The following is a 144,179-nucleotide window of genomic DNA, read 5'->3' as shown; positions in this document are numbered from 1 at the left end:
AGGCTGCTCTCTGGTGGACTCTATGAAACACTTACTGTGTATAGTCAGTACATTTGTGTAGAGTACTGTGAAGAAGTTTTAGGCACTTGTGAAAAAATGCTGTTAAGTGAGGATGCTTTCAAAAATAGCAGCATCAAAAGTTTATATTCTTCAGTTAACAACAGCAAAAAAAAAAAAAGACAGAAAAAAAAAATTCAAACTAATATTTGGTGTGTCTACCCCTGAATAGCATACAGGGATTTGCAGGCATATAGTCCAATGTATAATCAAACAATCATACCAATTAGGCGCTAAAAAACAACAAGGTAACATGCAAGTTACAGAGGCGCTCCTGGCTCCGTCTAATAAAAATTTAAGTCAGTAGCTACAAATACTGTAGCTGCTGACTTTTAAAGTGGTTGTAAAGGCAGAAGGTTTTTTTATCTTAATACATTCTATGCATTAAGATATAAAGGCGGTTGACCACCCCCTCCTCCTCAAAAGACTCCACACCTTTGGTCTCCGTGACTGTACTCTTCGCTGGTTCTCTTCCTACTTATCCAACCGCACCTTTACCGTTTCTTACAACTCTACTTCCTCCTCTGCTCTTCCTTTCTCTGTTGGGGTCCCCCAAGGTTCTGTTGTTGGACCGCTCCTATTTTCAATCTACACTTCCTCCCTGGGTCAACTGATAGCCTCCCATGGCTTCCAATACCACCTTTATGCTGACGACACCCAAATCTATTTCTCTACCCCTCAGCTCACTCCCTCTGTCTCCTCACGTATCACTAATTTACTATCAGATATATCAGTCTGGATGTCACACCACTTCCTCAAACTCAATCTATCCAAAACCGAACTTGTAATTTTTCCTCCCCATATGCCCCTTCCACTGATCTCACTGTCCAAATTGATGGCACAACCATAAGCCCATCCCCACATGCCAAGGTTCTAGGTGTAGTCCTGGACTCTGACCTCTCGTTCAAGCAACACATCCAATCACTGTCCAAATCCTGCCGCCTCAACCTCCGCAACATCTCCAAAATACGCCCCTTTCTAACCAATGACACAGCAAAGCTCTTAATTCACTCATTGGTCATCTCTCGCCTCGACTACTGCAACTCCCTTCTCATTGGCTCACCTCTGCATAGTCTGTCACCTCTTCAATCCATCATGAATGCCGCTGCCAGACTCATCCACCTTACCAATCGCTCTGTCTCTGCTACTCCTCTCTGTCAATCCCTCCACTGGCTTCCGCTCAGTCAAAGAATTAAATTCAAAATACTAACAACTACGTACAAAGCCATCCACAACTCTGCCCCCAGCTACATCACTAGCTTAATCTCTAAATACCAGCCTACTAGTTCTCTTCGTTCCTCTCAAGACCTCCTGCTCTCTAGCGCCCTCATCACCTCCTCCCATACTCGCCTCCAGGACTTTTCCAAAGCCTCTCCAATCCTATGGAATGCCCTACCCCAATCTGTCCATCTGTCTCCTACTTTATTAGCTTTTAAGCGATCCCTGAAAACCATTCTCTTCAGAGAAGCCTATCCTACCCACACCTAACAACTGTATTTTAATTTTCTCCATCAGCTCATCCCCCACAGTTATTACCTTTTTTGTTTCAACTTGACCCTCCCTTCTAGATTGTAAGCTCTAACGAGCAGGGCCCTCTAGTCCCTCCTGTATTGATTTGTATTGTAAGTGTACTGTCTGCCCTCATGTTGTAAAGCGCTGCGCAAACTGTTGGTGCTATATAAATCCTGAATAATAATAATAATAATAAAGACTTCTGTGTGCAGAAGCCCCCCTCAGCCCCCCCTAATACTTAACCGAGGTCCCTCTTTGTCCACCAATGTCCACAAGTGTCTCAGCCATCTGAGATTCTCCCTTCTGAATGGCTGAGACACAGCAGCAGAGACAGGTCAGCCAGCCAATCAGGGGAGAGAGGGGCCAGGCCAGGTCAGGGCTTCATGTCTGAATGGACACAAGGAGCTGTGACTTGGCTTGGGTGCCCCCATAGCAATCTGCTTGCTGTGGGGGCACTGAACAGGAGGCAGTGTCAAGGATCACAGAGAAGGAACCCAAGAAGATCCGGGCTGCTCTGTGCAAATCCACTGCAACAGAGCAGGTAAGTATAACATGTTTGTTATTTTTATAGGAAAAAAACAAGACTTTACAATCACTTTAATGTTCGGGCACCTACCTGTCCAGGCATCCAACGGTGTCCTCACCCAAGTCGATTCCTCAATCAGCAGCTGGCACTAACATCCTGACTAAAGTAAATAGGCCGGCTGTGTTTTTTGAATGGGCCGCAGTCATCTGAGACCTGTTAAGTGTCCCGGGGGACGAAGGTGGGGCCAAACTTCTGGCCAGCAGTGGAGCTTAGTACCTGTCAAAACCAGGTACTGCCAAATGTAACAGCATAAGGGGGAGAAGGCAAACCAGTGGAGCTTTCCCTTTTTGGTGAAGTTCCACTTTAAAATACAATCATTAAAACTGAAGTTTAGGTATGTTTTTTTTTTTTTTTTGCATAGAGAGTTCAGCTTGGACCATGGACATGTACTGTAAGTATGTATGTGTTATACCTGACTGATCCCTGTGGATGCTGGAAATCACTGTATTAAGCACTGCTATTACAGTGATCTCCACTTGCTTCTGGGTTCCATGCTGTGAATACAGGGTGTCGTTTGCTTGTGCACGGGCACCATTCACAGAACATTTTGCATTTCCTCAGTGAACGCGAGGTGGAGATTGTGATGTCACTGCCCTGCCTCCCCACCTCATCCAATCAGAGAAAGCTTTTCCTTCATTGAAAAGATGAAAAGTGTTCTCTGATTGGCACCCATGCTAAATGAGACCCAGAAGCTAGCGTTGATCAATGTAAGTATACATTTCAAAGATAGGTGTGGGCTATTCATGCCCTGAAACTCCTGTGTGAGTTGGAGATATGCCATTGAGACACCTCTACAATATAGTGACACTGTATCAAATAATTCTAGTCTGTAGTGTAAACATGACTCTCATATGCAAATATTAAAGCAAAAAATATACATAAAGCTGTCAGAAACCATTAAATCAGGTCAACACAGAAGTACGGTTAAATCACACTTGTTTAATAATAAAAGTAAAAAGAACAAACGTAGTCAAAACATAGCCAAAGTTCAGTAACCGTAATGGATAGTCAGCCAAACCAGAAGTCAGGGATCAATGTAGTGGAACAGCAAGCAGGATCTGGAGCCAGAAGGAATGTCAGCAAAGCAAGTTTTGACCAGGATAGCAGTTTCTATGATGTTGACCAAGGTGAAGGCAGAGATCCACTGGGCTGAACAGCATAAGTAGGCGGTAGTGACGAGCAGGATATCAGAGCCCAGCCCTGACAAAAGCAAAAAATCAAACATGCGTAAATTCAAGTATACACAAAGTGCCAAGTGCTGAGTGATTCAATAATATAAAACAGTGCTGGTATCATACAAATTCATCAATGATAGCGTGCTCATATACAGTACATATGTGAACAACTAAATAAACCGTGCTCATATACTGTCCATTTATAAAACCAGATTGGAATAAAAAAATATAAAACAAAAATATGAAATGTAAAAGAGACAGGTGCTCTTCGCATTCATGCCTTCATGCTTGTTATAGTGCCTCCTATAGGTATTGTACTCACCGAACAACTCACCCTTCACAGGGGTCGCTTTCACAGTATTTGCCACTGTGCAGCAATTTCGAGGATCCGTGCATGTGGTGTCAGTTTTTCCTTTCTGTCTTAGTTCTTAATTGTCTCTATGAATGCACAGCCTTTAAAATCAGGAAGCCGGGATGATTCGCATTCTACGGCTTGAAACTGGAAGTGATGCAAAGATGCTAGAAGCTCTGCAATGCGCCTTTCGTTACCAAGACGTCATCTGGAGCGACCATGTTGATCAATGTAGTAGAGGAGCCTTCAACAGTGATGTCCAGCTTCCATTGAGATCTTTCACATATTGCACATACATACGTGCAATGGTCCAAGATGGAGCAATTTAACTATCAAAAAAAAAAAGCCATTCCTAACCTTTAGCTTTAAATCAAACAGAATCAGCTGTGTCATGCCGCGTACACACGACCGGACTTTCTTGCAGACTTTCTGTAGGACAATTTGATCATGTGTGGGCTAATCCGATCGTTTTTCGTTACAAAAATCTGACGGACCTAGAAATAGAACATGTTTTAAATCTGGCCCTGGAAGATGTTACCCCCTTCCTGACCAGAGCACTTTTTACGAATTGGCACTGCGTCGCTTTAACTGACAACTGACACCGACGTTGCACCCAGACAAAATTTACTCCCTTTTTTTCCCACAAATAGAGCTTTCTTTTGGTGGTATTTGATCAACTCTGTGGTTTTTATTTTTTGTGCTATAAACCAAAAAAGAACGACAATTTTGAAAAAAAAAATGATTTTTTTTTTTACTTTTTGCTATAATAAATATCCCCCAAAAATATATAAAATTTTTTTTCCCTCAATTTAGGCCGATATGTATTCTTCTACATATTTTAGGTAAAAAAAAAACACGCAATAAGCGTATATCGATTGGTTTGCCTAAAAGTTATAGCGTTTACAACATAAGGGATAGTTTTATGGCATTTTGATTATTATTTTTTTTATTAGTAATGGCGGCGATCTGCGATTTTTATTGTGACTGCAACATTATGGCAGGCACATCGGACACTTTTGACACTATTTTGGGACCATTGTCATTTACACAGCGATCAGTGCTATAAAAATGCACTGATAACTGTGTAAATGACACTGGCAGGGAAAGAGTTAAACACTAGGGGGCAATTAAGGGGTTATGTTTTTTCCTAGGGAGTGATTCTAACTGTGGGGGGGGGGGGGGCTACCACTCACATGACAGCGATCACTGCTCCCGATGACATGGAGCAGTAGATCCATGGCCTAAATATATCAGCCTTCAAATATTGGCTGGACAAGGGGCTATACCGGATAGGGCACTATTTCACCTCCAAGGGTCCGCTCACTCTAAACTACTGTATCGAACACCTGGAGCTCCCTGACAGGGAAAGGTTCCACTTTCACCAAATCTCCCACTTCCTCCACTCAATCTGGAAGGAAAAGCCCCTCCCGTCCGCATTTACTGGTTATGAGTCATGGTGTGGACAGGCTATGGAGCAGAGGGGGGGCATTTCGGTCATCTACTCGGCCCTCACTTGCCCAATGGACAAAACCCCTTACATGACAGCCTGGGAGGTGGACCTCCAACTCAATCTCAGTCTGGAGACCTGACATGCTGCTCTAACTCGATCCTTTCAAGGTGTCCAGAACACTTCCCTCATAGAGGCCAGTGTTAAACTGTTAACAAGATGGTACCTCACTCCTACCAAATTGGCAGCAATTTATCCTACGGCAAATCCTCTGTGCTTCCGAGGATGTCATCATGGCCCACATTTGGTGGGAATGCCCTAGGCTCCGCACCTTTTGGAGAAAAATCTTTAATATGATATACAGGGTCACAGGCTGCCAGATCTCCAGAACCCCAGAAGTAGCTCTACTGAATGCTCAATCCCCCTCACTTCCCAGGGCAGTCCAGAGATTAATCCACTTTATCCTCCTGGGCACAAACAATTCAATTGCAGCAGCATGGAAAAAACCCAGACCCTCTTTCCTAGCAGTTAATAAGAAGATATCGTGGATCATGTCTCAGGAAAAACTGACCAGTATTTTGATGGATACCTCAACAAAATTCTGCAGGGTTTTGGAGCCTTGGGCCAGCTTTGTTGGAGTCTCTCTTTTACCGGGAGTGCCTCCCCACTCACCCTGTGACCCACTGCCCTAAAATGGCCTTGACAGCCTTCTGCTCGGCAAGTGGCATGTCTTCACGTCATTCACCCATACTTATCTAAGACGCTTCCCCCTCCCCATCCCTCTGTCCACCCTTCTCTTTTTCTTTTTCTATCCTTTCTCTTCTATAACTTACCTACGTTGAATATGCAGATAGGTCTGTGACCAACATAAACTAAGCACAGACCTGTTTCTCAATAGGGGATCTCCCATCCTGAAATTGTGCAGAGGCTACCAGTTCGAGAGGGCCGGGGGTCTTGAGGGGCCTTCACTTCTCTCCCGACACAGTTAGATCCCAATAGGGGTGTCGGGGGGAGGGGGACCCCCAACCCATCCGACTACTGCACCGGTTACGGGATGGGCCAGATCCCTAGATCACTTTATTTCTTATCCGCTCGCATAGAGCTATATACTGTTAACCACTTTGATATTTACGCACCTCTGTTTATGTTGACTGTTTAGTTCACATATGGCAGGAGGCCTACCCTACTGCAAATTGAAAAACGTTAAGTATGCATATCTGTAAGTGCCTTTTCAAAAATAAAAATTGATTGAAAGTAAAGGGGACATCGCCGGGACATCTCCAATTAAAGGAGATGTACTGGTATGCCCATTTGCCAACCGCTGCCATTGTGCTAACATATATCGGCGTGAAGCGGTCGGCAAGCAGTTAAACACAGCAACAAATACATGGTGCATTTACTACCTCAACAAGGCATCTCGCAGGCCAACATTTGTGGTAAGACAGGTGTTTTCAGATGTGCTGTTCTTTAAAAGCACAAAGAAACAGGCAAAGTTGAGGACATACTGTACAACACAGTGATCAACCAAGGTAACTTAATGTAACAGTTGAAACATCAAGCTGACTTCCCATTGCAACTCAGACCTGGCAAAGCACCAATGGAACCAACTGGTACACTCATCTGCAGTTTGGAGAAAATCTGGTCAGAAGTGATCTTTCTGGAAACCGCGTGGCTAAAGAGCCATACACCGGTGGGGAAACAAGGTCAAGTGGCTCACCTATGCATGAAAACACAAGAACTGGAATGTCTAGCTGTAAGAGAAGGTAGTTTGTTTTCAAAAATCCTGGAGCATGGTACAAGGATAATGCCCCATACACACGATCGGAAATTCTGCCAGCAAAAGTCCGATGTGAGGTTTTGGTCAGAAATTTCCGACCATGTGTATGCTCCATCTGACTTTTGCTGGCAGAATTCCAGCCAGCAAAAGATTAGGAGCAGAAATTCTGATCCTCTGTAGCAATTCTGACGTGAAAAATTCCTACGCATGCTCGGAAGCAATTTGACGCATGCTCGAAAGCATTGAACTTCATTTTCTTGGGTTGTACGTTACCTTGTTCTTGACTGTCGAAATAACTTTTGTGTGACCGTGTATATGCAAGCCTAGCTTGAGCAGAATTCTGTCGGAAAAACCATACAAGATTTTTCTGACGAAAACTCGGAAACGTGGCATAAGTGTACGCACTACGCAGCCAGCAATGAAGCATTGTGGAGGTTCCTTGCAGGTTTGGGGCTGTATTTCTGCACATAAAGTTGGGGATTTGTTCAGAACTCATGGTCACCCAATTCAGAAAAGCACAGGCAGATACTTGTTCATCATGGAATATCATCAGGGAGGCATGTTATCAGACCCAATTTTTTTTTTATCTGCAGCAAGACAACAACTCCAAACATACAGCAAGAAATGAGAAAAGAAGGGCAAGGGCCCCCACAGGGTACTGATCTCAACATTTCTTGCATAAATATATGCATTTATTGTTTTTTTTTTAAGATGAACTTGGCTTTAAACCTGTCTTGGTTAGCAAGGCAAAAACAATCTGAAGTAGAAGTCTAGGAAAACTGAGTTTTGGATAAAGTGGGGTACAGTCAGAAACTCTTTAAGGGTTTTCCTTCTGTCAGATTTCCCCTCACTTTTATTTTAGTGATTGGTACCATTAGCCGGAAGTGGGGGAAAAATTATATAAATACATATTAAAATCACTTTTATTGGCAATGTTGAGGACATATTGTAAAACACAGTAATCATCCAAGAAAACTTAGTGTAGCAGATGAAGCATCAAGCTGACTTCCCTTTGCCGCTTGGACCTGGCAAAGCATCAGTAGAAGCCTGTTATAATGGCAATAAACCCAAAAGCAAACATTTATTATATTGCAGTTTACTAATTCTTATGCCGCGTACACACGATCAAACTATCCGGCGGAATCAGCCCGTGTGTGGGCTCCGGGGGACTTTTTTTACCCAAAAGTCCGGCGGACTTAGAAAGTCGTTTTGACTCAAAATTTGTCCACCGGACTCGCAGTCCGGCAGACAATACGGTTGTGTGTGTGCTAGTCTACCGTACGGCGGCGAGATTTACACGTCGCTGGCCCCGTCACCTGGTATGGACTTAAAGGGGAAGCCCTACGCCGAAAAAATGTTGTGGGGGTCCCCCCCTAGGTCCATATCAGACCCTTATCCGAGCATGCAACCCGGCAGGTCAGGAAAGGGGACCCCCCTCCTGAGCCGTACCAGGCTGCGTGCCCTCAAAATGGGGGGGTGCTTTTTTGGGAAGGGGGGCCGCACGTCCCCCCACCCCAAAGCACCTTGTCCCCATGTTGATGAGGACAAGGGCCTCTTCCGGACAACCCTGGCCATTGGTTGTCGGGGTCTGTGGGCGGGGGGCTTATCGGAATCCTGGAGCCCCCTTTAATAAGGGGGCCCCTGGATACCGGCCCCGCACCCTATGTGAATGAGTATGGGGTACAATGTACCCCTACCCATTCACCTTCTTCTTCTTGCCGGGCCTCCACTCCTTCTTCCAGCTCTTTCACTGGCGGTGGCCCGGCTTTCTGTTGCCGCTGTCGCCGCTGTCTTCGCCGTCTTCTGTTCTTCTCTTCTTCTCTTCTTGAGATGTTGACTCGTCGCTGTCTCTGGCCGCAATGACAGGGACGCGGCGTGCGGCGACTTACATAGGGACATCGCCGGGTGATGTCCCCACCCATTATGATATCACAGTCCCAGAGGATGCTGGGACTGTGACATCATGATGGGTGGGGACATCACCCGGTGACCCCGCCCATTGTCCCTATATAAGTCGCAGCGCAAAACGTCTTTTTCATTACGGCCAGAGACAGCGACGAGTCAAAATCTCATGAAGAGAAGAACAGAAGGCGACGAAGACAGCGGCGTCAGAAGACCAGGCCACCGCCAGTAAAAGAGCTGGAAGGAGGAGCAGAGGCCCGGCAAGAAGAACCAAAGAGGGGGACAAGACCCCCGAAGTCAGAAGAAGACCCCCAGGCGGCGAAGAAGAAAGCCGGGCTCCTCCGCTAGTAAAAGAGCTAGCAGAAGATAGCGGAGGAGTACGGCGAGAACACCCCCCAAGACGGAAGAAGACCCCCGGAGCTGTGCAATAAATTATTTTTAACCCTTGTGTGTTGTGTTTTATTTACATTTTTTTCACAGGTGAATGGGTAGGGGTACATTGTACCCAGGGTTGTCGGGAAGAGGCCCTTGTCCTCATCAACATGGGTACAAGGTGCTTTGGGGTGGGGGGGGCGTGTGGCCCCCTTCCCCAAAGCACCCCCCCATGTTGAGGGCATGCAGCCTGGTACAGCTCAGGGAGGGGGGGCGCTCAATCGTCCCCACACCCTTTCCTGACTGGTCGGGTTGCGTGCTCAGATAAGGGTCTGATATGGACCTGGGGGGGACCCCCACGCAGGATTTTCAATGTAGGGCTTCCTCTTTAAGTCCATACCAGGTGACGGGGCCAGCGAATTGGCAATCTCGCCGCCGAAGGTGGCAACATTGACTTCCTTCGCTAGTCCTGGCTACCTGGAGCCGCGCTCAAAATGAATGGACTTTCCTCCGTGTGTGGGCAAGTCCATTCATTTCAAAAGTACGGCGGATAGTCCGCCGGAAAAGTCCCGCGTGTGAGCAGGTCCGCTCGTTCGGACAGTCTGACGGACTTTACGGTCGTTTGTCCACCAGACTAAGTCCACCGGATAGTCTGATCATGTGTACGCGGCATTAGATGTGATGGTTGCATTCGTTTTTTAGGCTTTCTTTCCTTTATTTTCATCTGGTAATCTGGCCAATAAGTCTGTTTTTCCAAAAGAACAAGCTCTCCTGATGTAGCAGTTACATTACAGGGATAAATCATTCAACACTGGCAGGGGTGTTTACAACATCAGATTTTATTTTGTTATGAAAAACAATTTGCTGGAACTGCTTATAAAGTAAACATGTGCAGTTCTTTTTGTTCCGAATTTAACAAAAAAAATGTGGATGAAATTCGAATTGTTTTCAAATTTGAATAGTTTTCAAAATCGAAAAGTTTTCAAATTTGAATAGTTTATAAATAGAAAACAATAGAATTAAAAAAAAACAATAGTATAGAATAGAAAGAATATAACCATTTCCCAAAATTCAAATAGAATCAATTCAAATTTGAATAGAATAGAGAAGAATAGATTAGAATAGGAAGATGGTTGTTTTGTTATTGTTATATTCATTTTATTCTATTCTGTAGTTTTTTATAGAGTATTGTGTTATTTTCTATTCTATTCTTTTCTATTCTATTCAAATTTGAATTGATTCTATTTGAATTTTGGAATGTGGTTATATTATTTCTATTCTATTCTATTTTTTTTATTCTATTCTTTTCTATTCTATTCAATTTTCAGAAGTTGGTAATAATCTTTCTATTTTATTATATTCTTTTTTTTAATTCTATTCTATTTATTTCTATTCTATGCAATTCCTATGCTATTATGCTATTCTATGCAATTCCATTCTATTCTGTTATTTAATTTCCTATCCTATTTTGTTCTGTTTTATGCTATTATGTTATATTGTTTTATTTTCTGTTATATTCTTTTCTATTCTATTCTATTTATTTATCCCTATAACTATTCGAATTTGAAAAGTTTTAGAATTTGAAAACTATTTGAAATTGATTCAAAAACTTTTCAAATCGATCCGAATTTGAATTAGCAAAACTCAAATTGATTTGAAAAGAATAAACAAAACAAATTCTGAAAATGAAGCAAAGTAAACAAATTTAACTAAACAAATTTATGTGAATAACTAATCAAAACAAAACAAAACAATTTTTTTCGTTTTGCACATGTCTATTATAAAGTGTTATATGGCTTTAAAAGAAATTAAATTGCAGCAATCTGGTTTATGCAATACATCCTCACTCTCTCATTTACTCAATGGTAAATATGCCTCTATGTAGATGGAGAAGAAGATGGAGGAAGAAGAAGAACACAAGAAAAAATAAGATGGAAGAAGAAGTGGAAAGAAGAAGAATTTAATAAAGGGGGGCACTATCCCAAAGCACCCTCCCAATGTTGAGGGCATGTGGCCTGTTTTGGTTCAGGAGGGGGGATGCTCTCTCGCCCCCCCTCTTTTCCTGCGGCCTGCCAGGTTGAGTGCTCGGATAAGGGTCTGGTATGGATTTTTGGGGGGACCCCAAACCATTTTTTTTAAATTTTGGCACAAGGTTCCCCTTGAAATCCATACCAGACCTGAAGGGTCTGGTATGGGTTTTGAGGGGAACCCCCATGCCATCTTTTTTTTACATTTTGGCGTGGGGTTCCCCTCAATATCCATACCAGACCTGAAGGGAATTTTTTTTTTAATTTTGGTTCGGGGTTCACCTATGGGGAAATTCCATGCAGTTTTTATCAATTAACTTTTATGTGTGTTGTCGGACCGACAATTCATTATAGCCGCGGGTAGTTTTAAATTACTTTTTTTCCTTTAGAAATGTAATTTTGCTGTCAGACTGTTCTAAACACAGGAAACATGCGCCCCTTTACAGGTATACTATTGTGGGGGTCTGCAGGCGGGGGCTTATCGGAATCTGGAAGCGCCCTTTAACAAGGGGACCCCCAGATCCCTCCCACCCCTACCATATCATTAAAAAATTTTGAAAAAAAGGTTAAACACAAGAGATGGTTTTTGACAAGTCTCTTATTAAATTATTTTTCTTTCCGCTTCTTCTTTCATCTTCTTTCTTCTGATGTTCTTTTGGTGTTCTTCTTGTTCCTCCAACTTCTTCTTCTCCATGTTCTTATTCATCTTCTTCTTCCTCTGCTCTTCTCGTCCCGCATCTTGCTCCGGCTGCTTCTCCCCCACTCTGTCCTCACAATCCGCCTCAGTGGGAGTCTTCAGCTGTGTGACGCTTTGATTCTTCTTACACTTCTTAAATAACGAAGGGCGGGGCCACCCAGTGACTCTGCCCTCCTCTGACGCACGGGGACTTCCCTATGGCTTTCCTGGGGATGTCAGAGGGGGCGGGTCGTGCAGACGGAGGGGAGAAGAAGCCGGAGCAAGATGTGGGACGCAAAGAGCGGAGGAAGAAGAAGATGAAAAAGAAGATGGAGAAGAAGAAGTTGGAGGAACAAGAACACCAAAAGAAGATCAGAAGAATGAAGATAAAAGAAGAAGCGTAAAGAAAAAGAATTTAATAAATAAACTTGTCAAAAACCATCTCTTGTGTTTTTTAACCTTTTTGTCACTTTTTTTATGATATGGTAGGGGTACATTTGTACCCCATTACCAATTCACATGGGGGGGCTGGGATCTGGGGCTTCCCTTGTTAAAGGGGGCTTCCAGATTCCAATAAGCCCCCCCCACCCGCAGACCCCCACAACCAACGAGCAAGGGTTGTGGGGATGAGGCCCTTCGCCCCATCAACATGGGGACAAGGTGCTTTGAGGGGCTACCTCAAAGCACCCTGCCAATGTTGAGGGCATGTGGCCTGGTACGTTTCAGGAGGGGGGGCGCTCTCTCGTCCCTCCCTTTTTTCCTGCAGCCTGCCAGGTTGCGTGCTCGAAAAAGGGTCAGGTATGGATTTTTGGGGGACCCCACGCCATTTTTTTTTTAAATTGGTGCGGGATTCCCCTTAATATCCATACCAGACCTGAAGGGCCTGGTATGGATTTTAAGGGGACCTCCATACATTATTTTTTTTACATTTTGGTTCGGGGTTCCCCTGTGGGGAAATCCCTATGCTGTTTTTATCATTGAACGTGTATGTGTATTGCGGACCGACAATTCATTATAGCCGCGAGTAGTTTTAAATTACTTTTTTTCCTTTGGAAATGTAATTTTGCTGTCAGACTGTTCTAAACACGGGAAACATGCGCCCCTTTACAGGCATACTATAGACACCACCCAGGTACAAAATTTAAAGGAATATTACACTTTTATTGTTTCAATTTAAGCATTATTAAAATCACTGCTCCCGAAAAAACAGCCGTTTTTAAAACTTTTTTTTTTTGCATTGATACATGTCTCCTGGGGCTGGACCCAGGTCCCCAAACACTTTTTATGACAATACAATGCATATAAGCCTTTAAAATTAGCACTTTTGATTTTAAAGGGTGTTTCGGTGTTCGAATTTGCTGCGAACACCCGAAATTGTTCGCTGTTCGTTGAACTGGCGAACAGCCAATGTTCGAGTCGAACATGAATTCGACTCGAACATAAAGCTCATTCCTGATCATGCATATAAGCCTTTAAAATGAGGAGTTTTAATTTTTTATGTTCGTGTCCCATAGACTTTAACAGTGTTCGCATGTTCACTAGAAATTTTTGCCTGTTGGAGGTGTTCTGGTGTGACCCGAACCAGGGGGTGTTTGGCCCATCCCTACTTAGGATAGGATTATGTATATTGCCATTGCTGAGCTCTCCTTTATTGAATGTTTGCTCCTTAGCTGTCATGTTAAAAAGGATCTTTGATCTGGAAAAAAATAAACAATTACAACAATAAAATTAAATACTGTAAAAAATACTGTAGCTTCTGATTTTAATAAACAAACAGAGAATCCAACGCGTTCCTCATCCGGGCCGGTTCTTCCCCTGTCTTTGGGTCCCTGGCTCCATCATCTTGGATATGGGAAGCCAGCTGTGACTTCCAGCAGCTTCAGAGCCGACTTCCCACTGCACATGTATGAGTCATGCCGTGCTTTGTGAATGTCCCTTCCTGGGGCCCAGAAGGTTGTGGTGCATCTTCCACTTGGATCACCTAGGCCAGTGATGGCGAACCTTGGTACCCAGATGTTTTAGAACTACATTTCCCATGATGCTCATCTACACTGCAGAGTGCATGAGCATTATGGGAAATGTAGTTCCAAAAAATAAAAAAAACTCCAAAAAGAGGATGGGGGGGGGGGGGGGGTGAATCGGAGGAAAGCTAAACTTCCCTTATTAGGTAAAGTTCCACTTTAATATCCTGACTTCATGCTTGATCTAGGTCTGTGAATCAACTCTTAAAGACAGACTCAGTCAAAGGAAGCATTTTTAGGTGGAGGTTGGCAATGGCAAACCCAATATTTTTGTTATGGTGTATACAGTATGCTTTTAAAGTGATTGCACAGGTTTCATTTTTTATTTATTTTTTATAAAAAAACAAACATGTCCTTCTTACCAGCCCGGATCCTCCTCTTCTAGGGCCCCCACCCCCAGGGTTTCTGTCTGCCCCTGTTCAGTGAATTCCCACCATAGAAAGTAGGTTTGTATAGGGGCACTCGTACAGACCCGTTCCCAAGTCATCTTATCTGCATCTATTGACACAGATAGTACAGCTTAGCCGTGCCCCCCCCCTCCCTATTCACAGAATTTGATTGACAGCTGAGGTAGCCAATGGCTCCTACTGCTATCAATCTGACCAGTGAGTAGGGAGAGAGTGGAAAGAGCCGCTGCTCTCATGCACAGCACTGGATCGAAAATGGGCTTAGGTAAGTAAAAGAGGGGTGAGGGACGGATTCTGTGACACTGAAGGTTTTTTACCTTAATGCAGAAAAAAGGCTTTAGAACCACTTTTTTTGAAAAATCTGTTTATTGATTTTCAGACCGCAAAAGAAAAACATAACAACATACATTGGTCATAAGCAGGCATCAAGGTGACCTCAGCAGGAAACACATCATCTGGTACTTAGACATACAAAGCATAACAGGATAAATGGGTCACCTTAGTGAGTACAGTAAGTTGACTTCTGGGGTTATGAGCTAGTGTAGAACCCGGGTATACCGATTAGAACAGGACATGAAAAGATCTATAACATCACACGACTCTCATCTGGCAAGGGGCATCCTGAAGAGCTAGTGGTTTAGGGGACTTCAGTGGCTGTAGAAGGGTCTGCTAGCCATTTGGACCAGACCTTGTTGTATTTTTTAGGGCAGCCACTATTAGTATAAGTATCTTTGTAGAGTGGCAAGCTGTTGTTGATCAATTGTTTCCATAGGGATAGGAGAGGGGGAGTAGGCTTGCGCCAGCATAGGGCAATGGCTTTGCGGGTATATAATAGGAACAGCCAAACCAGAGTGTGGCCTGCTACTGTAGGGATTAATTGTTCTATCAAGCCTAGCATGCAGATTGCCATAGAAGGTTGTAATGGTATGACGGTCACTTGGGTTATGAAGGTCAGTATCTCTGTCCAATACCCGACGATAGCCGGGCACATCCAGAAGATGTAGGTAAAGTCCCCAGGGGTTCCCTCGCAATGCCAACACCCGGGGGGGGGGGGGTTTGGATTCATTTTGTGTAGTCTGTGGGGGGTAAAATATGTACAGCGGACCATTTTGAACTGAACCAGTCGATCTCTTAATGAGACAAGGGAGCTGAAGTGGAAGTCCCATATGTCGTCCCAGTTATCATTGTCAAAGTCTGGGATGTCTTGCGACCATTTAGATCTGAGTTTCTCCATAGTTGGAAGAGAGGTGATTGTCAGCTGGGAATATAGCTGGGAGGTGGGTTTCTTCACACAGTCAGATCTAAGGAAGTCTTCTAATGCAGCCTGGACCAGTTGGGGGGAAGAGCGTGGAAACTGGTGGCTGAAGGCATGGGAAAGCTGAAGGAAACAAAAAAAGTAGGACTGTGGGATGTTGAAATCAGACTTCAATTTGGAGAGCGGGGCCAGGGATTGGTTATCAATTTGGGGTTCAGGCAGTTTACAGATATGTTCAAGGTTGGGGTTCAGCCATAAGGGGGCACCAAGAGACATCGCATTTTTAGGGTATCAATCTATTTTGAGACCTGCCCCCCACGCACATAAAGTGGTGCAGATGGAGGGTGTCAATGGATAGGGGGCTTGGGGACCACGGAAGAGCAAAAATGTTAGCACTGCTAGTGACTTCACCACAGCCGCCTCGACTAAGGTTGCCGGGTTCATTGTGTCTGGCTTGAGCCACCAAACAGCGGTGATTACCTGGGTAGCCAAAAAATATTTATACAAATCCGGGCACGCCAGGCTGACTTGGGAGGATGGGCACACCAATGTGGGCCAACTGTTCCTAGGGGACTGGGAACCCCATATAAAAGAGGCAAGGAATCAATACAGTCGGGTGAAAAAGGATTTGGGAATCCATTGCGGGGAGTTGCAAAAGACGTAGGTAAATTTGGGCAGGATATTCATTTTTATAAAATGTATACACCCCAACAGTGAGAGTGGCAGTGATTCCCACACCTTCAACAGCAGACAAAACCTCCTGGACCACTGGGGATAAGTTGAGGTCTATAAAGTATGCAGCTTGTCTGGAGACCACCACCCCGAGATATCTGAAGCTCTCAACCCATTGTAAGGGAATATCAGGAGGAGCATTGGAGCGGGCTGCAGGGTCTATAGAGAACAGAGGGGATTTCACCCACATGAGGCCTGTGAGGCCTGTGACTTCGGAAAATGAGGATAATGCCAGAACTCTGGACGGCCGCACTCCAAAGCTAAAACGATGCTTTATTCAAATAATATTTAGGACACAGCAAATGACATCACAGCAAAAGATGCTAACAGCTGATGCATTTTGCACTAAGGCTAGTGCTTACTCATAGCTATTATCTTAAATATTATTTGAATAAAGCATTGTTTTAGCTTTGGAGTGCGGCCGTCCAGAGTTCTGTCATTATCCACATTATCTGCATGTTGTGGCTCGCACCCGGATCCCTTCACCTGGAGCAATTATCTCTGAGTTACCAGGACCTGCCTTTGAGCGGTGGTGTATTCTCTGGACTTCTGAAAATGAGCTGAGGACCTGTAGGGACCTGTAGGGCCCCCCTCCCGAGTGAGGAGCCTGCATCACTGAGGAAAAGAAGGAGGTCATCCACTTACAGGGCCACCCTCTCCTCCAGCCATCCAATACGCAGTCCCTTCCTTGACATGTAGGGAGGTGTGAAGGGCCTCTGCAATTGGTTCAATTGCAATGGCAAATAGTGCCAGAGAGAGAAGGCAACCCTGCCTCGTGCCTCTGGACAGTGGGAAGGACTGTGACAGCCCCCCCAACTTGAAGGCTGAGGTAGGGTCCCGGTAGAGGACCTGTAACCATTTGATGAAGATCAGCGGGGGATCCCATTCTGCGGAGGAACTCCCAGAGAAAAGGCCACTCGACAGTGTCAAAGGTCTTTTCTATGTCCAGGGAGCTGACCACCCTGGTTCCCTCGTTCAGGTGTTGTGCGTGTATGTTGGTGAAAAGGCGCCTCAGATTTACGTTAGTCACTCTATTGGCCATGAACCCAGTCTGGGTTCTGACAGTTGGGAGTAAGGGCTGTATTCTCATATTTAATAATTTGGTGAGGATTTTGAAATTCGTATTAAGCAGAGCAATAGGCCTGTATGAGGCGCAAGAGGTGGAGTCCTTAGGACCTTTGTGGATTAAAATAACATGAGTATGACTCATGGAGGCCGAAAGGGCTAGCTTTGGGAAAAGCAGGTCACCATGAGTTTTGTAGAGCTCAATGGGGAGAGCGTCCGCGCCAGGAGATTTTCCAGAGGGGAAGGACCCGATCGCCTCCAGTACCTCCTCCAGGATAATCGGTCTCATGAATGACTCCCTCTCCCCATCTGAAAGCCAGCCTAGTATCAGCAGGTCCAGCCAGGGTGCAAGATCCCCGGGCCGGAAATATGGGGGGAGCACAGAGGTATAGATGGGATTCTAATAAAGGTGGAATGCGTCCAAAATGTCTGGTAGGGAAGAGACTGATTCACCCAAAGGGGACACTATACTTGGGATCCCTGTCAGTGGTCGGTCGTGTTGTGCCAGCATCTCCATTAGGCGACCGTTGCGGTCACCCTGTTTTGAAAAATCTTTGCTCTGATAGAGGCCCAGCCAGGTGGCTTGGACGGCAGTCGTGGTTGCAATTTGTTCTCTGCGGATCCCAGCAATAGCGGAGATATATTGCCCTCTAGTAAAGGCTTTGAAGGTGTCCCAGGTCACCCCCGAGGAGGAGAACCCCACATTAATGTCCCAGTACTCTGCAAGGCGAGGTGGGATGGTACAGTACTTGTCACGTCGGCATGGGAGAGCCAGTGAGTCCCCAAACACCAAAGGGCTGAAGTGTGGGAGGAGGGGGAACATATACTAAGGAGTAGGGGGTTGTGGTCTGAGAGCCCGCTGGGCAACTATGAGGCATCTACAACATCCGTCATCATGGTTGGATTGGCACAGGCTAAGTCGGTACGGGAGGAAATATTGTATGTGATGGAGAAACATCTCCAGACCTCGGTTAATTCCATTGCCTGAGCCCAGGAGAGCAGTTCAGTGGAAAACTGCTTGGGAGGGACAGGCCTTTCCAGGTCTGGGGCCAGGATGGCATTAAAGTTGCCCATAAGTAGCAGCCTAGCAGGACAGTATGGGATGACCTTCTCCAAAATAGTGTATAGAGTAGCTGGAGCAAAGGGAGGGGGAATATATATGTTAACCACTATATACTGAGTGCCCCAGACAGTGAACACCAATATCACATATTTGCCGTGGGGGTCAGTATGAACCTGTTCCATCACACATGGAAAAGATTTGCTGATCAGGATCGTGACCCCCCTGGCATAGGTGGAATAGGAGGCATGGAAGGCTCTCTGGTTGCATGGCTTTTTTAGCTCCAGGAGTTTGCTGAGATATGTTTCCTGTAGCAGCGTCATATGGGGAGAATGAAGTTTAAGGTAATTGAAGAGCACCACTCTTTTAAATTTGGAGTTTAGCCCCTGAACATTCCAGGACATTATGTTGAAGCTAGGGGTATCACGTGTAGTCATCACACGTTGGCATGGGAGAGCCAGTGAGTCCCCACGTGTAGTCATCGCATTCTTGTAAATGGAAGAGAGGAGGGAGGGGTGTAACCCGCCCGATCGTACATCTCAGGAGCAGTAAGAACCCAGGAAGCCCGTACCCAGTAATGTTATGACCAGTGAAAAATCCAACAAACAAAAAACAAGTACATAAACATATTGATTAACTAATACCCATGTTGACAACAGAGTGTCAATCCTGCCCTCATCTGATGACATCCCTAAAAACCTGGGAGTGATCAGATCGGACCTATAACCAAAAAACAAAAACTTTTAAACCTTGGAGCTTAAACCAGCAACCGTTCAATAGTAGGTCCCAGCACTTTCAGAAGTCCTGTGGCAGGGCAAGCAGGAGTAGGACAACATTGGCCCTGCAATTTGTAGTCAGGTTCTCTGAAGGCAGCCTGCCAGCTGTAGCCGACACTTATTAGGTCCAAGGGGGTGGGCAGGTAGGAGCACCAGGGGGTGTAAGGGGAGCTGCTGGAGCTATGGAGCCAGGATGGTAAGTCAGGAGATAAAGGATGTGGGAAATTGTAAATGGTTTCAGCAGATTCAGCAGTAGGTCTCAGCGAGTGTCCAGCCAAGCCGATGCAGCCTCTGGGTTGTCAAAAAAGTGCGTACGGTCGCCATCAGTGACTTTCATCCTGCTGGGATAAAGGAAACTGAAACGGATGCCTTTTTCTCTCAACCTTTTGCGTACCTCTGTGAAGGATTTGCGTCATTGCTGTATTTCCCCACACAGTACACCAAGCACCATCTGTCCCTGTCCAAGTGTCCCATGAACATCTGTACCAGTGTCCCATTGCACAAACATATGTCAAAATGTACCAGTGTCCCATCAACATCTGTACCAGTGTACAAAAGGATCTGCACTAGTGTTCCAATGCAACATCAACATCTGTCACAGTGTCAAAGTGCACAAAACATTTGTCAGTGTACAAGTGCACAAAAACATGTCAGTGTTTCACCAATAAATAAAAAAAAAAAAAAGTAAAACGCCCTGTAAACCCCCCCAACCCCCGTGCTCACATGCAAAGGCGAACACACACAGTGGTCCTGTAGCATTATGTAAATGGAGATCACACCACACATGTGAGGTATTGCCACCAACATCAAAGTAAGATAAATAATTCTAACGCCATTCTAACACCAGACCACCTTTGTGACTCCAAACTGGTAACCAATAAAGGCTTATAAAGATTTTAAATAGTTTCACAAGTGTGTGGAATTTTAAAGCATGACAAGTTTGGTATCTATTTACTATTTAAATGTGGGTATTATATTGTCTTTGTGTGCATTAAAATTCATTAAAGTGTATTTATGCGTTAGTGTTTAAAATTGCATCCGAAACGCTATTGCGCAAATAAGGTGTGAAATAAAAATGAACAAAAACCCACCATTGTATTCTCTGGGGCAGGGATATGCAATTAGCGCACCTTCAGCTCTTGCAAAACTACAAGTCCCATCATGCCTCTGCCCTTGGGTGTCATGCTTGTGACTGTCAGAGTCTTGCTGTGCCTCATGGGACTTGTAGTTCTGCAACAGCTGCAGGTCCGTTAATTGCATATCTCTGCTCATTATTTTTTGCTAAAAAATTTAACAGAAACAAAGAAAAACCAATTTTTTTTCAAAAAATGGCTTTCGTTTTTTATTTGTAATATTTTATTAAAAATAAAAACCTTAGTGGTGATTAAATACCACCAAAAGAAAGCTCTATTTGTGTTAAAAAAAAATGATAAAAATCTCATATTGGTACAGTGTTGCATGACTAATTATCATTCAAAGCACGACAGCACTGATTGCTGAAAATTGCACTGGGCAGGAAGGGGGGGGGGGGCGGGGGGGTGTTAAGTGCCCGGTATTAAGGTGGTTAAAGTAGAACTAAAGGCAAAACTTTTGTTTTTAATTTTGGATAAAGTAAGGTAGGGTTATAACAAGCCTGTCAGTTTTTTCCCACTCATGTTCCATTAAGGAGTTTTCCTTTCACTTACTGTCCCAGAGCCAAGTGAGGGGAAATTCCTCCAAAATAAGGGAATTGCTGGGTGTCGCCAGGGTCAACACAACTAATGTCCTCATTGGAAGATTTCCCATGTATTCCTGTTCTGGTGACAATCCAAAATGTAAGATTTTCTTGCACTTTATCTCTTGGTGATAACAATAAATAGGAGAGTGAATCTCGCTAATGGGGGCACAGACAGCAATAAAACCGGACAGGTGTTCCAATCCATCTTCACTCTATTCATAGTAAAAAAAATTAAAAAAAGTTTTGCATTTAGCTATACCCTAAGGGCTCATCTACATCATAAGCTGCATCTGAGTACGTGTGTTTTTGTGCATTTACCTCTCCTTTGGAAAAGTAATAGACTGCGCTACATGTGTGAAATGCGCAAAAATAATACATGCACAATTTTTCAATCCTGCCGCACCAAATTGCATGGTACCGCAGTTTTATCAGGAGCGAACACACATGCATTTGCCAGATGCTTGGGGATACAATTAAGAATTATTGGCACCTGCATGCTTCTGCAGAGGACAGTGTGTTTTCTTGCGGTGTGGGAAAACATTAGATGTTGCATGCATTAACCATACTCTGCCTGGTGTGAAGGAGGGCTACTTGTCTATTTAACTACAATAAATATACTAAAAATAAATGTGGGTTAAGTGCAGATGTCACACGTGCTCTCCTGGAATTTTTGAATGGCATAATAATAATGATATAAAAAGTAGTACGCCTCCCAGCAGCAAACCATGACTACACATTAGACAGGCCAGTTGTGTTTAGGTATTTTAGCCACATGGTGGCAGCAAAAGAACATGTATTTGAATCACAAGTCCCTTGGTCTAAAAAAACAATATTTTTTTGAAGTAAGACGTTGCTGAATTTACTAAATTCCATTGTTTAATACATTTTACTTTCTATTCTTGGAATAGAATAACAGTAAAATTAGAGGCTGATACCCTGGACATGTTTAATTTTTATTGAAATTTTTTTTATTTATTACAGATCTTTATATCTTTATATCAGGAATGTTCAACCTTTTGAAGAAGTAGAACAGGAATTGTCTTGGGGCACACAGAAACAACACTAATGCCACATACACATGGTCGGATTTTCCAACGTTCGATGGGAGCTTGTTGTTGGAAATTCCGACCGTGTGTAGGTTCCATCGGACACTTTCCGTCGGAATTTCCATCAAACAAAATTTGAGATCTGGATCTCAAATTTTCCAACAACAAAATCCGTTCTCGGAAATTCCGATCGTGTGTACATAATTCCGATGCACAAAGTTCCACGCATGCCCTGAATCAATTACGAGATGGAAGCGCCAAGTCTGGTAAAACTAGCGTTCATAATGGAGATAGCACATTTGTCACGGTGCAAATTTTGAAATCGTTTAATGCAGCGCATTCTCTTCTTCTTTATAATGCTAGAATAATGAAGTTATTTTGCTGCTCATATTCACACAGAGTTCTCACAAACTGATTTCTTTATTATTTTGCGTGATCTCATGAATACTTTTATTTTTTGTTTTCATCAGATCTACAGAATAATGTTTTGAATTTTTGGTTAGAGTGTTTTTTTTTTATCCAGATTTCCTATTTTTTATAGTGATCTCCATGATTTTTTTTTTCATTTTGTGTCAAGTTACCACAACACCATTATTATCTTTTATTTTTTAACCTCAAGGAGGGTGGTTGGTGTTAGTGTCCCTTGTTAATTTGACATTGTATTTTTGAAATGTACCTGCCTACTCACAAACAAACTGTCCCTTTTGAAGTAAAACACATAGCCAAGTATTTGTGAAAAAAAAATAGCCATTTATTATGGGTCATAACAAAATAAAGAGGAAGTTAATGCTGGAGAAACTGGTGAAATTTGCGAAGCCTTTGTACCCAAGGGCACACATAAATTATTTTACAGTCAATATTTTTGGCCTGAGGAGTCCTTATAATAGTGAGCACAATTTGGTCCAGGGCTACAAGAGATCAGGAACAGCAGCAGATTAAATATCTGTCCCCAGGCTGTGGTCTTACAACAGCCTGCATCTTTTGTCAGACCAGACTGAACCCAGGCCATCACTCTCTTGTCTTCCTTACACGCTTGCTTCCAGGCTGTGGCTTTAGTGTTGTAGTTGTGGCAGGCGGTGGAGGAGGAGGACCATAGTTGAACTCACAAACGTGGCTTTGGCTTGTGAGTTTGCCCTTCAATCCCTTATTTAGGGTTTGTAAAATAACTTCCTCACATAAGAGGCGTTGGCCCTCCTCCATTTCCTGCATTTTGCAGGCTGCCATGTAGGTATAGTCGCCTTGATTATTGGGGGGGGTTCTGAGGGCCGCAGTAGCCTTCCGAAATAGGCCAAATGCTGCCTCCAGGTTACTCCTCTTCCTGGGACTTTTTTGTGGAAGGCGGAGGGGAGGGACCCTGGATTCAGGCAGGCTACTGGGCCCGGCCACCTCCTGACTGCCACTTACCACAACCTCCTCCTGGCTGAGACTTTCTTGTGTATGAAAAAGGGACATAGTTTTAGTTTTTGGGCCATCAATGGCACACAATTTTCAGCTCATGACTGTTGCAAATTGAATGTTAAAGAAATAGAAAAGACTATCATTCTGACCCCAGCATTTTTCATTCTTGTCCCAATTATTTGTGGTTACTACTGTCTATTGATATATAAAATACTTTGTAAGATCAGAAATTACTGATCAATAATAACATCTATTTGTTGAACAATACTATACCTGGCTCAAGCTGGGCTCCTCCACTTCTTCCTGGCTGGAAGGCCCAGGTTGGACAATGGAAGCCTCAGCTGAGGTGGAAGGAAGCCTTGAAGAAAGATTGGAGAGTGCTAGCCTGGGTTCAGTCTGGCCTGCCAGAAAATGCAGTCTGTCATAGTACCCCAGCCTGGGTACATAAATGTCATCTGCTGCAGCTCCTGATCTCTGGGAATCTTGGACCTTCTTATGCTCCCTATTATAAGTGCTCCTCATGCCACCAATTAGGGCCTTCAAATATTGGATGTCTGCCGTGGAGATCACTGGCTTCACAAATTCTAGCAATTGATCCAGCGCTGCTTCCTCTTTGGTTTATTGTTATAAAAGTGGTGGTTTACCTGCCACAGACAGGGCAGCTCCTTGTACATAGCAATGAATATGGGGATAATATAGGCCTCAATCTAGAAGCAGTATAGGCCACTGATGCACCAAGTTAAAATTGTACCTTTGTTCTAATGATCGTCGCTTACGATACTCCTTCCTCCGCTCACAAATCGTACGTATGACACACGTGTGTTAGGCTTTATATACACTGCACATGCGTGAAACTCCGCCCGCTACTTTCCTTCTAGTATATTCCCCACCCCTTGTCTTTCTGTGCAGTGGGAGAGCACATGGTGGAGAGACAACAGGTGCATGAAGACAGCAGCAGCAGCAACGACAAAAGCCCGGAGCCACGAATGTCCCATTCCCGGGGGAGATTTAAGGCCTCTAATATGGCCTTTATAGAGATGGTGGAGACGGTGGACATGTTCAAGAGGGCAGACTATGACGGGAAGCATGGACCGTACACAAACTCAAATGTGAGAAAGGCCAAGATCATGACTAAAGTTGTGAATTTTGGGGTACGGCGATCCAAGGATCAACTGAGGAAATGATGGTCAGACTTCAAATTGAGGGAGCAGGATCAGTACAGAAGAATCAAGAGAGCGCTGCAAAAAAGTAAGTATTTTGTCGTGTGTTCCTATTCTTCTTTTTGCATTTGTGCCACTCCATGTGCTTTTCTTTACTGTTGTACAGTATAAAATGGTTTCAGGTTTGTGGGCACAGTAATCGTTCATAGTAAACATTGTTCGTTCCCCAACTAATACAATATTTTGTGCAGATGCAGGTTAACTACATTTGGCCATGCCTATTTGTCTTAAAAGAAGTTTGGTACATTGTTGTCTAGATGGGTTTGTAACTAGAATGAAATGCAAACTTGATTCAGTGTAAGGAGAGGACACTCAGCAGCTGTTTACACATCTGGATGCAGGAACACTAGTGTGGGACACCAGAATCAAACTTTTTAGGGTGTCCCACACAGTTGCTCCAGTGGATACTAGGGGTCTCTAAATGTGTGATACTTTAACAAAAAAGGTAAATATTCCAGCTTTGTAAAAGGAAAAAAGCATGTCTTCAGCTTTGAACTCTGCCAAAATAGACAAGTGTATGACACTTCCAAGCAATGTTTCATATTCCTATTTCTTGCCTCAAATATCTGTGTGCTAAGTATAACTTTATTTTATTCACATAGGGGAGAAAAGTCTCTGGGCGTCTGAGGTCACCAGGGACCCCCAACCTCCTAAAGAAGGGGAAATCCCAAAACAACAAGCAGAGGATGTGGAGGAAGGAATGGTTTATGAAGTGGGCGAAATAGTGACCACAACAGGTGAGTGTCTGAGACCACAGCTTCAGGTAATAGATGGATGCCTGTATATTTCAAAAACATAGTAGTTTTTTTTTAGGTGATGTGGATGTTGTTGAAGAAGAAACACATTTCACAAGTGCAAGTGCACCAGTCCTCTTCGGGGAGATCATGGTGTGCAATGGGGATTTACAGAAGATCAAGGAAAACATCAATGATGTTGAAAAAATACTCAAAAACATCATTGATGTCTTAGGCAGAATCAAAAACACACCAACAATTATCAAATTGTTTCTATTTTTCTAACTTTCTCCAAAAATGTGAAAGCCAAATTTTGGAGATGCACGCAGTGGGGGTAATTTACTAAAGGAAAATCCACTTTGCACTGCAAGTTGCAAGGGAGACATGCAGGGACAATAAAAAACAGCATTTTAGCCTGCACATGATTGGATGATAAAAACAACAGAGCTTCTCCTCATTTCAGATCTACCCCTTAGATTTAGAACGAGTGCACTTTCAAGTCCACTTGCAGTGCAAAGTGGATTTGCCTTTTGTAAATAACCCCCCCCCCCCCCCCCCCGTGTGTCAATATGTGCTATCTGCCATCACGGGATATCAAGGTACGCGTTTTGTGGGTACAACCCCTTACTCGCAATTAAAGTAGCTGAGATGAAGGGGTTGCACCCAAGAAACATGTCCATTGATCCCCCATGATGGGAGTTAGCACATGTTGACATTAGGCATGGGATCAGGAGGGAAATCCCAATTTTGACTGTCAATTTGTGTGCATCTTCAAAATTTGGCTTTCACAGGGGTGACATCACCCCATCTGATGAAGGCAATATCAAAACAGTTTGGGCATACTAATGTCTGATATTGCATTCACTTTGTCGAAGATCAACTTTGTAAGTTCCTGAGTTGTGTATTTTTTTATGGTTTTAAACATGCCTGTTTTAAAACAAAGAAGGCTATTTGTACTGTCCTAAATTATAACTAAAATATTTTGGTTGGTTCAAAAACTATTTTCTAACGCACATGTGAATGTGCACAGAGTAAAAAAGTTTTCTACTCAACAATGTGTGGCTTCTTTCAAGGCTCAATATCATTTTTTGGACTAAGTTGGGGGTTATTTACTAAAGGCAAATCTACTTTGCACTACAAGTGCACTTTCAGTGCAGTTTCAAGTGCAGTTTCATGTGCACTTCTGCAGTGCACTTGGAGTGCAACATTGATTTTCCTTTAGTAAATAACTCCCACAGTGCTTTAGAATATGCCACAATCATGCCATTTTCGTGACTCACCAAAATTCATTCATGGTGCTGAAAATGATGAATATTTTGATCAGTAATGCATTACATACATTAACAACAAAAACAAAGTGTGTGTGTAGCAGACCTATAACATAATAATAGTTACCTGAAGAAGAGATTGTCACCTCATGTATCAAATAAATTACATTTGCACTATTGAAGAAAATGGCCAAAAAGAAAAACAAAATGGCCAAAAAAAAAGAGGACCTAGGAGACAGCTAAAAGAAACACAATCAGTAAATCTAAGTAAATCTTATTTTAGTTTAAGTAAAACATTTTTTTGGGAAAATGCTTTTTAAATATTTTTTGGCATATCGATGGCCCTCCTACTCGCAAAATACTCAACAAACAAATCAGGACGGCCAGCTTCAAGCGCCGTCAGGGTTTCTTCTTGAAGTACGGTCTCAGGGCCAACTGAGGCCACATAGTTCATAATTGAATTTCTCCTTAAATAGTTGTGGAGAATGCAGCATGCAAGGATTATATGGTTACATTTATATTCTGCCATGTTGATTGCTGTAAGGAATAGGCGGAACCGGCTGGCCATTATTCCGAAAGCATTCTCCGCCACTCTTCTGGCTCTGCCCAGGTGGTAGTTACAAACCCTCTGGTCCGGGGTGAGGGTCCTCATGGCTTCAACATGGTCGGCTGGTCAGAACAAACTAATAAAAATCACTGAAAAACAGAAAGGCCACAGCTGAAAATCAGAAATGAATGGACAAGAATGCACTGAAAATCAAATATGTAATATAAATACGAAACCACAAGCACAAACTGAAGAGCAGTAATGATCAGAAAAGCACGAGGCTGAAAATCCCGAATCATCCCTCACCAAACTTCTACTAACACGAGCATATAAGCAGAAGGAGCCCAAAGGGTGGCACACTGGCTATTGAATTTCCCTTTTCTAGTGCCGTTGTATGTGTTGTACGTCACCGCATTCTTGCCATTCGGCATTTCCGACAAGATTTGTGTGACCGTGTGTATGCAAGACAAGTTTGAGCCAATATCCATCGGGAAAAAAAAAATGGATTTTATAGTCGGAATGTCCGATCATGCATACGCAGCATAACAATAAGGATAGATGATGATTAGAAAAAGTCAGGCGGATCACAAGATAGCGATCACGGATACAATGTACCTATTTGAGTAATAAAACGTAATTTTTTGTAAGATTTTTTATTATAAAAGTAAAAAAGGACAACATAAAACGAGTGCGATATTTGACACTGTTTTTGCTAAACTAACATCAATATCTGGTTCGATGCATGACATGAATAAGGCAGTGATTGTGAAGAGTGGGGTATTTTTATTTGGGAAAATAAAACTTATATAAGTCCAGGTAAAGAGTCACTATGACATTTTTCCTCAGTAACATGTATCCACTGCAAAAATAAATGCTTTTTACAAAAAAAAATGTTTTGTTAAGCTGTATTCATAGCCATCTTGGGTTGCATGTAGACCCTAGGATACAGGTTGAACATTCCTGCTTTATATAGTGCCAACAATTTGTGCAGCACTTTACCTATTGCATATTCACATTCACACCAGTCCCTGTCCTCAAGTAGCCAGTTATGCTACCAGCATGCCTTTGGACTGTGGGAGGAAACCAGAGACCTGTAGCCAAGTGCTTGGCTAAGAAAAGAGAAACACTGGCTTCAACTCCTCTCTGTGGCTGCTGCCTTGGAGTGCTGAACTAGTTAATCACTAAAGGAGGGAGCTGTTGAGCAGGAAGAATTCAACAGACCAAGCCAGTCTGCACTCTACTGTGGGAACTGTAGTCCAGAGGAAAGAGAGATTCTAATGTAAATTGTAACACCCTCTAGTGTGTTATATGTAGATAGGTTTGTTGTTAGTGTACGGAAATTTATTTTTAGCTCAGGGATAAGCCTGGGCTGTGAATCTGGGTTAGGGTTCGGTGTATTGCTGGACAGCTCCCTTGGCAATTCCTTGGAGAATCTTACCTTGAACCTTGTTTCTGGTGAATTTTAAATTCTTTGCTCCTTATAAGAACTTCTTATTTAAACTATACCTTTGCGGGGGGTGTGGCCAGCCGCAGAACAGGATGGCAGTGTGAGAGCTGAGCTTCTCTCCCCACAGACAAACAGTAACACACAGCAACTTTTCAGAGGGGGTTTTCACCCCAAAGGGAGCAGTCTGCTCACCACAACCTCGGAGATCATGGCCAGGAAAAGGAAAGATCTCAGGAGACCACAGAAGCTGACTGATTTTGTATCCTGGAAAACACGTGGAGGTAGGCTGGATGGCGCCGGCAATACATTCACCCCGGCCCATAGCTCACACTCCATCCCAGCTAAATCTGCACCTAATAGCAAAAATTGTGGGTCACCCTGCAGGCAGCAATCCTACCCCAACACCCCTCAGCCTGCAAGCCCAGCTAAGGCCAGATTCCGGGTGGATGACTCTGGATGCAGCCCCACAGCTAGTCCCAGCACTGACTCTGGGGAGGACACTAGAGAGCTGCCTGACAGCATTGAGGTATTCCCTACTAATAATCAACCAATTATGGCTAATGTACTAAAATACATGTTACTGTCCCTAAGGAGCTCGATCCAACCTGACATGATGTCGTGCATAAAAAAGTTTAATAAGGAGATACAGGCTGTAGAGTCAAGAGTGGGACACATTGAAAACAAGATGGGAGAGTTTGCAGATACTGTAAACTATCTAGTAGATGCCCATGATGAAAAAGAGGAGGTAATAGAAGGGTTCAAATCCAAAATAGCTGACATGGAGGACAGAAATAGGTGGAATAATCTAAAAATCAGAGGGGTCCCAGAGTCCATTCAGCAAGGAGACTTGTGAGAATACACTACCACTCTGTTTAAAGAAATCCTCCCTGAGCTCACAGATCTAGATGCGATCATAGACATGATCCATCACCTGCCCAAATCTGCATACCTCACTGAACAGATCCCAAAGGACGTCATACTATGTTTACATTTTTATCACGCAAAAGAAAAATTGATGTCGGTAATGCGCACCAAGGAGCACATTCCCTCACAATATCAAAATCTGCATTTCTTTGCAGACCTATCGTAGTATACCCTCCAGAAAAGATGGAGCTTCACTACAATCACCAAAGCCCTCGGGAATCATAAGATCAACTATAGATAGGGCTTTCCCACAAAAATCACAATCACCAAAGAAGGCCATACCTTCACAATAGACTCACTGGAAAAAGGTCTAGCCCTGCTCAAAGAATGGCAGATACTTCCCGAGCCTGACAGCAGACCTAACTCCCCTAGGAGCATTCCCCACACAGATCCTAAATGGCAAAAAGTTACAGCAAAGAATGCTAAAAAAACACTGATCATATGGAGAGTGAACAAGTGTTATCTTCAGTTCTATGGGGAGTGTAGCCTCTCTCAGCTCACAAACTCACCCCTCTAAGATCACTTGAGCAGCAAGATGCTGCATTCGGGTACAAAATACCCATGCTCGGTTCAGTTTGTTCACCTACAATACTTAAAAAGCTTGTTCACAGTTCAAGTTTTCCTGTTCACCTTCAGTTTTGTTGTTTTCTTCTGTTCTATTTTCTAAACACAGTCAGAACTTTCAGATTCCTTTACAGCTCTCAGATGAAGCTACTACTATCTACTCCTGATCAACAACCTCAAAAAGATCCCAACAGCATATCCAGGTTGAAAACCGAACTGGAACGTTGCCTGCACTTCATAATGTGAGTACAACACATTTTTGGTCTGCACTAGCACTTAACAATATAGCTCATACCATTCTTGACCACATGGGGGAGCTTTCCATAAGCAAAAGTACTTTTATGTACACAGAATGCCAAACAACTAAACCTTTTTCATCCATATGGGGGTGACATTCCTTTCCATAAAAGCTAAAGGACTTAATCATCCTGTCAAGCGCAAATCTTTATGTAAAGAAGCCCAACAATTCAAAAGTGATGTCTTATGCATCCAGGAAACACATTTCAGCAGCATACCCCCCCCCCCCCCCCCAAAATGCACAAACAAGCAATTCCCTTATATATTCACTGTGAAAACAGACTCAAAAAAAGATGAGTCCTTACTGCAATAAGGGACACTGTACTGTTTCATTCCAACTCCATGAAATTATTGTAGACCCTCAAACACGGTACATAATCTTAATTTGTGATATCAACTCCTCAACAATCACTATTGTGAACATGCAGTCAGGTCCATAAATACTAGGACGGCGACACAATTCAAATCTTTTTGGCTCTATACACCACCACAATGGATTTGAAATGAAACAATCAATATGTGCTTTAACTGCAGACTTTCAGCTTTCATTTGAGGATATTTACATCCAAATCAGGTGAACGGTGTAGGAATTACAACAGGTTGTATATGTGCCTCCCACTTTTTAAGGGACTAAAAGTAATGGGACAATTGGCTGCTCAGCTTTCCATGGCCAGGTGTGTGTTATTCCTTAATGATCCCATTTACAAGGAGCAGATAAAAGGTCCAGAGTTCATTTCAAGTGCGCTATTACATTTGGAATCTGTTGCTGTCAACTCTCAATATGAGATCCAAAGAGCTGACACTATCAGTGAAGTAAGTTATCATTAGGCTGAAAAAACAAAAACCCATCAGAGAGATAGCAAAAACATTAGGTGTGGCCAAATCAACTGTTTGGAACATCCTTAAAAAGAAAGAACACCCCGTTGAGCTCAGCAACACCAAAAGTCCTGGAAGACCATGGAAAACAACTCTGGTGGATGACCGAGGAATTATTTTCCCTGGTGAAGAAAACACCCTTCACAACAGATGGCCAGCTCAATAACACTCTCCAGGGGGTAGGTGTATGTGTGTCAAAGTCAACAATCAAGAGAAGACTTCACCGGGTGAGAATCAGAAACAGGAAGGCCAGATTAGATTTTGCCAAACAACATCTAAAAAAGCCTTCACAGTTCTGGAACAACATCTATGGACAGATGAGACCAAGATCAACTTGTACCAGAGTGATGGGAAGAGCAGAGTATTTAGAAGGAAAGGAACTGCTCACGATCCAAAGCATACCACCTCATCAGTGAAGCATGGTGGTGGTAGTGTCATGGCGTGGGCATGTATGGCTGCTAATGGAACTGGTTCTCTTGTATTTATTGATGATGTGACTGTTGACAAAAGCAGCAGGATGAATTCTGAAGAGTTTCAGGCAATATTATCTGCTCATATTCAGCAAAATGCTTCAGAACTCATTGGACGGCGCTTCACAGTGCAGATGGACAATGACCCGAAGCATACGGCGAAAGCAACCAAAGAGTTTTTCAAGGGAAAGAAGTGGAATGTTATGCAATGGCCAAGTCAATCACCTGACCTGAATCCGATTGAGCATGCATTTCACTTGCTGAAGACAAAACTGAAGGGAAAATGCCCAAACAACCGGCAGGAACTGAAGACAGTTGCAATAGAGGCCTGGCAGAGCATCACCAGGGATGAAACCCAGCGTCTGGTGATGTCTATGCGTTCCAGACTTCAGGCTGTAATTGACTGCAAAGGATTTACAACCAAGTATTAAAAAATGTTTGATGGATGATTGTTAATCTGTCCCATTACTTTTGGTCCCTTAAAAAGAAGGAGGCACATACACAAGCTGTTGTAATTCCTACATAATTCCTACACCGTTCACCTGATCTGGATGTAAATACCCTCAAATTAAAGCTGAAAGTCTACAGTTAAAGTACATCTTGTTTGTTTCATTTCAAATCCATTGTGGTGGTGTATAGAGCCAAAAGATTAGAATTGTGTTGATGTCCCAATACATGACTGTATACGCTCCGAACTCTAACTAAATACGCTTCATCAACAAAACTTTTCAATGTACTCTATCCAGAACAGAATCGGCATCCATCAATGACATTACGTGGTCGGACCATGCATCTGTAGTACTGACAATAAGTGACTCCTCTAACCCTGTTCCAATTTGGAGAGCTAACCCACTCCTTTTGTAGGAAAAAGATACCAAAAATATATTGGAACAAAATGTATTACAGTATTTTAATGAAAATGTAAATTCTGTGGATGATTAAGTTTACGCTTTGGAACGCACATAAGGCGTTTATGAGGGTTATCTTTATTAAACTGGGGGCAAGGAGGAAGAAACAGCACCAACAGTAAACTATACCTTTGCACTTTCTGTTTGCCAGGTTATTGTGCTCTCTCCAGCCAATATCTCAATCTTGTCACTCCTGCTGCCATCCATATCTTCACTACCACTCATTACTGACCTTTGGCTTGTTCCTCGACTATGCTTCCATTTGATTCCAACCTGCAACCACTTATTATCTACCTTTGTTTTGTTTACTGACTTCAGCTTGATCCCTACCTGCTATATCTGCTACTGGACCCGGGGCTTGCTCACCTCTTGGTGAGGGGATCCTAAGGAATGCGACCTGGTACTAACACATAGCAAAACCTATGTCCACAATCAGGAGCTCTGGTGAATACCAGTTAGTGCTTAGACCCAGCACCTCAAGTGAGCCTGCTTCTTCTGCAAGGGTGACCTACTTGTGTACTTATCCAGCTGGTCAGTGGGAGCTTCTCTACTGATATTGCTACTGGTCTCCTAGTCTGACCCCTGACTGTGACAGAACCCATTGATACTCACTGTAGGAAATGCACCAGTAGAACCCATTCAGATTTTTGTTATGTGGGGATGTTGTCACCCTCATACTCACCATATGGGGTTTGGTTATTTCATATATACCAAAATCTGTGGTCGCAAAAATCTAGTAAATGCAGCAACACTGTACAGTTCTTCAACTACAAGTTCCAAATGTAAAACAACTGAACAAGACACCCACACATTATATTTTAACAGAAAAAACAAATGATTGCCATCCTTTACTGATCATACATCAGATCTATATGATTGCTTTCCGATGAATGTCTCAGAATTCAACAGCACACAGATAAAACGTTGTTCATTACAATACAAATATCTTTATCCTCAAGTCCTCATGTAAGAATGTGGAAGGATTTCTAAACCAGACCTCTATACAGCTTATTCACATCAACATGTGAAGAGTTATACAAGACTTCATTCATCTCATAGATATTCAAGAGTTTCATTGAGGCAGAGTAGAGGTGATATACAGGACTTGAGTTTATATGAATTCCTGCCTTTTCTCCGTTATGTCTTAAGGCTAAATAGGAGCCATGAGACAGATTGTGTGATGGATTTACTACAAGGTTACCGGATGAGCCATAAATTTCACAACCAGCTGCTCCAAAGTAGCACTGCAGCAAAATGAAACATGACCCTGATCATATCTTAATTATGCATTCGTTAAAGTAGAAAATTAAGTATGGTAATTTTTATATCAGTATTATATTGATCCAGCTTGGACCAATGTAAATATGTATGTGCCATACCTGTGGGATCCCTCTGGAAGCTAGGCACTGCTACTACAGTGATCGCCATTAACTTTCCTTGCTGCTCAGTAAACATGATCTTCAGAGAACACTTTTTCACAATGAATGCAAAGTGTCCTCTGATTGGATAAGGAGGGGATTGTGACATCAATCCAGCCCCCCTATCCGCATCCCGCCTCTCTGCCTTGTTCAATCAGAGAATGCTTTGCATTCATTGTGAAAATGCAAAGTGTTCCTTGAATGGCACCTGTGCTGAATGAGTGATTTCCTGTGTTCACTTAGCAGCAGGTTAGGAGCAATATCTATGAGGGTCCCAAATGTATGGCACAAAAATACTTACATTGGTCCAAGCTGGTAACTACAGTATGTTAAAACTGGCATACCTGAACTTCAACTATACAGGATAAGTTCACCTACATGTGTTAGGTTTAGCAACCTTCCTCCACACCACTGATCCATCCCCCATTGTGACAGTGGGCGAGTGTTTTCTTACAGTTACATAATAGTTTAAGTTTTTTGGGGTTGTAATTGAGATGTGCAAAGAGAGATCACACATACACTTATAAGTATAACATTTAAAGATGACAGATACAGATAACAAATGTAATAGTATTAAAAAATGTGACAGGAATACCTAACTACAGATGCATTTTTGCCACGGAGTCCCACCCGCTTTCATGGCGTGGTACAGCTGACCAGACCCAGGTGCATGCTTGCCCTGGTCGAGACTGATTATTTTAGCTGCAGTATATACAGATCTTGTATGTAAGAAAAAAACCAACCCCCCGTCCCCACCCCCCCTTGCAAGCAACATGGCAACATGACTTTTTAAGGACTTGATCAGTTTGTAATGACATTCCTTTGGTATAGTCAGCTAAGGTAACCAGGCTTTGGAGGCTTTCTTACATTTGTGAGACAAATTTAATAAGGAAATATGAAATTTCCCCATCAGCGGGGGGTTTTCTCTCCACGCCTGATAGCACAATTCGAAAACAGCAAGACCGCACAGGGCTCTCCCACACAGCAACATCCTTCATTCACAGAGTTTTGTGAATGAATGAACTACAACTACCATCTCCCATTGTGGCAGCCAGCTTGTAGTTCTGATTAGCTCTCTCGAAGTTCATTGATTCTTCTGCTCTTCAGTAACTGTCTGCCCATATAGGAGGTATGGGTAGACAGCTAAATTGCGAGTCTGCAGGAGACTGACATTGCACCCATGATCTGCTGATCCTGGGTGCAATGCTCTGCAGGCTCCTAGGGAAAATATAATAAATTAAAAAAAATGTGCATTTTTTTTTTTTTAAAGTGAACTATGAAAATATAAATGCAATCTATACACTGGGGCAGAGCCTCTGGGGGAATCTAGGATGAAAAAGTACCTGGTGGTCCTAGTAGATGATAGCAGCAGCTTGGCATTGCATGCCATTGTTGAACCTATCATCTACTAGGACCCCCTGCAGACTCGCAATATAGCTGTCTGCCCATACTATAATATCGGCATAAGGGGATTAGTTCCAGAGATAAAACAATAATTCTCCTGCTCTACTAGACTCTGGTCCAGCTGCACCTAGAGTATGCTGCCCAGTTCTGGGCACCGGTCCTCAGGAAGGATGTACTGGAAATGGAGCGAGTACAAAGAAGGGCAACAAAGCTAATAAAGGGTCTGGAGGATATTAGTTATGAGGAAGGGTTGTGAGCACTGAATTTATTCTCTCTGGAGAAGAGACGCTTGAGAGGGGGATATTATTTCAATATACAAATACCGTACTAGTGACCCCAAAATAGGGATAAAACTTTTTCGCAGAAGGAAGTTTAACAAGACTCGTGGCCACTCATTAAAATGAGAATAAAAGAGGTTTAACCTTAAACTATGTAGAGGGTTCTTTACTGTAATGCCCTGTACACATGGTCAGAAATTGCGATGGAAAATGTACGATCGGATTATGTTGTCGGAAAATCCGATCATGCGTGGGCTCTAATGGACTTTTTCCATCGGAATTTCTGACGCACAAAGTTTGAAAGCAGGATCTAAACTTTTCCGACAACAAAATCTGATTGCATAAATTCCAATCGTGTGTAGACAATTCTGACGGACAAAGTGCCACGCATTCTCAGAATAAACTAAGAGACGAAAGCTATTGGCTACTGGCATGTTTATAGTCTCGACGTACGTGTTTGACGTCACCTCGTTCAGAACGGTCAGAAATTCTGACAACTTTGTGCGACTGTGTGTATGCAACACAAGTTTCGGACAAAATCCATCGGAAAAAATCAGACGGATTTTGTGGTCGAAATGTCCGACCCTGTATACAGGGCATAAGAGCAGCAAAGATGTGGGATTCCCTTCAACAGGTGGTGGTCTCAGCAGGGGGCATCAATAGTTTCAAGAAACTATTAGATAAGCACCTGAACGACTGCAACATACAAGGATATACAATGTAATACTGACATATAATCACACACATAGGTTGGACTTGATGGACTTGTGTCTTTTTTTGACCTCACCTACTGTGTAACTATGAACTTATCCTTTAAGAAAGAAAAATCTTTTTTATCATTAGTAATAAACCTGTCACAAATCCATCACAGTAAGCTGCCCATAATTACTAAGCAGAAACTTTGCTCATTGAAAGGCAGCCTGAGTTGCATCTAATTGTATCCTAAATTTGCTTAATAAATATCCCCCATTACATTATATCATCATTTTGATTTTCCATGCCATAGAGTTCTTTTAATTCTGTAGTGATTCACATATCAACATTACATGGTTTAATTGTAAATTTGATCCATTAAGCTGGCTATACAAATGAGTTGATTGCAGGCCAATTCATCAGATTTTAGGCCAGACTGGATAATAATCTAATTTTTTGATGGCAGCACCAGGCACCTGTCAGCCAAAACGGAGAGAGACAAAGGTAATTTGCAGAGATTTGAAAACCTTGTGTAAATGTGATAGTCCCCCCTCTACTCCCCACATAACTGCTACAGCTCTCGCATCTTTCTCTATTGAGCTAATTATAGACCCTTGGGCAAACCCACGCAATCTGAGCATATACATAAAAACTGGGCAGTAGCTCGAATAAAAGAAAAGTGCACTGCTCCAACCCTCTAAGCACTGCCCTCAGGTGCTGACTTGGAGTCAATCACTCCTCCACACGTACAGTGCCTTCAAAAAGTCTTCATACCCCTTGACATTTTTCACATTTTGTCCTGTTACAACCAAAAACGTAAAGGTATTTTACTGGGATTTTATGTGATAGACAAACACAAAGTGGCACATAATTGTGAAGTGGAAGGAAAATGATAAATGGTTTTCAAATTTTTTGACAAGTAAATATGTGAAAAGTGTGGCGTGTATTTGTATTCAGCCCCCCTGAGTCAATACTTTGTAGAACACCTTTTGCTGCAATTACAGCTGCAAGTCTTTTTGGATATGTCTCTACTACCTTTGCACATCTAGAGTGAAATTTTTGCCCATTTTTCTTTGCAAAATAGCTCAAGCTCTGTCAGATTGGATGGAGAGCGTCTGTGAACAGCAATTTTCTAGTCTTGCCACAGAATCTCAATTGGATTTAGGTCTGGACTGTGACTGAACCATTCTAACGCATGAATATGCTTTGATCTAATTCTAAACCATTCCATTGTAGCTCTGGCTTTATGTTTAGGGTCGTTGTCCTGCTGGAAGGTGAACCTATGCCCCAGTCTCAAGTCTTTTGTAGACTCTAACAGGTTTTCCTTTAAGATTGTCCTGTCTTTGGCTCCATCCATCTCCCCATCAACTCTGACCAGCTTCTGTCCCTGCTGAAGAAAAGCATCCCCACAACATGATGCTGCCACCACCATGTTTCACAATGAGGATGGTGTGTTCAGGATGATGTGCAGTATTCATCTTCTGCCACACAGAGCATTTTGCTTTTAGGCCAAAAAGTTCAAAATATGGAAAATTTCAAGGAGTATAGGGTTCTATTTAGGCCCAAATACAGTCTCAAGGAAGTTGCTAAAAAAAATAACGGGTCAGTAAAACAGTAAAGGGGTCTATGTATATCATATTCTGTTTGGCACATTCACTGTAACGAAAGTGCACCATATCTTATGTAATATGTGTATATCCTATGTTGTCAGTATCATCTAGTGGCCATAATGTGTTTTTTTTTCTGATTAAGGTATTTCTGGATGAAAAAAATTATAATTTTGGCCACTAGATGCCACTAAAGATATAAGAACTAAGCATATTTTAAAATATGTGAATCTTTTGTTCTGTTGCGTATGATGTGCGGATGTTTGACATGTTTACACAGTGAAGGTTTTATAGACTCCTAAGTGTTATCTGTCTCCCTGTCAACCCTTCACATTTTGCCACCATATTGTATGAGAGCAGTAGTCTCTGCAGCAGTCTGCCATGCCCCCCAGTCTACAGTTACACCTATATAGCTCCAATTAATAATATTTGCTCTCCTCAGACAATGTTATTGACTGGACCATTATATGTCTATCTCAGTGGGGGTGGACCTCCTCAGAAAAAAATGCTATTGCCATTAGAAGGCAAGGACTTTTATGCTGTTGTGATCTAAAATAAATAAATAAATGAAAATGATAAAAAAGAAAAAAAAGCTGTAACACCATTTTACTGCATTTAAAAGAAAAAAGAAATGTTAAGACTTTAAATGCGGCATCGGCTATTGAAATACCATTGTCTCCATTCCTGTTACTTGTAAGGGGGGGGGGGGGGGGGGTAGGGGAAAAAATTGGGAATTCTGGGACTTTATATGAAAAACACCACTGGAATATGATGAATAAATCAATAAATTGAAATGACATATATCGGATATAAATGAGCATACTGGACAGTGAAAAATCCATCCAAGTACATAGCATACAAAATAATGAACATGATTGGTAAATCACATGATAAAAATTACTGAATAATAAAGTAATAATAACTATAATAATTACATAATATGCATCAATGTACCCAAATATTAACATAATAAAATGGTAATAGACCCAATTATCTACAAACATGATTGACATGGTAATATAAGGCCATGGTACTGTATAATTGATTTATGGTTCTCGGTGGTAAAAATCACATGGTAACGCATAGTTGCCGTGACATAGCATCAATAAAAAGCTTGAGGATAGCTTTGTGGATATACCCAAGCTACATCTGCTCCTGATGAGTGGAAGCTATCCACGAAATGCGTCAAGATTTTTATTGATGCTATGTCATACTACGCGTTACCATGTGTGCTGCAGAAGGCTATCGTGACACACTGACGGGAATGATCTACAGTGCTTTATGTTTTTGATGCTGTTACCTTTGTAATACTCGTGTTCTTTGCAATAAATTCCATATACGCTACACTTAGTATGGCGCTTGTGCTTTCCTCTGCTTTCTTGTTAAAAACTGACTACACTCACTAAGCAGGAGGATACACCATGGTCAGTTCTCAAGCTATGCTGGGAACTCAGCCTGCTCTCCTCCAATGATCAGACTTGTCCCGACATCTCACCCCTTCTCCCCACACAGCCTTTCTCTGGGAGGCATAGTGTGTTGTTCTTTCTCCTTCCTAACATCTATGCAGTCATAAAAGGAAAAAAAATTTTTTTTTTTAAATCCATGCAAAAAATGTTTTGCCTTTAATTTTTATTCTAAACTGAATGGGCTGTTTAAGGTAAGGGTTTGCATACAATTTTAACAGTAAACCCTTTTTTGGCACTGAACTTAATCTTGATATATACAGGGGGGGTTGCCTTGTACTTAGGAACTAAAAGGAAATGCATTACTATTGGCTGCTGCTTTGAAATATCATAGCCTAGAGCACAGTGTTCCTGAGAATATCACTGGGGACACATTCTACTCTTCTCACATGTAACTGTATATTTTTTTCCAGTCTACAAAAGTGAAGATTTCTCATTAGGTAATTCAGTTTTTACCAATAAAACTGCAATGCATATATACAGTAGATGGTGTAAATATTTAAGTGAGGGAATAGTTAAATCCCCCCTTGGAAAAACTACTCAGGCACTCCACACGGCATTACCTGCGATCAATTTCAAAGGTGGAATTGGCAATTTCAAAGATAGACTACAAAATCTACATCTATTTTCTTGAAAGTGGCTCTCAACAAGAATGAGTTTGAATGTGTTCCAGGAATAGAAACACTTGGTAAAGTAAATTGCACAAAAGTGCATATGGTTCTGAATTCATTAACAGAGGAGAAATAACAGCTTGTGGGCACTGGTTAAAATACACAACAGGTATTCCACAGACAAGATATATTATATATACCTTTTCATGTGACAACACTGAAGAAATTACACTTTGCTACAATACAAATTAGTCAGTGCACAGCTTGTATAACAGTGTAAATTTGCTGTCTCCTCAAAATAACTCAACACACAGCCATTAATGTCTAAACTGCACCCCCCCCCCCCCCCAAAGTCACTGGAATACAACATGGCACCTCATGGCAAAGAGCTCTCTGAGGATCTGAAAAAAAATAATTGATGCTCTACATAAAGATGGCCTAGGCCAGTGATGGTGAACCTTGGCACCCCAGATGTTTTGGAACTACATTTCCCATGATGCTCAAGCACACTGAGCATCTGGGGTGCCAAGGTTCTCTATCACTGGCCTAGGCTATAAGAAGTTTACCAAGACCCTGAAATTTAGCTGCCGCACAGTGGCCAAGACCATACAGCGGTTTAACAGGACAGGTTCAACTCAGAACAGGCCTCGCCATGGTCGAACAAAGAAGTTGAGTGCGAGTGCTCAGCGCCATATCCTGAGTTTGTCTTTCGGAAATAGACGGACGAGTGCTGCCAGCATTGCTGCAGAGGTTGAAGGGGTGGGGGGAGGGTCAGCCTGTCAGTGCTCAGACCATACATTGCACACTGCATCAAATTGGTCTGCATGGCTATCATCCCAGAAGGAAGCCTCTTTTAAAGATGATGCACAAGAAAGCCCACAAACAGTCTCCTGAAGACAAGCAGACTAAGGACATGGATTACTGGAACCATGCCCTGTGGTCTGATGAGACCAAGATAAACTTATTTGGTTCAGTTGGTGTCAAATGTGTGTGGCAGCAACCAGGTGAGGAGTAGAAAGACAAGTGTGTCTTGCCTACAGTCAAGCATGGTGGTGGGAGTGTCATGGTCTGGGGCTGCATAAGTGCTGCCGGCACTGGGGGGCTACAGGTCATTGAGGAACCATGAATGCCAACATGTACTGTGACATACTGAAACGAAGCATTATCCCCTCCCTTCCGAGACTGGGTCGCAGGGCAGTATTCCAACATTGGATAGTTATACAAGTAAAGCCGCGCCTATGGAATAGGTCTTGATCAGCAGGAATATGTATAGGTATTAATTTATACCTGTGACCTTGTGTTCTATATAGTTTTTTATTGGTTACAATTCTTCTATCTAATTTTTGTCTTATTAAAAGATTAAGTATAAGCTTTCTTTATTTTATGAGGTTGCTGCCACCCTAATATGCGAAGGCTGCACTAAACAACCTGCATTAATGGAATGATTCTTGATTAAAGGTTATTGGCGCTACCTCCACCCAGTTAATTCCAATAACACTCTTTGCTTACTCAAACCTTTTATGTCTATCTATCACCTTAACGTGTCCCCAGGGACTATGTGCATTAAACCCGTATTCCGTAGTTTATCTCAACAACACCCCATATATCCAACACCTAAAACTCAAGGCAAAAACTGATTGCACCCCACTTTATATCACCTAAGTGAAATAGTGCCACTATAGTTTCATTAAGAATCTCCAATCAAAAAGATATACATACAAGAAATAAAAATAAAATAAAATAAAATAAAATAAAAAGTGATTGGTAGAGGCCTCTGCCGTGAAAAAACCTAACTTCAAACAAAAAGCCAAAAAATACAGAAAAAAACACAGAAAAAAACACAGGAGAAAAGGGGGAGAAAAGAACCCCCAACAGTTTTAGTGTTTACCAGTGCCAAACCTCTTCCTAATTGGGGAAGAACACTATCATATACATTCTTTGTGCTAGTTATTACATATTAAATACACCAGATCTCCTTATATTAATAAGTGTAAGAGGAGGAAGCACAAGGTTTCCTCATGCAAAAATATCCCAAAAAATTTTTTATACAGTAAACAAAAAATCAAAAAAGACAAAATATGTGAAAAGTCCAGTTATATCCAGTGGTCTATACACCAATCCACGAGCATGTGAGAGTGTGAAAGGGTCAAGTGAGCCCAATATATGTCAAAAATAAGCAGTATAAATATCAGTCCACATTGAGTCTTCTATAACCGTATCAATGCAATTACGCCTCTTCAGAATACAGGAAAGGTGACTTTCGTGAGATTGCCTGCGCTTTATTAGTGACTTTCGTGCTCGTTCCCCCTCAAGGATCCCCACTCACCAGATCCATTCACCCCCTAGGGGGTTAAACGCCTGTAATCTGTATCCTGTTTGTCCGAAGATTCCACCATCCAGTTATATCTCCAATAGGTCCTTCTCAAGGTCTTTTAAAGAGATGCAGGTAAGTCCTTATATCCAATAGTGATTTCCTCAAATAGAAGAGAATACCCTCATGGTGTAGTATTTTTGATTATAATTGGGAAAGAAGGGAGAACAATCTGATATTCTTCTTTAAAAAGCAGGTATTTTTAGTTATGTAGAAATTTTAGGAGGCTAATTTCCACTTAAAAATATTTTATTACAAAAAATATTTTATTGCAAAAAAACCTTTATACAACACTCTGTGCAGAAAAAAAGGGGTTTTTTTTATGCAAGATGCAGTCTAACAGTCCATGCATCAGCATACACCGTATATAACTTGTGTTATACGGCTCAAAAAGATGTAATGTAACACCCTTTTTCAGCAAAAAAAGAGAGACAATATAAAATATAAAAAATAATAAATAAAAAGTAAAAGGAACAGATGCAATATAAAGCACTGATTCCGGAATGCAAAAAAGGATTTTCTTTATATATGTACCAAAAGTTCACCAATTATGAAAAAAATAAATAAATAAAAATCAAAAATGAAAAAACAGAATCTCCTACGGTCCTTTACATAAGTCTGCAGAGTATCTGCACTTAATCCCAAAGAGCCCAATTCCCCCAGTGCTACAGTCCCCTTACTACAGTGGGGTTAAATGATGGTCTCCTCTGGGGGCCGTTTATCAGGCTTAGTTTGGGTTAGGAATGGAGCTCCGTAGGTTAAAAAACCAAAAAAGAAAAAACGTTAATGTTAAAAGAAATTTTCAGAAAGTTTATCGGGCTTATTCCCACTAACTTCAGCCCAAATATTCAACTCGCCGGTCCGTCGTAGAGACAATTCCCCTGAACGCGCGGCGTGCGTTCCAGGCTGCGTTCCAGCGGATCCAGGCGCACCGGAAGTGACGTGTGTGCGTAATGACGCTGTACGCGTTTCGTCAGAGACGTCCTCAGCAGCTTTAGGTGTTGGATATATGGGGTGTTGTTGAGATAAACTACGGAATACGGGTTTAATGCACATAGTCCCTGGGGACACGTTAAGGTGATAGATAGACATAAAAGGTTTGAGTAAGCAAAGAGTGTTATTGGAATTAACTGGGTGGAGGTAGCGCCAATAACCTTTAATCAAGAATCATATCAGTATTCCAACATGATAACAACCCAAACACATAGGATGGACGGGCCAAACATGTCTCTAGACCTAAACTCTATTGAGCATCTGTGGGGCATCCTCAAACGGAAGGTGGAAGAGCGCAAGGTCTCTAAAATCCACCAGTTCCGTGATGTCATCATGGAGGAGTGGAAGAGGACTCCAGTGGCAACCTGTGAAGCTCTGGTGAACTCCATGCCCAAGAGGGTTAAGGTAGTGCTAAAAAAAATACTGATGGCCACACAAAATATTGACACTTTTGGCCCAATTTGGACATTTTCACTTAGGGGTGTACTCAATTTTGTTGCCAGCAGTTTTGACATTAATGGCTGTGTGTTGAGTTATTTTGAGGGGACAGCACATTTACACTGTTATACAAGCTGTACAGTCATTACATTGTAGCAAAGTCTCATTTCTTCAGTGTTGTCACATGAAAATATATAATAAAAAATTTACAAAAATGTGAGGGGTGTACTCACTTTTGTGAGATACTGTATATGTATGTATGTATGTATATATATATATATATATATATATATATATATATAATTATATCTAGTGCTCAGTGTAAATGATTTGAAAAGTAAGATTTTGACCAATATCTCAATAAACACAAGAACAATTTCCCAAATTTTGTTTTGACACAACTGAGTTCTATAAAACATTTGTTTAGCTCATTACATGAATGTAAGGTTGACAATATAACTTAGATTACAGGGGCATGGCTTGGCTCATGAAGGAGATGGCTGCCTGAACACAGAGCTCCTGGGGACCCGCAGTCCTACAGCCATTTCTCTGGCACTCCACACACCTAAAAATTAGCAGATTGATGAGACAGAACACCGGGACATGATCACGCCGGGTGTCTGCCTCTTATCACACCCGCAGTATCCAGGAAACCTTCCTCAACACAACACGCACAGGCCACAGCACACAGCTCAAGATGGCGCAGACACGAGGAGAGGAGGAAAAGCTTAGCGACATTCTGGAAAAGCCAGCAGATTCTACCACTGAGTTTGTACAAGCTCACAGAGTCCTGAGAGTGAAACCCTGTGATACCGCACCACCCAGGGACATTGTCTGCTGCCTCCAGAATTTTCCCTTAAAAGAAGATATACTAAACCAGGCTCAGAAGAGCAATCAAATTATTTTCAATGAAAGAACACTTGCTCTATTCCAGGATTTATCTCCTATTACCTTGCAAACAGAAGGACGATGCGGCCCCTGCTGGAGGTGCTTAGAGAAAATGGGATTGTATTCAAATGGTGCTTTCCCTTCACATTGCAGACTACACTAAGCAGAAAACAATTTATCTTGCGGATGCCAGATGAACTTCCTGATTTTTGTGCAAACGTACGCATCCCTCACACTGATTTACTAGATTGGTATGCAGAGTTCAGAATCCCCCCCGCCAGATCGGAGACCTGTTAGCACACCCCAGTCATCACCAACCAACCCCCAGCTGAAGAAAAGTAAATTTGGCAAACAAGGGAATCCAAACATGGGCCGCTCACCTCACAAATCCAAGCAATCGAGGTACCGTGACCAGACCTGAAGGATCATCATAGTCCTGCCTGACAGAACCTGTTTTTCCCTAGGAGCCACCTTACTCCCCAATAGTTAAGATTTTGGTGGATTCTTCAGCTTTGAGATTTTTTTCACAGGAAATGCCACTTCTAGTGCCCACCTCTGTTTGGGGACTTGGTTCATGCCCAAAGAGTATGCTGCTACTGTTGTTCACAAAACTCCTAGAGCCTCTACTCCCTGCATCCTACCTCCTGCACCATTCAGTGGGGATCGAAAGTTTGGACACCCCAGGTAAAAATGTGTATTAATGTGCATAACGAAGCCAAGGAAAGATGGAAAAATCTCCAAATGGCATCAAATTACAGATTAGACATTCTTATAATATGTCAAAAAAAGTTAGATTTTATTTCCATCATTCAAAATTACAGAAAACAAAAAAATGGCATCTGCAAAAGTTTGGGCAAGTTTGGAGAATTTATAGCATGCACTGCCCCCTTTGCAAAGCTGAGACCTGCCAGTGTCATGGATTGTTCTCAATCATCGTCTGGGAAGACCAGGTGATGTCAATCTCAAAGGTTTTAAATGGCCAGACTCATCTGACCTTGCCCCAACAATCAGCACCATGGGTTCTTCTAAGCAGTTGCCTAGAAAACTGAAACTCAAAATAGTTGACGCTCACAAAGCTGGAGAAGGCTATAAGAAGATAGCAAAGCTTTTTTCAGATGTCAATATCCTTTGTTCGGAATGTAATTAAGAAATGGCAGTCATCAGGAACAGTGGAAGTTAAAGCAAGATCTGGTAGACCAAGAAAAATATCAGACAGAACAGCTCGCAGGATTGTGCACGATCCCTCCAGAAAGATCTGTCAGACACTGCAGTTGTAGTACACTATTCCACTATAAAGAGATACTTGTACAAATATGGTCTTCATGGAAGAGACATCAGAAGAAAACCTCTTCTACGTCCTCACCACAAAAATCAGCGTTTGAACTTTGCAAATGAACATATAGACAAGCCTGAGGCATTTTGGAAACAAGTTCTGTGGGCCGATGAGGTTAAAATAGAACTTTTTGGCCGGAATGAGCAAAGGTACGTTTGGAGAAGAAAGGGCACAGAATTTAATGAAAAGAACCTATGTCCAACTGTTAAGCATGGGGGTGGATCAATCATGCTTTGGGGTTGTATTGCAGCCAGTGGCACAGGGAATATTTCACGAGTAGAAGGAAAATGGATTCAATACAATATCAGCAAATTTTGGATGGTAACTTGATGCCATCTGTGAAAAAGCTGAAGTTAAACAGAGGATGGCTTCTACAAATGGATAATGATCCAAACACACCTCAAAATGGCTATGGCTATGGCCTTCACAATCTCCTGACCTCAACATTATTGAAAATCTATGGCTAGACCTTAAAAGAGCAGTGGGTGAAAGACAGCCCAGAAATCTCAAAGAACTGGAACACTTTTGTAAGGAAGAATGGGCAAAGATACCTTAAACAAGAATTTAAAGACTCTTGGCTGGCTACAAAAAGCGTTTACAAGCTGTGATACTTGCCAAAGGGGGCAGTATAAGATATTAACTCTGCAGGGTGCCCAAACTTTTGCAGACGCCATTTTTTTGTTTTCTGTCATTTTGAAAGTGTATATGATGGAAATAAAATCTAACTTTTTTTGACATATTATAAGAATGTCTAATCTGTAATTTGATGCCATTTGGAGATTTTTCCATCTTTCCTTGGCTTCATTATGCACATTAATACACATTTTTACCTGGGGTGCCCAAACTTTCGATCCCCACTGTATTTGACTATGAAACTGAATGCAGCACGGGGACCCACTAAGATACTTTAAGCCACCCCTCGTGGGGAGCCTCTTTTACTACCCACACTTTCACCTCAACCTTGAAGCCCTCCACTTCAGGCTTGGATGGATGAAAGGACTTTACACGTTTTTTTTTTTTTTACTACACAAAGGCCTGGGATTACAACAGGTCTGTGAGGAACAAATAACGCTGCTTGTGTACATAATTTTCATGATTTTTTCAGATACCTGGTTCCTCCCTCTCCAGGATGAAATTGGGTCTGGTCAGCATTTCCAGCTGGGCTATGAACCTCACCATCCCCTCAAAAGTGTTGATACAGGTACAACAAAATAACCCTTTCAAATGGGTATCTGCAATGCTTAAGTACCTGGGAATCGGCACACTCCCCTACTCAGCAATATTCTCACACAGAACTTTAGATCTATGTTACGCCAGATTGAATCAAATTTATCTAAGTGGTCCTTCAATTTTTTTTCCTGGTTTGGTAGAGCAGCTATAGTCAAAATGGTTATTCTCCCGAGACTCCTATACCTGTTTCACACATTGCCTATCAATATACCGGCTGCCTTAGTTTACCAGATCGCTACCTCCCCGGGGCCCCTAACCCCTTTATTTAATAATCCAGATTTCCCCCTGGGTATGGACACAAAAGCTTTCTCCTTAGAAGGCAGTTCACCTCTTTTAGCCTCACATTTTGTACAGGCAGGACAAATCCTCTCACATGAGAAATTGCTGGATAGCCTCTTACCTTCTGCATTACCTTTTTGGAACTATAGACAAACCTGTCATTACCTGACCGCCTCTATAAGGAAGAAGGAAGTGACTAGGGATCTCACTTCCTTTGAATTATTATGTTCCAATAACGAACCCATTGAGAAAACAACCTCATTTATGTATGCATGTCTCCAACAGTATGACAAAACAGATTCAGACAGGTTCAGAGACCAATGAGAAATAGCTCTCCAGACTCATTTCACTGATGTTCAGTGGCAGAATGCATGTATCCTAGCTCATAAATGTTCAATTAGCATGAGGCTGCAAGAAAATTCTCTAACAATGGTATGTCACACCTGTTAAAGTGAAGAAATGGTACCCATTGATCTCAGACCTGTGCTGGAGATGTGGGGAGACTAATGCTGCGTACACACAATCAGACTGTCCGGCGGACTTGGTATGGACTCTGGCGGACTTTTTTCCCCCCAAAAGTCCGGCGGACTTTTTTCCCCCCAAAAGTCCGGCGGACTTAGAAAGCAGTTTTGACTCAAAAATTGACTGCCGAACTGCGAGCCCTGGCCGTTGGTTGTCGGGGTCTGCAGGCGGGGGGGCTTATCGGAATGCGGGAGCCCCCTTTATACCGGCTCCCCACCCTATGTGAATGAGTATTGGGGTACAATGTACCCCTACCCATTCACCTGGTAAAATATGTAAAAAAAAAAAAAAAAAACACCACACAAGGGTTTAAAATAATTGATTCCACAGCTCCAGGGGTCTTCTTCCGTTTTAGGGGGTCTTCTCACCGGACTCCTCCGCTCTCTTCTGCTAGCTATTTTACTAGCGGAGGAGCCCGGCTTTCTTCTTTGTCACCGCCCGGGGGTCTTCTTCCGACTTTGGGGGTCTTGTCCCCCTCAATGGATATTTGGACAGTATCTCCTTTTGCAAGACTCGATGTGGAATGGAGCATACGGTACCACCTCAAAAGTGGCTACCATGAGACCCAGGACTCGCATTCAAAAACACAGCGATAACCACCTGCGGGACACCAATAACTTTACTGCAGCTCAAAGAGTCTGCAACTTGTCCGAAGGGAGAAAGACTCTCAGGTCTGAAGAGTCCAGAAGCAAGCCCAGGTACTTCAGACGTTGAGTTGGCACCAACACCGACTTCTGTAGGTTCAGTACCCAAACTCCCGAAGAGTTTGCATGGAGATTGCCACATCCTCCCTTAATTCTGAGGTAGAAGCTGCCCTCAGAAGAAAGTTGTCCAGGTAACCCACGATTGCGATCCCTCGTTGCCTCAGCAAAGCCACAATTGGGGCTAGCACCTTGGTGAAGACCCTCGGTGCCGACACCAGGCCAAAAGGGAGAGCTACAAATTGGTAGTGCTCGTCTCAGATCTCTGATGCTTGATGCATATGGAGACATGCAAGTATGTGTCCTTGATGTCCAGGGATGCCAGAAAATCCCCCTGATGGAATGCAGCAACCACTAAGCGAACGGATTCCATCCTGAACCTTTGTACTTTCATAAAGCTGCTGAAGTCCAGGAGCGGACAGACCCCTTCCTTCTTTGGGACTACAAACAGTAGAACCCCTGAAACCTTTCCTGTGTCGGTACAGGTACTATCACCACGCACAGCAGGTCCTGTACTGCCCTAAACAGGGCCTCCTGACAAGCCAGAAGATGAAGGTTGGAGGGAAAAAAAACTGTTTGGCGGACCAGAAAAACTATCTTGTACCCTGAGGAAACCAGTTCGCAGACCCACTGGTCAGGAAACAGGGAGGTCCACCGAGCTGCAAACTCCCGAAGGTGACCCCCCCCAACCGAGAGTTGGGCGGGGGCAGAACTTCATGCGGTAACAGATTTGCTCACAGGCTTGTGAAACCAGGGGCGCTTTTGTCCCTCAGCAGGCACCTTGTCGGACTGGGATCTCTTACCTGTCGAAACGAGCGGATGAAAAATCCACTTCTGAGCAGAAAAAGAGGGCCCTTGCCTACGGCGTGGCTCCTTACCTTTCCTGGACTGTGGAAGCAACTTACTCTTACCCCCAGTAACATTCTTAAAATGTCATCCAGCGAGGCTCCAAATAGCCTCTCTCCCTGGAAGGGCAAGTTCGCTAGTGCTTTCTTAGATGCCTGGTCCCCACACCAGCATTTCAGCCAAATCAGGCGATGTAGCACTACTGCTGATACTGAGGCTCTAGAGAGCAAGGGGGCCATATCACAGACATACTTAAGGCCCTGCACCAACTGGTCTGCCAGCTTCATGCAGATGGGGGAAGGCTGTTGCTTCTCCAATTCACGGTGCAGCAATTTAGCCCATTCAGTCAGCGTCTGCGATACTAGGGTCGTGGCCAACACTGGCCACAATGCTGACCCCACCACGGTAAACATGGACCGGGCAACCGCCTCGGCCCTTCTGTTCCCAGGGTCTTTGAAAGCAGGAGTCCCTTCCACCGGAATCGTGGTTACCTTTTTTAACCTGGATACCAGGGGGTTAACAATTAGAGATGTCCATTTCTTCAGGAAACTCTCCTCAAAGGGGTAACGCACCACCATGCGCTTTGGGACTGAAAAGCCACGCTGTGGTTTTCCCCATTCCTTGTAAATAAACTTATCAAAAGGAAACAACTTAGGTGTGCGGGCGGGCTTGTGGGAACCGAAAGGGACAGACACCTCTGTAGATGCCCCCGCCATATCCTCCATTTTTAGGGTATCCTGCACTGCTGTAATAAGTGCTCCTACAAGCGCCTTTTACTGCACTGACCCGGACATGGAGTCATCCTCACTGTCCTGGTGCAAATGCTCTGATACATCAGAACAGGGGCCGCCAGTTACAGCGGGGCCCGAGTCTGAATCAGAGCTTTCCCCAGAAGACGGCGAGGGCATTTTTTGCACCCGCATGCCACTTCCACCCTGGCAACAAAGGCCACCAGGACCGCCGACAGAGTGTCCATAGGCACCGCAGGTGCAGGGGAACCAGTTGCAATCACAGGGATGCCTGGAGAAGAAGCGCCCCTGTGCCAACCATGAGGTGTCTGTGTGGAAGCATGCTGTTCAAGAAGGAAACAATCACCCAATGCTAGAGGCAAAACCACCTGAGGCTACTAGAAAATGGCCACCGGTCACCTCAGCAAAAAAACGTCTGAGGGGGCCAAGAAAGTGGACGCCGAACTGCTAGAAAATGGCTGGAGGCAAAAAAACTAGCTGTAGTTACCACAAAATGGCCACAGCCCCAGGAAAATGGCCACGGAGCGCACGGCGGCCTCCCCACATGGCTCACACAGCATAGACATCCGCTGTGGCCCAGAAAAAAGGAAAGAGGATGAACGGACCCCCCAACACCCAGCACACCCCTGCCAGGACCCAGAGCACCCCCCGGCCAGGTACGTGCACCGCACCCCCATGTGCCCAGTCAAACAGTGGCCCATAGCATAGGGAGGAGGGAAAGGACAGGAAGTGAAGAAAGGGAGAGAGAGACCCCCTAGTCGACCTCCCAGGGAATGCCCAGCTGCTCCATCATGCCGAGACAGGTGGAACCATACTTACCCCTTCTGCAGGAACTGGTGGACGCATTCCACAGACAGACCCATCACCCGAGCAGTATGGGGTGCCTGCCAGCCACAGCACACGTTGACACAGACAGCAGTAGCCTGGTCATGTGTGCCCCAGAGCATATAGCTCACCGGTCGCCCCTGGAATAGATGGGGCATGTCATGACCAACCCAGCACATAGTGGCCTGCTCACACACGATGGCCAGGCTGGGGAGACTGCAAGGATCTGTATCATCCAGCCTGGCTGTTGATTGAAGATCGCAGGAATCAAAAATGCTGAAAAAAAAAAAACAGGATTTTTTGTACTCACCGTAAAATCCTTTTCTCTGTAATTCACCGACCGACACAGCTCCTCTCTGTAACTAAATGGGTTGTATAGCCTGCCATTAGGAGAAACTAGGCAAAATTGTTACACAATACAATACACCAATTTAATCCCGCCCCAGGGGGGCGGGCCCTGTGCCATCAACCCTTCCCACTGCTCCTAGCAGCTTCAGTACGTCAACAAGCAGTAGAACATAGAAAAAAGGAGGGGTGGGTGCTGTGTCTTTCGGTGAATTACAGAGAAAAGGATATTGCAGCGAGTACAAAAAATCCTATTTTCTCTTATATTCACCGACCGACACAGCTCCTCTCTGTAACTAAATGGGACGTCCCCAAGCAGTGCCAAATGAGGGGTGGGGAAAAACAGCATAAAAACTTCATCCACCATGGCAAGTGGGAACTAGTGAAACTAAGCCCACAAAAAAAAAACAGCAGTGTGTGGAAAAACACCACTATATAACCGGGCATCCTCAACAGGAGTGATCCCCAAGACCGCAACATTGCGGAAGTAATGCAACAGTGCATTAACCCAAAACTGTACTGCGTTTTTATCGAAAAACCAAGAAAAAATTGCAACTACACGGCTGCCTGCAAAACTGGACACGAATCTCGGCACCTTTCGATTGAGCCGGGAGGCCAATAGATCCACATCTGGTGTGCTCCATTTCAGGCACAGCAGCCTGAATATCTCCGGATGCAATGCCCATTCTCCTGGGTCCAGCATCTGTCGACTCAGATAGTCCGCCTGCCAATTTTCCACCCCCGGGATGTAAATGACCGACAGGGCCGGAACGTGTCACTCTACCCACCGAAGTATGTGAGCGACCTCCCGAGTATGTCAGCTCAGCAGCTGAGCTTCTTGTTCCCCCTTGGTGATTTATGTACGCCACGGCCGTGGCGTTGTCTGACTGTATCCTGGTTGGACGCCCTTGAAGACATGTCGACCACATGTGGAGGCACAGCCTGATCGCTCTCAATTCGAGCAGATTGATCAGCAACTTGGATTCTTCCGTCAACCAGAAGCCCTGAGCCGACTGAATCCCCTTCACTCCACCCCAGCCGGACAGACTGGCGTCCGTAGTGACCACCGTCCATTTCAGAGGAAGGAACGATTTTCCAGACTGAATTACCGGGGACCTCAACCACCAGATCAGGGAGTCCCTGACTGGATGGATCACCTGGATCTGCTGATCCAGGGACAAGGGAGATTTGTCCCATTTTGTCAAGATCTCCTTCTGCTGGACTCTGGTGTGGAACTGGGCATAAGGTACTGCCTCGAAGGAGGCTACCATGAGCCCCAGCACCCGCATGTAAAAGTGGAGTGATGACCACTTGCGGTTCATCAGTAGTTTGACCGCAGATCTGAGAGTCAGCAATTTGTCTGAGGGGAGAAAGACCCTCGCTTCCCTGGAGTCCAATAGTAACCCCAGGTACTCCAGACGCTGAGTCGGTACCACCACCGACTTATTTCGGTTCAACAGCCACCCAAACGTTTGCAGGGACTGCAAGATGTTCACCACATCCTCCACTAATTCTGAGGCGGAAGAAGCTCTCAGGAGGAGATTGTCTAGGTAACCCACGATCGCGATCCCGCGTTGTCTCAACAACGCCAACACTGGAGCCAGTACTTTGGTAAAAACTCAGGGGGCTGATGCCAGGCCAAAAGGAAGAGCCACAAACTGGTTGTGGGCTTCCCCGACTGCCAAACGCAGAAATTTTTGATGCCGAAGGCATATGGGTATGTGCAGGTAGGCATCCTGAATGTCCAAGGAAGCCAGGAAGTCCCCTTGATGGAGTGCAGCGACTACTGAGCGAACTGATTCCATTCTGAACCTCTGCACTTTTACAAAGTGATTGAGGGCTTTTAGGTCCAATATTGGATGTACCCCTTCCTTCTTGGGAACCACAAACAGATTTGAGTAGAACCCCTGAAAGCGTTCCAATTCCGGAACTGGTACAATCACCCCCTGATTCAGCAAGTCCCTCACCGCCCCTAACAGGGCCTCTCGGCGAACCGGGGACACGGGTATGCTGGAGGGAAAGAATCTGTTTGGCGGCCAAGAGAGAAACTCTATCTTGTAACCTGTGGAAATCAGATCGCAGACCCATTGCTCTGATAACCGGGAGGTCCAACGGGCTGAAAACTCCCGAAGACGACCCCCCCACCCAAGACATGGGTGGGGGAAACCTTCATGCGGTAGCACTTTTGTTCGCAGGCTTGTTAGGCTTGCGGTTCCAGGCACGCTTCTGACCTTCCGCGGGCATCCTGTTGGGCTGGGGTCGTTTTGCCGAAGCATCGGGCGGACGAAAAAGACGCTTGTGAGCGGAAAAGGAGGGCCCTTGCCTGCGGCGTGGCTCCTTAGCCTTCCTGGCCTGTGGGAGTAGTGTACTCTTACCACCCATGGCATTTTTAATAATGTCATCCGAGGCTCCAAAGAGCCGTTCGCCAAGGAAGGGAAGATCCGTCAGGGCTTTCTTTGATGCCCGGTCAGCAGACCAGCATTTCAGCCAAATGAGGCGCCTCAGCACCATGGCTGACACTGAGGCCCTGGATAGCAGAGGGAGAGTATCCAGGGCAGAGTCACAAACGTACTTAAGGCCACTAGTTGGTCTGCTAGTTCCACGCAGACAGGGGAGGCATTCTGCTCTCCGAATTCGCGGTGCAAACGTTTTTCCCACTCAGTCAGTGTCTGCGACACCAGTGCGGATGCCAGTACAGGTCGCAGGGCTGACCCCCCCCACTGTAAACAAGGAATGGGCCACTGCCTCGGCCTTCCTGTCCGTGGGATCCTTGAATGCAGGAGTCCCCTCAACCGTGATTACTTTATTTAACCTAGATACTGGGGGGTCAACGACCGGAGGAGCCGACCACATTTTCAGGCTTTCCTCAAAGGGGTAACGCACCGCCAAATTTTTGGGGACCGAAAAGGTCCATTGCGGGCGACCCCATTCCCTGTAGATAAATTTGTCAAAATAAGTCAAATAAGGGGAAAACCTTAGGTGAATGTGCTGGCTTGCGGGACCTAAAAGGGATTGGTACATCAGCAGAGGAATCCGTTGGCTCCTGATTCTTCAGGGTATCACGCACAACTCTTACGTGCACCTTTCTTGACAGAGCAGCTTCAGCGTTCAGCAAAGAATCATCCAGTGTCCTGCACACACCCAGTGGATACAGGAAGCAGTAAGAGAAAGCACATGTAATGCTGCCACAAGAGACCAGTGGTGAAAAAAGCGCTCAGGCTTTAAGAAAATGGCCGCCAATGCAATCAATAGGAATCCTAAAGAAAATGGCGGCTGAAGCTCACCAGGGGAATTTATAGCTTTCCCAAATCCAAGATGGCCACCGGAAGGGCGCCATGCGGTGACAGAGCAAAAAAAGAAAAACATGCTGCCTGCCAACAGTCAGAACAACCTCCATAAACATGTTTTGGGACCCCCAGACCTGGACCAACGCCAGCCGCACAGACCCCCACAGGTGAGGAACAGCGACACACACCGCCCGCAGCCACCCCCCTCAGAGGGGTGGTAGGGACTTGGGAGAGAAGATAGGGAGGTGAGGTGGTCCCCGAATTGACCCCCCAGGGAATGTGCAGCTGCTCACCCCACTGAAGCAGGGAGAGCTGTACTTACCAGTCCTGAAGAGCTGGGAGACATTCCATCACAGACCCACTCCTGCGCAGTTACAGGGTGGCTGCTGGCCTCGGTATACTGTGATCTAGATATCAGTAGCCCGGTCATATGTATACCCCGGAGCATTGAAGCTCACCGACCACCTCTGGAGCTGAGGCATGTCGTGGCCTGCTGAGCCTTAGCTGCAGCCTGCTCACACTCGATGGCTGGACTGGGGAGACTACAAGGATATCATTAACCAGCCTGTCACTCAGCCGGCAGTTGATGAAAGATCCTGTTATCTTCTATCTTGCGCAAAAAGCAGAAAACCTGCAGCAAAAACATGGCCCAAGAGGCCGCAGGGTTTCCTAGGTCATTCTCCTGGCTAGGCAAAATAAAAACTGAAGCTGCTAGCAGTGGGAAGGGTTGATAGCATGGGGCCCCGCCCCCTGTGGCGGGATTAAAGTTCTGTGTATTGTGTAACAATTTTGCCTAGTTTCTCCTAATGGCAGGCAATACAACCCATTTATTTAGAGAGGAGCGGTGTCGGTCGGTGAATATAAGAGAAAGAAAAAAATTCCCAGGACCAATGGTCCCATCGGGAGCCAGGTCCTTCTATACTAGGCAGGAAAAAACTGAGCTGCTGGATGCAGTGTGAGAGGTTATAGCCAGTAGGACAGCCCCCTGGGCAGTACTGTGCACTGTTGCTGTTTTTAACATTTTCTGCCTAGTCCTCTCCTAAAGGGGCAATATAACCCTAAGGTCAGGAAGAGCTGCTGTGTTCATCAATGATCGATAAAGGACCTAGGTAATTTCCACTTAGAATCTACCTGCGGTTCATGGATGGCAGACAGCTCCTGGGACACGGAGTAAAGACCTTGCTGGGGACTGTTAGTTGTGCAAGTGCCAAAAGAGAACCAAGGTCCAGAGGTTGCAATATGTACTCCTGTAGTAGGATCCTAGATATACTGGCCATTCCCTACTACCATCTCCGGACTGCGGCTATTGAAAGATTAAGGAGAATTTTGTCCTCCTTCCGCTGTTACTGATCATTTTGGAGTATCATGTGACTCTAAAACCCTCTCCTCTAAAAGTTAATCAGAAAAATATACTAAAAAGACACCCACTAGACTGAGCCTGAATTGTCGGCTTGCGTGGCACTGTGCTTGTCTTGTGTGACTGACAGCCTCTGTACTACTTGAGAGAACCTGTCTATTGTTAGCAGACCTTCAAGGTGAGCACTACAATTTGTATGTAAAATGAAAGACGCTTATAAGTGTGTACTGCACAGCAAGCGACCCACAACCGTACGTGACTTGCTCAATCATGCCAGGATCTCACTTAGCTAACATGTTTGGTTTCTGCGTGTTTGCACAGGCACAGCAGCCTATTTGAATTCATTGTCATCTCCTGTGCCCAAAAACATGCATCATTTTGAGATGCGTGGGGATGCCATTAGAAACGAATTGCACCCCTGCTAGGTAGCATCACATTTTGCCTTTGGGTATGGGATTTAATGCGATTTACACACATTCTAGCACCCACGCATTTATAAACCTAGCCTTATATCTAATAGAAGCACTAGAGAAAACATTTTCCACTGGTGTAAAGGATCAAAATATTTTGCTCAAAAGAAGGAACTGGAAGCACACTGACAGTGTGATATCAAATAACAGGATTTTTTTTTTTTTTTTTTAGTTCATTGAGGGATACGGGAAGTTATTACCCATATACTACCTTTAATAGGGAAATTATAAAAACAGCACAAAATTGTATGCCAGACCAGGATAGCCCCTCTTATCCACAAGCATGCCTTATAGCAAGCAGGACCAAGTGCAGGATAATAAACAAGAGGGGTGGGACCTGTGTCGCTCAATGGATGCCAAGAAAAGGATTTTACAGCAGGTACATGAGGGACCCAAGCAGTCATTCACTGTTGGGATGTCCAAAAATACTTACAGGCCCACCGAATAATACAGAACTGGGGACTGCCAGCAGCTCAGAGAACTACCTGGAGGATCTTATGCCTGACTGCGGCATCAGATGTGGCCTGGTAGAACATGTAAAATGTGTGAACAGAAGACCAGGTGGCAGCCTTGCAGATCTGGCAAACAGTAACTGGATGCTAAATAACAAAAGAAGCACTCATAGATCTATAGTGAATGCCTTGACAGGAAACTCGATCCTTGACAATATACATTTGGATGATGGTCTGCCTGCGATCCACCAAGAGATGCTGGAACAAGAACCTTCATGGGGACCATCTGCAGCAACAAAGAGGAAGAGCACTAGTCGAAAAACTTCCGTTGCCTTAACCACTTTCAGACCGGACCAATTTGCTGGTCAAAGACCAGACCACTTTTTGCGATTCGGCACTGCGTCGCTTTAACTGACAATTGCGCGGTCGTGCGACGTGGCTCCCAAACAAAATTGACGTCCTTTTTTTCCCACAAATAGAGCTTTCTTTTGGTGGTATTTGATCACCCCTGCGGTTTTTATTTTTTGCGCTATAAACAAAAATAGAGTGACAATTTTGAAAAAAACACATTATTTTTTACTTTTTGTTATAATAAATATCCCCCAAAAATATATAAAAAAACATTTTTTTCCCTCAATTTAGGCCGATACGTATTCTTCTACATATTTTTGGTAAAAAAAATCGCAATAAGCGATTATTGATTGGTTTGCGCAAAAGTTATAGCGTTTACAAAATAGGGATAGTTTTATAGCATTTTTATTAATAATTTTTTATTATTTTTTTTTTTACTAGTAATGGCGGTGATCTGCGATTTTTATTGTGACTGCGACATTGTCGGGGACCCATCGGACATTTTTGACACATTTTTGGGACCATTGTCATTTATACAGTAATCACTGCTATATAAATGCAGTGATTCCTGTGTAAATGACACTGGCAGTGAAAGGGTTAACCTGTGGGTGGCAGTGTAGGGGTTAAGTGTTCCTAGGGGAGTGTTACTAACTGTGGGGGGGTTGGGCTTTCATTTAGTGTACACTGATCTCTGCTCCAATCACATGGAGCAGAGATCAGCGTCACTAGTTGCTAGGCAGAATGAGAAAATGTTGTTTATACAGCATTTCCTCCATTCCGCCGCTCCGTGAGACGATCGCGGGGATGCCCGCGGCGATCGAGTCCGCGGGTCCCGCGACCGGACTCACGGAGGTCCCGACCAGCGCGGGAGCGCGCCGCCGGCGGCGCGCTCCCGATGGCACGGCGGCAACGAATATTGGACGTACATGTACGCCAATATGCCTGCCCGTGCCATGCTGTCGACGTACATCGTCGTGCGCTGGTCGGGAAGTGGTTAAGGATATTTAAAAAAACAAAAACAAAAAAAACTCAGGCACACAAATAATACAACTAAAGCACATTTAATAGAAATTTTGAAAACTGCAATATAAAAATGAACTCTGGTTTAGAAATATAAAATACAAAAGGTTTATTTTCCTCAGTTATTTAACAAACATTTGCCTCTTGACAAAAATAGTTTAGGTACCTTCATTAATTTACATTACAAACAAAAACATGAAAATATTTTTTATTAACCCTTTAGACGGGCTTTAAAACCATATTATAATACAACATAATTATTTATGTTTCCTTTTAAGAAAATTCACATCCTAAGAAAAGATGCAGATAAACTTTTCTTCCTTGTTCACCGAAGAACAGCCATCAAGGAAATCTTTACATGACGATAGTACAAGACATTTTGTGGCCTTTCAGCATGACCGATACACTGCAGCATCCAAAAGATCCATGGGGCCTTGTGTAGTTATAAACATTCATGTAAACTTATATGTGTGCTGGTTAAGGAAAACAGTGCAAGGAGAAGAAAACAAACAGTGTATCGCAACATTTTTTTTGAAAAGATGAACATATTCTGATCTCAGTTGTAGGTCTACTTATGATGTAGCTGCGCCAGGGCAAAAGCCAAAGAAATTAAAAACGAATGACATCACCGATATCAGCCAACATGACATGTAATGAATGAACTGGTGCAGATATTACAAAAACAGCTGGTCAAGCTACATATGCTACAGAAAAACTGCAACTGACGTACACAGGACGCCGAATCACCGTGACCATAATGAAACCAGGTAATGAAAGATGGCTTCAGCTCTGCTCACCACTTCAAGGAGAGGTCCCTCAGATGCATTTCTCCCACAACACTTAAGCCCACTAACTTGCGAAACGCATCTGAGGGACCTTTCCTGCAGGTGGAGAGTATTACCTGGTTTTGTTTTGATCACAGGGATTCTGCGTCCTCTGTGCAAACGGTTTCTATTTTTCTGGGGCAAAAGGCAAGATTTGAGGGGAGACCGGGAACAGATCTTCATAAGAACATATCAGTTTTTTTTTGTTACCAGAAATGACGCCTGATAAATCTTCCCTTTTCCACTGTAGCCTTCATCCTATCAGTACCTTATTGGTTAAGTTACATATCATCCGACCTATAATTGAAGGGAGGGCATAGGATCTCTGGGATCTGCAGGGTTGACTAGAACCCCTAAAAATCAGAGCATCCCAAAACACAAAAAGCAACTACATTCCATTAGTGTAAAAATATATATGGCCAATCAGTGCAAAAAGTACCTAAATGGAATAACTAATACAGCTGTACACTGAAAGATCACATAATCCAAGAAAACACTGTATAAAGAGGAGTGCAGCGCATGTCTGAACTTAATAAAACATATATTGGACTTTTACCATTATTTTTCTTATATGATCTATTAAGTCCTGGTATGCGCCGCACTCCTCTTTATACAATATTTTCTTGTTAGTATGGGATGATCGTTTAGTGTACAGCTGCATTAGTTATTCCATTTAGGTACTTTTTACGCTGATTGACCACATATAAATTTTTATACTTGCCATTTTCACACTACCTTCAGCAGCATTATGGAATTTTTTCCCAATATTTAGAGAACACAGAGATCAAACTTGATGAGGTTTTTACAGATACTTTTACCTCTAGTAAGTTTGATGATTTTCTTTGTTTAATGTTGGGATTCTTTGTATCTTTCAACCACGCTGACTATCTTATGCTTATGTACTGGAAAATTCAATAAAAACAATTTTGAAAGAAAAATAAAAAGATAGGATTTGTATTTGAAAAGAAGATAAAAGCCTGGTGGGACATCGCATAATTTGAGCAATATATCAATCTCAAAATGGTGCCCAGACGCCTTAGATGGGACCTCCCTCCTAGTGATGGCTTATTAGATGAGGAATCAAAGAGAGTGGTTCGATTGTTTGAATAAAAAGGGTTTAGAATTATAAGATTACTTATTAAAGAGAAAAAAATAATAATATGAGATTGCTTGAGAAGCAGACCATGGAGCTTAAGCTTAAAATGTAAGCTCATCCATCATCCCCAGATTTTACTAAACTTTCTGGAGAGCTCACAAACAAATTGGTTAAAGTGGTTGTAAACCCTTACAGACCACTTTTACCTACAGGTAATCCTAGATTAAGGCTTACCTGTAGGTGCAAGAAATATCACCTAAACCTACACGGTTTAGGAGATATTTTCAAAAGACAGGCACCACTGTCTACGGCCCATGCGATGTAGACAGCGGCGCGCAGGCGCTAACGGCGATCGTGCCATTAGTGGCGGCTCCCGTGGGCATGCGCGGGAGTAACGTCATCACGGCTCCGGCCAGTCACAGCGCCGGAGCTGCCATACCTGGAAGTCTCTCAGAGATAGATGGAGGCGTTGGAGGACAACGAGGGTCGCTTCTGGGGCTTTCATCTCAGGTAAGTTATTCATAATGAGCTAGTATGCTATGCATACTAGCTCATTATTCCTTTACCTTGCGGGGTCTATTTTTTATTTGGCTATACTTCCTCTTTAAGTGGGATAAGGAGTCTCAGGAGAAAAAGAAAAGTAAATATATCAGTGATTTGGGGGATTTTTCTTTCGTAAAGAGGTATTTAAATGGCAGGCCAATGTCACCTCTGCAGATAAATTGCAGAGTGCCCTCCCTCCCAATACTTCATCTGGTAATCTGCCTTCTAATACCAATCTCCCAACCCCACCATATCAAAATAATTGGAGTAGGGGTTTTAGGAATAACCGTCCACCTAGGGGTAGCATGTATAATGGGCCCATTTCGAGGAAGGTCTTACCCGAGGGGGTTAGCTTGCGGGTGCACTCCTGTGTCATACAGCTGGCGTCCATAGACGTCAATTGTATGACTTGGTCCCGCCCCCGGCGGCCGCGTCACTGGATGTGACTGACAGCAGCGCGAGCCAATGGCTGCGCTGCTATCAATCTATCCAATCAATGGCCAGACTCAGTGGAGAAAAGGACGCCGGGGGACATGCACAGCAGGTGAACAGGCTCAGGTAAATAAAACAGGGGGCTGGGGGGCCCATGACAGCGAGGTGTTTTTTCACCTTAATGTATAGGAAGCATTAAGGTGAAAAAGACCACTGCTTCCACACATGGAGCAAGGGTCCTTTCTCTGAAGCACGATGGAAGGGGAAAGGCTTTTCTACTCAGGCTGTGGCTGCTTTCTAAAGACAAACAATACTAAGATTTTGCACAATTCTTGTTTTGATGCACCTGGAAAGCCAATTTAAATAAAGTTCAGTTGAGATCTAAAGCTTAATTACGGGGCCCCCGATTGCTGGTATTGGGTGGAAAAAAAGGCCCCATCTAAATGCTGTTTTTACTCACCTGATTCCACAGCGCCATGATGCTTCCGTCTGGAGTCTTCTCTTCTTTTGTTTACAGGAGGTAACTTCCTTTTAAATAAACAGCAAATTGCTGTGACTACCCAGCACATCTGCATCACTGGATTACTGGTCCTATAGGGCCAGCGAGGGACAGGGACCCATATGGCAGACCAGGAGAGCATAATGTGCTTAAGAAGTTGATTTAATTTTTTTCATGCAGATGGGCTTTAAGCACATTTTCACATTATTTTAGAAGGATATGACTCATAATCCAATGTCTGTGTCAGAACTCCAGTGAGAACAAATTCCGCATTATGGACATCTATAAGAAAGGAACAACAATGATCAGACCTCATAAAAGATCAGAAAGAGATGCTCCTACTAAACTGCCCAAATGAGAACACTTACCTATACTACCAGCAAAATACTCTCTGCAAAGATGAAGATCATTTTCACAAGAAATCAAGATAATTTCTGCCAAGCTCTAAGAAAAAAAAAGAAAAAATAATTTAATTAAACTATATTATTCTCTTGTAATGTGTTAAGCCGTTCAAGAAAAGTATAATATATCATTATAAAAGATTCCGAAATGAAAAAAAAAAAAAAGGGGGGGGGGGGGTTAGGGGGTAGCTTAAAAGGCTACATTCACCTTTTATTAAAAAAAAAAAAAAAAAAAAATGAATGGCCATCTTTTTTGTGGTTAAAAAAGTATGCATGCACAAAATGCGATTAGCAGATTGTGGGTGCAATGCTTGGATCCTGCAGGCTTTCAGTACATGGTCTGCTCGTACCTCCAATACAGGCAGGCAGTTGTTGAATGGTAGGAAGACGCAATGGACTACAAGATCGGTCATCAGTACCTTCGCAGTTCATTGAGAACTGCAAGCAGGAATCAATTGGCCCTAGACACAGACTGCCTGCGTTCAGGGCTGATCGCTTACATGTGACCATTGCTTGAATGATTACATGCAAGTGGGTGCAATTAGCTGTGAGAGCCGTTAGCCTCCTATTGCCTTCAATAGGACTGTCCACTTGCAGCTAATCGGGGAACCACACTGGGGATCTTGCAGTTGATAACACACAGGGTGCATTTGCAAGTGTGAAGGAACCCTAATTCAGTTTACGCCCACAATCAATACTAGAAGGTTAAATAGCTTCTGGCCAAATTTGCTCCAAGTGTGTTTTTATGATTGATCTATAATAATTAAAGCATGTCAAAGCTGTATAAAGCCCAACAAAAGGGTTTTCTTTTTTTCAATTTTTTTTTTTATAACTGCCCATGTCCCATTTGAAATCACCCCTTCCTTATTAGCCATGTGTAAAAAGAAAAAGAATAAGGGAACAGACAGCAATAGACACGTCACATTCTCTAGATGCTAAAAGAGAGTCAGTCTCTGTTACCAATAGTGAGATTCCCCATCATGTCCTGTCCCTTTGACCCAGTTACTAGGTAAGGAAACTGAAGGGGAATCGTCACAACCATAACATTGCAATAACAGCTTCCCTCTCAATTCAGATGGAATTTCTTATTAGAAGAAAAACGTGAAAATTCCTTACCTTATTTTGTTTGTGCTCCATAATTTTCCGAAAGGAGGGTGGTTTTGTTAAGATTTTGCCACCTGCACACTCAACAATAGATTTCATTGTTGACAAACTGGGACAGATCCCTGGAGTAATGTAGAAATACTTTCCCTGGGGGAAAAAAAAAAAGGGGGGGTACATTGAAGTGCTATTGTCACATAAATTGCTTTTACCAAACAACCTGTATTAAAGAAAACACTTGTACAGTGAGACTAAAGCCACACAGCAAGCACCGAAAAGTTATCTTAACCACTTAAGGACCGGGCCTATTTTTAATACTTGGTGTTTACAATTTAAATTCTTTTTTTTTTTTTTTTTGCTAGAAAATTACTCAGAACCCGCAAACAGTATATTTATTTTTTCAGACACCCTAGAGAATAAAATGGCAGTCGTTGCAATACTTTATATCACACCATATTTGTGCAGTGGTCTTACAAACACATTTTTTGGGAAAAAAAAAATACACTTTTTTTAAATTAAAAAGAAACAAAAAAACAGTAAATAAAGCTCAATTTTTTTTTATATTGTGATAGATAATGTTATGCCAAGTAAACTGATACCAAACATGTCACGCTTCAAAATTGTGTCAGCTCGTGGAATGGCGACAAACTGACACTTAAAAATCTCCATAGGTGAAGTTTAACCACTTCCCGGGCACGGACGTCATACGACGTCCTGGACTTTCAGTGGGAATATCTGAACAATGCCAGCGGCCACAGGCATCATTCAGATATCTTTTTTTTTTTTTCAGCCGGCGATTCTGTGCACCATAAGAATGATCATAGCGGCAGTTCCGCTGCTTGACATCCCCCCCCTCCCGCCGCCATCCGATGCTTCTCCAGGCCTTCCCGTGCCATCGGAGACCCAGAGAAAAAATCGTCCGCGCCGGATGACGACGATAGAGATTTCCAGTCATCTCTATGACCGTCGGAGGCCGGAGGCGCGATGTTATGAAGTCACGCCCGGGTTCCCGGAAGTAAACAAAGCCGCGATCATGGCTGTCAGCATGGGACCTGTAATTTTTTTTTCACAATCTCATGCTTTGCAGCCTGGAGGAGAGATGTGGGGTCTTACTGACCCCATATCTCTCCATAAAGAGGACCTGTCACATAGATTCCTATTACAAGGGAGTTGTAAAAATAAAAAAATTCGTTTTTTTAAAATGACCCTGTCCCCAGTAGCTCGTGCTCAGAAACGAACGCACACGTTAGTCCCGCCCACATATGTAAACGCCATTCAAACTACACATGTGAGGTATCGCCACGTGTGTTAGAGCGCAAGCAACAATTCTAGCTGTAGACCTCCTCCAACTCTCAATATGTAACCTGTAAAAAAAAATTGAAAGCGCCACCTATGGAGATTTTTAAGTACTGAAGTATGGCGTCATTCCATGAGTGTGCGCAATTTTAAAGCGTGACATGTTAGGTATCTATTTACTCGGCGTAACAACATCTTTCACATTACACAAAGGCTAACTTTGCGGTTTTGTTATTTTTTAAATCATTAAAAAATGCGTTTGAAAATTGCGCAAATACTGTGCGAGATAAAAAGTTGCAATGACCGCCATTTTTGTCCCTAGGGTGTCTGCTAAATATATATATATATATATATATATATATATATATATATATATATATATATATATATATATATATATATAATGTTTGGGGGTTCTGAGCAATTTTCTAGCAAACAAATTATGATTTTTACATGTAGGAGAGGAGTGCCAGAATAGGCCCGGTATTGATGTGGTTAAAATCTCTACAGGTTACCAGTTTTCAGTTGCAGAGGAGGTGTGTTTTGCTAGAATTATTGCTCTCGCTCTATCGGGGCATGATACCTACCATATGTGGTTCGAAGACCGTTTCCATATGCGGGCATGACTTAGGTATGCGTTGGCTTCTGCGCGCGAGCACCGCGGGACAGAGAGCTTTCATTTTGTTTCTTATTTTACTTATTATTTTTACACTGTCCCTTAAAAAACATGAATTTAGATCACTTATATTACTATTACAAGGAATGTAAACATAAGAAATCTCCGATCTCACATTTAAACTTAAATGCAATAAAAAAAAAAAAATTCCCTTTAAGACCATTAGGATGAAGGGACATCGCTTCCGTCATCCAATAGTATTGAGTCGAGTGGGGGCCATCATTCCCTCAAGCGACTTCATGTCTCTGAGGGGAAAGGATCGGATTGACTCCACCGCTACTGACCACTCCTGTAAGAGGCGGGTGGGCACCTCTCCTGCCGCCGATATAAGTGATCTTGCTGCCAACCTGCTGCAGAGACCACTTATCCCAAAGCGGACCACCTACCGTTTTTATAATAGCGGGGTTATGGCAGCTACCTGCTTCCATAACAACAGTATTCAACGTCAAGTTGCCGACGTATAACAGCGGCGGTGGGTCCAGAAGTGGTTAAAGTGTTACCAAACCCACAACAGTAAAATCAGTCTTTATATGCAGTAAAGCATGCTTGTTAAACTCACTATGGAACCCAAGGGGTTAATCCTCTGCATTGTGTAAAACAGTTCCACAGTCCCCAATCCATCTCCTTATAGTACAGAGTCTTGGAAGCACTCTGCACATACTCAGTTTGGTGTGTATTGCTAAAGTTTATTTATAGGAGGGTACATGTGATCAGCACAGGGACAATCAGCACTGTCCAGACAGAAGGTCAGGGGTCATGCACCCTTATAGGTCAGAAAAGGATGAAACAGCCTCCTGCAAACTTTAACCAGTGCTCGGTCGGACAAGTCACAAGACTGATATATACTGCTGATGAGAAGGGGTATTTAGCAGTTTATATTTACAAAAATAATTTCATTTCCATGTTGTGTACTGTGGGAGACCAGATATAGTGAATGCAGGGTCCTGGGTTTAGTAACACTAACATTGCCTCCTAATAAACCCATTGCAGTGAAAGTCCCTGGGCTAGCTAACTGGCTGGCTGCCCAGGCACCCAGCACGTATATACAATATATGTGAAGTGGTGTGTATACATGTGCCACATATCCAACTTAACTCAGTTTTCCTGAGACCATTAGTGCTAATGAACATGGTTTTAGTAAGTGTGCAAATACCTTTTGGTGCCTATACAAAAAAACAAACAAAAAAAAAAAGCTTTAACCACTTGAGATCCGCGCTATAGCCAAATGACGGCTACAGCGCGGATCTCCTTTTCCGGGACGACGTCAATAGACGTAGTCCCGTGTACGAGCGGCCTGCGCTCCCCCTGAGGGGCGCGCGCGGCGCGCTCTGTAATCGGCGAGTCCATGAGACTCGCCTGATCACCGATCCGTGCAAGGGGTCGATCCCGACCCCTTATCACGTGATCAGCTGTCAGCCAATGACAGCTGATCATGTGATATAACGGAGCCGGCAATCGGCTATTATTCCTCCTCGCGCTGATAGCGCGAGGAGAAAAAAAAAAAGCCGATCACCGGCACTAGCCCTGCTAGCGGCCACCTGCCCCCTGCCAGTGCCCACCTGCCCCCTGCAGTGCCACACTTATTAAAAGTAAGTGCCCCCCGTCAGTGCCACCCAGCAGTGCCCACAGTGCCACCCAGCAGTGCCTACAATCTGCCTCAAAGGTGCTGCACCCCAGTGCCACATATCCGTGCCCATCAGTGTCATCTACCAGTGCCCAGCAGTGCCGCCCATCAGTGCCCAGCAGTGCCACCTATCAGTCCCATCTATCAGTGGTACCCATCAGTACCCATCCGTGCCACCCATCCGTGCCATCTTATCTGTGCCCATCTTTGCCCATCAGTGCCCACCAGTGCAGCCCATCAGTGCCCACCAATGCAGCCCATCAGTGCCCACCAATGCAGCCCATCAGTGCCCACCAATGCAGCCCATCAGTGCCCACCAATGCAGCCCATCCGTGCCGCCTAATCAGCGCACTTCAATGAAGGAGAAAAATGACCCGTTTGCAAAATTTTATAACAAACTATTAAAACATGATTTTTTTTTTTTTTGCATCTTTTTTTGTTTGTTTAGCAAAAAATAAAACTCAGAGCTGTAACTAAATACCACCAAAAGAAAGCTCTATTTGTGGGAAAAAAATGATTTCATTTGGGTACAGTGTTGTATGCCCGCGCAATTGTCATTCAAAGTGCATCAACGCTGAAAGCTGAAAATTGGTCTGGGACTGAGGGGGGTTTAAGTGCCCAGTAAGCAAGTGGTTAAAGTGGAGTTCCACCCAAAAATAGAACTTCCGCTCTAAATACTTGTGACCCCCTGACATGCCACATTTGGCATGTCATTTTTGGGGAGGAGCGGGTACCTAGTTTTCACAGGTACCCAGCTCACACTTCCTCTCCTGACGCAGAGTGGAAGTTCACCTCTCCCTCCCTGCAATCTTCTGGGACACGTCACAGGTCCCAGAAGATTGCCCGGCCATTAAGGCGCAGCGCGGTTTGCCCGGCTTTGCTTTATAAGCATACTTTTTAGAATACATAAATGTAATCATGCAAATATGTTTATAAAACCGGTTCTCCCTTAGTTCAATTAACAGATCTGTGTGCAAATATGTACAGAATGTCATACTATAATTGGGTTAACCCACTCCTTACACCACACAGCATGCAACTTCCTGAAAGCCTACTCTTTATACCAATCAATGTGAAGCAGATATGCGCTGCTAAAAACAGCAGGTAATAAGCAGAGAGGGGAGATGAAAAGTCTGGGAGCAAACTGTTCACTCTGCTAAACAGTTTTTTTTTTTTTTTACAAGCTTTTATTAATGGAAAGCAAACTGGACCAGTTGAAGTCACGCTGAATGATTCACACCTCAGGCTTTTCTTCTTGCAAGTTAAATTTAAAAACAGTACAACGCTAGCAGTATTTTGTCACATTCAACTAGAATAGCTTTATAATAAACAAAGATGTTTTTTCTCTGCTCATCCAAGTTGCTTCTTCCACTCTGAGTGTCTTCAACATTGGAGAATAAGGCCAATGAGCGTTACTACTGCTCGCTATATACCAAGTACTGGATAAAAGAAAGCTTTCAGCGTAAAAACGGTAAAACATTTTGAAAACTGCTCTGTAAAACTTTCCAATAACTGGAAGTGCCCTTACCTTGAAGAGTGGAATCACCCGTGCTCTTTTCAGGGACTCTTCCAAGCTAAAGCAAAACAACACTTCAGCTTCAGCATCCCGAAGTATGTAGCTCTGTTCCTCTAAGAAAAATAAAAATAAAAAAATAAAAAGACGTAAAAAAATTTAAAACCTTTATTGTGATGTTAAGGGAAATGGACTTCTACAGCAATATTTTAAATACGATAATGTTCTATGAAATACACTGTAAAATGTGACTGTAGTAGAATACTGCCTCTGTAGGCAAACTCTACCATTATTTATTTTTGTATTCCACTTATTCAAGTACAAGGTTTGAGAATTCTGCAAACCTTAAGGCTGGGTTCACGCTGCAGACAGCAGGGGGTCCAATTCATCCCTGTTCTCTGTTTCAGGGATGAATCAGGCCCAAATGTTTGCCTAAATTCAGACGTAAAAACGGAGGCAAAGACGCACAGGGCTCCTGTGCAATTCGCTCCGGAGAGGTGTGACACAATCTCCTGTCATGCAAATTGGGAGTGGGGAAACCCACATTCACGTCGCACTAGTGTGAACCCAGTTACCTATCATTTAAATGAAAAGCACACTCAATACTATGGTAAAGAGGCAAATTGTTTTGAGGGCGTTCCTGATGAATCCTTCTTCAGAAAACAGATAAATCATAGTAAAACATTTCCTTTATACAATACTGACCACATTTTTCTGTACGCAGTAGCAGGGCAATGTTTGGCAACCCTGCCTGTAAAAAGGTGGTGTGTGGGCATGTGCGGGCGAAAGGTATGAACACAGGGCACGCAGTAGCTCTAAATTCTAGCTGCTTTCTACAACACTGCCTTAGCCTTGGGGAGAACAAACTGGGCAGCCATATCTGAGTGTGCATTTTGTACATCGAACACCCGCCCTCCTCTTTGCCCCATCTTTACCTCTCATCCCGACTGCTGAATGCTATATTCTGTGTTTTATGTTAATTACTACTCTTGACCTCTGAACTCTATACTCTTCTTTGTATTTTAAATATTTATGACCAGTGTACATTGTCTCAAACATTGCTGGTTTTAATGATCTTCTTTAACCACTTGCCGACCATCTCACACCCACATTCGTCGCCAGATGGCGCGGGTTGGCGAAATCCCGTATGGGTACATTGTTCCCTTTAAAAACCTCCCCGGGGGATGCATGGGCATGAGAGCCAGCACGGGGATTTGTGTGTGTAAACACACAAACCCCTGTTCTGTCAGGGGAGAGGACACATATCATTTGTTCCTGCTAAGTAGGAACAGCTATAGGTCTCCTCCCCCAGTCAGTCCAATCCCCATAAAGTTAGAAACACTAACTAGGGAATACAGTTAACCCCTTGATCGCCCACTAGTGTTAACCTCTTCCCTACCAGTGACATTTACACAATAAATCAGTGCATTTTTATACCACCGATCGCTGTATCTGCACTGATCTGCACCCCCCGAGGATGCCCAACCCAGGACCACCAGGTATGCGTACCCATGATCACCAGGGATGCCAATCAGTGCCCATAAATCATGCCAATCATTGTCCATCATAAATGCCTGCCAGTGCCTCAGTGATGCCCATCAGTGCCACCTATGAGTGCTACATATTAGTGAGTCCTCATTGGTGCCACCTCATCAGTGCCCACCAGTGAAGGAAGAAAAAAAACGTACTTATTTACTAAATTTTATAACAGAAACAAAGAAAAACTTTTTTTTTTATCAAAGATGTCGGTCTTTTTTTATTTGTTTAGTAAAAGATAAAAACACCAGTGGTGATAAAATACAACCAAAAGAAAGCTCTATTTGTGGGAACAAAATTATAAAAACAAAATTTGTTTGGGTATAGTGTTGTATGACCGTGCAATTGTCATTTAAAAAGCGACAGCGCTGAAAGCTAAAAATTTGGTTTGGGCAGCAAGAGGGGAAACTGCCCTGAATTGAAGTGGTTAAGGTAGGATCAGTCAAGAAGTGATATCTTTGTGTGTGCAAAAAAAATTTATGTAACTGAAAAATGTAATTTTTTTTTTTAAAAAGAATCCTTTGTCTATAGGTTTACATGTCTGTGGGACGGTCACTTGTGGCACTGTAGTTAGGAGTATTTTGTGGGTAGAAAGACTGGCATAGGTGTATAGTGTGTACATGGAATAGACTAAGGTTTGATTTAAAGTGGATGTAAACCCACTCTCATCCTTTCTATTGGTTATCTAGAAGGATATACATGCCTCCTGCATGTATACTTATCTGTCAAATGTCTCCCCTCTGTCTGCTATGAGACCCGAAAAATTGCAGATTTTGTGGGTGGGTCTGTTTTCCAGGGCTCAGTGGATGGAGTGGTGACGTCAGTAGACTACCCGCCCACCTCTACACTCCCCTTATCAACATGCATTTTCTCCTGTGTATTTATTACACTGAACTTTTGCTATGATCCCCAACATCCAGTCAAAACCCAGAAAAGTCACCACATGACTTCAGCATGCCAAATCATGCTGAGGTGTGGAACAGCCAATCCTTGCAGAGCAGCAGAAAAAAAGGAGTGGGAGGGAATTAAAAAATAATGCATGTCTCTTAGGCTAGTGCACGAGATATGTAAATCACCTGTCACTCACAGCAAGGGGGAGGGATTTGACAAAGTTTTTCTCTGTCAAGATTTATTTCAATAAGAGGATTGCTCAGAGCTGGATTAACTGTGGCAAGACTGGGCTCAAATGATAGGAAAATGTATACTCTACATTATGACATAAATAAATCAATTTTTCGGGTTTACATCCACTTTAATCATCCCCCTTTAAGTCAGTGCCACTGTTAGTTGCAAACTGACGGAGACCACCATTTACCATGGTACTACAAAAGTAAGCATAATCTTAGTTATTCTTACAATTAGTCATGTTTTTTTGAATTTAAAGAAGAATGGGTTAACATTACAATAACTCGAAACGGGTACTGTAATGATGTGTAGTAATAAATACATAGAAGTCATAGGTGATCTTCCAATAGGGAAGGAAAGATACTATACCAAAAAGAGGCATAAAGATGCCACTTATAGAGCCACAGAGATATAGTGCCTGAAAAATTGTACTAATCAATTATAACAAAATAGAAATGTATTATTTGTATGAACAAACAATGATCAATTCCACTAAAGTATAAAATCAATGCATCTTTGATTAGTATCAGAGCTAAAAGCACTATTCTCATTTAAATCACTTTCCTATCCATAAGACCTACACTGTCATATTGGTTGGCCAAAATCAGATATGAATGGGCAACTTAACTACTGGAGCACACAAACAGAAAAAATTACCAATCTGTACATTATAAGATGATTCCTTACCAACAAATTTTTGGCACTTGAAGCTTTCATCAAGCCACTCTGGAGTAACAATGTGCTTTGCTACGGAGATCGCAGTGAGAAATTTGACAGTTCTTGTTACTTTACTAGCAATTAAATGAGTGCATCTTTGTGCAGAGTCTACCACTTCTCCTCCAAGTATATATAGTTTCTGAAAACAAAAGTTTTTTTTAAAGTCCAAAATTAAATATTTAAAAGGAAAATAAAATGTAAACATACTGAACGTCAAGTCTATTTTTAATACGTTTGGGAAAAGGTCCTTACCTTAACGTACTGCTGAGCTTGGGTGGGATCAAATCCTGTAAACAATACATGAGGAGTCATGTCTGGGGATAATTTCTTAGTTGGAGGTGGAAGATCTTCAATTCTGAAAAAGACCAGTAAGTACTGAGACATCAAACATAAGTAAAATAGACTGTATTCAACGATATGAATGCTTTGTTTAAATAAGTAATGCTTGGTATAGCTACTCTCACATGAAATGGAAGTGGCAGCTGGGGGAGCCATAAACTAAGGGCCAAGTAAGCAAAATGAAAGAGGAAAACACAGAGGAGGCTTTTCAGGGACATAAAGTTAAGAGCAGACATCTTATGTCTATACTGAAGAAAGGCAGCCTCTGTGGACCGATACTAAAAATGCAGGTTGCCTGGCTGTCATGCTGAACCAATATCTTAAATGATATGAGCCACTGGCTGCGAAAAAGCATGCAAATAAGGACTTCGGACTTCTCATGCAGCATAACGGGTTGGGGTCAGCAACTAAAAGTATTTAAAAAACAAAAAAAAACAAAAACAAAACAAACAAAAAAACCTTTGCAGCCATGTACCTAGCATTATCTGAAGGTGGTCAGTAATGACAGTGCCAATGTTTTAGAAAGTTTCCAGTGCAGCAAAAGTTAACTTTAACATTGTGTAATAAAACAAATCTGTAAGCACGAAAGTAATGCTTTTCTAACATCTCTGGCATTTTAGCACATAATCCACTAGTGATGTTAAAGGATAAGTTGTTCACCTTTTGCAAAAATAAATGCATCTCTATTGAAAATAAAAGGGGCATGTTATTTTTTGTATACTAGCATGGAAAGCACTGCAACTATGACTAACAGATTGTGGGTACAATGCTCTGGCTTCTTAAGAATCTCTCTTCCGAGGAGGTTCAATGGACCACAAGTGCAGTGATGGCACAACAATTGCAGCCGTAACAATTTCAAATTTGGCAGGAACTGGCAGAGAGAAGCACCCCACCCATCCCTGTAAGAGGGGGTGGTATAGGTTGTAGACTCTGACCATGCTTCATGTTATTCCTGAAATATGGATGCAACATGAAACATGCTCAGAAAGATGAAGTTAGCCTTTGAAATCATCTCACTTTACTTTTTGTTGCCCTGGTCCTCCAGGATACAAAGCACATAAAGCGCTTTGTCCCATCTTTCTGTGTATTATAGAAGCTGAGATTTTATGCTTCTCTCTGGCTTTGAGAGCCAAAAAAAACAAAAAAAAAAAAAAAACACAAAGTCAGCAGTTACAAATACTGTAGCTGCTGACTTTTAATATAAGGACAATTAACTGTGCAGGGATCTAGCGATGTCAATGTTCAATCAGCTTCAGGTGCCGGCATCTCCACCAAGGGAAACCGGTAGTGAAGCCTTAAAACTTCACTGCCAGTTTCCTAGTGCGCATGCCTGAGTCGCTCTGCACTTTGTAAATGGTCCTGCCATCTTCTGGGTCCTGTGTGTGTCCCAGGAGGAGGAGGAGCCAGACATACTCCTAGCGCGGAGATGATCTTACCCGGAGGAGGGAGCAAGTATCTGTCAAAACAAAGTGCCTGCTTCTCCCCCAAAAAAGTGCCAAATGTGGCAGTGGAAGGGGGAGCGATAGTGCAAACAAGCAGAACTTCCCCTTTTGGGTGGAGCTCAGCTTTAAAAACTCTCCCTACACTGCATAATGACTGTTCTGTGGGAATTTCTTCCCGATTTGTTTAGTTGTGCAATGTCTGCTCTCCCCTCCTTTACGGCCTGACAAAATTATCGGCACATGCTTGAGGTCTCATGTGTCAGACTGAGCAGAGCATATAAATCTAGGAAGAAAGACCCTTCAATGCAAATATTTACTGAATACAATCCTATGCAGAGAATGGGCACCACATGTACAACGAAGACTGGAGAGAAAGTGATCATAATGAAAGCTTAGCCTTAATGCTATACAGCGCACTTTTAATATGCATCAACTTCTTTATGACTGTCCAATACAATATGTGCGCAGGCAAAGCGTTGCGCTTCAACTCCTACACAGTGCACATATGCATTGCTGGGTGGCTGATGTTTATGAGCAGAAAGCAAGCTCACAATACGCTCCTAGTCTCCCCTCCCCAGCATTCTGAACCCTTTTAATGGATGCTGGTGCAAGTCGGGAGGAGTTAAAATTGTCTAAGCCTGATGAAATTTACATTAATATTAATTTAGCAAATATCACCAACTACAAATATATATTTTTTTACCTTGGTCGCTTTGGCTGTACAGCTGGTTCATTTTGTTTGGGTTTGAGTGGAACTCTTATACTCTGAAAACAGGTAAAATACAAAAATATTACAACAAAAATCGGATGCAAAATGAAGCTTCATATTCATCCTCCAAGCCGCTTCATAGTTTCAGGGTCCCAAAAACAATCAAAATTGTAACATAAATAGAATGAAACTTTTGCAGACAACATGAGCTGGTTAGGCTTAGAACAAAATCACAGTCCACAGGAGACATGCTCACTAAGAGCTCATATGGAAAATATTAAACAGTTCATCACCTAGGTTAAAGCAGATCGGTAATCAATGAGTTTTCAAGTTCAGCGTGCCAAGTAATGTCAACGCTTGAAGGTATTCAAGAGCTGTTGCACAACGGATAAATCACAGACTTCCATGTTTATTGTAGCACATCCACAAACATGGCAATGGCAGTCCTCAACCTAGGACCACCTCCCTAGGACAGAGCATGGACTGTCACATTGCCATGTATGTCAATGTGCTACAATAAAGGTGAATTCTGATTTATCTGGTGTGCTGCTGCCTAGATGGCAGTTTGGCATCAGCACCCAGGGCTCAAATGGTGTCGGGGAGAAGCTGCTCTCAGAGGAGAGTTTCTTCAGCTCTGTAACTTCCAGTTATTTATTACCTTTCAAAGAGCTTACAGTACTCCACTCAACAATGCCTATATCTACTTTTCTCTCCAGGACGGCATCATTCATTGTTCAGGCATCATACAGGGTCACCATCTACTTCCTGGACTGAAATGGCAGCTCGGAAATCATGGTATCTGTGCAGTTCTTTGCAGTGTTCACAAACGTCTGACATAGCCTTTCACCTTCTGACAGTTACAATATTGCAGACTAATCACCGGGGGAATGAAGAATGAGGAAATACTTCCTCCTGCCTGCCGCAGACTTAAATTAACTAAAATTTAAGGATTTTTGTAACCCTTTTCCGCCGACCGCATACATATATGTGGCCTTACGGTAGTGGGCTTTTTTTTCGTGGGGCCGCGTATATGCATCTTTGTGCTGATCGCTTTGATAGCCTCTGATTGGCTATCACAGTGATCAGTCACTGTGAGCCTGCCCCTGCGTTTCCTTACTCTTCTGAATGGAGAGGACGATACATGCAGGAGATGTTATGGGCAAGGGTCACATCATATTTCAGGTAGAATTGTTTTAGGCAGGATAAAAAAAAAAAAAATGCTAAATGTGCACCATTGTTTCTGGGCCCTACTACTAGGTACAAATTAACATACACACATGTGGTATCGCTGTGAAGTAGGAGAATATATTTTGGATTATTTTTTGGTGGTAAATTATGGTAATAGAAAGGAATATATACAGCTAAATTTATTTTATATTTTTTCTACTATTTTGGGCCAATTTGCGTTTAATGTCCATTGCCATTTACCAAAAGAAAGCTCAATTAGTCCTTAAAAAAACAAGGTATAAACCACCTTGATACACACGCCAAAGGTGCATTTGTAAAAACCAATACCAATGTTGTATATTGACACGTGTCAGGAAAGTATTCTTAAACTCTTACTGCTGCTACCAAAATGTCCACTTTAAGTTGGCTGTGCAAATCAGTTGCAATGTAAAGCTTACCATAAGCACACTCTTGAAACAAACATTTTCCATATCAGTATTGTACAAGATTCGTAACCCCTTGGAGCTGGCCCCTTTAAGGGGTTTAGGATGCCGAGAGGCAGGGTAGGGTTTATGATAATGCAACTGCCGTGATTGGCTGTCACATGATCGGAAAGCTCTGGCTTGGAAGCAGTGATCGTGAGCTTTCCATTAGCTGCTGGTAACTGTTCCAGCTGCGCGATCTTGGCACAGCTGTATTTTTACTAATGCATGCAAATACACGTACGCTTAGCACCAAGGGCCACCTGCCGAGAGGACGTATATTCGCGTGCGGCCAGCTCCAAGAGGCTAATTAGAGCTAGCTTATTTTTATAAGTGTAAGCAATCACAATGCATAGTCTGCAGAGTTTCCAAAACAAAATTACCAGTTTTGATTTCACACCACACCCAGACTTGTCACATGACTGCATTTAAATGGCAAAAATAGTGTAATGCTATTTTTCACTTATAAGTACACAAAAGGGTAATTACCCGTAAAAACAAAAAATACCTACCATCAGCACATCTGTTGAAACTTTTAAAGGTATTCTCCATGCATCTATGAATATAATGTAAATTTTGTCATTTTTACAACACAAGAAAAAAAACACAATATAAAAAGAATAAAAAAAAAAAAAAAAAAAACTGACACTGAACTAAACAACTTATGACTACTCCTCAGGGTGCTAAATTTACCTGGCAGTGTACCCCCTGATCCATACAATATGCAAAAAGTGGCAATGGGTATAGTTGCACTTTAAAGTGGAGTTCCAGGTATTTTAGAAACTTCCTCCCACCCCTTACATTCATGATCACTTTCTTTATTCTCATTGGATTTTTACATTTTTTTCCAAGCAGTGCAAATATAATTTTTTTTGGTTGTAATCCCCCACTTCCGCAGTACCTCACCGCAGCAAGGTACATTATGTCCGTCAGCCCATTGCCTCCTGGGATACAAGTTGATATGATATGGGATGCTTGTAGCATCGTGCCACACTTTGTTTTTTATGAGCATGCGTGAGATTGGGAGGTGCATGCTGGGTAGCCAGCAGCACCGCATTGCGGAACGCAATACCAGTGGGCTTCAGCTGCCCAAACTGAAGATGGGAGCGCACTGGGGGATGGGGTTTGCAAAGTACGTTTTTTTTAAATACATAACATTTAGAAAAGCTAGATTAACTAATAATAATCGGATTATGTGTAAACACATAAAAACACAAAAAAAAACACATTGGAATACCGCTTTAACCAATGTCTTCCCGCACCTCTCTGCTAGTAGATGATTATTCATCTGCCTACTGATGTGAGCCAAGCAAAAAGGATTGAGTTTTAATAATTAGAACCAGAACCCAAAAGGGGGCCTACTACAGCTGCCACTGAAGGATAGGTTCACCACTTGGAGCATGCTATAACCGTATTCCAGGTCCTGGGCACCCCCCCGCCCCTCCCCCCACTCATACCCACTGTCATACTTTAAAATGACGCCCACACAGCCACATCATCCATTCACAGAGATTTTACTAAAGAAACTACAAGTCCTGATGAGCACCTTCGGAATTCATTCACACTTGCCCTAGATTTGCAACTGAAAGCCCATTTGGAGGTTCAGGCACAAAGCTAAAGGTTCTGCCCACAAGAGCCTGACACTGCACCCGCATCTACAGATGGTGAGTGCAACGCTCTACGGAATCCTCTGAACAAAAATATTAAATGCTAATTTTTTTCCTGCAAAAATATTCAAACTAAGCCTTTAGCAACTGGGGGGGGGGGGGGGGAGTATAGTAATAAGATAAAGATATGTCATACCAAGGAGGTTTGAAACCATATTTGGTGAAGGAGCGAGGGCATCCTGAAGGTTGAACATGGTATACCGGCTGTTTTGAATCTGACGCAAAGCTTCAAAATTTCCCAAAAGGATGTCACAGAGCCATAACGCATTTACACATGGTATCCTCCACTCTTTTGCCTTTTCATACTTCATGCCATTAGGCCTAAACATAACACATTAACTTTGTTAAGACAAGCCAAACAAGCATTACAGAAATACAAAAGAAATCAACTACTAATGCTGAAAAACAGTTACCCAATTTCCTCCGAAATAGTTAAATGTAAGTTTTAAAATCCTTGGACTCGCAGTTTGCTTTGCTAATGCAGCAGCTGCCATATTTGTCAGTGAAGAGCCGCTGCCTACATCCTATTTAAGAGCACAGACCATGACGATAAAATTGCTCATCTACGTCAAAGCTAGATGACTTAAGAGCCATCTGCAAAAGTCTGGATATGAAATGCACAGACAGGGATGAGAATGTATGAAGAGCCGTCACTTACTCTTTACAGATGAGAACTGTATTGCTGCGGCAAAGATACCCAGTGTACTTGGCGCCTGCCAAGTAGGCCATTAGCTTAAGGTCATCTCTATCACTATCAACAAACCCCGTCACCGAAATAATCTAGAAAAACAAAGGTGTTACATCATTTACACATACTTTTCTACAAGAAAACAGTTCAGCATTTAAAGTGCACTAGCCATCTTGCAGCAAAAATATGCTGCATAAGAGACACATAGGGGAGGAAGAACAGATTATGAAAACATGCAGCCTGCCAGTGAGAAAATAAAGATAATGGTACGTCCCACACACTGACAAAATTACACTAAGGAGGTAAAGCAGAATAAGACTTTAGAGTCACTTGTAGTGGCGTTAAAAGGTACTAGATAACAAATGATACTGTAACCCTTAAAATAACCATCAACCAGACAAAAATCTCATACTGTTTTTCTTATGACTGACAGTCCACTCTCTTGTAAAAGCAATCCTAGAGTCTAACTAGCCGCTGGATTGCTTTTACAAGCAGTGGGAGGGGATGGTCAGCTGCCCCACGCCCACCTCCTGCCACCTTCCATGGTTTTAATAGGATCTCTCATCCCATTGGGAGTCCTGATTGGCCAGCCTGCGCTTCCACCAGTTGATCAGGGAGCCAAACAAAGACCGGATCAGCTTTGTTCGGCTCCTGGCTATGGTAACCCACAACGATACTCTAACATGACTTCCAATTTACCCACATGTCATCGGTGCCATTTTCAAAAAATTAAAAGCATTCTAACACACAGATCTAGGGGTGGTTTAATTGCTCAAGGGCAGAGGAGGGATTTGGGGTCTTATAGACCCCAGATCTCGCCATAAATAGTACCGGTCACATGCCTTGTGACAGCAATAAAAGTGATACCAAAAATATATATATTTAAAGTTTCCCTGTGCTCACATGCAAGGGCGAACAAACGTGTCGCTCCCACACACAAGCAAACAGCGATCATCTTACACATGTGAGGTATCACTGCGGACGTCAGATCATGGGCAGTAATTCTAGCCTCAGACCTCTCATGTAAAGCTAAAGTGGTAACATGTAAAGGCTTATAAAATGTCGCCTGTGGATAGTAAAATATAGTTTATCACCGTTACACAGGTGTGCAAAATTGTAATGCATGACATGCTTGGTAGCCATTTATTTGGCATAACAGCTTTTACATTTTATCAAATTGGGTTATGTATTGTGTTTTTGTTGCATTACAAAGAAAAACAATACTGCACGAATTATATATATATAAAATTATATATATATATATATATAAAAATGAATGTCATCATTTTATTCTCTAGGGACTCTGTTTAAAACAATATATAATATTTGGGTGTTCTAACAAATTTTCTAGCAAAAAATGCTATTTTTTTTCACGTAAACAAAAAGTGCCAGAAAAAGGCTTGGTCTTCAAGTGGTTAAAATGTGTATTTACCCAAGTCAGTAAAGAAGAACCAAAAAAAAAAAAAAAAGTACACTTTCCTCCATACAAAATATAGCGCTCCTTTAACCAACTTTTATGCACACAACAAGCAAAACACGTCTGAAAGCCCCACAAGGTTTCATATGGAGTTGTGAAATAGGAGCTCAAATCCTCCCAATACCAGCATTTTACAGTGCTTGCCAAGAAAATGGATTGTCAATGCACACACTTTGCTGCTGAACATATGGACCTTCCAGTTTTGCTATATCTAAATACAACCCAGCCACTTGTATAATTTTAGGGTGGCTAGAAATGATATGCATTGTTTATAGAAGATGCCAGGAGGGACCAGAATTGGATCTCTTTGCTCAAGCTGTCACACTATAGAGATTTTTGGCTGCTAAGGAAAGTTAAAGTGGAAGTTCTGCCTAAAACTAAAATCTCTAAATCTACTTGCAGCCACAATCTAAGACTAAAGCCCCATACACACTATCAGATTTTCCTCTGATTTTTTCCTTCAGTTTACCAAAACCATATGATATGAGGTCAAACCTTAGGAGTTTCAATTTGTAAGAAATCAAGCAGGCCCTTGTACTACATGGTTTTGTTAAATCTGAAGACAAAAATCAGCAGAAAAACTGATAGTGAGTATGGGGCTTAACTTATCTAGCCCTGTAAAGCAAGAATCACTAAAAACAGAGGCTATAAAGTCTACACCCCCCTATTAAAATGTCAGGTTTCTGTGATGTAAAAAAATGAGACACAGATAAATTATTTCAAGACTTTTTCCACCTTTAATGTGACCTATAAACTGAACAACTCAATTGAAACCAAAAACTGAAATCTTTCGGGGACGGAGGGGCGGGTAAAGTAGCCTTATGCAACCACATTATTTTAGTTTTTTTACTAACCCCCCTAAGATTTCAGTTTTGTTTTTCAATGGAGTTGTATAGTTTATAGGTCACATTAAAAAGGTGTAAAAAGTTCTGAAATTATTTATCTTTGTCTTTTTACATTAGAGAAACTTGAAATTTTAAAAAGGAGGGGTGTGTTTTTATATCCACTGTACATACCTTTTCTGAAGCCATTTCCGTCTGGTCTCCAGCGGCGAAAGCTGTGTGCAGGAGACAGCCAACAATGGCTGAGAAATGAATGGGAAGTGCCGTCACCCATAGTTACTATGGGGCTTGCGTTACCAGCTGCCTCTTCTGCATCCGCCTACACAGAGAAGCAGCTGACAGCTCAGCGTGGAATCTGACGAGCTTCAGAAATGATAAATGGCGATTTTTGCTTTACAGGGCTAGATAGATTAGTCTTAGATTGTGGCTGCAAGTAGATTTAAAAATGTTTTAGGCTGAACTTCTATTTTAACTATGTCCACTTCCATTAAAAATCTTGATGGGAGAACTGGACACAAGGCTGGTACACACTAAGAAATCTTAGAATCTAAGAAATTTCATGCGTAGTCTGTCGTATGAAAATTGCACCAAATTTTACACATTAAATGAAAATCATTCGTTCTGTTCACATACGAGAAAAATTGTGGAGTTTGCCCCCCTTCGGATATTTTCATTTGCAAAGTCAGAATCAGATGTAAAAAGTTGTGTACACACTATACAAAAACCGAATGATCGTGTCTCTTACAGAATTTTTCTTACAATCTACTCATACTCCACTTTAGAAAAACACACTGCTGCACGAAAACAAAAAAATTATGCAGTTAAGATTATTATTATTATTGCTTTCTTACATGTTGAGAGCATGGCTTCCCTCCAGGAGGAAATGCTACAGGAAAATGTAGAGCACGATGTGGCGGCACCATCTTCTTCTTTTTTAGCACTGTGTTGAGCCAATGAGCAGTGATACAACGTTTTCGTTCCTTCATTGCCTATTTACGAGGGAACCAAAAAACACAGCTTTATAAAAAAAAAAAGAAAAAAAGTAGGATTTTAAAGAATTTTAATGGACTGGGTTAAAGAGGGCAATTACAGAGCTTCTAACAGCTACATAGTTTATGGCATATAATCAAAATAAATCAGCTGGTTATGAAAAAAAAAAATGACAAAATGAAAAAGTTAAGGCCTCTTTCACACTGACGTCCCGTTCAGGCCCGCCTGTCAGTTTTTCAGGCGGACCTGAACGGGTGCTCCATAGAGGTCTATGGAGCGTCGGATGTCAGCGGTGACATGTCCGCTGACATCCGACCCGCTCCGATCCGAAAAAGTGTAACGGAGGAAAAAGCTATTTTTCCATCCGTCTGCGGATCGGATCGGGTGACGACGGGCACTGCGGTCCGTCGTCATCCGATCTCCCATAGGGGAGAGCGGCGCTGTGACAGGTCCATCCCTGCGCAGTGTGCAGAGACGGAGCTGTCATCTCCCTGCTCAGTGGGGACCGGCGGAGTGATCCCCGCTGAGCAAACGGACATCCACGGGGCGGATCAGAACTGATCCGCCCCGTGTGAAAGGACCCTAAGGCTTTTAAATAAGGAAGATTTAAAGGTTTCTAAACAGGACTTTACAGACAAACTGATAAAACATACAAAAAAGAAAAGTCCGTTTTTGAAGAACAGTTTTCAGCCACATCAGAACTCACCTGGGCATACATACTACTGACTTGGCTTTCACATAAAAGATGGGTACAACGACTGGTAAGTGTAGGGTCCACTGTGCCTCCATGCGTTTGTATTATCTTGGAGAAGATTGAAAAAATATGTTAGAAAGGTACAAATGGAGCAGTATTAGAAGCGGTTTTGGCCCTGTGCTTAAAATTTCAACTTTCTCAAATTTAAGCAGTGAAGAGATTCGTTTGCGTTACAGGATGACAATGCTCTGTCCCCGACTCTCAACTGTTCTCCTGTGCTGTCACATATGCTCTCACAATATTAAAACATGTTTAAAAGTGGTTGTAAAACCCTGACATATACCCAGTAAAGTGAAGAGCCTCAGATGTACACAACACGGAGTTTAAACAAATCCTCCTACATAGGTTTTACGTGTTTATTTGCAGTCTTCTCTTCCCTACACCCTTTCAGAAGTGCAGAGCGTATTAAAAATCTTTCTTCATCTGTCAGCAGCACAGGGAAGGGCAGAGAGGTTGCAGTTACAGTGTGTGAGAGCTGATTGGAGGAAAGGAACACACCCCCATCACACAGAATAACTGTGTTGTGAATAGACAAGCTAAGCTCAGTTTTGAGCCCCCCCCAGAGGAAAGAAGCACCAGCAAGACAAAATACAGGGCTTGGGAGAGAGAATCAAAGAATACAGATATACAGTATGTGCTTTACTCAGGAGTCCATGACAGAGGTTTGCAGATGCTTTAAGATACACAGTATTTTGGAAATCTAAAAGCCAAACAGTAAGCGTTCACATGTACATTAAATAGGGATGTACAATGCAGTCTCAGGAGCACAATAGGGATTCTCTCACAGAACTAAAACGCAAAGAAAAACAAAACATACTCGTTTCCATGTTGCAAGAAGCTGTTTATCAGACATCTGTTCTGGGTAGTCAGCAATTGAAAACACGCAGCCAGCCAAAAAGTAGTCTTCAGGAACTAAGATCAGACAAGAGAAAGAGACAATATATGCAATGTTTAAAAAAAATCCAAGTACCTCTTATTTGTAAAACCCATAATCTTGGAATCAAACAAATCAAATAAATCCTTTAAGCAGTGCTTGCTCTTTTTTTTTTATTTATTTTTTATAAAGGTGTAGTAGTACTCACAAATTGGAGTACCTACCTTACAGCATAACACAGGGTAATCGACTATCAAATAAGGACACTTGATAATAAATTTAAATACATTTTGCCACAATAGATCACACTTTGCAATGGAGCGCTTTTAATCCATCAGAATCGCGGCCACGGCGTTCTGTTGGATATTTCAGCAGATACACCCCAAGAGTGAGGCTCTCCTGCCTTCGGTGACAAAATCACATGGCTTTCTGTGATTGGCAGTGGTGTCGAGCGCGTGAACCAGTTTTCAGTAAGTAGTAAGGCAACTGGTTGCTCGACAGGGGACCAGAAAACCACAGTGCTCACTGTAGTAAAGAAACCTGCTATAAGCCCCCTTTCACACTGGGGCGTTTTTCCGGCGCTTTAGCGTTAAAAAAAAAAAAAAAAAAACGCCTGTAAAGCGCTTGAAAGAAGCCTCATCTGCAGTCCCAATGTGAAAGCCCAAGTGCTTTAAGAGCCCTTTCACAATGTCAGCGCCTGAAAAACGCTCGTAAAGCACCGCTTAAACTAGCAGCGCTTTACCAGCGTTTTTCGAGCGTTATTGGGGCGTTTTTCACCCCTGCTAGTGGCCAAATAAAGGGTTAAAAGCGCCCACAAAACGCTGCTGCCAATAGCGTTTTTCAGGTGTTTTACAGGCGCTTACCATTGATTTCAATGGGAAGAGGCGCTTTAGGAGCGTTGTATTCACCACTCCAAAAGTGCTGCAAAGAAGCTGCTTGCAGGACTTTTTTTGACGCCCTGCCAGCGCAGCGCCTCGGTGTGAAAGCACTCGGGCTTTTACATTGGGATTGAAGTTGCAGCTTCTTTCAAGCGCTTTTTTTAACGCTAAAGCACATGAAAAACGTATGAAAAACGCCCCAGTGTGAAAGGGGTCTAAAAGATTATTCGCTTTAACAGACGATCCTCAGGTTATGAGCTATGCATACTTACATTAGTCTAAGCCAGACCAATGTTAAAGAGCAATTCCATTTTTGTTGGGAATTTTATTTTTTATTTGGGGGATCAATGAATATTGCTGGGGTTTTAAACTTTGTGGCCAATTTCTACCTGTTTCTGCTCTAAAAAGTTGGCCGTTCCACTTTGTATTTTTGATACTGAATGGGAGTAACCAATACATTTAAATCAGCTGGTACACATTCTATGTTCTAGTGGAAGAGTTGCAGTGTTGGCATCCCTTTAGAAGTAATTAACGCTTGGGGAGTATGTCACCAAAAAACACATTTTCATTGTAGGGGATGCCTAAACCCTGACTCGTATCTTAGAGCAAAGATCTTCACACAAACCAACAATAACATTTCTGGGGAGGTGAAGCTCCCTAATGGGGGCGCAGTCAGCTATAAAACCTGACAGGTGTTCTAATCTCTCTCCATAACTAAAAATAAAATAAAATAAAAGAGCACAGCACATGTACTGTACAGAGAATATGATCGAACCTAAATCATATGAAATTCTAACAATATCGACAAATTAGCTTCAAATCGGCGGTCTACCCAAAAGTGGAACTTCCGCTTTAAGCACTCCTCGCCCCCTTCCATGCCACATTTGGCCTATTATTTTTTTTGGGGGGGGGGGGGGGGGGGGGGGAGGTACCTTCTTTTAAGAGACACTTCCTGTCCCATTTTCTTCTTCTGCTTCTTGGATGCCTAGGTAACTCCTCTCCCCCTAGGTGGCCCCTCCCTCCCTGCAATCTTCTGGGACACCTCATATGTCCCAGAAGATTGCCTGGCCAATAGCAGGGCGCAGTGCACGCCCAGCCATAAGCTGTCACGGGCGGGTGCCCACAGTTGCTATGACAGACCATGGAGGGGAGGGGGAGGAGAGCGAGGCTCCGGGTGGTCGCAATGCTGGACTGTGGGACAGATCAGTCTCTGTTTATTAAAAGTCAGCAACCACACTTTTTGGAGCTGCTAAATTTTAATAAACTATAAAACGGGTGGAACTCTGCTCTAGGAAAAGACAGTGATGTGAAAAGTGCTTTTACACAGTAAACAATTCGCAATCCTCTTGCATGTGGGGACCCTTTTACAGGCTAGAAATTGAAATCTGACTGGCTAAGCTTTGATTGTCACTGCTATTTGTAATCTTCACCTCACGAATGTGCTGCTCATCAAGCACAAATCCTCTTTTGCAAAAATGTTCAAAATTGACAAAATAAAGAAAAACATTTATTCAGTAAAATAAACCAAAAATGTTGCCATGAATATACATGTTAAACTTACTTTCCAGAGACGGGTCGTGGCCGTGCAACTGCTGAGTCTGGGGCGGCTGTTGACTAGTAGCTTGAGGTTGCACCTGCTGGCCCACCTGACCTAGTTGTTGCTGGGTTTGATTTTGCATTTGCCGTTGTTGTAACCGTTGCATTTGCTGTTGCTGGATCTGCTGCTGAATCTGCTGGAGATTGTGTTTCTGTTGCTGAACTGCTTGGTTCTGCAGTGGAGGCTGCTGAAGAGCTGCCTGTTGCATTGAAGGCTGCTGCAATGGCCCCTGCTGGGCTTGCTGTGGTTGGAGTGCTGTCTGCTGTATTTGTGATGTTTGCGACTGCTGCATTTGCTGCTGCTGTAAGCTTGCTTGCTGAATCTGTTGCTGCTGCTGCTGCTGCTGCAGGGTTTGTTGTTGAATTTGTTGCTGCAGTAGTGTCTGTTGCTGTTGTTGCATTTGCTGCTGTTTCATTTGCTGCTGCTGAAGCTGTAGAGTTTGTTGCTGCAGCTGCTGTTGGGCAAGTGTCTGCTGTTGCAACATTTGTGAAGGGATCTGGTGTTGCTGATGGCCCTGTGTTTGAATTTGGTGTTGAAGCTGAATGTTATGTGACTGGAGCTGATGCTGCTGAAGAGTCTGTGGTTGCATCTGATGCTGCTGTTGAAGTGTTTGTGGTTGTGCATGATGTTGCTGTTGCGACAGTGTTTGTGCTTGTATTTGATGCTGTGACTGAGTCTGGATTTGCTGCTGCTGCAAAGTCTGGGCCTGCATCTGATGTTGCTGTGCCTGAAGTCCCTGTGGTTGTATCTGCTGCTGAAGTGTTTGCGACTGAATCTGTTGCTGTTGTAGAGCTTGGTTTTGAATTTGCTGCTGCTGTTGCAGTGTATGTGATGAAATTTGCTGCTGTAAAGCATGAGGCTGAATCTGCTGCTGCTGCTGTTGCTGTTGAAGAGCATGCTGCTGTAATTGTTGCTTTTGCTGAAGAGTCAGGTGCTGTATCTGCATATTCTGCTGCTGAATCTGCTGAATGCTCTGTTGAAGATTCTGCTGCAAAACCTGACCCTGCTGTTGTTGCACACCTGGTGGGAGAGCCTGTTGAATGCTTGTTTGAAGGGTCTGTTGCTGAAGTGTTTGCTGCTGCTGCTGCATGTTCTGTTGAAGAGTTTGTTGCTGCTGTATAGCTGGCTGCAGTGACTGTTGCTGCTGCTGTAGTGCCTGTTGCTGTGAAGGAGTCTGCTGACGCTGAAGGATCTGCTGTATGTTCTGCTGTTGCAAGGTTTGCTGTAGAGACTGCTGCTGCTGCTGTTGTTGCTGCTGCTGCTGCTGAAGATGTTGCTGCTGCTGTAATTGTTGAAGCTGCTGCTGCAGAACATGCTGCTGCTGAAAGCGCTGCATGGTTTGCTGCTGTGGGCGATGGAGCTGTTGCTGAGAAAACTGCAGCTGAGTAAAGTGATGCTGTTGGTTCACTTGTGAAAACTGATGTTGTGGGAAAACTTGCTGAGTTACTTGTTGATGCTGCTGTTGCTGCTGCTGTTGTTGCTGCTGCTGCAATTGCATAAGCTGCTGAGGCTGAAGTTGCACCAGAGGATGATGTTGTTGTTGTTGTTGTTGCGGTTGTGTTTGATGGGATTGTTGTAACAAATGTTGTTGCCCTTCTGGTGTTAAGGATTTTACTTGACTGAATAACATTGCGTTTGGATGACCTTGCTGTGGATGGTTACCTTGTTGCTCTAGACTTTTGGTAGAGGCCGACAGGGTTTGTAAAATCTATATGAGAATATACAAGATAAAAAAAGGCCTGAAACCAAAGCTGTGAAACTATCCACTTTCCGTACAACAGCAGACAGACCTGCTACAAACATCTCCCCCAAATTTAAAGGATATGTTCACCTTTGGGAAAAAGTTACACGTTCCACTTTTTTTTTTTTAGGGTGGAACATGTAACATGTTCCTGCACCTGCAGGTTGCGCCTCTCCCTGTGGCAGCAGGCCAGGGATCTTCTCCCCACACCGGCTGTCACCATTGAAAAAGAGTGCAGCCTTAAAGGATCCGCCCACACTGCCACGTCATTCAAAGAGTTCTGTGACTGAATTAAATACAAGTACTGACACAGCCTTTGAGGCTAAAGGGATGTAGTTCTCAACTACCAGCTGTTGAGCGCTGTGGTAGTTCATTGATGCTTTCTGTCATGGTGAATAAAGTGGAGCTCCAGTCGAATTTGTTTATTAAAATTTTAATAAAACACACACTCACCTGTCCCAGGATCCAGCAATGTGGTCACATGAACCGTCGCTTCTATCCCTCTCCAGCATTTAAATGTGGGCACCTGGCTGACAGCTTGCAGCTACCCAGCCGGGTGCACATCGTGCTGCGCCTGCTAAGTGGTCTTGCAATCTTCTAGGACTGCAGAGAGGAAAGGAGAGAGAAGAACTCCCGCTCAGATCGCCTAGGCACTATTTTACTTCATTTTTTAATATCCAAAAGAAAGCTCCCTATCCATCCATGTCTCCATGCTTTTTTTTTTTTGCTGAGAAATCACTTTGAAAAACACTCCCTAGCATTTATAGCCACAGCCATCTTGAGTACGGACAGATGATCCATGTAGCATTTACTTCCTGGAATACATTCACCCCTAGCTCAGGCAGGAGGGTGTGCTTAGCTAAGAAAACCCCACCTCCCTTTCTGAAAGCCGACAGGGATGTGTGTTATTTGTATGGGCCCGAAACCAGGACGCAACTGAACAAATGTGTAAAAAAAAAAAAAAATGACAACAAGTAACTATAATATACTTTTTATTTACTAATCTGGATTGAGAAAGTGAAGTTCCACTTGAATTTTTGAGTAATCAGTTCTCGGTTCTGATTTGGCTAGGACAGACAGCACAGGGAACAGGAGAGTTGGACCCTGCAGGCTCTGCTAAGCTCACATTCCATACTCCATCTCTAAGCTGGTTGGGATCTACTGCTGTGTTCTCTCTGTTTAATAGGTGCAGACCCTGCACTAGTTTCTCTTTCACTCTGAAAGAGAAACTAGTGCAGAAGGACCTGAAACAGGTCTGTCTGTTTAGTTAAAGCAGATTATATATATATATATATATATATATATATATATATAACTTTTTTCTCAAAATAAGCATGTTATGGCTACCTGCTCTGTGCAACGGTATTGAACAGAGCAGCCCTGAACCTCCCTTTCTGGGGTCCCCCGCTAGTTCTGTCTGCTACTCCTCTGATTCTAATGAAGCAGGAAGCTTAAAGTGGTTGTAAACCCTTATAAATACCCAGTGAAGTGACTGGTCTCGGGTGATACAGAGATTAAACAAATCCTCCTACATAAGTTGTACCTGGTTATTTGAGGCCCTCTCTTCTCTACATCTGTTAAAAATGCAGCATTTTTAAAGCTTGTCTGAGCGGTCAGAAAAAAAAGGGGTGGAAAAATACAAACGGCAGAGCTCAGCGAGGAGAGCGCTGAAGCTTTTTGGGGGGAAAAATAAAATTATTATTATTTTTTTTTTTAAAGCAATGGTGGTCGTTGCAACCTTTTAAGTCACACGGTATTTGAGCAGCAATTTTTCAAACGCTTTTTTTTTTTTACAGGAATTAAAAAAAAGAAGAAAAAAAAAGTGAGCCTGATTTTTTTTCTATAGTGTGAAAGATTATGTTACGCCGAGTAAACAGATACCCAACATGTTACGCTTTAAAAATGCGCATACTCATGGAATGGCGCCAAACAGGTGCTTGTTTTACAGGTTCCCCGTTTAGAGTTACAGAAGAGGTCTTAGCCCTTGTACATACGGTCGGAGATTCCGACAACCAAATCCGTCAGATTTTATCCAACGGATTTTGTCCGAAACTGTTGCATACACGCGGTCGGACAAAGTTGTCAGAAAATCCGACGTGATGATGTTATTTTGTTACGACGGGACTACGTTCATGCTAGTAGCCAATAGCTTTGGTGTAGGAATTTGATCTGAGCATGCGTGGTACTTTGTCCGATTGGAATTCTCTACACATGATCGGAGTATGTCCGATCGGAGCATTTTGTCGGATAATTTTACTGACATGTTGGAAAACTTGGTCCGTCGGATATTCCGGCAGAAACAGTCCGATGTAGACCCCCACACAGTCGGAATATCCGGCCAAACGATCCAATCGGACACATTCCGTCGGAATCTACGACCGCGTGTACAAGGGCTTAGGCTAGAAATATTGCTCGCTCTTACGTTTGTGAAGATGCCTCACATGTGGTTTAAACACACCATTTACATATGCAGGCCCAACATACGTATGTGTTCGTTTATGTATGCAGGCGCTTTTATTTTTTTATTTATTGTTTATTTTGACACTCCCTTTAAATTGTATATTTTTTAAATCACTTTTATTCCCATTACAAGGAATGTAAACATCTCTTGTAAATGGAGTGAGGCATGACAGGTTCTCTTTGCAGAGATCTCTGAAAGGCTGAAAAACCTGAAATAAAGAACGAACAAAAAAAAAAAAAAAAAAAAAAAACACGATCTCTGCAACGGCAGGCTTTACATCTGCCAAGGAAATTGCATCATAACGTCGCGCCCAGCCTCTGAAGGTCATAGAGGCTCCCATGGACCATTTGGTCCACGGTATTCTCTATGGTAAATCATCAGATTCTTTCTCTGGCTTGCCTCCCGAATCTCGGCATCTCCTCCCACCGTCTGTAAAAACAATTGAATAGCTGAACAGCTGCTATGATTGTTTTTACACTATAGAGAAGTGCCAGCAGAAAAAGAAGATCTCTGAAAGATGCCTGCACAGCCATCATTCAAATTGAACCACTTAGGCCCCTTTCACACGACAAGCCCGCTCGGATCTGCCTGTCCATTTTTCAGGCGTATCCGTGTGGGCCACCCATTGACTCCTATGGACAGGCGGGTTTCGGCAGAGATGTGTCCGCTGACACCTGTCTGCCATCCAATCAAGACAAACGTATGTCGATACATTCAGCCATTCGTCAGGTGGATCGAATGAGATCTGATGAAAAATGGACACGCTGTTCTCTTTCGCCCGATCTCCCCATAGAAATCAATGGGGATCTGATAGGTACCTCCCTGCTCAGCGAGCAGAGATGGACCTGTCATCTGCCGGCTCAGTGGAGATCCCGGGTGAAAGGGTCTTATATACTCCAGGATGTCATATGATGTCCACCTAAGGAGAACTGGTTAATAGAGAGATGAGTAAATGTCTGCGTACGTGCATCACTTGACTTAGGTGTGAGACTTTCGGGTTTACAGTGTAGTTCAGCAACATAAGACCAAAAGTGGTCATATCTGACCACTTGTTACTTTTCATTTAATTTTTAATTAAACTTAATGAAAAAAAAAAAAAAAAAAATTGTAAAATGCAGCATGTTATTTTAACCACTTGCTTACTGGGCACTTAAACCCCCCTCCTGCCCAGTACAATTTTCAGCGCTGATGCACTTTGAATGACAACTGCACGGCCATACTACACTGTACCCAAATGAGATTTTTATAATTTTTTTCCCCACAAATAGAGCTTTCTTTTGGTGGTATTTAATTACAGTTGGGAGTTTTATTTTTTGCTAAATAAAATAAAAAAAGATGCAAAAAAAAATAAAAAATCATGTTTAATAGTTCGTTATAAAATTTTGCAAACAGGTCATTTTTCTCCTTCATTGAAATGCGCTGATGAGGCGGCACTGGTGGGCACTGATAGGCTGCACTGGTGGGCACTGATAGGCTGCACTGGTGGGCACTGATAGGCTGCACTGGTGGGCACCGATAGGCACAGATAAGGCGGTACTGATAGGTACCAGTGATAGATGGGACTGATAGGTGGGACTGCCGGGCACTGGTAGATGACACATTTCCTATAATTAGGTGGCACTGGCAGGGGGCAGGTGGACACTGATGAATTGGCTCACCGTGATCGGGACTGAAGTCCCTCTCACGGTCGCCGGTGATCGGAAAATAGCAGATTACCGGCTCTATTGTGATCACATGATCAGCTGTCATTGGCTGACAGCTGATCACGTGGTAAGGGGTCGGGATCGACCCCTTGCTCCGATCTGTGATCGGCGAGTCTCAGACTCGCTGATCACAGAGCACGGCGCGCGCGCGCCCCTCTATTGACGTCGTCCTGGCAAAGCGGGTCCGCGCTGTAGCCGTCATTCGGCTATAGCGCGGATCTCAAGCGGCTAAATAAGCCTTTCTTGGCTGACAAGGAAGTTGTTATTGCTGAGCTTCTGAAATTGCTAATTGCCTGGCGGTTATACCTATCCAAATTGGTTAAAAAAAAAAAAAAACTTGAAAGTGCATTTCCACTTTTGCGGCCATATTGGCATATCACACATCAAACAAAAACACACACTCACGCACACACACATAATTATATATATATATATATATATATATATATATATATATATATATATATATATATATACACACACACATACACACATACACACTCTACTAAAAATGTTTTATTTTTTTTTATATTTTCTGGAAACATCAGTATTGAAGTTCCACTTAAAGCTGACCTTAGATGGTTCAAGTTTTTTTTTGGATTTTTTTTCAACCAGCGGGTTGACATGTTGACAGCATGCAAACTTCCTGCCATCAGAATACAGATCAGCGATACAGTCTATAGCCAGCAGCGCTGATCAAGAAATTTTCCATCAGGGTGGTCAATAAGTAGATTGACTTCTGTACAACCACAGTGATCATACTCCGTGACTATGGATTGAAATTTGGCCAGTCACTGTTGAACCAGCTGAATTTGGATACATCTATGGGCAGCTTTTATTCTTTCTTGTTTAACTGGAACTGGGGAGCTGCATTTGCCATATTTAACCCAATCTGTACGCCGACGGATCTCATCAAATCTAGTATACAGCTGGTAAGGACAATGACTCTCCTAACAAAGGGTTAAATATTTACAAGACAGCCTCCTGCAATGTATGTTAATGAGAATTGGACTCGGCTTCTCCCAGGTCTTTCCATTTGGACAGATCACACTAAACTTGCTGTCAGCCAAGACACCTTCTCCTAAGACATCTTAGATGCACTAAATAGAAATTTTAGTGCCGAAAACGCAAGATGCAAAACAGTTATTTTTTTTATATATAATTGTATTATATGCAACTTTTTAATTAATATCAATTTAAATGAATATGAATTTATTGTTGACCATTATTGGCACCCTTAGTGCAAGAAAAGCTCAAGAAAAATACAGTCTTCAGTCTCTGACCATCTCTCGTATCACGTCTGCAATCTCTTACTTAAAAACACAATAAAACACAATGCTAATAGTATTAGCAAAATTTCCATTCAGTGCGCCTGCAGACATGATACAAAAATCAATGCAGCCCCACCAGTGCCTGTCAGATACCACAGCACCACCAGTGCCCATATCAGAGTGGCAATCTCCCGCTGTCACAGAGCTGAATTAGAATTTTCTGGCCGCAGGCGGGACATTGTTACTGCGGCCGCCTGGACACCTCAGCTCCATGACACACAGAGATCGCCGTTTTGCGTGAGGAGAGGACTCTAACTGAGCTGCCAGGATTACATCCTTGCAATGTGCGGCAATCAGGGCGGGGGCGGGGCGGGCCCGCCCCCTTTTAGGTGCCATTATTGGCACCTTTTCTTCTTTTGGCCGATGCAGAAAACCGTTTTTGGATGATATTTTTCGGTGGCCGAAATTTCGGTGCACCACTAGTAAGAAATATATATTAGAAAAAAAAAAAAAAAAAACCTTTAGGTATGTTGTGTAAATGGGAACGCAAACAGATTGCAGGATAATCTCAAATATGACTGCAAAAGTGGAAACACACTTTAACAATGGGACAACAAGTATGCAGATCGATCAAGTCTTAAGACCCCTTTCACACCAGGGCATTTGCAGGCGCTATAGCGTTAGAAATAGCGCCTGCAAAACACCCTAAAGAAGCTGCACCATTGTGTGTAGTGTGAAAGCCCTCAGGAGGAGAGAGGAGCAGGGTCTCGCACATGGGCAGTAGGGTTCTGGCATGAAGCCATAAGGCTACACCCCCGGGCACCATTACCCGCAATGGCGGAGGCAGCACCCGACAGATGGAAACATCAGCTGCGGTGCAGACATTGCTGTACTTCAGGACAGGCAAGTGTCCTATTGTTAAAAGCTAGCAGCTGCAGTATGTGTAGCTGCTGGCTTTTATTTTTTTTGGGCGAAACACCACTTTAAGTCCTTAAAGCAGGGCTCGACAAAACCCGGGCGCCCGGTCGCATTTGCGACTAGAATTCCAGACCTGGCGCCTGGGGCAGCGCAGCTGGGGGTATGCTGTCTCCGCGGCCCCCCCGGCGCGATCGCGTCGGGCCGCGCCGCCGCCGGCCGGTAATTTAGCCCCCGGCTTTGAGGCCTTCTACGATCCTATGGTTCCTTCTGTAATCTGGCGCCCTCTTGTGGTGGCCGTTGGAATTACAACCAGCAATGCTAATGGATGCAATGCTAATTTTCCCTGCCTGCCAGCCTATCTTCCTTCCCTTTACTCAGAACCCCTAAAAATTATATATATATTTTATTCTAACACCCTAGAGAATAAAATGGTGGTCGTTGCAATACTGTCTGTCACACCGTATTTGCACAGCGGACTTACAAGCGCACTTTTTTGGGGAAAATGTATTTAATAAAAAAAATAAAATAAGACAACAGTAAAGTTAGCCCAATTTTTTTTAATATTGTGAAAGATAATGTTGCGTAGAGTAAATCGATACCAAACATGTCATGCTTCAAAATTGCGCCCGCTCATCGAATGGCGACAAACTTTTACCCTTTAAAATCTCCATAGGCGACATTTAAAAAATTCTACAGGTTGCACTTTTTAAGTTACAGAGGAGGTCTCTGTATTTTTTTTTTATTTTAACTTTTATTTTTATTTTTTTCACTGTTCTTTAAAAAAAAAAAATTTCACTTTTGTTCCTATTACAAGGAATGTAAAAATCCCTTGTAATAGAAAAAAGCATGACAGGTCCTCTTGTATATGAGATCTGGGGTCAGAGAGACCTCACATCTCAATTTACACTAAAATGCAATTTAAAAAAAAAATTGTCATTTGAAAAAAATAAATAAAATGTCCCTCTAAGAGCTATGGGGGGCAATGACTTGGAGACAGGTGAGGGGCTTGGGGCTATCTTCCCCTCACTTGTCTCCATGTCAGGCCAGGGACAGGTCCAGATCGCCGTCACGGACCCGGCTCCTAACTTTTTTAGCTGGCTCCTAGATTCCAAGCAAATTTGTCAACCCCTGCCTTAAAGGATTGGCTCATCTTTACCAATAAACTGCTTATAGAAATAAGGGGCATCTGTAGATAGAAATAAACTCTGCAACTTTGACTAAAGTTAAATAATGCCCTTGCTAAAAGTGTAGCCCATTTTATGCACCTCATGAAGCCTGACAAGAAAACTTCTAGGATGGACCTTTTTTTTTTTTTAATCAGCCAGACGGCTGACACAAAAACACAAACAGATTCCCTCATTCACACATTTGAGGTGGATGAAGGAATCCTCCATGCAGCACTACTGTATTTTGACTACTGTCAGAATACACTGATCAGTGCTGCAGATTTTTGGCTGTAGCGCTGATCGTATGAAAAATGCCTGTTTGAAAGAAGCAGATCGTCAGATCACCGTTTCTCTAGTGGGTAGGCCATACATGGATACAAATTTTGCTGGTCCTTGCTGAACCTCAACCCATATGTGTTTACCTTCACCATTACATGGGCAAGTTCCCAAATGGCGAGCTCAGAGCTGCTGCATCAGGGAGAGAAAGATCCGAAGGGCTTTGAATTCGAGAAAAAGCTCACTCCTGTGGTGAACAGTAACAGCTAGACTTCTCTTAGCAACATCCTTCACAACATTTTGGGAGTTTTCCAGTCAGGCTTCACAAGGTACATAAATGCTCTATACCTATATCAAGGGTATTCCATTTTGGTCATATAGCTGCCAGCTTGTTTTTATCTACAGATGTCCCTTATCTGCACAGGCAGTTGTAACCCTTTAAATGCATAACAATGAGAAGTCAGAAACTGGTTGTGCCTCTATGTTGCTCTGTCTCTGAAAGTTTACCTTTAGGCACTCCTCAAAACCAAGTTTGCTTGTATGCAAAACCTGTATATAACTATGCGTTTTACATTTAATATACCTTTTACACCTCATGTAGCACATTTCTGCTAAAGATAAGTAGAAAAATGCAGAACTACACAACTAGTTTATATAAAAAAAAAAAAAAACACACCATAACCTTAGACTAATACACTGTAGATAATTATGCTAATCACAAGTGTTCAGAATTAACATACAAAAACTTGTAATGGAAAAAAAAAAAAAAGGGATACTTACATGAGCTACATTTGAGGGTCTATTGATTTGCTGCATCTCCGCACTGTTTGTAATGTTTCTAAGTGTTCTCACTGCCGGACTCCTGAAAGGCATCATGTCTGGTCTCTCAGAACCTGCAGTTCCAGTGATGGATGTGAGCAAATTACTCCGAGCTTCAGGTGGCAAAATGTTCCCTGGTACAGGTGGCACATTCGCACACAAATTAATCAGTCCTGAATCTTTTCCCTGGTGGAGCCTTCGCTTCGTAGTCGACACCTGTGGAACTTCTGCTGGAGTCCAGTTCAGGTTTCTGTCCTGCTTTTCAGGGGAGGAATCATCGGAGTCATCAAACATCAGCTCCTCTTTAATTTTCACTGTGCCACTGCGTTTTGGTGAGCGTTCTTGGTTTGGTGTAGGAGATTGCTCCCGTGAGGACACTGGACTAGATTTTGAAGAATATCTATCCTCATCTGCACTAGCATTTTGGGAGTCCTGATCGTCTACCTCTTCCTCCTCCTCTTCGTCGTCCTCTTCTTCCTCCTCCTCCTCCTCCTCCTCATAGATTATAAGACGTGGGTGATAAGGTGCTTCATCTTTCCTGTTCTTCACAGATATTGAATCCAAAACCCAGTCCGGAGCAACTATTTTGATGTTCTCTCTCTGATAAGCATATTCATACTTGGTCTACAGATACAAATAAGAAAATAAGACATAAGGCCTGCATAATCCACAACTCAGGTTAAATAAATGTACGTCAGCCCCTATAACATACAGCATTTTATTTTATAGCATGCACTAGTGTCAATACACTTGGAATCCCTTTAGTCCCTTTAGTTCCTATAAAAGCTCCTATAGCTCCCATATTAGATCTCTTTAGCTGTCTCTTAATCTTATGAATCTGAAAAAGCATATTGCAGGCCAGCGCTCTTCATGGTTCAGCCATCACTATCTAAGCTTACTTCAGCCTGTTCTTAAATAAGAGCCCATCTATAAAGACCATAGAAAGCCTGCTGGATAGTCTGAATTTGATAAATCTTAGTTTAGCCACTTAAAGAGGAAGTAAAGGCAAAAAAAAAACACACCCTGTAAGGCAAAGGCATAATGAGCTAGTATGCATAGTAGCTCATTATGAATAACTTACCTGAGAACGAAGCCCCTGAAGCAGTCCTCCGTCTTCCTCTTCGCCGCTGCCATGTATCCCGGAGCAACTTCCGGGTCCCGCTGCTCCGGCGCTGTGATTCACCGGAGCCGCGATGACGTCCCTCCCACGCATGCGCACGGGAGCCAACACGAGCGGCATATCGCCGCGATCTGCGGCCTGCCCAGTGCACCTGCGCGCCGCTGTCTACGGTGGGTAAATATCTTCTAAACCATATAGATTTAGGAGATATTTCTTGGACCTACAAGCAAGCCTTAATTCTAGGCTTACCTGTAGGTCAAAGTTGGTTGTAAGGGCTTACAACCACTTTAACCACTTCCCACCCGGCCAATGTACATATACGGCCGGGTGGGAGCTCTCTACTTCTGACAGGATGTTCAGGAACGTCCTTCAGAAGGAGGGGGATCGCGTGCCCGCGCAGCAGTGCGATCCCAATGTGCTCGTGTCACCCAGACACGGCGCATCTCGGATCGGCAGGAGGGCTCTGTGATTGGCCCTCCTGATCACATAACAGTCGTGTCTAATCACGGCCATCATGTGATGTAAACAAACAGCCGGTTGCTAGGCAATCGGCTCCTCCTCTCCTCACACAGAAGTCATCGCTGAGGAGAGGAGAGCAGATCGCTGCAGCCGGCTGGTGATCAGTGAGTATGAGCTGTTTTTACAGCTTTTTACTAACTGATCACCAGTCTAGTGTAAACACACAACACACCACACAGTGTAAACACACATGTCACCACAATACACGTCACCACACATGTCCCCAAATAATAAAAAGACATGTCCCGAAATAAAAAAAAACACATGTCCCCCACATATGTCCCACTAAAATCACATGTTCCAATGATTATCTGCACACATATGTACGTGATCACCTGCACACATCTGTAAATGATCATTTGCGTACATATGTCCGTGATCACACAAACCAGTTATTATACACTTAACGGATTATTTATTTTTTTACCAAAAACATGTAGCAGAATACATTTTGGCTTAAATTTCTGACAAAATTTTATTTTATTGGATTTCTTTTAAAATAGAAAAAAGAAAATAGTTTTTTTTTTTCAAATTTCCGCTTTTTTTGCGCTTATATCACAAAAAATAAAAACGGAGTAGTGAATAAATACCACCAAAATAAAGCTCTATTTGTGCGAACAAAATGATAAAAATGTAATTTGGATACAGTGTAGCATGACTGCGCAATTGTCATCGAAAGTGCAAGAGCGATGAAAGCTGAAAATTGGGCTGGGAAGGAAGGGGACGAAAGTGCCCTGTATTGTAGTGGTTAAGGACCAGAAGGATTTGCCCCTTAATGACCAGGCCATTTTTTGCAATACAGTACTGGGTCACTTTAACTGACAATCGCACAGCCATGCAACGTTGTACCCAAACAAAATTGACATCTTTTTTTCCCCCCACAAATAGAGCTTTCTTTTGGTCATATTTGATCACCTCTGGGTTTTTTTTGTTGTTGCAATATTAACAAAAAAAAAGAGCTACAATTTAGAGATTGTTTTACTTTTTGCTATAATAAATATCCCAAAAAAATAAAAAATCTAGTTTAGGTCGATATATATTCTTCTACAAATTTTTGGTTTAAAAAACAAACCATTGCAATAAGTGTATATTAATTGGTTTGCACAATTTTTTTTCAGCACCTACAAAATAGGGAATAGATTTATGGCATTTTTAGTATTTTTTTTTTACTAGTAATGGCGGCGATCAGCGATTTTTAGCGGGACTGCGACATTGCAGCAGACAGATCAGACACGTGATACTTTTTTGGGACCACTGACATTTACACAGCGATCAGAGCTAAAAATAACTACCGATCACTGTATAAGTGTCACTGGCAGGCAATGGGTTAACACTAGGGGGTGATCAAGTTGTTATCTGTGTTCCCTCATGTGTGTTCTAACTGTGGGGGGGTGGCACTGCCTGGAGGAGGAGACCGATCATTGTTCCTAATCTTTAGGAGCAGCAGATCTGCCTCTCCTCCACTGACAGAATGGAGATCTGTCTGTTTGCATTGACAGATCTCTGTTCTGTCTGGAACAATCGCAGATGGCCGGCGGGCACCGGTCACGCGCATGGGCTCCAGCATCACGTGCGCCCCCTCCCAAGTTCTTAAAGCGGCCAACGTGCGATGACGCAGATTCGCCCAAGTAAACCAACCTGCCGCAGTTTGACTGCGGTGGCTGGTCCTTAAGTGGTTAACTTTATCTTAGTGGACTTCTTGACTTTAACACAGTTGCAATGATTTCTGGATAACAGTAAAAGAAATATTCATTTATAGCCAAGTGATGCTCTTTTTTGTTTCCACATGGCAACAATTCAGATTAACAGTATGTACAACAGTGTTTCTCAAACTTTTGTCTTGTGGCAACATTGATTTACCATTAAATTTTTCTATATGTTCAAGGTTTCAAAAACGCTAGCAATTTTATATTTTTCAAAACTCCCACGACACACCTGCACATCTCACCGCGGCACACAGTTTGAGAATCATTGATGTACAAACATGTTAACTACCAATTACTTGAAGGTAATATTACACAAACCCTCATATTTTACACATTGAAGTAGTTTGCATGGCACTTACCCCTTTTGGTTCAGGAACAATTAAATGAGTGCACTTTTTATTGAGGCTTAGCTGACAGTCACCACCATAAAAAGTAATAAGAGCCCAAAGAGCATTTCTATCATCAGGCGATATCTAAACAAAGGAAGCAGAATGATGGAGATTGGTGCAAAACTTTTACATGAAAATGGCAAAGGACAATAAAAGCTTTCTTTTCGAGTGTTGCAGTTCATTCCACTATTTGAAGAGACAACAAAAGCTGACAACTATTGCTAGACATAGGGTACATTTAATACTAATGAAACATTATGAACTAGGTAGAATAGCTGTTGCAGAACTACACATCCCATGAAGCATTGTAAAACTCTGACATTCACAGTTATGACTAGACATGATGGGAATTATAGTTCTGAACAACTGGAGGGCCATAGTTTGGAGATCCCTGATATACACCTTCCAATAAATTATATTTAACCGCTTCAGCTCCGGAAGGATTTGCCCCTTCCTGACCAAGCATTTTTTGCGATACAGCTCTGCGTCGCTTTAACCGACAATTGCGCAGACATGCTACGCTGTACCCAAAAGTTATGTCCTCCCCCCCCCCCCCACAAATGGAGCTCTCTTTTGATGGTATTTGATCACCTCCGCTGTTTTTATTTTTTGCTCTATAAACAAAAAAATACCAATTGAAAGAAAAAAAAATATTTTGTACATATTTTGTACTTTGCTTTTTTGGATATTTTTTTATAGTAAAAATTCTTCATCAATTTAGGCAGATAAAAAAAACTAAAAAAATCGCAATAAGCGTATATTGATTGGTTTGCGCAAAAGTTGCAGCGTCTGAAAAATAGGGCATAGATTTATGGCATTTTTACTTTACTAGTAATGGCGGTGATCTACGATTTTTAAATCGGGACTGCGACATTGCAACGGACACTTTTCTGAGACCATTGACATTTAGAAAGCGATCAGAGCTAAAAATAGCCTCTGATTACTGTATAAATGTCACTGGCAGGGAAGGGGTTAACACTAGGGTGTGATCAAGGGGTTAACTGTGTTCCATGTGTGTGTTTCTAACTGTGTGGGGAATGCGACTGACTAGGAGGAGGAGAGAGAGATCATTGTTCCTTAGTACCCACAATCTGTCTCCTCTCCCTTGACAGAACCGGGATTTGTGCGTTTGCACACACAGATCCTGGGTTCTCGCTCTGTCACGAGCAATCATGGGTGCCCGGCACTCATCGCGCCCGCCGGGCACGCACATCGGCTCTGGGACACGCTGCAGGCATGTGCGTCTACTACAGAGTCTTAAAGAGCAGACATACAGCTATGATGGCTCACGCAGCTGTGCCAACCTGCTGCAGTATAACTGTGGTGGCTGGTCGGGAAGGGGTTAAAATGACTAACATTTCAACTGAAACACGCTATTTTCATTTGCTCCTTAAAGTAGAACTTTGAGGCATGTCTAAAACGTTTGGTGAATGGTCTGATATCTCAAACAGCAACATGGGCCAGGTGCGCATGGCTATACAGAAACACGTTGAGAAGCGCCACTTAGTGTGGCGTACATGTGACCATCAGGTTAAACCTGCTACAGGCAGTCGAATGTAGCCAAAGTGAGAGGTAGGCCCACAGTGCAATGGAGCAAAGAGTGAACAAAGTTCTGCTACAAACTGAGGAAAGTAGCAACCGAGATGCATGAAATGTTGGTGCAAGGGTACAGGACGGAAGCCACGGACAGAAAACGTGTTTTTACGACTAGTTCAAACATTTACACAACAGGAAAGAAACGACTGAGGATGTGCCCCGTTTGGGTCAGCCATTGACAAGCAGAACCCCAAACCTGATAGAGCATGTTCGACAAATACTGGCAAAAGTTTGACTCTATGATTGATGGCAGAGGAATTGGGCATTAGCAAGTAAACAATGTGCACCATCGTCAGTGAATATTTGGGCAAATGGAAGATCTGTCCCCAGTTTGTGCACACAAACTTACAGACTAACAGAAAGCAAAATGGATGGAAACCTCTGGAGTTTTCATCATGCGTGTCCAGAATCCCTCCTTTCTGCAAACCATCTTCAAGGGGGATAAGACTTGGCGCTACCAGTTTGATCCAGAATCCAAGAAGCAATACATAGAACAGGTTCACTGTCTTCCATACTTCTGTTTCCCCACCTGAAGAGCGTCATGAAAGGCGCACATTTTTCGGACAGGGCAGCAATCCAAGAATGTACGACAATGGTTCTGTGATCAATTCCTAAAGAGGCCTTTTCGGACAGTTTCCAGAAGCTTTATGAACATTGCCAAAAGTGTGTTGTGCAGGATGGCGATTTTTTTTTAAAAAAAGGTAAATAAAGGCAATTTGTTTGTATTCTGATATCAGTCACCAAAATTTTTAGACCAACTTCGTATAGACATAACTTTTTGTATAAAGGCAGGGTTATAACCCCTGTAAGATTTATTTTTATTTTTTTTCCCCACTATCTGTGTCTCATTACCAAGATTTCCCTTCACTCCATGTCCCATAGCCAAACAGGAAGTGAGAGGAAATCCCTGCAAATTAAAAGGGAATTGTGAACCCTTATGTCACCAGAACTAGTGCCCCCATTGGAAGATTTCCCCTTTATTACTGGGGACAACCAAAAATGTGAGATTTTCTTTTACTTTCACTTCAATGAGAATGGCAATCAGGACAGAGAGGTCAAATCTCCCTAAAGGAGGTACAGACAGCAATAAAACCTTACAAGTATTCTAATCCTTCTCCACTCTATTCAAAAGTTTTGTTTTTAGTTATATTTTAAGGCAAAGTTCATTCATAAGAATTTCAGACATGTTGTAAAAGTGTTCATCAAGCACCTCGTGAGATGTATATGTGTATATGTATATATATATGTGTATGTATGTATGTATGTATGTATGTATGTATGTATGTATGTATGTATGTATGTATGTATGTATATATATATATATATATATATATATATATATATATATATATATATATATATATATATATATATATATATATATATATATATATATTTTAACAATGCTAAAATGTTTAAACTTTTGACACTTTGCAACAGCACCTCTAACTTGTCAGGAACATTTACAGTGTGTTTCAATGGAAGTGAACAGAGGCGGCTGCATATATCTGCAGGTAGCTTTATTTTTGCCTTGCTACAAATTAAGGCAATGCCAAGGCTGCTGCGTGTACACCTCCTTCTGGTTCCTGCTTTAAAAACTAAGTAGCTTTGATTGGCAATCTAGAAGCAGTAAAAAAATTAATAAAAAATAGGCAGTTGGGTGGCTTAACGCTTGCGTGAACAACAGGTGAAAAAAAAAAAAAAAAAAAAGTAGGCAGTTGGGTGGCTTAACGCTTGTGTGAACAGGCGATTTAAAAAAAATAAAAAAAAGTGTGACCTTGACTGGATTAACTCCCACATTCTATATTTATTTGCACGCTTTCTGGTACATGCATCATATAAAGTCACTTGTTTTGAAACATACTTGTGAAAGGCAAGCAGTCACACCAAAAAATATTTGATCAGACTCTGGAGAAAATCCATTTTCTCTGAGAATTTCTTGTTAAGGAAAGCTTTAAATAGGGTATAAATATTTTATTATTTCAACAAGACATGCAAAACGTTACCTTATGCATAACTAAGCCGTATACAGACTACTGTCGATAACAAAAAAGTATGGCACTACCACATTTAGGAAAAGCAAAAGCACATGTCTAGGCTTTTTTTGTTTGTTTTTTGTCCCCACCTGGAAAGGGAAAAGTTATCAGGCTGCCACCAGAAACCAGTCAGCCCACACTTCACCATAACAATCTAAAAAACCTGAAGCTTGCACTAGCATTACGTTTCCCACGAGCCACAGGTTGTCAGCAATACTTGGCAAGCTGCACTAGCATGTCTGCAATAACTTGTCCGCTTTCAGAAAATATGTTTGTTTTTTTCAGGCCTAAATTGATTTTTTCTTTTTTTAAGCATGGGTGCAAAAACGAGCTGGCAGCAAAAGGATTACTCCTGCACAGATCAGACAGACAGCGTGCTGTTCTCCTGTAATGGAGAAGCTGCAAAGCCTAATTGACAAAGAGGGCCTCTCTCTATATAGCAGTATGCAGTGTGAGTGTGTCAGACAGCAGAGAGCCCACAGTCCTTGTAAGAAGATCAGTGTGATCAGAGCACTCTGTCTTCCATGACACACAGCCCTTGCCTCACTAGACTAGTAGAGATTCAATCAGCCCTGCAGGCATGTATCTACAGAGGAAGTGTGTGAGAGGGCCAACTACACAGCCAAACCCCCACCATTCTAATAGAACATTCCCCTTTAGGCTGCAGATAACAGCCATTGATGGTTTAAAGCGGGATTCCACCCTAAAGTGGAACCTCCGCTGATCGGATCCCTCCCCCCTCCGGTGTCACAATTGACACCTTTCAGGGGGGAGGGGGGTGGAGATACTTGTCAAAGACAGGTATTTTCACCCACTTCCGGGCATAGACTCCCGTGGGAGTCTACGCCATTTCCTGCCCTGCCGCGCTGTCTGCTGGGACACACACGGGTCCCAGTGACAGAGCGGAGATTTCCTATTGCGCGGCGCGGCTCGCGCATGCGCAGTAGGGAACCGGGAAGTGAAGCCGATTCGCTTCACTTCCTGATTCCCTCACCTAGAATGGTGGCGGCAGCAGCCGAGAGCCGAGCGATCGATCGGCCTCGGCATCGCTGGAACCCGGGACAGATGAGTGTCCATTTATTAAAAGTCAGCAGCTGTAGTATTTATAGCTGCTGGCTTTTAATATTTTTTTTTTTGGTGGAATCCCTCTTTAACCATCTGCTCGGACAGCCTCCTATCTACAAAGGCTGGGCTCCAGCCAGAGGAAGCAGGCGGAGCTCCGTGGAAACCGGAAATGGCGAGTGCAAAAGTCTCTGTCTCACATTTTAGTTTGTTAACGAAAACGGAATCGATTTCCATCACGAAAATGTGGTGTACTTTTCGTTTTAGTCACTGCAAAGATGCCACTGACTAAAATGTTTTTTCATTGACAAAACACTGACTGGGACTAAAGTAATGATTGTTCAGAATCAATACAGACAACATGACTAAATAGCCACGGTATGCTATAACAGTTTCTCAACACCAGTTCTGCAAAGTCTTTTGGCAAAGATTATGTGACCTCATCCTTGGATCTGGTCACACAACCAGACTAATACAGTATTCACCTTATTAAGCACGTTTTTCATTTGTTTTATTAAATGGTACTAAACCCGCAACTGTAAAATCAGTCTGTATTTTCAGTAAGGCATGCTTGTTATACTCACTGTGGAACCTAAGGGGTTAATCCTTACTCGCTTTGCACATGCTCAGTTTGATGTGTATTGCAATTCGTTTTTTTCTTTTCTTAGTAGAGTGCATGTGATCAGCAGAGGGCCAATCAGCACTGTTAAGACAGATGGGCAGGGGTCATGCAGCCTCATAGGACAGTCAGAAGAGAATGAAAACTCCTCCTACAAGCTTTAATAGGCATTCATAGAAGTCACCAGACTGCTATATACTGCTGATGAGAAAAAGGTATTTAGCGGTTTATATTTACTAAAATACCAGTGCATTTCCATGTTCTGTGTATTGTGGGAGACCAGATATAGTGAGTGCAGGGTCCTGGGTTTAGTAACACTAACTGCAAGCCTAATATAAACATCACATGTACAAAAAAAAAAAAAAAAAAATACAGAAAATGCCTCAGCAACTAATTACATTCCAGTTTTATTTTCTCAGTTTAGAAGAAGTAGAGCAAGCACCTGACTGGGTGACACAGGAAACTGTTTTTCCTTTTACAATATATTGAAAAGCAGTATGTACAGTTAAACAATCTTAACAAGTATATTATACTTTTAAGCACCTTGTAATGCAGCCTACATGTCAAACATTTGTGAGCACTGAAAGGAAATACTAGATTAAAAGTAAGGAGAGGAAAACAAAAACTATATAAAATTGGAGAACAGCAATTTCAAGGATACGGAAGACGAACTCCACATCGAACGGATAATATGACCCAGGAGGGCTGTGAAAAAGAACAAAAAAAAAAATGTTTAAATTAGATTTTCAGCAGAATTCAGAATACAAAGTTCATTAAAAGCAGTGGAAATCTATACTGCAGCATTGAACGTTATAAACCAAAATAGAAGAGCAAGTAAAAATGTACAGTACACACAGAAAACACATCATTAAAGAAACACACATGTCGCCAATGTGAGAATTAAGGCTGGCTTCGCACCTACCTGTTTCAGTAATGGATGTTACTGCAACACTCAACTCTCATGGTGCCTTTCATTTAGAATTGCATCTCACCACACAAGCACATTAGGTGCAGAGCAGTAGCTCTGTGTTTAAAAGTGGATCACTAAAATTCACACTTGGCACAAATAAAGAATTAAATGGCCCCTGAATACCCCTGTGGGTGATTAACATCAACTAGAACTACATAAAATCTACCTTTCCCATCAAACAGAATGGAGTTAAGCACTGAGAAAACTGACTTTAGCACAACTGCTTGACTGCTTTTATTTGCCGCCTTAAACTCCAATTTAATAAATTCAAGGCAAAAATGTTATTACATTGATTTATCACACAGGTCCAACACTATGAGGTTGATTTACTAAAGGCAAATCCACTTTGCACTGCAAAAACAGTATTTGATCCCCTGCTTATTTTGTGTTTGCCCTCCGACAAAAGAACTGATTAGTCTAGAATTTTAATAGTAGGTTTAACAGTGAGAGACAGAACAAAAATATCTAGAAAAACACATTCCAAAAAAAGTTATAAATTGATTTGCATTTTAATCTGTGAAATAAGTATTCGACTCCTTCGCAAAACATGACTTAGTACTTAGTGGCAAAACCCTTGTTAGCAATCACAGAGGTGAGACGTTTCTTGTAGTTGGCCACCAGGTTTGGACACGTCTCAGGAGGGATTTTTGTCCCACTCCTCTCTGCAGATCCTCTCCAAGTCATTAAGGTTTCAAGGCTGTTAATTAGTAACTCGAACCTTCAGCTCCCTCCAAATATTTTCTATGGGATTAAGGTCTGGAGACTGGCTAGGCCACTCCAGGACCTGAATTTGCTTCTTCTTGAGCCACTCCTTTGTTGCCTTGATCATGTGTTTTGGGTCATTGTCATATTGGAATACCAATTCACGACCCATTTTCAATGCCCTGGCAGAGGGATGGAGGTTCTCACCCAAGATTTGACGGCATATGGCCCCATCCATCGATCCTTTAATGCGGTTAAGTTGTCCTGTCCCCTTAGTATAAAAACACACACCAAAGCATAATGTTTCCACCTCTATGTTTGACAATGTGGATGGTGTTCTAGGGGTTATAGGCAGCATTCCTCCTTTCAAAAAACGGCAAGTTGAGTTTATGCCAAAGAGTTCGATTTTGGCCTTCTCTGACCACAACACTTTCATCCAGTTCTCCTCTGAATCATTCAGATGTTCATTAGCAAACTTTAGGCCTGTACATGTGCTTTCTTGAGCAGGGGGACCTTGCAGGCACTGCACGATTTCAGTCCTTCAGCCTTGTGTAGGTCTACAATCTTGTCCCGGACATCCTTGGACAGCTCTTTGATCATGTCCATGGTGGAGAGATTGGAATCTGACTGGTTGCTTATGTGGACAGGTGTCTGTTACACAGGCAACAAGCTGAGATTAGGAGCATTTCCTGTAAGAGTGCTCCTAATCTCAGCTCATTACCCGTTTAGAAGACACCTGGGAACTAGAAATTTTGCAGATTGATAGGGGATCAAATACCTATTTCACTCATTAAAATGCAAATCAATTTATAGCTCTTTTGAAACACGTTTTTGCTGGATATTTTTGTTGTTATTCTGTCTCTCACTGTTAAGATAAACCTACCAAAAAATTATAGGCTGATCATTTCTTTGTCAGTGGGCAAACCAACAAAATCAGCAGGGGATCAAATACTTTTTTTCCCCCTCACTGTATAACCAATTGTTCCAAATTTTATGGAGCAATTGGATATACAGTCACACAGTGCCATTCAGAGAACGCTTTGCATTTTTTTTAGTGAATGCAAAGCATTCCCCGAATGGGCAAGGTGAAGAGGCTGGATGGTGACATCACTCTCCACAGCTATTTTGACCGTTGGGAATGGGCAGAAAAGGTGAGCGAGGAAGGAGGCACTGTTGGGGGCAGCACGACCGTTCTACCAAGGTTTTAAATGCAGCAAGTTAAATCTAGTCTTGACAGCAGGTTTATGCCCCAGTTGATGCACTATGGTGCGAAACATGTTGGGTATGTAGCCTGTCCGCCAAACATACCACGCTTTTTATCGATTACTCTGCCTATGCATAATTTCACCTGATGGCTTGTACCTTCATGAATTATGTTTTTTTTTAATATACATTTTTAAATAGATTTTGTTGTACTGGAGTGACCTACTCTATGTGGAGGCCCTTTTTTTCTATTTTTTCTTATTGTGCCTACCTTCACGATTGCACTTTCGGGGAGTTCGACACACAGACAACCTGCATCAGATATCTCGATCGAGAGCCGGGAGTTCGATTATTCCTTCTGGAGGACCATTTGCGGTGGATTCACTTTAATGCACGATTGACCCACCATCACGGTGTGTGGGTCCACAATTTAGGGTAAGTGTACCCATTATTTTTCCAGGATAAGTGCACCTGCCATCTTCTTATACGTTTGTTGCTGGTGGAATTTGGACATCAAGTATCAACAACATTTCCACACCACCGCATATATTTGAAGTCCCCCTTATAAGAATTGGATGGTGTTACATGAAGGACTGATTTATTGGTGTTGTAGAGTCTTGATCTCTCATGGGATTTTTTTCATGTGCATAGCATTTTCCCATTCTCTGCGATTAGGAACTGCACAGACCGTTTTTCTTAATTTAATATTATGAAATTTTTTATTTAATATTTGCTTAATATTAATATTTGTTTCACTAATATTGTTTTGGCTCACTGCCTTTAGTGAGTTTATTCTCACAGATTATTTATCACAATATTTTTTTTTTTATATTTGTCTGGTGTTTATTGTCACTAGTATTTCACACTATATAGCGCTGCATTTTTAGTTTTTTAGAATTTAGAGCCCGAACAGCCTGTGACGTATAAAAAGGAAAATAAGGCCAAGCAGCCCAGCAGGGCCCTTATACAGCCAACAGCAGCCTAAAGCCAGCTGTCAGCTGACGTCATTCACCCTGTCCAGGTTCAAGAGAGATCCCGACATTAATGATGAGATCCACTCAAATGCCTGGACCAGCAGCTGGCCAAGCCTCTCAATGAGCCACTGGGAGAATGAGCCAGCCTCTCCTGCCTCCTCCACAGCACTGTGGTCCAGTGCTTTTTTGCTAAACATAGGAAAAAAAAAAAAAAAAAAAAAAATCAAAAATGGGGCAGAGAAAGACAGAAGAAGAGCAGTATACACAGTGAGGGAGCAGTCTGCACAGACAGGCTCCCTCACTTGTCAGCGCTGACTGTCACTGTCAGCTTAATTGTTGGCTCTTTTTCTTCTATATTTCGTAGTGCCAGGAAGGAGCTGTCAATCGGTCCCGCCACTAAATTAAACGAAGGGACAGAGTCACCGGGTGAGGTCAATGATGGGCCCGCCCTTTTGTTTAACACAGCTCCTTCCTGGCACTATCAAGTATAGAAGAAAAAGAGCCGAAAATTTAAATTTACATTTAAAAGCTGACAGTGACAGTCAGTCAGTGTCAGCAAGCGAGGGAGCCGGTCTGTACAGAATGCCCCTCACAGTGTGTACTGCTCTTCTCCTGCCCCTTTCCTTTCACACAGAGTTGTCCAGTTAAAGTAATTCTGAATGGAAAGATTAAAAACCACACACATACCTGCACTGTGCAATGGTTTTGTACAGAGCAGCCCCAAACCTCCTCTTTTTGGGTCCCCTGCTGACTGCTGGCTCCTTCCCCCATTCCGAGCACTCACAATAGCAAGCTATTAGTGCACTCCCAAGCCCAACGTGGTGTCCCCATTCACACACAAAGCGTGTCTTGGCCCTGCACTGTTCTCTCCTCATTGGCTCTCTGGATGCAATTGACAGCAGCAGGATCCAATGAGGAGAGACCCCGGAGAGCCGCTGCTCTACTGCAAATCGCTGAATCAAAATGGGGCTCAAGTATAAGGTGGGGTGCACCCAGAAGGTATTTTACCTTAATGCATTAGGGAAAAAACCTTGAGCCTTTAGAACTACATTAAGCTTTAAAAATGAAAGATGGAAGCTTACTGGTTGCTATGCACAGCTCCTTCAGATTCTGTCTGCTACCATTTTGATAAAGTCTCCTCTGAATGGTTTATAAGAAACTAAATGATTGTTTATCATCCAGGTGACAAATGATCAGACCCAGTGTTTATTTTTACAAAAGATCTAATGAACTCCAAAGTTACTTCATATAACATACCTTTACAATAGGGAGATCAAATACTTCTCTGGCTTCTCCAACCTCAGGATTGTCTCCATCTTCTGCAATTATGTGTGTAGCTAGAGCATTATATGACACTTCCTTTGCTCTTCCTGCTTTTAGCATCTGCACAATCTGTAAAATAAACCATTAAAAAAAAGACAGTTACTAAAAGCATCACTCGGTCTGTTCAGTGAATATTATTACAAATGCAAATGTGGTTTCCAGACCAAAGATGGCAACGTTTACTTCACTTGGGGTTCATTAATGTCTAAAAGGGAAATTCATAGATACATTTGTGATTATAATTAGCAAGATATGAATATCAGCGTGTGAATGTTACAAAAATGTAACACTGCACATTTCAGAGGGCAGTTGTAGTCTGTTTTAACATCCTCACATTTTATATAATACTTGCTTTGCAGCGGGCTTTACAACAATCTCTCCAGGATTATGTGCTGCTGGGCAGTGTTCCCTGCCCCTTACTTTTTAGAAGGATTGTAACTTTATATCGATATAGAATAATCATATTTGCTTCCAAACATGTATGCATTTGACACTTCCTGTTTTCCAACAATTGCCCATAAGGCCAGTCGCTGGTACAAAAAAAGTGTCTGTTTATTTATTTCAATTGGCTTTGCTGAATGCTTTTGTGCTATACAAAAGCTTCAGGACGGACTGGATCCTTCCTTAAATTCCAGGAAGAGCTTGTCCCGTACATTCCAGGAAGAGCCGTTTCCAGACGGTGCTCTTGTCCAACTTTCCAATCCAAATGCAGTGAGCCGGTTGCATGAGAGGCATTTCCTTATGTCCTCCCTGGTACCTCTACCCAAAGAAACCCCCAAAAAAGATGTCGTGTCTGCAGTAAACGCGGATTTAGACGTGACACCTGCTTTTATTGTCCCTCCTTTCCTGACCAATCTGGTCTCTGCATTGGTGAAGGTTTCAAATGCTACCACACTCTAGTGGAGTTTTAGCGTAGGGTACAGCACTACACAGTCCTAGGCACACTAACAGTTTGCTGTACTGTTCGCTCACTATTGTTCTATAGCCATCGTCCTCTCTCCGTTTTAATTTTACTATGTTTTACTGTATTTGCTTTGCAGGTATGGTATGTTATACTGTAATGTTTGTTTTATTGTTAACCATCATTTGCTTAGCAGGTATGCCATTCAGCAGCAGCACAAGTTTATCTTGACAGCAACAACGGTTGCTCCCACGATACATAAAGATGCGACTCCAGCGCTGTCGGTGGCGATTTCACCACTACAGTTAAAGAAAAAAAAATGGTGCATGTATGCCCATATCATTAGAACTGGGTGGATGATACCCACCGATCAATCTTTTTTTCCGTTCAGCCCACAGGCTGCATGAAAAAAAAAAAAAAATAAAAAAAAAAAAAGGACCAGCAACGTACTGGAATGTTGCTGGACATAAGAGTGGTTATACCAGAATGATGCCTGCAGGTTTAGGTATCATTCTTTCCAGCCAGCGGTCAGCTTTCAAATAAAAGCAATCCTAGCAGCTCATTAGCCTCTAGACTGCTTTTATAAGCAGTGGAACACCCCCAACCCCGTCTTCCATGGTTTTCTCAGGCTCTCCTGTCCCAACAGGGAACCAGAGAATGCAGCCGGTGGTTCAGCCAGCTGACAATAGAGCTGATCAGAGACCAGAATGGCTCCAATCATCTCTATAGCCTAAGAAACTGGAAGCTCCGAGCATTTCATGACCTTTCGCCGGACATAGTCAGCGCTATTGGGAAAGTGGTAAAGCATTTTATCACATCAATCTTGATGCTTTGAGGGCAGAGGAGAGATCTAGGGTCTAATTTATTTATTATTTTTTTTTTTTTAAAGTACCTGTCACTAGCTATTGCTAGCATCGGGGATATTTACATTCACCTGAGATAACAAAAAAAAAAAAAAATGAAAAAAGGAACAGTTTAAAAATATAAGCACCTCTGTCCACCCGTGCCCACGTGCAAAGGCGAACGCAAGTGTCGGTCTGGTGTCATATGTAAACCATGCATGTGAGGCATCACTGCAAAAGGTCAGACCAAGGCCAGTAATTTTAGCAGTAGACCTCCTCTGTACATATAAAATGGTAACCTGTAAAGGCTTTTAAAATTGTATGTAGTTTGTCCCTGCTGGGCATAAAATATTATATATAATTTTTTTTATTATGTTTGGGGGTTCAAAGTAATTTTCTAGCCAAAAATAAATATTTTTTCCGTGTAAAACAGAGTGTCAGAAAGGTCTGTCTTCAAGTGGTTACAAGAGTGATGTGTGACATAAGTTTCTAAATGCATAAAATGCCAGGACAGTTCAAACCCCCCCCCCCCCAATATGACCCCTTTTTGGAACGTAGACATGCCAAGGTATTTGCTAAGAGGCATGGTGGGTATTTTGCAGATCTAATTTATTTCTGAAAATGAAGAAAGAAAATAAACATAATTTTTTTTCTTTTTTCAAAACTTTGTGACAAAAATTGAGATCTGCAAAATGCTCAACATGCCTCTCAGCAGATAGCTTGGGGTGTCTACTTTCCCAAATGGGGTCATTTGGGTTTTTTTGTGCCATCTTAGCATTTTACGGCCTTCAAAACTGATCAGTAGTGAGGAGTGAAATCAAAAATTTACACCCTTAGAAATCATGAAGGTGGCGATTGGTTTTCGGGGTCCTGTACATGGCTAGGCTCCCAAAAAGTCTCACATGAGGTAAATAAACTATTCAATGGGCTCAACATGCATCTCAGCAATTTCCTTGGGGTGTCTACTTTCCAAAATGTCATTGGGGGGGTTGTACTGCCCTGTCATTTTAGAACCTCAAGAAAAAAAGATAGGCAGTCAAAACTAAAAGCTGTGTAAAATTCCAGAAAATGTACCCTAGTTTGTAGATGCTATAAGTTTTGCGCAAACTATAAGCTTACTTTTTTTTTTATTTTATTTTTTTAACCAAAGACATGGGGCAAAATACATATTGGCCTAAATGTATGACTAAAATTGGAGTTTATTACTTTTTTTTTACATAAACAAAAAGTAAAAAATATAATTTTTCTTCAAATTTTTTGGTCTTTTTCCGTTTATATTGCAAAAATAAAAATTGCAGAGGCAAATACCATCAAAAGCTTTATTTGTGGGGGAAAAAAAAAAAAAAAAAAAAAAAAGACGCAAATTTTGTTTGGGTACAACATTGCATGACCACGCAATTACCAGTTAAAGCAGTGCCAAATTGTAAAAAGTCCTCCGGTCATTGAGCTACCAAATCTTCCAGGGCTGAAGTGGTTAACAGAACAAGCTGTTCTACAAATGTACCCGTTAAGACAAACCATTTACCACTGACAGAGGTGTTGACAATGATCAGCTTTTACGTAAAGTATGTAAAACGTTCATCCCACACAAAAAAAAGAAAAAAGTTGCTGTAATTGCAGTGCACGTTGGAGATTGGCCTAAATTTGTTAGTGTATGTAAATCTGCTAATCCTCCTTACACTCCCCTCCCTCAGAATGACAATGCTGCTGTCTAAAGGTGGCCCTGTGCTCCTTCATCCTGAATGGGGACACTCTACAGGAGGTGTGTTATTGGCCACATCAACAGGTGAAAACAAAAAGGGAAAAAGCCTAAAACCGAAAACTTATGGCAGCAACCACATCTAATGATTGGTAAGCTGCAATATACAGCGGGTAAACCAAGTATTGAACACGTCACCAATTTTATAGGTAAATAATTTTCTAAAGGTGATATAGACAGGAAGCCTTGACAGGTTGGTAACACACACAATCCATATATACAAAAACACCAAAACAAATAGGTTCAGAAAAGAAGTTGTGTAATAAAATGGAATGACAAAGGGAAAAAAATAAAAATATTGAACACGCTGAGATTTGTTTAATACTTCAGACAAAATCCTTTTGTTGGTAATGACAGCTTAAAGACACCTCTTGCATGAAGAAACTAGTCATCACTCAGGTGTGATTTTGGCCCATTCGTACACACAGTCTTCAAATCTTGAATGTTCGGTGGGCCTCTTCTATGAACGCTGATCTTTAGTTCTTTCTATAGATTTTCTATTGGATTCAAGTCAGGCGATTGGCTGGGCCATTCTAGCAGCTTTATTTTCTCTCTTTGAAACCAATTAAGAGTTTCCTTGGCTTTGTGTTTGGGACCATTATCTTGCTGAAATGTCCACCCTCGTTTCATCATCATCCTGTTAGATGGCAGCAGATTTTTATCAGGAATGTCTTGGTACATTTTTCCATTCATACTTCCTTCAATGACATGAAGTTTGCCATTACCATATCCTGAAAAACTAGAGTTATGCCTCGTATACACGATCAAACAATCCGGTGGAAAACAATCCTGCCGCGTGGGCTCCGGTGGACTTTTTTTTACCCAAAAATCCGGCGGACTAAGAAAGTATTTTTGCACTCCAATCTGTCCGCCGGACTCGCATTTCGGCGGACAATCCGGCCGTGTGTGTGCCAGTCCGCCGCACTTTTGAAATGAACGGACTTTTCCCACCCAGAGAAAAGTCTGCTCATTTTGAGCACATCTCCAGGTAGCCGGGGCCAGTGAAGGAGGTGTCGCTGGCCCCGTCACTTGGTATGGACTTAAAGGGGAACCCCTACTCCGAAAAATCGGCGTGGGGGTCCTCCCCAGGTCCATATCAGACCCTTATCCGAGCACGCTGCCCGGCCGGCCAGGAAAGGGGGTGGGACAAGCGAGCCCCCCCCCCCCCCCTCCTGAGCAGTACTAGTGCCCTCAACATGGGGGGGGTGCACCTTGTCCCCATGTTGATGAGGACAAGGGCCTCTTCCCAACAACCCTGGCCGTTGGTTCTCGGGGCCTGCAGGCGGGGGGCTTATCGGAATCTGGGGGCCCCCGGATCCCGCCCCCCCCCACCCTATATGAATGAGTATGGGGTACAATGTACCCCTACCCATTCACCTGAAAAAAAAAAAAACACACAAGGGTTAAAATAGTTTATTGCACAGCTCCAGCGGTCTTCTGTCTTTCGGGGTCTTCTCACCGGACTCCTCCATCTTCTGCTCTTTTGCTAGCTGAGGAGCCCGGCTTTCTTCTTCACCGCCGCCCTCTTCTTCCAACTTTGGAGGTCTTGTCTCCTTCTTCGGTTCTTCTTGCCGGGCCACCGTGCCGCCTTCTAGCTCTTTTACAAGCGGTGGCCCGGTTTTCTGTCGCCGCTGTCTTCTGGCCTTCTCTTCTGGAGATGTTGCCTCGTCGCTCTCTCCGGTCACAATGACATAGAAGCGGCGTCTTATATAGGGACATCACCGGATGATGTCCCCGCTCATTATGATGTCACAGTCCCAGCATCCTCTGGGAAAATTATATACACACACACATACATATATATACACACACACACACACACACACACTTGATGAGTGAGGATGCAGGGCCATCAGGAAATTCTGGGATGCATAAAAATATTACGCCCCCATTCTCCCCCCCCCCCCATTATGCCTACCCTAGATGTGCTGTGTTGGCAACATCATTATGCTCAATCAACAACTTGGTGAGTATAAAGTATAGGGATACTGCAGTAGTATGCATGTAGGCATGAGGCATGAATCAATACTTGAGCATTCAGTCAGTTTGGTCTAGGCCAGGGGAAGGCAACCTCGGCCCTCCAGCTGTCAAGAAACTACAAGTCCCATGAGACATTGCAAGACCCTGACAAATCACAGGCATGACGGGATTTGTAGTTTCACTACAGCTGGAGTGCCAAGGTTGCCTACCCTTGGTCTAGGCACTAGGAGACAATGTGTGCTGACAGGAGGAGAGAGCAGAGATGACCTTATCCGTTTTTTGCTAATCCCCTGACTAATCACAGGTTGAAAATACGGACAGGGGAAAAATTCAAACGTAAACTAAAAAAATATGTATTTTATTTATGTATATAGCCATTTGCCTAGCGTTCAGCTATAAGCAGATGAGAAAAAGATGTAACCTTCTTGGAAAAAAAAAAAATTAATAAATTAAAAAAACTAACACCTCCATACCAGACTCTCCGATTTTTACAATGAAATCTCTATGACATGTGCATGGCAATCCGCATCCTAACTCCCAAGCTTCCATTACTCCAAAATGTACAACTAATTTTCTGCAATTAATAGAACAGATGGCACCACCTGCTTAAAGAACACCTGTGCTCAGACACATGAAGACTGCAATTATTGACATTTCAAATGTAAGCTTACGGGCACTCAAGCCAATTCTCCATTTTCAAAATATTTGAGTCCTTTGCCCTTTGGTTTGGCGGTTCAGCATGAGGTGGTCTTCTTGCCCCCATCCTTGCATCCCTTGACTATGTTTTATATCCTCCCTCCAATGCTTCTCCCCAAGCGGAGTGGGACGTTTTTTTGCAAGGGGTTGTAAACCCTTGCGGTTTTTTATCTCAATGCATTGAGGTGAAAAACCTCTTGTAGTGCACCAGACCCCCCACCCCCCCCTTTACTTACCAGAGCCCGATCGTTCCTGCACCAGTGACGAGCACCCCAGCTCGTGTCTCAAACCCAGATTGGATAGATTGATAACTGAGCAGCCATTGGCTCCTGCTGCTCTCAATCAAATGCAATGATGCAGGAGCCAAGGGGCAAAGCCAAGTCCTACTGACTGTGTCAATGGACGCAGCAGCAGGACATGAAGGCACACCTGCTTGGGTGCCCCCGAGGGAGGGCGCTTCCCCAATGGGGCACTCGAAAAGGAGGAGCCAGGAGCATCACTAAGGAACACTAAGAGAGGAGGATCAGGGCCACTCTGTGCAAAGGCAATGTATATTATATTACCCAATTGAATGTGTGTGAACAGACCCTTGAAGCAAACCTCAGCAATCCCATCATAACCTGGAAAAGCCAAGCTTCTCCCAGCTTGCTCACAAGCCTCCCCAATGGCCCTGTATTGTGACCAAAGACCTTGCAGGCCAAACTGAAGCCCAGGAAAGACGAGGCCAATTCCAGCTTGCCTAGGAAAACTCTGCTGACATGCAGTTTTCTTAGTGGGTAACCGCTGTATAACAAATCAGAACAGTGCGAGTTACTTTAAAGTGTTTGTGTAAACCCTCACAATAAATGTCTTATTTGCTCCCTTTTGGTCCGTTATATATAATATCGAAAAATGCAAAATATACCCATTGATCATGCCAAAAAGTCATAGCCATCCTGTGCCATTTCAAGCATCTCTTTACCCTTTCTAGTCCCTCTATTCCCTCCTCTCATTCTGGGGGGCATTACATTCCTCCATTCATAGAACTGCTTGTGAACAGACATGAAGCTGGATCGGTCTGCACATGTGCAAGACCTGCTGCATCGCTGGCTGCAAAAACCAAGAAGACAGCTGGCAGTTGTTTGGGGTGGGGGAGGGGATTGGGAACAGGAAATGTCATTAGAAGGGTGAAGTTAGTCTTTAGGACAACCTGCCAGCTGATCAACAGGTTATTATAAATATGTCAGCAAATGCTCATGTAGAGTGTACTTTGTGTGTGTTTATTTGTTGCCCTGACATATGCTGAAAGGCCTGAGTCAATGGGCTTTAGTTGCCTTCATTCACCATGAAGTGGTACAGACAGCAGAGATTATGTCATATCTCCCTGCGTGAGTGAGAACTGCTCAGGCTTGCGGAACAGGCAAGAAGGATCTTGCAGCATCACTTATCTGAGGACATCAGAAAAAGTAAGTATGAATAAAGTACAAGCTAACGGATCTTCTTGGGCATACAGAAGGAGGGGCATGGAGCAGTAAGGAGTTGGGCTATTACCCAATTGACTGGTTAAATAAAAGCAAGGTAACGATGCGCTAAGGCCTGGTTCACACCTATGCATTTTAAGTGAGTTCTCATTTTTTGCAGAAATGCAATTATAGAACTGTGTGTGAGAAGACCTGGTGCTGGATCTGCTGCATCGCTGACTGCAAATACCAGGAAGAGACAGGTGGCTCCCTGTAATGTAAAAAGAAAGATGGTGGCGTGGTTCAGGGCCTGAAGTAGGTGACTCCAAAACAAACTGCAAGCTCAGATTGCCACGGCACATCTGACTAGAAATGGGAGCTGGTACCTGTCAAAATTAGCCACTCGCTACCCCTCCTCCCCCCAAAAAAGGGATCAAATGTAGCAGTGGAGGATGCAAACAACCTAAACTTCCCCTTTTGGGTGAAGTTCCACTTTAAAGTCAGGATCTCACCAGAGCTTGGACCGAATGAGCGGGTCACAGGAGGGCAGAATGAAGTGCACTCCTGTAACACACAGAAAAGTTTGGCCAAAAGACTTTGAGCCCTCGTTCACATTGGAGCGACTTGTCATGCGATTTGACAAGTTGGATCCTATTGCTGATAATCACAACGTTCAAACTGGTGCGATGCCAACTTTGCGGGGGGCCGCATAGCTTTGAAAAAGTAGTTCCATGCACTACTATTGGCAATTTTGGGTGCAAATTGCATAGACGATGTGCATAAAGCCGCATAAATGCCACTTTAAGACCGAGTACAAGTACTGATACTTTTTTTCTAGTATGTATTATTTTTTTTAACGTGACGTGACAGTGGCACTAGTATGCAGCACTGATGAGGCGTGGACTGTGTCAGGTTTTTTTTTTTTTTACAATTTTATTTTCTTTACAATGCTTTCTTTTTTTTTTTGGGGGGGGGGGGGGGGGGGGAGTTGGGTTTTTGGAGAGTGGACAGTCAGCTTTTTTTTACAATTCTACCTTCCAAATATTACAATGTTTCTTTTTTTTCCCACCCTGTTGAGGGGGGGGGGGGGGGGGGGCTTTGGTGCATCTGTCAGCTGCTTTATTGAAGGCCACACAGGGAGACTGGTGATTATAACCCACCCCCACCCCCCCCCCTGCCACACCGATCATCCCTGAGTGCCCAGGTATCAGACTAGGCTTCGGGAGCGTTTGCAAATACAAGTACTCCTGCAAATGCTCGGTATTATCAGTGCGACTTGTAGGATTGTACTGATACTAGTATCTGGACATCCCTACAAGTGACACTGACATGCGGCTTTGAAATCATGCAATTTCAGATCAAGTTGCTTGATTTCAAAGCTACAGTCAATGTGAACGAGGGCTGAGCATTACTTCTCCTTTAAACACACATGAAAGCAATGGTAAGAGTAACTGTGAGCGCAAGGTACAGTGTAGTAGAAAGGGGAATAATAGTAATATTAAAATCACTATTAATAGGCGTTTATCATAAGGGGGTCATTAATCCATAGAAAAAATATTAGTCCAAGGATAAAGGTAGTGATGAGATGACAAGGGTGGCTGCTGTCCTCAGAGAGCTGACGCTGTACACAGAAATAGAAAGGGAGAACACCGGAAGCACCACCTAAGTGCAGTGTAAAAAGCTGATTTTAATGGCAAAGCATACAAGTACACTTACAATAGGTAAGAAAAACATAGGCTCATCTGTATTAGTAGTCTCGGGGCTCCTCATGTCTGGAAGGGGTTCCTGGTGTGTTGATAGCAGGTGCGCAGCACGTCCTGTACTTGTGTGCCTTGCCAAGAGAATTAGCTTTTAATACTACACTTAGGTGGCACTTCTGATGTTCTCCCTTTCTACACATGAAAGCAATCAAATGGTGTAGATTTGGCTCACTGCAATACCTTAAATTTTTCTTGCATGCTTCTGTACTGCGTTTTTGCTGCATTTAAAATCACACCTGAATGCATCTGATGTAAACAAGCCTCAGGGCCGGCTCACAGTGTACTTGTGTGTTCCCATGCTGTCTCATACATTTGAGTTTTGACAACCCATTTATTACAATTGGCTACCAAATGTCCTGGAACATGGGAAAAGTTGCACTACCTTTTCAGGTTTTGTTGCACCAAAAACCACATTGTATTGCAGTTTAGAGGCTGCATTTGCAACATGCGTTTTGGGGTGCGCTTAACAATAAATTTGCACCTCTCTGGATGATGTCACTGGGGTAGAACACTAAATCAGACCCTCCCTGACCTATACAATGTGTGCTATACATTAGATGGTAAGCTCCTCTGCCATCACGCTATGATGATCAGATGTGGACAGGGATGTGAGGCCTGACTGTACAGAGATGTCAGGGTGGTGAGATCAGAGATTCCCCTGGGTGGGGAGATCAGAGATTCCCCTGGGTGGGGAGATCAGAGATTCCCCTGGGTGGGGAGATCAGAGATTCCCCTGGGTGGGGAGATCAGAGATTCCCCTGGGTGGGGGGGTGATCAGAGATTCCTCTGGGTGGGGGGGGGGGGGTGATCAGAGATTCCTCTGGGTGGGGGGGGGGGTGATCAGAGATTCCTCTGGGTGGGGGGGGGGGTGATCAGAGATTCCTCTGGGTGGGGGGGGGGGTGATCAGAGATTCCTCTGGGTGGGGGGGGGGGTGATCAGAGATTCCTCTGGGTGGGGGGGGGGTGATCAGAGATTCCTCTGGGTGGGGGGGGGGTGATCAGAGATTCCTCTGGGTGGGGGGGGGGGGGGGGTGATCAGAGATTCCTCTGGGTGGGGGGGGGGGGGGTGATCAGAGATTCCTCTGGGTGGGGGGGGGGGGGGGTGATCAGAGATTCCTCTGGGTGGGGGGGGGGTGATCAGAGATTCCTCTGGGTGGGGGGGGTGATCAGAGATTCCTCTGGGTGGGGGGGGGGGGGGGGGTGATCAGAGATTCCTCTGGGTGGGGGGGGGGTGATCAGAGATTCCTCTGGGTGGGGGGGGGGTGATCAGAGATTCCTCTGGGTGGGGGGGGGGGTGATCAGAGATTCCTCTGGGTGGGGGGGGGGGGTGATCAGAGATTCCTCTGGGTGGGGGGGGGGGGGTGATCAGAGATTCCTCTGGGTGGGGGGGGGGGGTGATCAGAGATTCCTCTGGGTGGGGGGGGGGGTGATCAGAGATTCCTCTGGGTGGGGGGGGGGGGGGGGTGATCAGAGATTCCTCTGGGTGGGGGGGGGGGGGGGTGATCAGAGATTCCTCTGGGTGTGGGGGGTGGTGATCAGAGATTCCTCTGGGTGTGGGGGGGTGGTGATCAGAGATTCCTCTGGGTGTGGGGGGGTGGTGATCAGAGATTCCTCTGGGTGTGGGGGGGTGGTGATCAGAGATTCCTCTGGGTGTGGGGGGTGGTGATCAGAGATTCCTCTGGGTGTGGGGGGGTGGTGATCAGAGATTCCTCTGGGTAGGTTGTAGTCAGGACACCCGGTGTGTTGATGATCTCCCTCCCCATGTCAGGCTCACTATTTGGCAGGAAGTGGTGTGTGCGCCATCCGGCTCGGGCTGGCCCTGTGCTCACTATATGACAGTGGGAACCCCTCATATACTCGGGGCGCTGATCCCGGCCACTCCTCTGGCGGCCCCCCGCGGACACCCGATGAACTACAAATCCCAGCACGCCCCCCACACCACAGGCTTCCCCACCCCGGACAGCGGCAGGGCCGCACATCGCTGGAGCTCCAGGCCTACAGGGCAGTCCCCCCGGGGTCCCCTCCTCCGCCTCACCTGAGGGTCCAGGTCCCCCACCAGGTAGAACTTCACATCTTTGAACATGTCCTCCGGAACTTTCATCTCGCTGTCCGCCATGGCGGCGGCCGGTGAGGTGACGGGCCGCTCTGAGGTCTCTTCACCGCCGGGCTCCGCTCACTGACACATCCCCCCTGAGAGGACACTTTCCGGCGGGAATCAATGAGGGGTCAGGCCCGGCTCCACACGGTCACCAAGATGCGGAGAGCGCGCCGCGGCTCCTACCATCCCAGGGCGGGGGGAGGCGGAGGGGCAGGAGTGCGTATCGCGGGGAGCGTACGGAGGACTGACGGCTCTGAGCTACAGAAGAAGAGTTGTGGCTGTTCCGTGGGCGCAGAGTAGTCAGCTTATCTCAGAAAAATGTCATGATGAGTGCTACTTCGGTGTCATGTTGGATAGAACGCCCCTGGTCTCGACATGGTATGTTCCAGGACGTGGGCGGGGCCCGGAGAGGCTGTCCTATAAACAAATAGAACAGAGCGGGGAAAAGGCGCCGGGAAGGCAAATGAGGGGGAGGAGCTGTGTTTAGAGAGGTGTGTCAGCCAATGTCAGAGCGCGGAAAAAGTGCCAGGATAGGATGGGCGAGGAAAGTGTGCGGGGAGGAGCTTTGTGTACGGGGGAGGAGCTCAATGTACAGAGATGAGCTCAATGTACAGAGATGAGCTGAGTATGCAGGGAGGAGCTTGGTGTACGGGGCGGGGCTCTACGTACAGGGGTGTGCCTGATGTCAGAGCGGGCTGCTAGGGATACGTGATTGGTCCTGGCATCAGCTGGGTAGAAGGGAGAGTCTTTTAAGACCCAAAGCCCTCCATCAGTTTGTGTCGTGCCTGACTCCATAGAGCGCATAACCTGTACAAGCCGGTATTGCTGGAGTCACAGCTGCCTGCACGGTGCGCTAACTTAGCAGGTGCTTTATATTTGTGCTAAAGTGATATTTCCAGGTGACCGCTCACCTACCGGCACTTCACCCCTTCCTGCCCAGGACGACTTTCAGTTTTTCATTCCTCTCTCACTTTCAGTGACAATTGCGGGGTTGTGCCACACTCTACCCAAATGACGTTTTTAGCTTTTTTTTTTTATATATATACTGGATTCTTGTGGTATTTAAAGCTGAAGAAAAACATTTTTAAAAGTCAACAGCTAAAAACACTGTAGCTGCTGACTTTTAATAAGCACACTTACCTGTCCAGGGTGCCCGCAATGTCGGCCGCCTGAGGCTGACCCGTCCCTCGAGTTTCTGGACCCGGCACTGCCGCTCATACTAAGGGAACCAGGCAGTGGAGCCTTGCGGCTTAATGCCCGTTTCCTACTGTGCATGCGTTGCATATGTTGTGCGGCGCTTTGTGAATGGGGCGCTGTGTTCTGGGCACAACACACCGCACTCTATTTCCCAGAAGACAACGCCAGGAGAAGAAGACTGAAGATCACCATGGAATAGGAAGAGGCAGATTAGGACAATCTGCCTAGTAACAGGCATTTCTGGTAAGTTACTTTTTTTTTTTCAAATATTTTTTCATGTATTTAACCACTTGAGATCCGCGCTATAGTCAATTGACGGCTACAGTGCGGATCTCCTTTTCCGGGACTAAGTCTATTGACGTCGTCCCGTGTACGAGCGCCCTGCGCGCCCCCTGAGGGGCGCGAGCGGCGCGCTCTGTGATCGGCGAGTCCATGAGACTCGCCTGATCACCAATCCGTGCAAGGGGTCGATCCCGACCCCTTATCACGTGATCAGCTGTCAGCCAATGACATCTGATCATGTGATATAACGGAGCCGGTAATCGGCTATTATTCCTCCTCGCGCTGACAGTGCGAGGAGAAAAAAAAAAAGCCGATCACCGACATCAGTCCCGATCACGGCCAGCCCTGCTAGCGACCACCTGCCCCCTGCAGTGCCCCACTTAATAAAAGTAAGTGCCCCCTGTCAGTGCCACCCAGCAGTGCCCACAGTGCCACCCAGCAGTGCCACCCAGCAGTGCCCACAATCTGCCTCAAAGGTGCTGCACCCCAGTGCCGCCCATCAGTGCCGCCCATCAGTGCCCAGCAGTGCCACCTATCAGAGCCACCTATCAGTACCCATCAGTCCTATCTATCAGTGGTGCCCATCCGTGCCACCCATCCGTGCCATCTTATCTGTGCCCATCTTTGCCCATCAGTGCCGCCTTATCTGTGCCCATCGGTGCCGCCTTATCTGTGCCTATTAGTGCCGCCTTAACTATGCCTATCAGTGCCCACCAGTGCAGCCCATCAGTGCCCACCAGTGCAGCCTATCAGTGCCGCCTAATCAGCGCACTTCAATGAAGGAGAAAAATGACCCGTTTGCAAAATTTTATAACAAACTATTAAAACATGATTTATTTATTTTTTTGCATCTTTTTTTGTTTAGCAAAAAATAAAACTCCGAGCTGTATCTAAATACCACCAAAAGAAAGCTCTATTTGTGGGGAAAAAAATGATAAAAATTTCATTTGGGTACAGTGTTGTATGCCCGCGCAATTGTCATTCAAAGTGCATCAGCGCTCAAAGCTGAAAATTGGTCTGGGACTGAGGGGGGTTTAAGTGCCCAGTAAGCAAGTGGTTAAAGGATTGTTTTTTATGTAAATTTTTTTTATTTTTTATTTATTTTTATTTTTTTAAGGGAGGACCTCCACTTTAATCACCACAGGGCTGTATATATTTTTGCTAAACAAACAAAAAAAAGACCAAAACAATTGAAATAAACAACAACTTTTTCTTTGTTTTTGTTATAACATTTTGCAAATAAATACATTTTCTTCACTGATGGGCACTGATAAGCTGCACTGATAAACTGAAGCTGCGCTAATGAGGCGACACTGATAAGGTGGTACTGATAAGCTGCACTGATGAGGCAACACTGATGGGCACTGATAAGCTGCACTAATAAGGCGTTACTGATAAGCTGCAGTAATGAGGTGGCATTGATAAGCTGCACTAATGGCCACTGGTAAGCTACACTGATAGGCGGCGCTGATGAGGTGGCAATAATGGGCACTGATAAGCTGTACTGATGAGGCGGCATTGATAAGCTGAGGTGGCACTGATAAGCTGCACTGATAGGCGACACTGGTGGGCACTGATAAGCTGCACTGATAGGCGGCAATGATGGCCACTGATAAGCTGCACTGATGAGACGACATTGATAAGCTGAAGCTGCACTGATAGGCGATACTGGTGGGCGCTGATAAGCTGCACTGATGGGCTCTAATAAGCTGAGGTGGCACTGATAAGCTGCACTGATGAGACGGCATTGATAAGCTGAAGCTGCACTGATAGGCGATACTGGTGGGCGCTGATAAGCTGCACTCATGGGCTTTAATAAGCTGAGGTGGCACTGATAAGCTGTACTGATGGGGCTGCACTGATAATCATTGCCCTGCTTATTAATGTAAGTATGCCCTGCTGCCGGTTATCGGCTTTCCTTTCCTCAGACAGTGACAGTGCTGAGGAAAAGAAATGCTGATAACTGGCATTTGTTTACATCTGTGATTAGACACAGCTGATCACACGGTAAAGGGCTGCTGTGATTGGCCCTTTACCTCAATCTGTAATCAGCTGTGTCCGAGAGCTCGGGGGCGGGGTTCGGGAGGATGTCAATAGACACCCTCCCAGAACTGGATGCTGTCATTCAAAGTTGTGTTTTTTCTTTACAATCTGATAACATGGGCATTTGTATCTTTTAACCACTTGCCGCCCGCCCTATAGCAAATGGACGGCGGCAAAGTGGTTTCATAATCCTGACCGGACGTCATATGACGTGATCAGGATTATGAGCCGCTGCGCGCCCCCGGGGGCGCGCATCGCGGCGATCGTTGTTGCGGGGTGTCAGTCTGACACCCGGCAACTACGATCTCGGTAAAGAGTCTCCGACGGAGACTCTTTACCACGTGATCAGCCGTGTCCAATCACGGCTGATCACAGTGTAAATAGGAAAAGCCGGTGATCGGCTTTTCCTCACTCGCGTCTGTCAGACGCGAGTAGAGGAGAGCCGATCGGCTGCTCCTCTGACAGGGGGGGTCTGTGCTGATCGATTATCAGCACAGCCCCCCCGAGGATGCCCACACTGGACCACCAGGCACGCCACCAGACCACCAGGGATGCCAAGGACAAGGTATGCCACCCTAGACCACCAGGGATTCTAGTCAGTGCCACAATGGATGCCAATCAGTGCCCATAATGGATGCCAATCAGTGCCCACAATGGGCATCAGTGATTGGCATGCATTATTGATTGGCATCCATTAGTGCAATATATTATAATACAATGCCGCCTATCAGTTCCCATCTGTGCCGCCTATCAGTGCCTACCCATGCCCACCTGTGCCGCCTACCCATGCCCACCTGTGCCGCCTACCCATGCCCACCTGTGCCACTTATCCATGCCCATCCATGCCAATCCGTGCCAATTTGTGCCACCTATCAGTGCCCATCCGTGTCGCCCATCAGTGCCGCCTATCAGTGCCACATATCGGTGTCCATCAGTGCCACCTCATCAGTGCCACTTCATTGGTGCCACCTCATCGGTGCCCATCAGTGCCGCCTTATCATTGCCCATCAGTGTAACCCCATCAGTGCCCATCAGTGAAGGAGAAAACTTACTTATTTGCAAAGTTTTGAAACTGAAACAAAAAAAAACATTTTTTTTTTCAGAATTTTCGGTATTTTTTTATTTGTTTAGCAAAAAATAAAAACCGTAGAGGTGATCAAATACCACCAAAAGAAAGCTCTATTTGTGGGGAAAAAAATGATACAAATTTCATTTGGGTACAGTGTAGCATGACCGCGCAATTGTCATTCAAAGTGCGACAGCGCTGAAAGCTCAAAATTGGTCTGGGCAGGAAGGTGTTTAAGTGCCTGGTATTGAGGTGGTTAATATTGCAAAATTCAGAATGTGTCTGCACTGCCGTGTTCCCCACCCCCTCTATCTGGCAGCTAATTTCAGAAACACCATCCTCTCATACAATGCAGAACTATTTATCCTGCACTGTGTGTGATGATATCAGAATGCAACTTCGAGATGAAGCATCTTGGGCTAGGTTCAAATATGTGCATGCAATGGACTGCTGCACCCATTAGAAATGTGGGGAAAGAAGTCCCTGACCCTTTTTTACATGCACACAGAATCGTTGAGAGTGAGATCCCATCTATTCTAAAATGTAGAAACAACTTTCATACACCTAAGTGATAAAATGAGATCACGTTTTAATTGCCTGCAACAGTGCAATTCTATGTCCAACTAGCAAAGCATCCATGGTCAGTGTTGGCTATATGCCTAGAAGTACATCTTATCAGTGGTGGCCGCTCTTAAGGGGCGTCCCCCCCTCCTAATCCATGCACCCAGCCCCTAATCTACATGCAGGCCGCCGAACGCATGGATTTCAAAGGATTTTTTTTTTTTTGAAGCTCATGATTAGAGCCTAAGGCTTTAATTGGCTTCAAAAAGGGTGGGCTCGGGGAGCAGAGCGCTGCGCCCCGAGCCCACTCACTTGTGTGATGTCAGTGAATTAATTTTTGATAATGTCTTCCTGCTTCTCCTGGCCAATCAGGAAGCGGGTCTTGAGCCCGATTGGCCCGGGAGGAGAAGCAAACGCCGGGACTCAGGAGGAGATGCAGGGGGAAGCTGCGACCTGGATGAGGTATGTGTGAGGCTAGCGGGTGATTGGTCGAGCGAGGGGAGTGAGGGGGCCAGGTTTGCCGCCCCCCCCCCCCACAAAAAAAATAGATCGCCAGCTGCCATAGATATTTCTTCCAATATCTCATGAGAGCGTAGCTGAAGCAAAGAAAACTTTAAAAGAGGACTCTACATATATAACTCTTACAAGATGGAGTCCGCAAAGTATAACTCTGAGCGAGGCCCACTTGACTTTTACACGAAAAAACGCATGAGTACCAATGCATGGAGGTGCCATTAAGAATAAGCGATCATAGAGAAACATCGGACTGCAAGTAACGTGGTTTATGGTGTTTCGCAATGTGAGCTGTTTTGAAAAAAAAAAATTCTGCCTCAGTTTGCGAATGTTGGCTCGCATGACGATCAGGATTTAAAGTGGAGTTCCACCCTAAAGTGGAACTTCCGCTCATCGGATTCCTCCCCACCTCCGGTGCCACAATTGGCACCTTTTGAGGGGGGTGCAAATACCTGTATAATCTAGGTATCTGCACCCACTTCCCGGGAATAGCTAACCACAGATGCCCCCCCCCCCCCTCTTTGTGATCTGGGAAACACACAGTTCCCAGAACACAACGTGGGACCAGTAAAGACGCGCAGCGTGACTCGCGCATGCGCAGTAGGGAACCGGGCAGTGAAGCCACAATGCTTAACTTCCTAAATTCCCTGACCGAGGATGGCAGCAGGGGCAGCTGAGAGACGAGCGATTGCTCGTCATCTGCTGCCGACATCACGGGCACCCTGGACAGGTAAGTGTCCATTTATTAAAAGTCAGCAGCTGCAGTATTTATAGCTGCTGACTTTAAATAATTTTCTTTAAGGTGGAACTCCGCTTTAAACCCCTGGGGTGTGCAGTACCATATGAGGCCAGAGGTGGGAGATACTCAGAGACATTAGTTTCGTGTCTCCGGCGCCCCCCCCCACCTCTGGCCACATGCGGTACTGCATACACCGGCAGTTACCCTGGAACGAATTATCTGGGTTCCCATTGATTCCTATGGGGAAACTCGCTTTGAGTGCTTTGGATTACAAACATTCTTCAGGAACGAATTATGCTTGTTATCCAAGGTACTACTGTAATTTTATTACGCTCAGAGCCGTCAATTAAGAATAAATGGCAGCACCGCATGTCTGCTAAAGAGCAGTGCATTTCTGTGCAGGTTGGGAAAGCAGATATGTGAACATAGGCTTTGAGAAGAGAGTTTGGGGGGGAAAGCATGGAGGGTGACTAGATTTAATGAGCATTTAACATTTGCAGTGCCAGGAAGTCCAACACAAGGGTATTTTCTTTCTGGTGCCCAGAAGCTTTAGGGTCCATTCACACCAATGCATGTTTCTTTTGAGTGTTTCTGCAGTGCTTTTTGCTGTGCCTTCTGTGTTTTCGGACATGTGTCTTTGACGCTTTTTATGTTTTTTATGCTTTATCTTTTTATTTTGGCAATTTGTTGTTGGGCAGACTAAATATTGCAAAACATGTCAAACACAATAAAAATGCACTACATGCTTTTCTGCAGTGTCTCCATTGAAGTCTATTGAACCCCAAAAAAGTTAAAAATGTCCCTGACCCTTTGCAAAAATGTACAAGCACAAAAATGCATTAATGTGAACGTGTTCCATAGGAACCCATGTTAGAAAAACATGTCCTACATTTCTACAAAAAGCATATAAAAACACATTGGTGTGAACCAAGCCTTAACCACTTCCGGTCCGCCCACCGTCGTGATACGTCAGCTGTGTGAAAAGGAATGTCGTTCTTATGGCAGCAGCTAGCTGCTATAACCCTGGTATCCTCTTCTTCAGTGAGTGGTCTGGTTTCAGATAAAAGTGGTCTCTGTGGCGGATTCCCTGCAAGATCACTTTTATCGGAGGCAGGAGAGGGCCCTCCCTTTTTTTTTTTTTTTTTTTTTTTTTTTTTTTTTTTTATGACAATTTTATTTTTAGCATTTTAGTGTAAATATGAGATCTGATGTCTTTTTGAGCACAGATCTCATATTTAAGAGGTCCTGTCATGCTTTTTTTCTATTACAAGGGAATAAAAGTGACACAATTTTTTATAATTTTTTAAAATAAAAGGTAAAATAAATAAGATTTTTTTTTTTAACACGTCCTGTCCCGCCGGGCTCGCATGCAGAAGCGCACGCATACAAGAGTAGCGCCCGCATATGAAACTGTTAAAACCACACATGTGAGGTATCGCCATGATTGGTAGAGCGACAGCAATAATTATAGACCTAGACCTCCTCTGTAACTCAAAACATGCAACCTGTACAATTTTTTAAAGTCGCCTATGGAGATTTTTAAGGGTAAAAGTTTGGCGCAATTTTGAAGCATGACATGTTGGGTATCATTTTACTCGACATGACGTTATCTTTCACAATATAAAAAAATTGGGCTAACTTTTCTGTTTTATTTGTTAATTCAAAAAAGTGCGCTTTTTAGACCACCGTGCAAATATGGTGTGACAGAAAGTATTACAACGACCGCCATTTTATTCTCTAGGGTGTTAGGAAAAAAAATGTATAATGTTTGGGGTTCTAAGTAATTTTCTAGCAAAAAAATGTTTTTAACTTAAACAACAAATCTCAGAAAGAGGCTCGGCCCTTAAGTGGTTAAAGAATAAATAGGGTGCATTTTTACATCCAGCTTGGACCAATGAGCCAAGTTTGAGCCAACATCCGTTGGAAAAAATCTGATGGATTTTGTTGTCGGAATGTCCGACCATGTGCATGGGGCATTAGACAGGACAGATAATCCAGTTTGTTGCAGACTGGCTGGTTAGTAACCTGGAATTGGTATATATTGCACATTGGTCCAAACCGGATTATCTGTCCTGTCTAATGCCCCATGCACACGGTCGGACATTCCGACAACAAAATCCATCAGATTTTTTTCTAACGGATGTTGGCTCAAATTTGTCATGCATACACATGGTCGCACAAAGTTGTCGGAATTTCCGATCGTCAAGAACGCAGTGACTTACGACGGGACTATAAAAGGGAAGTTCAGCACCACGTGCGGCACCCTTTGGGCTCCAACCGCTAAGTCAGCTGATAGCAATCCTCTATCTGCTGACTTTGCCAACCCATATACACTATACCTACCTCTTTTGTGGTCAGGTTTATGGATGAATTCACCAAAGCATGTAGTGCAAGGGCCTGCCTCAATACTTTCAAATGCTACTGTTTAAAGTTTGTTTCTCTAATCTGCTTGCAATGTTGATGTGAAAACGTACAAATTTTTTTTCTTGTTTTACTCCATAGTTTCAACGTCACATGAATGGCAGACTGTGGCCTCCCACTTTGCCACCCATTGGAACTTTCCCAATTGTGGAGGTGCAATTAATGGAAAACACGTCCACATCATCCCACCCCCCAACTCGGGGTCCTACTATTGTAATTACAAGGGGTATAATAGTATAGTGATGTTGGCGGTGGTGTCAGCTACCTAGGAGTTCCTGTATGTGGACATGGGGAAAAATGGTCGGATGGTGGAGTGATCGCCCAGACAGAGTTCTACTGGTGTCTCCAGAGTGGCAGCTTGGGCTTGCCACCTCCAGAGGAGAATGTGGAAGGACTTCCCTTCATCTTCGCCACGGATGAAACGTTTGCACTGGGGGACCATCTTATGTGGCCATTCCCTATGAGGACCCTCACCCCAGACCAGAGGGTTTTTAATTACCGGCTGGCCAGAGCCAGAAGAGTGGTGGAGAACACTTTCTGTGTAATGGCCAGCCGGTTCTGCCTGTTTTTGACACCGATCCACATGGCGGAATGTAAACTGAATCATATATTGATTTCCTGCTGCATTTTGCACAATTTTCTAAAAAAAAAAAACTCTCCAAACTATGTGGCCTCATTTGGGCCTGAGGCAGACTTTCCAGAACTTTCCATCCTGATGACACTTGAAGCTTGCAGTCCTGGCTTGCCCCCCCAAAGCGCCCAAGAGGTCAGAAATGGATACACGGAGTACTTTGCGGGTAGGGGGGCTTGATATGCCAGACAATGTCTGAGAGACTTTTTTTTTAATACATTTAATATTTGTTTTCTATTTTTTTCTTTTATTTTGAATTTTTTCTTCAACAGTGCAAACCAAATTTCTTTGAATGATGAGGTGACGGTCTCTTCTTCATTATTATTATTATGTTGTGGGTCTGCTACACACACCTTGGTTTTGTTGTTAATGAATGCAGTGCATCACTGACAAAAATATTCCTCATTTTCAGCACCGTGACAGAAATGTGTGGAGTCATGAAAATGGCGTGAATGAGGCAAATTAAAAAGCATTGTGGGTGTTATTTACTAAAGGCAACTACAAGTGCACTGCAAAAGTACACTTGAAACTGCAATTGGAGTGCCAAGTGGATTTGCCTTCATAAATAACACACTGTCACAGAAAACACACTACAAAACTACAAAAAATGCTTTTAAGCATTGAAAGAATATCAGACATGAGTATGTCCAAACTGTGTTGATATGGCCTTCATCAGATGGGGTGTCACCCCTGTAAAAGCCAAATTTGGAAGATGCACACAAATTGTGATTCAAACTGGGCATTTTCCTCCTGATCCCATGCCTAATGTCAACGTGTGCTATCTCCCATCATGGGGGATCAATGTATGTGTTTTGGGGGTGCAACCCCTTCATCTCAGCCACTTTAGTAGCAAGGAAGGGTTGCACCCACAAAACGCGAACATTGATCCCCCATGATTGGAGATAGCACATGTTGACACACTGTGTGCATCTTCCAAATTTGGCTTTTCTAAAAATATAAAACTGTTTTTTAAAAATGAAAATCGATGCTAGCTAGTTTTAAGTGTTTCAGATCCTCCCTAAAACATCAATGATGTTCTTAAATTTTTTTGTTGAACATCATTGATGGTTTTTCTTGAGATTTTCTAAATCGCGATTGCACCCCATTTTCTCCCAGATGAGGATCTGGACACTTTCACTGGTAAAATGACATTCTTCTTCCACAACATCCACATCACCTATAAAAAAAAACACACAACTCCTCTGCTTCTGGTGTTGGTATTTCCCCTTCTTTTGGAGGTGTGGGGTCCCTGGTGACCTCAGACATCCCGAGTCTTCTCTCCCCTATGAGAATGTAAAAAGGAATACTTAGCACACCGATATTTGAGGGCAGATATAGGAATATGAAACATTGCTTGGAAGTGTCGTACAATAGTTTTTTGGCAGCGTTCAAAGCTGAAAACATAATTTTTTTTTTACATTTTCTAAAGCTGGAATACTTACCTGTTTTGTGCAAGTTTCACAGATGGAGACACCCCTATAGTATCCACTGGAGCATGTGTGTGGGACACCCTGATAAAAAGGGTGTTCTGGTGTCCCACACTAGTGCTCCTGAGTCCAGATGTGTAAACAGCTGCTGAGCGTCTTCTCCTTTACACTGAATCAAGTTTGCATTTCATTCTATTACAAACCCCTCTAGACAACAAACTTCCTTTGACTAGAAATAGGCCTGAACAAATGTAGTTAACTGCAATTTGCGAAAACATCGTATTTTAAGTGGGCGAATTAACGATGTTTACTACGACTGATTCAACCCATGAACATGAAAGTGGCCATTTTTAAGAAAAGCACATGGAGCAGTATGTAAGAAATAATAATAATAATAATATGAACACACGACAACTACTTACTTTTTTGATCTTTCTGTACTGATCGTGCTGCCTCAGTTTCAGGTCTGACCAGACTCTTCACAACTTAAGTCATGATCTTGGCCTTTCTGATATTTGGGTTTGGGTAAGGTCCATACTTCCCATGATAGTCGTTCCTCTTCAAGATGTCCACCATATCCAACATCTCTACAAAGGACATATTTGAGGCCTTAAATCTTCTCCTCCGGGATCGTGACATTTCTGGCTCGGGGCTTTCCTCATCCTCCTCGTTGCTGTAATTCGCACGCACCTGCTGTGTCTCCGCCATGTGCTCTCTCCACTGCGCCAAAAGACAAGGGGCGAGGAATAGACTAGAAAGAACGTCAGGAGCGGGCGGAGTTTCACGCATGCGCAGTGTATATAAAATGTAACACGCGTGTGTCATACGTACGATCTGTGAACGGAGGACGGAGTATTGGAAGCTACAATCGTTAGAACAAAGGTACAATTTAAACTTGGAACATCAGTGGCCTATACTGCTTATAGATTGGGGCCTATATTGGATCAATATTAGGAGAGTTTAGCCTGACATTAGGGTTTGTCTTGTGTCTTGCAAAGAAAATGGATGGGTTCAAAGACCACAATTTTCTGCCTATTTTCATAGACAAGTACAGGGAGCTGCCCTGTCTATGGCAGGTGAAACACCCCCATCATAACAATAGATTAAAGAGGCAGGCAGCGCTGGAGAAACTGCTGGAGTTGGTGAAGCGGTGGTCCCCACGGCAAACATCTCCTATTTAAAAGCCAAAATTGGTGGCCTGAGGAGCACATATCTGAGGGAGCGCAAGAAGGTCCAGGACTCCATGATATTAGGAGCTGCAGCAGATGACGTTTATGTCCCCAGGCTGTGGTACTATGAGAGACTGCATTTTCTGTTAGACCAGACTGAAATCCAGGAATCCTTCTCAACCCTTCCTTCCACCCCAGCTGAGGCTTCCGATGTCCACCAAAAAGTATAGCCCTACCCCTTGGGCACTTGGTTTGATCCTCTGGTCCTCTGTTCTGACACAATATGCTCAGTAAACTGACACACCCGGGTATAGATTGTGTGTGTGTGTGACCTGTGTGACTTAAGCGTTAGTATATTACTACTCTATAACAGTTCACAGAAAATAGGCTAAAGGCAATTGGTAATAGATGAAGAAAGTATATTGTAACAAAATAGAATAGACACAATGGGAGTTATTTACTAAAGGCAAATCCACTTTGCACTGCAAGTGCCCTTGAAAGTGCAGTCGCTGTAGATCTGAGGGGGATATGCAAGGAAAATAAAATGGCATTTTTACTTGCACATGATTGGATGATAAAATTAGCTGAGCTTAAGCTCATTCAGAGCTTCCCCTCAGGCCGCGTACACACGGGCAGACTGTTCGCCCAACTTTGTCCGCTGAACAGTGTTTCAGCGGACAGTCCGCTCGTGTGTGGGCTTCAGCGGACAGTTTCAGCGGACAGTCTGACGAACAAAGTTTTTCGGAATTTCCGTAAGACTGTCCGCTGAAACTTGGTTTGAGCGGACAGTCCGCTCGTGTGTAGGCTTGTTCGATAAACTAAGTCTCGCGCATGCTCAGAAAGAATTTACACGGCGAAGGTTGCATTGCAGTGTATTGGACTTCGAATTTCTCGTCCCGTCGTACGTGCCGTTCACGTCATCGCGCAAGTTTTCAGCGGACTGTTCATTCGTTGTGTGTGGTCAAGTCCGTTCATGCTAATTTTGAACGGACTGTTTGTCAAACTGTTTGATGAACCTAGTTGGGCGGACAGTCCGCCCGTGTGTACGCGGCCTTAGATCTACAGCGAATGCACTTTCAAGTGCACTTGTAGTGCAAAGTGGATTTGCCTTTAGTACATGAACCCCAATGCAAATACCAATAAACAGGTTGAAGAATCATTTTAAAGATGCTGTACTAGACAATGTGAAGACCGGCCCAAAGGATGGTAATCAACGGAACTGTACTAATGCTAAACCCATTTTTAACTGATGCAAACAGGATTAAAAGTATCAGTATTAACTAACCCAAAAATAAAGATCCTCATGAGCACACGTCACACACTGCATTCCTGACAAAGGGGTTCCCCTGGGAATGGCTGCAGAGTAACTGGTGCCTAATTGTCAATATTAGACTGCTATTATTGGGGCCCTTCGGTGAGGTAGTGCATGTACAGCTGTCTCTTTAATGCTGTCTGCAGTGGATAATAAGCTGTTAGGTAAGGACTAGTCTCTATTGGCATTAACTGAATGCTGCAAGGGATAATTCTTGGCAGTTCCACCTCACCATTCCTGGAGTGCAACAACTCTGGTTATAACAGCTGTCCCGGAGGTCTCAGTTCCCAAGACCAAGTCCTCACAATGTTCCTTCCCAGCATCGGACTCTCACTGGCTGTCTCTGGATCAGTCCCTCTGAAGGTGGGCACAGACAGGTAGGAACGGCAGGTCTGTGCCCCACAGTCTGGATCACCAGAGGCTCTCAGTGGCTCAGTTCTCAGCCTCTGTAAATGCCACACACAGCTACGACCCTCCCTAATGCTCTCTCCCAGTATAGGCACACACAGCCGCAGGTCTGCACTCACTAGGTTCCCCACCTTGTCTGTCCTATTTCATATTTTCTTCTACTTCACATCCTCCCAGGTGCCTAGCCAAACCATTTAGTCAAAATCTAACATACTCCAGCACCCATCGACTGCGGAGCACTCCCCAACCCCTTCTGTCTCAATATCCTACCTCTGAGAGAGCTGGGCATCCTTGTGGCTACTTTTCCAAGAAATTGTCACCTGCAGAGTACAATTACGAGATTGGTGACAGAGCTATTGGCGATCATTTTAGCCCTGAAAGAATTCAGACATCTCCTGGAAGGTACCACTGTGCTGGTTCTCATTCTTACTGACCATAAGAATCTCACATTCTTGTCTGAGGCTAAACACCTCTCTCCCAGTAGGGCGCAATGGACTCTTTTCTTGTTAAAGGGGTTGTAAAGGTAAATGTTTTTTCACCTTAATGCATTCTATGCATTAAGGTGAAAAAACATCTGACAGTCCCGGCACCCCCAGCCCCCCCGTTTTACTTACCTCACCCCTCGAAAGTCCCGCGCTCGTCCCCCGACGTCCTTTCCACCGTTCAGCCTGGCCGTTGATTGGCTGGAGTGGATGGATGGAAAGCAGCGCAGCCATTGGCTCGCGCTGCTGTCAATCACATCCACTGACGCGGAGCGCCGGGGGGCGGGCCGTGTGATATAGCGAGCGGCTATAGCCGCCGGCTGTATCACGGGAGCGCGCCCGCAGATGCTTCTCACCATGCGAGGGAGCTCGCATGAACGTGAGAAGCACCTGCGGGAGGAAGCCGAGACAGCCACCGAGGGACCCCAGAAGAGCACGTTTGGGGTCACTCTGCAAAACGAGCTGCACAGTGGAGGTAAGTATAACATGTTTGTTATTTAAAAAAAAAATATTTCACTTTACAATCCCTTTAAGTTTCAATTACATTGTCTCATTCTTACCTGGTACTAAGAATGTAAGGGCTGGCGCCTTGTCATGACAATTTTCCTCCACTTCCAAGTTGGAGTCTGTTCCAGTTTCTGTGATTCCTCCTGATCATATTCTGGCTACGGTTCGCACCAGTCTCACTTCTCCTTTGGGTGACAAAATTCTTGCTGCTCAGGTCCATGCTCCTCCTGAGAAACCTTGTGACCGCTGCTTTGTCCCAGAGAGTTTCTACTGCCGTATTCCAGATTTACCATTCTTCCAAGGCAGCTGGCCACCCTGGGAAAAATCAACTCGTTTGGGCCATTTCCCAACAATTCTGGTGGCCTAGTCTACGTGCTGATGCAACTGCCTTCGTAGCTGCCTGTTCCGTGTGTGCTCAATGTAAGACTCCATGACACTTTCCAGCGGTGGTTGACCGGTTCTCAAAGATGTGTTATTGTATTCCACTTAAGAAGTTGCCCACTTCTAAGGAACTGGCTTCCATTTTTGCTCGGGAGATCTTTCGCTTACATGGGCTACCCAAGGTGATTGTCTCGGACAGGGATAGTCGGTTTGTGTCCCGGTTCTGGCAAACCTTTGTGCACAGTTGGGAATTCACCTTGCTTTCTCCTCAGTCTAATGGGGCCAAAAATGAGCCAATCAGTCCTTGGAGCAATTCCTACATTACTATATTTATGACCATCATCAACAATGGGTCAGATCTATTACTGTGGGCAGAGTTTGCTCACAACAGTGCCTTGAATTCTGCCTTCCGATTGTCCCCGTTTATGGCGAATTATGGTTTCCAATCTTCCATGTTGCCTGACTCGTTTGTTCCACAGAGTATTCCTGCCTTAGGGGAGCATCTCTGTGGTCTTCGTTCCACTTTGGCACAAGTCCACGAGGCTTTGTGTCATGCTAATGATAGGTACAGACTCCATGCTGACCGCAGACGCCTACCTGCGCCTTCCTACCAGGTTGGGGACAGGGTCTGGCTGACATTTCTCACAACCTGCGACTTTGTGTTCCCTCACTGAAGTTAGCACTTCGGTTTATTGGGTCTTTCCGTATTATTCACAGGATTAACCCAGTGTCTTACGCATTAGACCTTCCTTCTAATATGTTTATTTTGAAATGTATTTCATGTCTTCTTACTAAAACCTTTGGTTTCCAAACGCTTTACCACTTTGGAGCCATGTCCTCACCCTGCACTGGTTGAGAACCATGAGGAGTGTGAAGTACAGTCCATTGTTGACTCCCATAGGTTCCGTAGGTGTATACAATACCTGGTGCATTGGAAAGGGTACGGTCCTTAGGAACGCTCTTGGGTCCCATCCTTGGGTGTACATGTCACTGTCCTCTGTGATTTCCATAGACATTTTTCCCTCAAGCCTGGTGGTCCCCCGAGGGGGAGGGGTCTTTGAAGAAGGGCTACTGTCAGGGCTGGGCTCAGCCCTTCCTTCTCTGAGCTGGCCGCTAAGCTATCAGCTAATTGCCTGCTCCCATCTCTCTCTCCACAGTTACCCAGCTGAAGTTGATCCTGCTCGTCAGTCCTGCCTACTTAAGCCGTCCAGTCCAGAGGACCTCTGCCTTTGCCTTGGTCACATCACAAGAAACTATCTCCTGCGTTCCTGCTTTACAGACCAGCTTTGGTGACATCCCATCTGGCTACAGATCCTGCTTGCTGTTCCTCTACTTTGATCCCTGAGCACATGAAGGGCAAAATTAGAACCAAAATATCTGATGAGCACCTTCAGATTTCATTGAAAATTGCTACTACATCCATCGAACCAGATATTGATGTGTTAATTTATCGTAAAAAAAATAAGTTGTATTACTAAGATAGGTATATTATCTATATTAGTGATTGTTAACATTTGATCTGCCTGACTTTTTAGGCGCATCAGCTATCCTTATTGTTAGTGGATTTTATGTGTGGCTCAACACAATTCCTCTTCTTCCAATGTGGCCCAGGAAGGTGAAAAGGTTGAACATCCATGCCTTACACCCAATTAGATTGTAAGCTCTCACAAGCAGGGCCCTTCTAACCCTCTTGTGTTGAATTGTATTGTAACTGTACTGCTCAAGTCCTCCAGGAACGCATGGGAACAGTGTCCCTGCACTTTTTTCACAGCAGGAACGCCGCTCCCTTTGCAAGACTAGGGCCAGGCTTCGGGCGGCAGTGGTACAGGGGCTGCGCCGCTTCTGCGGTAACTTCTCAGCTTTCGCAGGAAACTCCCGCCCGCTAGCCAGCCCGTTTCGTCAGGCTTGTGTACTCCACTTCCTAGTGACTGGAACGCACGATGCGGACGTGATCTCATCAGCCGGAAATGATGGCCCCGTTGCCTCCCATGTCTTGCATCATTTCCGGCTGATGACATCACGTCTGCCCTATCTTGCGTTTCACCGCTACCTGGAAGTGGGAGTACACAAGCCCGATCGGGCCCCGTGAAATCAGCAGAGGTGCCAGCAAAACGGGCTTGCTAGCATACAGGAGTTTGCTGCCCCCCTGAATGTGCCCCTGAATGTCCCCTGTCCACAAAGTCCCTTCTTGGTTCAGACGTGACAGCCACTAAAGTGGGCATTAGGGCTGCTGTTAGAAATCATGGGGCCCTGTACATCCTACCTGATGGGGTCCCCTGCAACCCAGTGGCAGGCGACGTGGCAAGTGACACCCTGCATCTGCTGACAAGTGACTGGCAAGTGACACCCTGCATCTGCTGACAATTGACGTGGCAAATGACACCCTGCATCCGCTGACAAGTGACGTGGCAACTGACACCCTGCATCCGCTGACAAGTGACATGACAAGTGACACCCTGCAACCGCTGACAAGTGATGTGGCAATTGACACCCTGCATCCTCTCACAAGTGACGTGGCAAGGGACACACTGCATCCACTGACAAGTGACACAGCAAGAGACACCCTGCATCCGCTGTCAAGGGACACGGCAAGAGACACCCTGCATCCACTGACAAGTGACGTGGCAATTGACACCCTGCATCCGCTGACTAGTGACGTGGCAAGTGACACCCTGCATCCGCTGACAAGTGACATGGCAAGTGACAATCCGCAATGTGTGGCAGGTGGCGTTGTGGCAAGTGACAATCTGCAACATGTGGCAAGTGACAATCCGCATCTGAAGGCAGTTGACGTTGGCAAGTGACACGCTCAGGCTCCGACGGATTCTGCTTATGGTGAGTTGAACTATTTTATTTTATATAACAATGTAATAATAGAAATATTGCACTTCAATCATTTTTTTATGTGAATCGGCACTGCATAGATTTAACTGACATTTGCGCAGTTGTATGATGCTGTACCCAAACAAAATTTAGAATAAAGTTAGAACTAAAAAATTGTAGGGAGTTTCTTACTGCTATAATCTTTAAAAGGCATTTTCTGCATTACAGAATAATTTCAGTTTGTACAATTAAAGGCAGTTATTTTCAGTGTTCTCATGTGTGGAGATATGTTTTTAATTGATCTGTTGTAGCAGTCATCGATAAAGGACAAGAATGGGTGTGTGTGTGTGTGTGGTGTGGGGGGGGGGGGGGCAGCATTGAAGGTCCCGGCCTTGGGGTGGCAAAGGGAGTAAATCCGGCCGATCCTTCACTAAGCACAAAGTGAAGGACAGCATCCTCCCCTCCCTCGGTCCTCCTACTCCAGCAGCCGCGGCTATACTATACAGGACTGAGCCTGCCAATCTGCAGTGCTAGATCCCAGCTGCAATACTGTCATTGGCTGCTAGAACCGCCATTGTCCTAACAACCAATGACATCACCTGTGCTCTCCGCCCTCATCAGCAAGTTCCTCCTCCCGGCTTTTGCCCCCCTGCAGCATGCTCCTTCGTCAAGGACTTATCCAGGTACATGTTTTGCTACTTTGTGATGGCTCAGTCCCAACTCTGATGGGGAAATCTGGGGACACTCTGATGGGGGGGCTCTCAGATGGGGATACCTGCTCTCTGATGGGGGGCACTCTGATGGGAACACCTGCTCTCTGGTGGAAGGAATAGTCCCCCATCATTGGTATCAGTGGGAGGAATCGAACATGGGAAAGATCATCACCCATTGTGGTGATTATTCTGTTAGTTTGACAAGTTAACTTATTTTGTTTTCGTAAACTGGCACTTTACAATAAATGTTGCACTCTATTTTCTGTGAAATATATATATGCATATGAGCGTATCATTTTTTTTTTTTTTCGGGGAGTGGATCTTGAGTGGGAGTTCCCACACTTTTTCCCCAGGACTTGACCCCTGCTGTACTGTCTTCCTTATATTGTAAAGCACTGTGCAAACTATTTGCATACCTCCCAATTTTTTTTAAGATGGGAATGAGGGACACCTATTGCCAAAAGTATGTAGGCATAGGACACGCTCCTTAAAGTAGAATTATACAATAAAATGGTTAGTTAAACCCACGAGTGCATTTTTACCACTACTATATTAAATTGGCTTTTGAAATTTACAAAAGGTTTAGCACTGGGAAACACTTTTTGATAGGTAAAAGTTGCATTTTATATACAACTAAATAGATCAGACCAAAATTAGGGACACATAAGGAGGAAAGTGGGACAGAGAAAGTTTGTTTCAAATCTGGGATGGCCCCTCAAAATCAGGGACAGTTGGGAGCTATGTATTGGCACTATACACTCACCAGACACTTTTTTGAAGAGTGGGAAGATGGGTACACTAGTCCTAAAGGGATGGATATGGTCAGCAGCAATACTCAGGTAGACTGTGGTGTTAAACGAGGCTCAATTGGTACTAAGGGGCCCAAAGTGTGCCAGGAAAATATCCTTTACACCACAAGGCAGGATGGATCCATGCTTTCATGTTGTTTACACAAAATTCTGACCCTACCATCTGAATGTTGCGGGTGAAATCGAGACTCATCAGACCAGGCAACGTTTGTCCAATTTTGGTGAGCCTGTGCGAGTTGTAGCCTCAGTTTCCTGTTCTTAGCCGACAGGAGTGGCACCTGGTGTGGTCTTCTGCGGCTGTAGCCCATCTGCTTCAAGGTTCAATGTGTTGTGCGTTCAGAGATGGTATTCTGCTTACCTTTGCTGCTACGAGTGGTTATTTGAGTTACTGTTACCTTTCTGTCTGCCCATTCTCCTCTGACATCAACAAGGCATTTTCCTCCACACAAATGCCACTTGGATATTTCCTCTTTTTTCTACCATTCTCTGTAAACCCTAGAGATGGTTGTGCATGAAAATCCCAGTAGATCAGCAGTTTTTGAAATACTCAGAACAGCCCATCTGGCACCAACAACAATGCCACGTTCAAAGTCACTTAAATCTGTTTTTTTTCCCCATTCTGATGCTCGGTTTGAACTTCAGCAAGTCATCTTCACCATCTCTAGATGCCTAAATACATTAATGTGCAATGCAATTTGTGTTATCAAGCAATTAAACAGGTGTACCTAATAAAGTGGCCAGTGAGTATATAGATCCTGTATAATAATAATAATATGGAGCCACATAGTACAACTGGTCTAGATGGATAACAAGAGCATGTACATTCATTTTTAAGTCAACTGGCCCATACAGATGGTAAAATTAAACATAAAGTAATCTCCTGTGCAACAGAAAGCAACGATGTTATATGCTGTTCTAGTTTGAATGACAGATGAAATTAGTATATTAAATTAACATTGCATTTCTATAATCTTTAAGATTTTAGTACATGGAAATACTAACCCTTAGTTCAAAATGAACAGCATGCGGTATAAGCATCAACTCTAATAGGAATGATTAACACATACATTTTTAAAACCTTTTTATCTTCAATAATGAAAAAAGTAGATTGAAATGCTCTGAAAAATTCTTTATTCTGATCTCAAAGGCTACTTCAAACACTTGGAGGGAATGTACCACCGGAAGCAGTGATGTTAAATGGCAAAACTGAACTTTAAAAGCTTGAGGGATAAAAAACTATATTTTCATAGGTTATTAAAGTAGTTCACAGTATTTGTTACACTAGAGAATTACCCTTTGATGTCTTTTGGAGTATATTTTCAAAGGTTATTTGATGATTCTTATCTTACTAAAGATATCTTATAGAACATGCAATATTAAAAATATAAAAATGAACCTGTCTAGCCACTTCCCGACCAGCGCACGACGATGTACGTCGACAGAATGGCACGGGCAGGCATATTGGCGTACAGGTACGTCCAATATTCGATGCCGCCCTGCCATCGGGAGCACGCCGCCGGCGGCGCGCTCCCGCGCTGGTCAGGACCCCCGTGAGTCCGGTCGCGGGACCCGCGGACTCGATCGCCGCGGGCATCCCCGCGATCGTCTCACGGAGCGGCCGAATGGAGGAAATGCTGTGTAAACAACATTTTTCCATTCTGCCTAGCAACTAGTGATGCTGATCTCTGCTCCATGTGATTGGAGCAGAGATCAGTGTACACTAAATGAAATCCCAACCCCCCCACAGTTAGTAACACACCCCTAGGAACACTTAACCCCTACACTGCCACCCACTGGTTAACCCTTTCACTGCCAGTGTCATTTACACAGGAATCACTGCATTTATATAGCAGTGATTACTGTATAAATGACAATGGTCCCAAAAATGTGTCAAAAATGTCCGATGGGTCCCCGACAATGTCGCAGTCACAATAAAAATCGCAGATCACCGCCATTACTAGTAAAAAAAAAATAATAAAAAATTATTAATAAAAATGCTATAAAACTATCCCTATTTTGTAAACGCTATAACTTTTGCGCAAACCAATCAATAATCGCTTATTGCGATTTTTTTTACCAAAAATATGTAGAAGAATACGTATCGGCCTAAACTGAGGGAAAAAAATGTTGTTTTATATATTTTTGGGGGATATTTATTATAACAAAAAGTAAAAAATAATGTGTTTTTTTTCAAAATTGTCGCTCTATTTTTGTTTATAGCGCAAAAAATAAAAACCGCAGGGGTGATCAAATACCACCAAAAGAAAGCTCTATTTGTGGGAAAAAAAGGACGTCAATTTTGTTTGGGAGCCACGTCGCACGATCGCGCAATTGTCAATTAAAGCGACGCAGTGCCGAATCGCAAAAAGTGGTCTGGTCTTTGACCAGCAAATTGGTCCGGTCTGAAAGTGGCTAGAGGACATTTCAATTTAAAGTAACAATAATGCCTCATACACGCGATCAAACAATCCGGTGGAAAAGTCTGGCGGACTTGAGTGTGTGGGCTCAGGCGGACTTTTTTTACTCAAAAGTCCGGCGGACTAAGAAAGTATTTTTGCACTCCAATCTGTCCGCCGGACTAGCATTTTGGCAGACAGTACGGCCGTGTGTGTGCCAGTCCGCCGTACTTTTGAAATGAACGCCCGGAGAAAAGTCCACTCATTTTGAGCGCGTCTCCAGGTAGCCGGGGTCAGCGAAGGAGGCGTCGCTGTCTCCGTCACCTGGTATGGACTTAAAGGGGAATCCTTACGCCGAAAAATGGGCGTGGGGGTCCCCCCTAGGTCCATATCAGACCCTTATCTGAGCACGCTA

General features: G+C 43.5%; 1 protein-coding gene and 1 long non-coding RNA gene across 2 annotated transcripts; one reads left to right on the top strand and one right to left on the bottom strand.

Annotated features, from left to right (window-relative positions):
• Window positions 1-58,571: 58,571 nt before the first annotated feature.
• PAXIP1 (PAX interacting protein 1) lies at window positions 58,572-121,969 on the bottom strand. The gene is made up of 21 exons (XM_077491163.1): window positions 121,822-121,969; window positions 110,344-110,478; window positions 105,899-105,942; window positions 103,385-103,448; window positions 99,895-100,008; window positions 96,152-96,814; window positions 85,800-87,543; window positions 83,304-83,398; window positions 82,439-82,534; window positions 81,594-81,731; window positions 78,394-78,515; window positions 77,872-78,056; window positions 76,581-76,624; window positions 74,414-74,475; window positions 72,182-72,284; window positions 71,900-72,068; window positions 68,567-68,667; window positions 63,458-63,592; window positions 62,309-62,384; window positions 62,163-62,222; window positions 58,572-59,015 (listed from the first exon to the last, which is right to left on the bottom strand). The coding sequence occupies exons 1-21, from the start codon at window positions 121,900-121,902 to the stop codon at window positions 58,999-59,001; spliced, it is 4,248 nt and encodes a 1,415-aa protein (XP_077347289.1). The 5' UTR covers window positions 121,903-121,969; the 3' UTR covers window positions 58,572-58,998.
• A 287-nt stretch (window positions 121,970-122,256) lies between these two features.
• Window positions 122,257-131,636, top strand: LOC143996226 (uncharacterized). Its single transcript, XR_013277519.1, has 2 exons — window positions 122,257-123,324; window positions 130,788-131,636. It is a non-coding gene; the product is annotated as an uncharacterized LOC143996226 (long non-coding RNA).
• Window positions 131,637-144,179: the final 12,543 nt, after the last annotated feature.

The sequence above is a fragment of the Lithobates pipiens genome, unplaced genomic scaffold (assembly GCF_037356315.1).
Source record: "Lithobates pipiens isolate NorthernLeopardFrog02 unplaced genomic scaffold, aLitPip1_a1.2 Scaffold_19, whole genome shotgun sequence".
NCBI classification, from domain to species: domain Eukaryota; kingdom Metazoa; phylum Chordata; class Amphibia; order Anura; family Ranidae; genus Lithobates; species Lithobates pipiens.
Note: the sequence above shows the minus strand (reverse complement) of the source record. Positions and strands in the feature narration are given on the sequence as shown.

What these genes read in the sequence shown, in the direction of transcription:
- PAXIP1 (XM_077491163.1), bottom strand. Translation starts at nt 121,902, where the DNA reads ATGGCGGACAGCGAGATGAAAGTTCCGGAGGACATGTTCAAAGATGTG. An exon ending in TGGGGGACCTGGACCCTCAG is followed by an intron (nt 110,479 to 121,821) that starts GTGAGGCGGAGG and finishes TTTATTTTACAG; the next exon opens with ATTGTGCAGATGCTAAAAGC. An exon ending in CAAGTGCCAAAAATTTGTTG is followed by an intron (nt 68,668 to 71,899) that starts GTAAGGAATCAT and finishes TATTTTTCTTAG; the next exon opens with AGGAACAGAGCTACATACTT.